This window comes from Colossoma macropomum, unplaced genomic scaffold, assembly GCF_904425465.1.
Source record: "Colossoma macropomum unplaced genomic scaffold, Colossoma_macropomum, whole genome shotgun sequence".
Taxonomy (NCBI): Eukaryota; Metazoa; Chordata; class Actinopteri; order Characiformes; family Serrasalmidae; genus Colossoma; species Colossoma macropomum.
Window position 1 is genome coordinate 1,966,379 of NW_023494788.1, and position 102,608 is coordinate 2,068,986.

A 102,608-nucleotide genomic window follows, 5' to 3' on the forward strand; every position below is an offset into this window, starting at 1 on the left:
TCCTGTTGGCTGTTTCTTCCTCCTTTACCTCTAATCTTGTTTGCTCTTTTTTTTAAATGCTTGGTTTGATGTTTTTCTTCCATTTTGCTCCTCTGAGTGGATTAAATAACAGAAATAACAGTTAATACAAAGTCAAACTGTGTCTTGCATCGTTTATGGTATGTGGTAAAATGCAACACAGCATACATAAGAAAATCTAGATTTTCCTAAAAATACTTTGATTATCTTGAGAATATTTAAGAGGTGAATAATTTTTTCAAGAATTGAACATAAGAACATTCTAATTAACTTCTTAGGGTTTGTCTTAAGAACGTTCCCAGGTTTTCTCTTTCTTGAATCTGGCCCCTGGACTCCTAAAGCTCCAGAGAAAATGGGGCTCCTAACAACCACCTGGAAAACCTGGCTTCATCAGATAAACAGCACTTAAAGCTTTCATCTCTGAGAGAGAGGAGAAAATCAAGCTGCTTCAGATCTGAAAACATCCACAGGTGTTTCTGTCCATCCTTCCACTGTGAGAAGACGACTCAGCGCTGTGGGTCTGAAAGGATGTGTAGCTGATCAAGAAGAACCTCACTGAGAAAAGGAGACGGACACATCAAACAAAGAAGCTGAACGATGGACTGACCACCCCAGAGTCCAGACCTCAACACCACTGAATGTGTTTGATTACTTCAGAAAATGATCAACCAGCTTCTAAGACTGAACTGTGGAGGTGTGTCTGCAGATTCTTAGAGGAACTGAAAGTGAGAAAAGAATGGAAGCTGGAATAAAGGTGAAGAGTGACTCACTGAACAGCTGAGAGTAGATTAAGTTCTTGAGGTTTCTGTTTATTTAATGGAGAAGTGAAATCAATGAAAGATGCTCTCTTACTTTTGCACAGTACTGTACATCATCTTATTCATGTGGAAGGACAGGTTCATCTTAATTAAAACAATTTATCACCTTTTGTCACTGCACAGCTGAGTGAACTCAAACCCAGATCACTGATTTTAGCTGAAAGTAGGTAACAATTTAATTACTGAAAATAAAAGTAGACACAGGCAGTCCTGTAAACAGGAAAACTTACCGAAACACACCATCAGTTTGACACACAGGTAAATATTGAAACACCTAACAGCAGAGCACGCTGATATTACACATTCATTTCCTCTGTTTGTTTTTAAGGAGTATTTACATTACAAAAATACAGAGCACAGGAAGAACAAACAGAATCATCACCGCCATGGAAACTGCTACTTTCTCTAGTGGTGGATTTTAGTTATGTAATATTACACTGATCAGGCATAACATTATGACCACCTCCTTGTTTCTACGCTCATTGTCCATTTTATCAGCTCCACTTACTATATAGGTGCACTTTGTAGTTCTACAGTTACAGACTGTAGTCCATCTGTTTCTCTGATACTTTGTTAGCCCCCTTTTACCCTGTTCTTCAGTGGTCAGGACCCCCATGGACCCTAACACAGCAGGTACTATTTGGGTGGTGGATCATTCTCAGCACTGACGTGATGGTGGTGTGTTAGTGTGTGTTGTTGCTGCTGGAGTTTTTAAACACCTCAGTGCTGGACTGACCAAAAATATCCAGCCAACAGCGTCCTGTGGGCAGCGTCCTGTGACCACTGATGAAGGACTAGAGGATGACCAACACAAACTGTGCAGCAGCAGATGAGCTATTGTCTCTGACTCTACATCTACAAGGTGGACTGACAAGGTAGGAGTGTCAGTGTTACTGCAGTGCTGAGAATGACCCACCACCCAAATAGTACTTGCTCTGTGAGGGTCCATAGGGGTCCTGACCACTGAAGAACAGGGTAAAAGGGGGCTAATAAAGTATCAGAGAAACAGATGGACTACAGTCTGTAACTGTAGAACTACAAAGTGCACCTATATAGTAAGTGGAGCTGATAAAATGGACAATGAGCATAGAAACAAGGAGGTGGTCATAATGTTATGCCTGATTGGTGTAAATACAATTATTTTTATATACTGACAAATAACTGAATCCTATAAATAAAACATGATTAAAAACCTCTCAGAAGTTAGACACTGTAAGTTTTATGACATCAAATCTTTTTACAAACGTATTAACATGTTTACAAATCGATCAGTCCTCCTACTCTGTGTAATGAATCAGCACGTTCTCCGCAGTGAAGAACCGCGTGGGTCTCCCAGCCGCCACAGCCTTCAGCTTCTCAAACTCTGCATTCAGAACATTCACATGCCGTACGGTCAGCATAAAACACACATACAGTATTGATATTTCAATATAATACAATGCAGATATTACTGATGACTATTACTAATGATTAATATTAATGATATTAAAATATCAGATAATGTAGTAATAACTAATGACTATTATAATCATTGACATTCACAATATTTGAATATCAGATAATATAGTTATGACTGATGAATTATACTTGTGACTAATATTATGATATTTTAATGAGATAATACATAACAATTACAAATTAATAAAACTAATTAATTACAATTAACGACTATTACTATCATTAACATTCACAATATTTTAATATCAGCCAATGCAGTCATGACTGATGACTAATGACTAATATTTGATATTTTAATATTAGATAAGGCAAATATAATTAATAACTACTAATTATTTATATTCATGATATTTTAATATGAGAAAATGCAGTTATGAATAGTAAATAATACTAATTAGTAATATTCATATTTCACTCTGAGATAATGCAGTTATAACTAATGAATATTACTAATGACTTATATTCATGATATTTTAACATCAGATCATGCATTAATGATGACTCCTAATTTTTAAAATTCACTATATTGTGCTATCAGATAATGCAGGATAACTAAATATATATATCATGTCTAATATGTTCTTTTAGTTTGAGTTATAACTAATGAGTTATGAGTTATGAGTTATGAGTTATAGTCATTCGTACCTTTAATAAATGTGTACCAGCTTTTCAAACCTGAATTATAAATGTTGTCGTCTCTGTCTGGAACAAATCTTCTGCCATCTGTGGAAGAAACAAATCATACTCAAAAAAACATATTGCAGTGAAATATTCTGTAAATATGCTGTTAGATAAGATAAGATAATCCTTTATTAGTCCCACAGTGGGAAAATTCTCAGTGTTACAGCAGCAAAGGGAGAGCAGGACACTCAAGAAAAGAAAAGAAGTAACAAGAACAGAATTAACAAGCAAGTAATTAATTACAGTTTGTCACTTGTTACTGTATAGACAAAATATATAAATATAATATATAATATATTAAACTAAACTCTACTAAAACTATCCTTCCCCAAAATTAACAATATAAAGAATTATAAATAAATAAAAGCAAAAATATTTATTTTAGTTAGTCCATGTGACAGATCAGTTATGTGTAAGTATTATATAATTATCATTAAATTTCATGTTTAGTTTTAAATTACAGGAAGCTCAATGTAAAAGGGGAGTAGATGTTCATTGAAAAAGTCTCAAGAAAGCATTTAAAGTCTAGCAACACACCTTCGAGAAGATACTTACTGGGCAAATACTGGAAAAAATCTTCCCTCAATATATATTTTTCATTTTTAATTGATTAAAAACTTTACGACATACATGTTTGGAGTTTACGTCTTCTGTTCTAGTGTTCTGCGTTTCTATGTCTGTTTGTTGTATATATCGTCTATGTGTATGTATATTTTCTATTTAAATGTTTAGATAAAAATTCACTTTTCCCATATAATATTTACTGATTTAATAGTTAAATTCTGTTTTTATTTCCAGCCACCTCAAGGAAAATTAGTTCACAGTTGTTTGAAAGCACAGCTTCAGCACTCTAAACAAATGTGGTACCTGATGGTTTGTGTCCAGCTGGGTATCGATTACACATTTGATTACATTAAGTCAGTTTGTGTCAGTAAATGAGGGAACACTCACATTTGCCCTTCAGATACAGCATGGACTGCGGCCCCCAGTTCTTAGACAGAGTCGTCTGGTAACGTATGAAAAACACACATTAATTAATTTAATGAAATAACATTCAATCAAAATCAAAACAGGAGAAACATTCTTACCTTCTGAACGCATTCTGACTCCGCGACCAAAATCACGAACACGACTGAGCAGGTCCATAAAGCCTGAGTCCTCGCTATCTGTTCATGAGACAATCATCAATTAAACACAATCAGTATCAGATTTACATTGAGCTCTGAGCAAAAAGCTGCACAAAAGTATTTACCATTTTCTCCCTACCAGGAAAGGCTGCTGATGAGACGGAGCTGATGATTCTGATCGGTTCGGTTCTCTTCTGCCTTTTTATTCCCAACAGGAACCGCAGGGCCCCCTGGTTCGATAGAGCCTACTGTGAGAAACGGCTCAGGCTCATAGACCGTCCTATCACGGAAAACCGCCCATATTAACCCTCCAGAAGCTGACGTCAAGAACATAACCGCCATAATGAAGATCAATAGTGAGGTTTACCATACACCTCAGTCTCCAAAGTCACACAATCAGCCTCTACGCTTCTGTTTCCATCTAGAAACTCACTGCTGGAGTGATGTCATTTATTTAAAACAAAGAAACAGGCACTTCTGGGTGAGTATAGACTGACAAAATCCAAGAATTCTCTATATGTGACGGCATACATTGAAACATTGGTGCTCTGGTCAACATCTCAGATGTTTTCATCGGATAAAATATTGCATTTTTGAAAGAACAGTTAAACAATCTGTATCATGAATAAACAAATAAATAGACAATAGTATAACAGTGCAAATACAATTACTAGAGAAATGCTGTAAATACAGATGCTATTTTGTGTATAAGAAACAAAAAACAATTCTATAGAATATTTAGACAAATAAACAGAAATATATAATAAATAAGTGCACAAATAAGTTGGAATATAGTATAAATTATTGTAAGGTGCTGGTGTAAACATATCAGAACACATTTAACATATTAATTGCACTTTGTTGCCACTGAGCTATTAAAAGTGCATTAACCATGCAATAAAATGTGTGCACCATTTCACTATGAATAAAATCTGTTTCTTTTTATGTATATATTTTATTCTTGCAGAAATGATGTACACATTTGAACCAAATAAATTGAGGGCTCTGTTTTTTAGTGCGCTGAAATACTGTATGGAATATTTTCACACACTATAAAAACCGGTGCTTTTAACTTTCCTGAAGCATTGTATTTACATGCAACCAACTAACACATTCAAAATCATGCAAATTGAAAGCATCGTTTTTTCCCTCGTCCCTAAAATGGCCTGTGTTAACGGTGGGGGATGCAGTTCCTGATCTACCACTGCACACCTGTGGATTTAAATATTGAGCGCACGATTTGCGTCAGGCACTGTCCGAACTCCTCCAAAATCATTCTCTCAGCGTGAGGCCGCGTGTGCCCTTCCCGCTCGGCCTCCTCGGCCTGGGCCAGCAGGCAGCCGCATGTGGCTTCCACAACATCGGGCGTGATGCAGGAGAGAGGACACCTATCAACACAAACACACCTTCTATAACCAGCAGAAACAAGCAGCACTGCTACTGACGGGTGGAAAAAAACAAGATCACAGTCCAGAAATAAGACTAAAGAACTGAGACTGGGCTCAAATTTATAAGATGAACATCCCTTTACTGCTTTACCTTTTATTTTAACCCCATAAACTCTAACTTCTTGTTCATTAACTACTATTAATTGTTCTGTATCTACTGTACAATATACAGTAACTACTATTACAGCACTACTATAGTACTGAACTGACCAATCCTCCCATGAACGTGTTCTTTCAAAAAAACTGCTAGAGGTTGGACAAGCGTTACAGAACACTTAACCTAATGAGAAACTATAGAACGGGCTCAGTTTATATCACAATACCTACATTTAGAGTCAGTTATTCATTCAGCCTAATGAGAAACTGTAGAACGGACTCAGTTTATATCACAATACCTACATTTAGAGTCGGTTATTCATTCAGCCTAATGAGAAACTGTAGAACAGACTCAGTTTATATCACAATACCTACATTTAGAGTCAGTTATTCATTCAGCCTAATGAGAAACAGACTCAGTTTATATCACAATACCTACATTTAGAGTCAGTTATTCATTCAGCCTAATGAGAAACTGTAGAACGGACTCAGTTTATACCACAATACCTACATTTAGAGAGATTTATTAATGGGTTTAAAGGCCCTTTGTTCCACTGCACTAAATCTTGATTTTTTATTGCATTCCTTATTCCTGTTTTGTTAAAATTTAACCAGTTTGTCGAAAGATTGATGCCTCACATAGTCTTTCACACATCGCCACTGCTGGCTTTAATTGAGCACTTAACAAGAGTGTCACACATCTCTCTCCATAGGAACTGGATGTGGGAGAAAAACACTGAAAAAAGACAGAGAATCACAGGATGCAGGAACAGTGAGGCTGACCTGTGCACTATTCATTATCTCACCTATTACAGAGTCATGCTGTGCTATGGAGATAAAAGCAGAAATGGTAGCTAAATAAAGCATCCACCAATTCAGTACTCTAGTTCATTACATACACCATCAGATATGGCAGTGTGTAGATGTATTTTTAACCCATGGAAGTCCAGAGCTATTATTAACATTTTTATATACACTATATGGCCAAAAGTATGTGGACAGCCCTCTTAAATATGGAATTCAGGTGTTTCAGACACATTCACCACTAACAGGTGCATAAAATCAAGCACATAGCCATGCAGTCTCCATAGACGAGCACTAGCAGTAGAATGGATTGTACTGAAGAGCTCAGTGATTTTAAATGTGGCGCTGTCATAGCATGTTTCCTTTGCCAGAAGTCAGTTTGTGAAATTTCTGCCTTGGTTTTAAGTGTCTATGAGCAACAACTCAGCCACAAAGCAGTAGACAATGCAAACTCACAGAGCGGGCCGCCCAGTGCTGAACCACATAGCACAAAAGTCACATATTCTCTGTTGCTGCCTCTGGAAGCAACATCAGCACAATAACTGTGCATCTGGAGCTTCATGAAATGGCTTTGCATGGCTGAGCAGCTGCACACAGGCCTAAGATCACTATGTGCAGTGCCAAGTGTCGGCTGGAGTGGTGTAAAGTGCCACCACTGGACTCTGGAGCAGTGGAACCGTGTTCTCTGAGTGATGAATCACACTTCACTATCTGGCAGTCTGATGGATGAATCTGGGTTTGGTGGATGCCAGGAGAACGTTACCTACCATAATGCCAGCAGTAAAGTTTGGTGGAGGCTGGGCTGTTTTTCAGGGTTTGGGCTCCTCAGCTCCAGTAAAAGGTGATGTTGATGCTGCAGCACAAAGACATTTTACACAGTTATCTGATTCCAGCTTTGTGTCAGCAGTTTGGGGAAGAGCCTTTCCTGTTCCAGCATGACTGAGCCCCTGTGCACAAAGCAGCTTCATAAAGACATGGAGTGACCAGTTTGGTGTGGAGGAACTCCAGTGGCCCTCACAGAGCCCTGAACACATTTGGGATGAAGTAGAACGGAGATTGTGAGCCAGGCCCTCTTGTCCAACATCAGTGTCTGACCTCACAAATGCTCTTTTGACTGAATGGGCACAAATTCCCACAGACACTCCAAAATCTTGTGGAAAGCTTCCCAGAATAGTGGAGGCTGTTACAGTCCAAAGGGGGACAAACTCTGTATCACTGTCCATGGATTTTGAAACAGGATGCCCAACAAGCTAATATAGGTAAGATGGTTGGGTGTCCAAATACTCTTGGCCATATAGTGTACAATCATTTTACACTATATCAGAGGTCATCAATCCCAGAAAGGGATAGGTGTGGCTGCAGGTTCACAGCCAAGCATGAATTATATCTGAGGTGTTAAAAGAACTGATCAATTGTTAGAAGACTGAACTAATGAAATAAGTGGAATCAGGAGCACACCTGGAATGAAAACCTGCAGCCACACCAGCCCTTTGTAGATAACATTTGTGACCCTCTGCACTACAAACTTAAAATGATGGTTCTTTAAGAGTTCTTTAGTAAAGAAAATGGTTCTATATAGAACCATGAACACTCAAAAAACCCATTGCATGAAAAGGGTTCTATATAGCACCAAAAAGGGTTCGTCTATTCTTACAAACTTGACATCGAACAATACAAGAAACCTTATCGGTTACCGTCAAGATCCATGATTTTAATCCTGTATGAATCTGCAATGTCCGTAGTTTCAAGCCTGATATAATAATTCTGGAGTTAATGACCTTCTATAAATTGTCAAACTCTGAGCTCCTGATAGCAGACCTGTTTGAATCAACATCACAGTAATCTTGGCAGTAAACCTGAGTTTTCTGGTAAGCAGGAAAGCTTACCGCTAAAATGGAACTCTTGTCACTGTTCCTTTATCCTCAAATTCAAAACAGAACTGTAATATAAAACATTTTTGGTGATGGGGTAATTAGAAGGAGAATAAAAATGAAAAACCTGAATGTTAATCTCACAGGGCAGAGTGATTTTTGTCCTGCTGGGCAGTATTGGTTAAGTTGAACGCGCTCACTTTATTAGCCTGATGCTGTTCTATCTGTTATTAATTAGAAGTTTGTTTTTTGTTGTTTGTTTGTTTTGGAACTATTTAATTCTAATCTTAGGGATGTGACATTTTGATATGGGCTATCTGAGGTGCTTCGGGGAAATTACACAGATCCCGTACAAATTGGCTAGACAATTTACAAACTACATTACTGGACCTCCTACAACCACAACTAATCCAGCTCCAATAGGGCTTCAGTTACATAAATAATATGTATATGTATAAATAATACACAAAAGGATTGAAACCTTTGAATCTGCACTTTCTGCACAATTTCTCCACTTGTTTCAGTAAACTACGAGTTAAAAATGAGAAGTAAAAAATTATATTATGCTTTAGTAATTGTCAGCAATAACTGCGACTCACTTGGAGCTAGTGCTGTAGAGGCTGTCGGTAGCGTCGGGGCTTTGCCATGCTGTGTGTTCCTTCACTGGACTTCCATCATAGTTCCGACAGCCAACGCACTTGCAGGTGGAAGAGCACATGATCTTGGCCTGTAACACAAACATCATACAGGTTCATCATGATGACCGGTCAGATCCTGGTAGGACCATGCGTTAGAGGTCTGTACAGGACTGTTTTTTCAGTCCCGCTCCCGCCTGCTGCCGCAGAAAATCTGAATCATTTGTCCCACTCCCGCCCGTGCAGTTCCGTCAGCTCCGACATCCAATATCTGACACAGTCTATTCACAAATACATTATCCTGCAGTCATGATCATCAAACTCACTGTAAAGTAACTTCACCAAATGCCATTTATTCCCAGTAAATACAAAGCAGGAATTAAACCACAGAGCGATTATTTTTGGTGTTTTGCTGGGCAGCTGTGGCCGTCAGAGTGAAGGCTCCGCCGTCTCTGTAAACTATGAGAATTTGCGTGTTGTTCACGTGTTCGGCTGCTTCACAGCTCTTTAGAACGACGTTATTTATTTAAACTGTTTTATTGTTATTATTTTATATTGTTTATATATATGATTTAGTGATCACTCTACTTTATTTAGGCTGTTCATTAATTTGCAGAATTTGTCTTCATGTGTGCTTCTGCCTCACTTCTGCACACAGCACTGAAAATTAGTCCTGCACTGCAAAGGGGAATCCAAAGGGCGTGTAGACCTCTACCATGTGTTTCTGTGGTAGTGGCACTTTTTAGGATATGGATTATATATTCATTAATATGGCATGGGCTAAAAATTGGAGAAAAAATTGAGTTATGATGTTTTAATATGAGTGATGATCTACTGCTGTCAAATAACCTGTGCAGAAATATAGTGATTATTCTCAGTACGGTTTATCCAGCACCCCCCAAGTTTTTATTGGACTATTTCAGGGTGATATGTGGCTGCGCAACTTTGTGAAGGCAGGCAAGTATAATACCGTGGAGAAAGGAAGCTTTTAGCACTCTGTGAAATGTGGTGTGAATTCCAGTTTACAATGAAGGTCCTTTAGCCAGTGCCCCAAAACAACGAAATCTGCCCCTAACCTCGTAACACTCGCAGTAGTTCTTCAGGCAGCCTGAGCGCTTGCAGTTGCAGCCCTTTGTGTGTCGATTTTTCACATCCCCCAGCTTCCTGTTGCTGATCTTTGGACGGAAAGCCTCCGGGTTCCTTTCCAAGCAGGTCTGAAATAGCCCAGATAAGTGAAATGTCATCAGTAGAATCAAAGAAAAAAGAGTAACATGGAGAAAAACCGATAATATCCAGAATACAAAGGCTTTCTAATGGAACTGGACTTATCTTCTCTGCTGGGCAGTAGTGCATGTTTGAAATTTTATTGCTACTTTTTTCTTACTTACTAATTTATTTATTCTTTTATTCTACAGCACTAACAATTTTATTGCCCCACACTAGGCAGGCACCTAACTTCTTTCTCTATTTGCACTTTGTATATTGCATATCGTTATGAACTGTGCTTATAATACATTCTTAATGTCCTTTGCATCCTATGCATCCTAAATGTTATTTCTTCACATGCCAGTGTTTTGATCACATGATGTACTGGCAAACAAAGCGTTTTCTGATTCTGAAGTATGATGCTGACTGACGTGACTGTAGAGAAATGTTGGAACAGGTTGTACCTTAATGGCTCTGTATCTCTCAGACTTGTGCTCCATGTTGTTACAGCAGTTGATGCATTTGCAGTTGCTGCAGAATTCTCCGTTTGCAAAGCAGTCACAGTACCTGCCGAGAGATCTGCTTAGTAAAACAACTACACTCTGTAAACAAATGAAAAAAAATTATTTGGTGTTTTAGATGATACGTGTTTTACATGATACATTATGAATACGCTGCCTGATGCCTGACAAATAGTTTGCAATCGTTTTGAAAAGCTTTTGGCCTTTTTGTAAATCCATTCGTGGTGAAAAGATACACACAGGGTATTGTAGACAAAATAGTTCCCAAAGAAAACTTATTATTTCAGATTTTCCACTATTTTACCATCATCACAATTTAATATAAAAACTTGTGTAGGTTCACTGGTGGTTCTGGATAGTAAATAAAATGTCTATATGTGTGTTGTAGTCATGGTGACCCCTGGTTCCTATCACCACCACTGTAACTAGTTCACATCAAATCACTTACAGAAAGTTTGACTCTCTAGTCTGTATAGAAATGTACAAATACAGCCTGTTTTGTCACAAAAAACACCACATTTCCATATATGTGCCTATTCAGCCTACAGCAGTTTAGCTCCGCCCACTTATACCAAAGTTATAAGGAATGTTTAATCCTGAACTACTTTTCTGAATGAGGTATAACTCCTACAGACCTCATTTACATATATACCTTAAAGGCATAATAACAAAGAAACCTCTTTAATTCTAAGGGACAAAGAGTGATCATGTACAAATTAAAGATTTTTTTTGGTATATAAAACATAAATGTTATAAGAGGACAAGAAAATTGTAAGATATGGGCTCTTAATACACACACTTGTATCCACAATGAATGTATGAGTGAATAAATGAATGAATGATAAATACTTACAGTTTCAAGCACTGTGATTTTGTGCAGTTGCAAGGCTTCTTTGATCGTTCCCAGGCACTGAATAAACATTAAGATCTCTTAAAATTAATATATACACATTAGAAGTAAACAACAGAAGTAAATAATGTAGAAGTCATTTAAAGTCAGAAGAAAAATGTTCAAAACAGCACAACAGACGCCAACTGGGCTTTGACCCAAATGTCCTTCAGTAAGTATACAGGACGTGTGGTGTGTATGTTCATACCGTACGGTTTGGGCTCCACTGTGGCGCGTCTCCACTGTATCAGCACGGGCGGCGCAGGGAGTCTGATGGAACTGCAGGAGTGAAAAGCATTTCAGAAAACTGAGGATGAAATAAAAATGTGATTTTGGGTCATTTGAGTATTTACATTTTATGTTAGGACTGTGGAATTTATTTTATGCTCATGTTTTTCTTTATTCTTTTTTTGTAAGTAACAGTCATTAATTAGCAACCAGTGCTCAGCAGAATGATGCGGTTATTGTGAAAAACACACCATTATTACAAATCGTAACATTCCTCATTCATCATATATATCAAACACACACACACACATATATATACACACATATATATGTGTGTGTGTGTGTGTGTGTATGTATATGTATATGCAGGGTGATTCAAAAGGAGTTATTTCACTTGTAAATCATTACAGATCAATGCAGTAAACTGTAAATGGTTTAAATGAGCATAAAATTTATTATGTAATTGTACAAGGTCTCAGTATGAACCTCCTCCAGCTGTGCAGACAACATCAACACCATAGTCAATCCCATACTGGATTGAGCATGTCGGGTGTCGCTGCACTCACGGCTCTTTCAGTGCGGTTTTGGAGATCATCCAGTATTGTGGAACCAACGCCGAACGCTCTGAGCTGTTGGAGCTTCACTGACCACAAAAATCACACTGCACAGTTATGACGGATTCACTCTTATTGAAGTGGAGAACGCAGAACGCTTTCTGCTCAGGGGTCTCATCTCCTCTCAGACTGAAGGGAGCCATCTTCCACTGACAGTCAGAAACTCTATGACCCCCTCTTTCAATTGGATTGTGATTGGTTCCACGGTTGTAAAAATATGGCGCTTTGAAATCAGATGAATCTTTTTGAATCACCCTGTATGCATGTATATATATATGTGTGTATATATAATTTTTTCACATGGCGCTGACCTTATCTTGACTTCAGAACACACCTGAAGTCAAGATAAGGCTGTACAAAGCTACTACAAAAACTTTAGAATTGATTCTTTTTTTGGCTTTTGGAATTACTGTAGATAGATGATGCTTCTCAAGTTGCTGAAAGAAAACAACATGATTCTATTCTAATCAGATACATTTTTTTAGCAGAGAAAACAATAATTTTGTGATCTCTTCATTATTGTAAATTCACTAAACGTACAAAAAAATTAAATTTATATGGAAATGGACAAAAGTACAGACAAAATTCAGACTTCTACATGTTTGCTACTGGTACTTTAGTCCACGTTTATAGATAACAGTAATTCAAACTGAACAACTTCAACCCGGTTTGAGGTGAGTGAGTGGTGATGTAGCCCTGCACTTAGCACCATGCTAACTGGTGGTATGAGCTTCCATTACTTGTTGGCTACATTAGCCTTGTAGCTCCAGACCTGTGAGGTGTATGGTCCTGGCATGATGTTGAAGGTGTAGCCGGGAGCAGTAGAGATGAGGTTGGAGGATGGGTGGGTATTAGAGTTGGTAAAGGAGGACAGGTATGGCGGAGAGGAGTATCCCCCCGGCACCTGGCTTACAGGTCCATCACCTGGAAATCATTCAAAGCCAGTCAAGGCCACAGGCAGAATGTTATATTCAAAATACTGTCAGGTCCTAGACGATATAAGAGATGTACTGTGCAAATTAATGACACTGTAGTGATGTTTTACCTTGTCCCTGTGTTAGACAGCGTTCAGGAGAGTGTGGGTGGTCTGCAGTGTAGAGCGGGGGGTCAGCACTGGACACACTATGGCCCAGGACCACGGGGTGGATGATCTGACTCGGGCTGCAGTGATTCAGCACAACCATCTGACCTCTGCCATTTACATCACATACAACCTGCAAACAGAGACAGAACAGATTACTCACACCGAAGACTATCGTTCTGATAAACAGGTTCTTCAGGGTTCTTTAGAAAAGGCAATATATTTATCACCACTGTCACATCAAAATGTTTTTTTTTATACCCTCTAAAAGCTCTGGACCAATAGGTATGGTCCAAAATCACTGCTGCTGAAAATGTTGCCATTTCGGAGATGCAAGGTTTTGTCCCATTAGCAACAATGTATTAATCAGTTATTATTATTATTATTATTATTATGAAGTAGTAAAATAATATATGATAATATCAAATAAATAAATAAACATGATGTCAAAATAAGGACTGGTTCTCTGGAGAACCTATTATATACTTTACAAAAGTCTCAGGCACCAAACAATGTTGTTTAAAACTGTTTATCTAAGCAGTGTGTTTAGCCATGGAAACACTATGTAACAAAAACAAACATAAATACAGTGACAAATAACAAGAATTTCTTGTTAGCAAAAAAGTAGTTGATATCTTGAGATTTATTATATTCTATCAGCAGCACTTGGTTGAATTCTATGAAGTACTGATTAGACAAAGCAGGTACTGGATGATAACTACAAATAATACTGGGTTTCCTCGAGGAGCGGGCAGAGAAAGGTTAAACAAACACACTGACACATACATAATTACTACTTATTGTATTCATGTCATTTGCATTTATTCTAATATTAGTGTTTTTGTGAACAAATGCAAACTATGCAAACGGAGCACGCTAAAGGAGGCGCAGAAAGAGTGGGAGCGAGCACCAAATGGTTCTACTAATGTTTTGAGCCAAAATTCTCTCTTTTTGCTGTCTATTACGACTCAACTGACGTGAAAATTTTGTCACCAATACTTGCTATAATTTTTATAATCAATAATATGATCTTATGTGGTAAAAAACAGCCCTAATCTGTATCTGTAAGATTTCATTTAGGTGGTACCTGACACATATTTGCATTTCGGACTGCAAGCTTCTCTCCCGTCTGGTCACGAGGTGCCATTAAAACAGTGAGCGGACAGCTTGACTGAAAAAGATTAAACTCAGAATCAACTCTGTTAAGTTCACACTGTTTCAGATTCAGATTCAATTCCAAAACATTTTTTGTAACCGCTCCACTGCCTCACTCCTCAGAATGAGGCACTTCCATATCTTAATAATAATATTTTTTAAAAAAGGTTCTTAAATGGCTTGGATGTACATACCATCAATCATTTTAGAGGTTTAACTTTAAAAAGGTTCTTCACACTCACACATCTCATTTACATTGGTTCTTTAAAGACCGATCCACTGAAAGATTCTTTAAAGAACCAAAACCACTCCCAAAAACGTTTTTAGCACCTTTATTTTTGTTTCCTTTTTTCAAACCAACATGACTGACTTTTGCTACTGAAACATGCTTCATAACTGTAAATATGCTCCTAAAAATAGTTCTATATGTCACGCGTCCCTCTGACCCAGTTCTCATGAATTAATCAGATCACATGACTGAGATACCTGGGGATCTCCCAGAACTCCCTCCATGACTGTCTCCAACACCAACCAATCTCCATTCTCCCTCGCCTGAATATTGATATGCAGCACATGTGTCTGATCATGAAGTCTTGTTTAGTTAGTATAAAAGCCCGGGCTTGTAGTCCAGGTCTTTGTGAGGTATTGTGTTTTTTATAGAGCTACAGAGCAGTTTTCATGTATTGCTGCTTATCCTGTGTACTGTTTCCATTGCCTGTTTTTCAGGATTCTGCCTTTTGTCTTTTCCCTTCTGGCTGTCCTCACCAACCTAGGAATCACTGGCTCTGCGTGGAAGTGGTTCAAGTCCTATCTGGAGGGTCGCTCTTATCAGGTAACATGGAGAGGGTCCACATCTTCTCCATGCAGGCTCTCCACTGGCATCTCGGCATGTCTGACTGACATCTCTTCATGGATGGCAGCTCAGCACCTGAAGTTCAATCCTAGTAAGACTGAGCTGCTACTCATCCCTGTAACTACAGGTCCTCATCATGATCTTGCCATCTCATTCGAGAACTCTCTGATTGTCCCGTCTGAAGATGCAAGAAGTCTCGGTGTGATTCTGGATGGTCAGTTATCGTTCTCAGCTCATTTCGCGAACCTGAGTTGGTCATGCAGGTCTCTCCTGTACAACATCCGGAGGATTCAACCCTTTCTCACTCGAGAGTCATCTCAAGGCTTGACTACTACAACTCGCTCTTGGCTGGTCTTCCTATGCAGCCATCAAGCCTCTGCAACTCATCCAGAATGCAGTAGCTTGGCTCGTTCAGCCACGTCACTCCACTGCTGGCTTCCTGTAGCTGCACCAGATTTAAAGCCCTAATGCTTACAAAGACAAAAACGGACCTTCAAGCTTCAAGTACAGCTCGTCTTGACCCGCCATCCTTCAAGGCGCATGGAAGACGAGCATCAAGACTTTTCTCTGTACTGGAGTCCAGGTGGTGGAATGAACTCCCACTGGCTGTCCAAACAGCAGAGTCTCTGGCGGTCTTCAAACACAGACTGAAGACTGTCTCTTTTTACAGCACTTAAATGAGCACTGAGTTAAGTATTTATTGAAATGTATTGTACTGCACTGCAATGTTTAATTTGTTTTTTTTCTCTCGGTATCAACATGGGCTTTTGTTTCAGTATCTGAGCTCAAGACTGTCTTTCTCTCTCTAACCTATTTGTAACTAGCAAAGAGTCACAACAAAGCACTGTTTGTAAGTCTACTACTAAACGCTGTAAATGTGAATGGATTGTTTATTTGGATCTCTTTTGTTATGCATGTTTGGATTCATCTGGTTTTGACTTTGGCTTGTTCTTTGACTACGCTTCTCTTGAACTCCAGTAAAGATTGTTTTAACCGCACACGTCTGACCTGTCTGGCTGAGCCGCACTACATGGCACCAAAAAAGGTTCTTCTATTGCTTGACATTGTACCAATAGAAGAACTCCTTTTCAATATTATATAGAACCATTTTCAAAAAAGTTCTATATAAAACAACATACACATTCTCCAGCAATCTAAAGAACCATCTCACCATGCAAAGAACCTTTTAGGCATGCAAATGGTTCAAGTGTTCATGGTTCTATTTAGAAACACTGGACCTCATTCACCAATATCTTCAAGTTTTTAAATTTGCTCTCCTAAGAAAAAGTCTATGTCAGATTCATGACGTGTTCTTTAAGCACAGAACGGTTCTCACCTTTTGTGCTCTTGAGTGTGTGTGTAGATTCTGTTCTTATCTAAGAACAAATCCCAAATAAGAGAACATTGATGAGTCAGAATCTTCATCAAAACTGTGGGTTTTAAGATGAAATTTCTTCTTAAGCAGGGTTGGTGAATGAGGCCCAATGTCTTTACTAAAAAACCCTTGAAGAACCATGTTTTTAAGAGTGCAAGTGTTCCGGTTAGATCTTACATTCTGGCCCACGTCCAGTCGGTTACACTGTCTGAGCTCTCCAGCAGACCCATGTCTGGAACAGGCCTGTTTACAGAGCTCGTCTGCTCCCTCCGAGTTAATGCTGGCCACAGCTTCACGCACCTCCGCCTGTCACAACACAGGATTAAACCATAATACAGATTAAAACTGAGTTCAGGAAAAATTCAGGAAATTTGTTTAATACACCTCCATTCAAACTGTTCAAATAAGAACTAAACAGTGTTTGGTAACAACATGTTATTAAATAATTAAAAATATAATACAATAATCTATTATAGTAATTTCTTATCAAATTATCTGCTTTGAGATTTGATCACTGCAAAAGATCTACTGAAAGATTAATATTTTTTATATCAAAATCACAATTTAAGAAAGTCCAATTTACAAATTGCAAGAGCTGCTTTTCTTAATTACAGCCTACATTATCAAAAATGCTGTCTTAAGTTTTAAGTGGGAAAATTTAACCTAATAACTCAAAGCTTGTGAACTGCCTGTAGATGAGTTAGACCAATCAGAGGCAACCAAACCTCCCTGTGTTGTGACATCAGAACCACAACTTACTGGCAGTCTGGCTCACCACATTCAGGGATTGAGCTAGAAAAAGTGGATATTCTGGTCTTCTTGGCAAAAAAGAAAAAAAGCTTAAACCTTTTTTTTTGTAGAACTTTAAACCTTAATTTATAGAAAATAATTGCAATTTAAATCACAGTCGCAGTATTAGTCAGAAAAATCACAGTTAGATATTTTCCCCAAAACATTCAGCCCTAGAACTTCATAGTGAATATTAAATTTTATTGTAGCTTCATTCTGGACATGGATTTAATTAATATTCTGCTTATTCTATTTATTCCATTTTTGGTGTTCTACAAGGACCAAAAAAGTGTCTTAAGAAAGAAAATCTTCTTAAATGTGCTTTATTTTCTTAACTACATACTCAATAAAAAGCTTTAGATACGTTATTATTCTTCAAAAAACCTTTTAAGAATTTTCATTTCTCTCATAACTCTTTTATGAACAATTATAAGAGTAAGTGCTATTCTTAAAAAAAAAAGTTCTTAAATGTTTTCTTAACCCAATGACACTTTTTTCATTCTTGGTGTTCTACAAGGGCCAAAATTCACAAAAGTGTCTTAAGGAAGAAAATCTTCTTAAATGTGCCTTTTTTCTGAACTACATGCTTAAGAAAAAAAGTTTATATAAATTATTATTCTTCAGAAAACTGTTGTAAGATTTTTCTTTATGTCTTAAATTGTTTTCTTAATAACAATTATAAGAGCAAGCAGTATTCATAAAAAATACGTTCTTAAATGTTTTCTTAACCGAACAACACTTTCTCACACTTTCTCACAGATTGTAAAAATTGACGGAGTAAACCTCTTACGCTATAATGAGTTTCACAACATGTAACTGTTAAAATAAACCAAGGAGGATTTTTCCCGTTGGCTGTTTTCTTCATTATTGAAAACTACTGATGTGATTAAACTGAGTAATCGGTTAACAAAAATATGGTGTAATTTCTGGCAGTCTGTAAAAAATAACATGATATTGAGAATCTAGATGACAAATTATATTGCAGTCTACATACAAAAACAATTAAAGAAAATAAGGCTTTAAGACTTAGTAAGGTGCCGGATCAAGATAATTAAGTCGTGGCCATGACTTACTAAGGTGAGAGAAGGAGATCCTAATGTGTGGCCACAACTTAGTAAGGTGTGCGGATGAGATAATTAAGCCTTGATCACAGCTTAGTAAGGCATGATCTTCCCAGATCTTACTAAGTCGTGGCCACGCATTAGGATCTCTTTCCCTCATGTTAATATGGTGTGGCTATGCAGTATTTTGCAAATATGTGTACAACAATATTACAGTATGTTGTCCTGCGCAACTTTGTAGGTTTCAGATAATTAGCATGAAGCTGTAAATTGCTTCCACAATGATGAGCAGAGGTGTCGATGATTCTTAAATGATGGAGAAAGACTCACGGAAGGATCACTAAGAGAACGGAGCCCTGCTGGTCCTGTATAAATTGTATTATTTGAAACCTACAAAGTTGTACAGGACAACATATTAGAACATTTTTATAGACATATCTGCAAACAAATTGGTCTTACATTATTGAAAACACTGATTTCAAACCATTGACTGGTGTGTTCCTCTGGGCAAAAAGTGACTTATTTTTATTACTACAGGCAAAGAAATTAATCAAAAAGAGAGAGATATGAAACGTGAAAAATCAGATTGATCGATCTTTGCATGAAGGCATGGTCAACATGTTTGTCTCGTGTACTTACTGAAGGCATCCCATACATAAAAGCCTCCTCAGGCGTCCAGGGGTGCGGTGTGTTTTTACAGAGGCCTGGTGGAGGACTCAGGAAACAAGGGCCGGCCTGCTGCAGCAGGTAATCAGGGTACGGGACGGACGAGTATTGGGCCAAAGAAGGAGAAGGGTCAGAAGACATTGGACAGTAAAATCTGTAACAATCGAAATCATCGTCCCTGAGTGATTCGTCCACTCCAGGACACCCTGGCCCTTCCTGACGTGTGCTATAAAGTGGCGCTCTGTCTCTGTAGTGTTGGGCTGGGCCTGAATGAACGCCTTCATTGAAGCTGCTTGAGAACTCCAGATGGCAGTGAGAAGGAACAAAAGACCCTCTGCTTAAGTCTCTTTGATAACTGCACTCTGGTCCACTGAAGTCATTCATGTCCTCAAGGTCAAATGTGAAAATATAAAGAAGTTATTAGACAGGATATAGTACTCAAAATAGCACAGAACCAAATGACCACTGTATGTAGTTTTACTAAATCTGGGTAGTTAGACATAAAATAATGTATATTTTCATAATAAAAATATTATAAGCTGCCCTTAATGGCAAATTACTACCTAGATACGTCTGAAAAAGAAGATTCAGACAAGCTTATGGCTTATTATTGACACCTACTTCAGACAACTGCCTTAAAATATTCACTTTAGATACACTCTTTAAAAAGATGGTTCTTCAAGGGTTCTTCAGTAAAGGGAATGGTTCTGTTTAGAACCATGAGTTCTTTTTTAGAACCATGTCATTCTTAAACAGTTCTTTGCATGGTGAAGTGGTTCTTCAGGTTGATGGTGAATGTGTTGTATATGGTTATATATAGAACCTTTTTTAAAATGGTTCTATAGAGCATCCTATATACGGGTTTTGCTATTGTTAGAAGCTTGACATCGTCACAACAGCAGAACCCTTTCTCAGTCACTACACAGAACCATATACAACACGTTCTCCATCAACCTTCACCTTGTGAAGAAGCATTTAATCATGAAATGGTTCTATACAGAACTCATGGGTCTAAACAGAACCAGTGTCTTTACTAAAGAACCCGTGAAGGACCATCTTTGTAAGAGTGCGGCATAAACACGATCTTTACTTCTGGTTGCTGAGGTAACTAGAGCCGTTACCATAGTTACACAGCAGCGCAATAAAACAGTGAACTTATCGATTATTTTATTATAATTATCACAGTATTGGCCTTTTCCGATATCACGGAAAGCTGTAATATGAACTAAGATAGGATTCGGCCTCTAAACTGAACATTTAGTCGTGTTTTAACCGGCTTTTAGTCGCAGTTAGCTAAGCTAAGCTAAGCTAAGCTAACCGAGCCTCCAGCTCAGTCACTGTATTAGGTTAGCACTCTCACCTATTAGCATTGAACAGAGTAGCGGTGGGTCTGTGGTTCTTATTAAAGGATTTTAATGTTCGAATGTGCCGCTTAAATAATATTTCTAATTTAATTTCTTTTTTGAGGGGAAATAAAAGCGAGTCAAACCGCAGAACCGATAAACCGATAAAGCTCGCGCAGGCAGTGTGTTTATTAGCGTGACCGGCCTGAACCTACGGTGGTGGAGAAACATATCATTTTAATATCAAACTTAAAATTAAATAAGTAAAGTTAACATGTAAAATGGCAACGTGAATTTAAATGTCCTGCTCATATGTACAACGTTGGGCTCACAATCAAAATTTACCACCCTGCCAAGAAAAAGACCATTAGAACAGTTAGGATTAAAACCCTGATGGTTTTTGCTTTCTAATGGGAATTGCCTTAATGGTTACCCTCTCAAATCAGTTAAACCATTAGGATCCTTTCAAACCATCAGGTAAACACCAAACACTATTACTGACTATTAAACACCACCAGGAACCAGCAGATGGTTTCTGTTTTTCAGCAGGGTAGTGTTGACATTTCATTTACACAGAGATTTAGACACTTTGCTGGTAGCTTTATTTAATTTTAAATATATTTTCAGAACTCTCATGTGTATGCCTTGTGTGTTTATGCAATAATGGCGTGAAAATGATGATTCAAATATAATTTACTTTACCTTGCTCTCCAATAATGCATTTATTTAATAATTAAATTGTTATGGATAAAGAAAGAGGACAGAACTAGATGGCTTGAGTTAGAATAAAATGCATGCTCCACCATATACAATACTACCAGCCTTAGATTCAGGAACATGGCAGAAACTTGAGAACAATGAGAGGGAAAGGTGCATCTTAAAGGTCTGGTCCATGGCTAGAAAGATGGTAAAAGTACCTTCATCCATATCTAGAGCAATGGGAACTGTAGATAATACAGACCTTCCTCCATGTAGTCCAGACAGTGGTTCCCAGAAGTGGGTGGACAGGGGACTTTTTTTATTTTTTAATTTTACTAGAGCTGTTATTTAAAGGTCAAGTAATGAAATCATTCCAACAATTACATAACAGGCATGAGTTGCCCTCTAAAAATGTATTTAGGTATTTACGATGAAGGCATTATGTGACCACTCACAATAACTGGAATAAACTAATGAAATAGTATATCAACCCCAAATGAAACTTTTTTCTCAAGGCTATCTTGCTGGTTATCACAATATCCTGACTTAAAACACAGCCAACAACCACAGTCCAGTGTCTAGAGAAGGTTAAATACTTATTTTAATGGAGGAGGTAACTACAAAATTACACCTTGAGATTTGTGGCTTTGTGTAATTGTTTTAAGGAGGACTTGCGTTTGCCTGACTTTTATTTTGAAGCCCGTTGGCTGGCGACACTAGCTACAACGGCTTTATCCAAAACTGTGATCACCGTAAACAAAGTTAGCAGAAGATAGTTAATATTCTTTACAGTAATATATAATAATAATATATGAAGGATTTTTTAATTTTATATAGTCTTTGTTTTGGCTGTCCGTCCTGCTCATCTGAGGCTGAAATAATTTCTTCTATAAGACATAAATAGGTCCCTTGTTTGTCTGCACCTATAATATCTCATCAATAAACAAATAACTGTCTTTACATAATTTGTTTTTAACTGTATTACTTGATTTTAAATCGCCGTAAGCTGCTACTCAATGTGAAAAGTGCTCTATAAATAAACATTATTTTTGTCATTATTTTTTATTTATTAATTTATAATTAAAGTGCTTGTTAATAGGACTGTATCTGAATAGGCTTATTTTCTTTTGCTCTGTTGTCCCTGGCCAGGTGTTAAGAGGCACCCAAAAACTAGCTTATAGTATATAAAATACTAAATTAACACTTTGCATAAACAGAAAAATACAGATAAACCTACACAAAATAAACACATACAGACGTTACAATACAACTTATGCACACATAACAGGGCACAAAAACATCAAATCATTATTATTATTATTATTATTATTATTATTATTATTATTATTATTATGACAGAGTTACTGTGGTAAATCAAAGAGAGACTTTGAATTTGTGAAACATTACACAAAGTCACAGTGGAGCACTTTCAGTTGCTAAAGCTCTTAAAGTTTTTTAATCAGTTTTAAAAACATGTTTCTCTGTGCAGATTTGCAGAATTATTGGTGGATTATTTTGTCATGATGTCGTCTGAGTGTAAAAAATGTGATTTGCATAAAGAGATTTCAAAACAGAGAAAGTTACGGAACTGATTCCAGACACGTGACCACAGGCTGCGGAGCGGTCAGTGAGCTGCCTGTTCAAGGAAAGCTGAGCTGCTGAAGTTTGTTAATCATGACTCTGAACTTCAGTAAGTGTCAGTCAGTGCTGATCACAGGGGCGAGCAGAGGACTGGGGCTGCAGATGGTCAAACATCTGGTCAGCCACGCAGAGAGGCCAAAAAAGATCATAGCGACTGCGAGGAACCCGGACGGAGCTCAGGTAGGCCAGCTCACACTCACACACACAATCACAGAAACCATTAAAAGTTAATGGTTGGCCCAATGCTGTTTAATGTTTGCTTGATGGGTTGATCACACAGTAAATTATTCTTAATGGTTAACCAGTCCAGATGTATCTGATGGTTTCCTAATGGGATCTAAAGGTGATTTACAAGAAACTAGTGGTCTTTAACACTTAAGCCAGTTCACATTTTAATGGTTCTAATGGTCTTTTTTAACACCAACAAACGTCCATAACTCTGGTCACGTTATGAAACACTCAAATTCGAGATGCATTTGAGAAGTCAAGCTCTGAGGAAGATCACAGACATCAAATCACTCTCTTCTGGGTCTGGAAGCCTTTCGCTCACCCTGCTGAAAAGAGACCATTATACCCAGTAACATTAAAACCTAATGTTTTTACTTCCTAGTGGGAATTGGCTTAATGGTTACCACTAGTTTCCTGTAGAACACATTTAAATCCCAGTAGAAAACCATCAGATGTGTCGGCACTTGGTCACAAGTCACATGTTAAACCACTGGAATCCTTTACGCTGTGATTTCTACATTAGAAGCTGAACTTATGCTGTTTTCCAGAGCCTCTAACATTGATTTTAACGCTCATAATCACAACCCTGAAGGGATCCGACACTGAAAGAGTCAGTGAGTATAAATATACAGATCAGGCATAACATTATGACCTTTATTCCTTGTTTCTACGCTCATCGTCCATTTTATCAGCTCCACTTACTATATAGGTGCACTTTGTAGTTCTACAGTTACAGACTGTAGTCCATCTGTTTCTCTGATACTTTGTTAGCCCCCTTTTACCCTGTTCTTCAGTGGTCAGGACCCCCATGGACCCTCACAGAGCAGGTACTGTTTGGGTGGTGGGTCATTCTCAGCACTGCAGTAACACTGACGTGGTGGTGGTGTGTTAGTGTGTGTTGCGCTGGTCTGAGTGGATCAGACACAGCAGTGCTGCTGGAGTTTTTAAACACCTCAGTGTCACTGCTGGACTGAGAATAGTCCACTAACCAAAAACATCCAGCCAACAGCGTCCTGTGGGCAGCGTCCACTGATGTAGACTAGAGGATGATCAAAACAAACTGTGCAGCAGCAGATGAGCTATCGTCTCTGACTTTACATGTACAAGGTGGACCGACAAGGTAGGAGTGTCTAATAGAGTGGACAGTGAGTGGACACAGTGTTTAAAAACTCCAGCAGCACTGCTGTGTCTGATCCACTCGCACCAGCGCAACACACACTAACACACCACCACCACGTCAGTGTTACTGCAGTGCTGAGAATGACCCACCACCCAAACAGTACCTGCTCTGTGAGGGTCCATGGGGGTCCTGACCACTGAAGAACAGGGTAAAAGGGGGCTAACAAAGTATCAGAGAAACAGATGGACTACAGTCTGTAACTGTAGAACTACAAAGTGCACCTATATAGTAAGTGGAGCTGATAAAATGGACAATGAGCATAGAAACAAGGAGGTGCTCATAATGTTATGCCTGATTGGTGTGTGTACTGTAGATATTGTGTCGGAACAAAACCTCGTATCTCCAAAACTTTACAGGAAAAAGAAAAAACATACTTTACTTTTAATGTAAGTCAATGGAACCAGAATTTTTTCAAAGTAATTTCAGGCCGTTTCTTTTGGTCCATTCATCATGAAATTCACACACCATGTAAAGAGCAACAGGCATTTTCAGATTATGTCAAAACCTGAAAAAACCTGTTTCTTCCGACAGCAGCGAAATATAGCGTAGCATATACTATAGATATTGTTGCAATTTTAATAGTTTATTGATCTTTTACTTTTTTTACTGTTACATTTACTCTTATGATCCTTATTACTTTTTTAGCATTTGATATGTTTTCATTATCCAGTTTTTCAATCCCTGATTTCTGTATTGGCTCAGCTACACTGTAAATGAGGGTCTCCCTCAATGTACTCAGTTTAAATAAAGCTTAATTGATTGATTTGATATAAACTCATTAAAAAAGCCAAAACACATCCCTACTGAAAAAAGACCATTAGAGTTATTAGGATTAAAACCTGACGGTTTTGTTCTCTAATGGGAATTGGTTTAATGGGTTCCATTAGAGACCACTAGTTTTCTTTAGAACACCTTTAAATCAAATTAGGAAATCATCAAATGTGTCTGGAATCAGCAAAAAACACCTGTCTTTTACACTGTGATATCCACCATTACAATACCATCAGAGACTATCAGCTGTCTAAAGATATCAGACTAATCAGCTGGGATTACAAAACCACCAGGAACCATCAGAAACACTTAATGATTTGTGCTTTTTTTCCATCAGAGTAGTTTCTTGCTTTAAGGTTATCCATCTTGTCGTTCTTGTCCTTCTTTTTGTCTTCTGTTTTTCAGGAACTGCAGCAGCTCGTAAAATCCCATTCAGACATTCATATTCTGCCTTTAGGTGAGCTGTAATATTTCACTCAGCATGTTTACTCACAAGTTTAAGTTGCACTTAAAGGGCCCGTATCTTACAGTTTACCTGTATGTTATTTTTTTCCACACTTATAACATTTGTTTGGCAACCAAAACAGTGTTTTATTGGTACATGAACATTTTCCAAAGTCTCTTTATCCCTTAGACAGGCTGTTTTTGTTGCTTACCTTTAAGTACCATATTACTTATTAAAAGTATTTCTTTGCCAGTTGATTAAAACAAGCGACTGATTATAATTTGAATAAATGTTTCACATCTTGAACTGATTGTAGGAGTTAGAATATCTTTAAACTTTTAAACTGAACTGTTTTGGCTGAAGTCTCTCTGTGTTACACTGTTCTGAAAGCAGCAGTTAAAGTTGCAGTACAAGATCTGACCAGCAGATGGCACCAATACTTTGCCTTGATCCATGAGTTTCATTAAAGCGCTGTAAATATTTTCTGTTAAGTATAGTTATTTTCCACTGAAGAAGTGTATGATATATTACACTTAACTAGTTCTAATAAACAAATAAAGTAGATCTTAATAGTTTTAAATAGTTTGACCTGAATTTGTGAATTTGTGATCTGTGAACGTTTCAGATGTGGTCAGTGATGCCAGCATCGAAGCTGCTGTCAAAGAAGTCTCCTCCATAGTCGGAGCAGCTGGTCTGAACTGTTTAATCAACAACGCTGGGATCCTGATTGATTCTGACCTCAACACAGTGACCAGAGACGCCATGATGAAGACCTTTGAGAGCAACACGGTGGCTCCACTGTTCATTACGAAGGTAAACGAATGCTTACTTTAACATAATTAGGCAGTCTGAGTTTAGAGTTTACATCTACAGAAAGATAACATCAATCATAACAACAACAACAACAACAAATAATAATAATAATAATAATAATAATGATAAAAACTTGGCTATACTTGATGGTTCCCTTTAGCTCCTCCAGGGGGCAGTCATAGGCTGAGGATTAGGGAACCAGCCCTGTGACCAGAAGGTCGCTGGTTTGATCCCCTGAGCTGACAGTATGTGACTGAAGTGCCCTTGAGCACCTAACTCACAACAGCTCCCCGGGCGCTGTGGATAGGGCTGCCCACCGCTCTGGGTGTGATCACTGCCCCCTAGTGTGTGTGTGGTGTTTCACTGCACAGATGGGTTAGAATGCAGAGGTGAAATTTCCCTGCTGTGGGACTAATAAGGGTCACTTAATCCACAAAAAAGTAAATCTCTTAACAAACTACCTGAAACACTTTAGGTTTAGGTCTAAAAGACTAAACTGTTTTCTGTAATCTCACATCAAAATGTAATGTCTTTAGCCCCGCCTCCAAAATCTCTTCTGTTGTTTTTTATGACATCACTGTGCACCAGTGGGTGGGACAAAATAATATTAACCAATAATATCATATTTAGAAACAGTAACCCTCATATTTAAAACTGTATCAATTGACTGAAACCTAATTAGTATATTTTACCATAAAATAACCATAAAAACCACAATACCATAAAATCATCAACAGTTTGATTTTCATAATTACTTCATACTGAATTTGAAATTTGACTCTATTTGACCGTTAAACAGCTGAACAGTCTCTAAATAGTTAAACACACATGCAAGCACAACCCTAGAGAAAGCAAAGTCTGGTTGTGTTCTGCAATAAGCACAACAAAAAAATCTCAAATTGCATGTTTTGTTGTTTTTCGAAAATAAGTTGACGCATCGTCTACAGAGAAAGAGAAAAGTTAAATGCACAAATACATGAGAATTTAACATAAAAAAATTAAAATGTGGCCTGTTTAAAGGTTACGGCACGTTTTATATGTTATATTTTTTCCAATGTGTTAAATACAGGAAAAAAAAAATTGTGCACTAAAATAAGCAAAAAATCCATTATTAAGGTTTCACTTACGCTCATATTAATTAATTTCTTGTGCCGCAGTTGTTGTGCTGTACGCTTGAGCCGCATATGAAGTTACACCCCAAATGTTTTGATGTTTTTTTCACACGAAAGATGCTGACCATTTTCAAAAAGGTTCTGTATAGATCCATATACAACACATTCTCCATCAATCTAAAGAACCATTTCACCACTGTTATTCTGTTTAATGTTAATAGGCGAGAGTGCTAATAGGCTAACATAGTACAGGGCAAAGCTAGAGGTTAGCTTAGCTGAGCTTAGTTAAAACACACCTAAATGGTCAGTTTAGATGCCGAACAGTATTTAGTGCCTATTACAGCCGTCTGTGATGTCAGCAAAGGTCAACATTGTGATACTTATTACAAAATGAGTGATAAGTTCACTGTTTTATTGCGCGCTGTGTGAATATGGTAGCGGCTCTTGTTACCTCAGTAATTAGCAGTGAGGTTTGTGTTCATACTAAGTTATAACCTTTAAAAAGATGGGTCTTCTTCCGAAATCTGTAGACACTGTTCACTAAACACTCCTGACAGTTCTATACACGCCGTGTGGCATTGCACACCAGTCAAGTACTTCTGGCTACTTGTCATAAATCAACCAACTCCATTGTTAAAACAACCCATCTCCCCATCCCCATCACTCCGTCTGTTAGGTGACACATCATCAGTCCATCTAAACAAGGAAGAAAATGCTGACCATCGCTAAAAAGACCATTTTGACAAACTGGAAAACAAGGAAAAAGATTACGATCAATCAATGGAAAAACGTTCTAATAGAGCACACAGCAATGGAGAAAATCTCAGCATCTATCAAAAACAAATCTCATGAATACGAAAACACATGGTCAACACTTTACAACGTTCTACAACCACCTTAACTTCTACAGGCTTTTATACCTACCTGTGGTGCCTCTACCCGAATGTTCCTGGTCACATATTAACACACACACACACACACGCACACACACACACACACACACACACACACACACACACAAATAAATATATATGGCAGATATTATAAATAGCTATAGCTCAATTCATTGTCTGAGGGTACAAATATTATAATTACTGTTTTCTTTCCTTTTTTTCTCTCTGTTTTAGATGTTCTATATGCTTGTTATTTTTCTCCCAATTTCTACCCTTTTTTTTCTCCTTTATTCCCCCTTGTGATTTTTGTTTGCTTGTATGTTTGCAGTTTGTTGTCCTCCCTCTAGATGGGTCTTCATGGGTTCTTCACACAGTGTTTTTATTTTATTTACTTTTATATAGACGCATTTTCCCAGATTGATGGAGCATGTGTTTTAGATGGTTCTGTATAGTACTGACAAAGGGTTCTGCCATTGTTACGATGTCAGGCTTCTAACAAGAGCAGAACCCTTTATGGTGCTATATAGAACCATTTTGAAAAAGGTTTTACACAGAACCATATACAACACATTCTCCATCAGTCTGAAGAGCCATTTCAATAAGCAAAGAACTTTTCAAGCATGCTTCTCCACAGAACTCATGGTTCTAAATAGAACCATTGCCTTTACTGAAGAACCCTTGAACAACCATCTTTTTATAGTGTAGTTGTAGAAAACTGTTTACATGTTACTGTACGAGTCTAAACCAACGCAAGTTCAGCTTAAAGATTCAGTCCAGTTCTCTGTGAAGTGGCTTTAATGTAGATTGTTTGTTTCAGGCGTTCCTGCCGCTGTTGAAGACCGCCGCAGCGGCCGGCCAAGGCAGTGGAATGGGGGTTCACCGGTCAGCTGTGGTCAACATCTCCTCTCTCCTGGGCTCCGTCCAGCTCAACTGGGGCGAGGGAGCCATCTACAAAGCCTACGCTTACAGGGTCTCTAAGGTGAGGACGGCTGCTGTTATCGTGGTGTTTGATTTTGTTTATTGTTAAAGCAGTTATTACTGAAAAATCAAATTCCCCCAGTTCGCCGCCCCCCAAAGCCCAAATGTAGTCCGTCAGCCCAGACATGTTTGAGGTTTTATTACTGGAGCTATGAGGCTAATGTCGCTAACATTTAAGCTTGCACCGCCAGTTAGCATGGCGCTAACTGCATGTCTAAATCATCACACACTTGTCTCAAACCAAAACTCACATGATCTGAGGCAGATGATGATTGAGGCCTGCAGTTAGGACAGTGTTAGCTGCGTTAGCCTCATAGCAATCCCACAATGCACCGACATTGGTTGTGGACAATCGATAGACCCTATTGAAAAGGGGATACCCATAATGCACTGCATTGTTTGTAAGTAGTCTTTTGTTGCCCCGTCCCAAATTTTTCAAAACGTGCTGCTAGCATCAAATTCCAAATGAACATATATTTTCCAGAAAACAGCAGAATTTCTCAATTTCAACATTTGACATGTTGTATTTGTACTATTTTCAGTTAAATATAGATCTTAAATTAATTGCACGTCATTGCATTCTATTAAATAATCTTTAAATTAAATAATCTGTAATTGTCTGTGAATCTGTAATTGTACTTTTATCCATGCTAATATTTGTTTTTATCAATATTTTATCCTTTTTTTCGTCTGTTATTTGTGGTATTGGTTTTACACTCTAAAGCCGCGTAAGAGTTTGGACTAAAAGGTGCAGTACTAATAAAGACATTATTATTATTATTATTATTATTATTATTATTATTATTAAGTAAAATAGACTTGATTATGTAGATTCTTACATTGTTTGACACTGTAAAACAACACAAAAAGTAAACAATACAAACTAAGTATGGAGCTGAACACTAGCAGCATCGAAGTGAAACTTGTCTGAACTTTTCTCCATTTTTACAGATCAGTATGTCGGTGTTTGGGGTTGAGGAAAACTGTAAATTAGATTTTTTTTTCTATTCCTGTAAAGTCTGGCCTGAACATGGTGACGCGGTGTTTGGCGGCTGATCTGGAGTCAGAGGGGATCCTGTGCACTGCTCTTCACCCTGGCTGGGTTCGCACTGATATGGGAGGCCCTGATGTGAGTACACACATACATCACACTAGGGCTGCACGATAAATCGTATTTTTATCGTTATCGCGATATGAGGTTCCGCGATAAACACATCGATCAGAACAAATGTAATTAACTCAAACACGCAGCACCAGAGAGATGTCATTACATTGCCGGCACAAAACCAGCACAAATCTTGGACATTCAGCTACAAAACGTGTCCCCATAACTCAACTTTAACAGACATTCAACTCGGACACCTTAATTAAAAAGCCAAACCTGAATAACTAGACGTCTTAGCTCAGTTTGGCTCCTTTCTGTTGGCTGAAAGAGTCTCTGATGTTCATTTAATGCTGAATAATTAAAGATTCACTATTTTCTTTATGGTTTTATGCAGTGACTGAGTTGAAAATCACACCAATGCTAGCTTAGTTGTATTATTAGTCTATAGTTCGGTGGCTAGGCTAACAGTTATGATTGGTTGACACCACAGGGATGTTTGTATGATGTATTTGTGTAATGCGTGCTGGGTATTGTAGTGAGAGAACACTAATGAACAAAAATATAAGATATATAATTGTGAATTCTGCCGGGTAGGGTTTGGAAATATGGCAAAAATATCATATCACAATCCTTAAAGACAGTTTTGTAATACATTAATTATGTCCCCTATTGAAACACTATTGTATCATGATAATGATGTTTATCAGAATAACAATAAAATATCTAGATACTGCCCACCTCTAAGCTGAGGGATACAGTACTGCACTACATAACACAACAAACAACATATTAAACTCTAGTTCTAGGCTGCAATGCCCCTTTAATAGCTTTCACTGACTGATTTATACAGTATTATTAAGGACTGTCCGGCTTAACTGGCTGACTATTTTATTCAGTTGTATGGATGTTTTTCTGTGTCAGTGTATTTGCTTTTGTAATGATCATCTTAACCATAATTATCATATTTTTAATCTCCTCCAGGCTCCTCTGAGTCCAGACGAGAGCATTTCATCTATGCTGTCTGTTATTTCCGGACTGACTGTGAAGGACCACGGGGAATTTTTGGATTACTCTGGGAAAAATTTACCATGGTGATCCCAAAGATGACTTAATGTGCCAAAGCGTGAGATCACACAGGGACTAAACTGTTATTCTTACAGAGATTTTGGTTACAGTTTTTAAATTCACTGTAGATCTTCTTCTTCGTTCTGGGTACAATCATCTGGATGTGTTCAATGCAATAACTAACTTCACACGTTTGTTTGTTCTATGTTAATAAAATCATCACTGTCCGTCATCTCACCCGATAAAGTGTTCACGTTTATTCTGACTCGTTCTCCTAGTCTGTGTCTAGGTTTGATCACTAGTCTGGGAGATGTAAACAGAATGATTCAGAGTGGTTTGGTGTGAAATGGTTCAGATGTCTTTACAGTGGTGGTGATAGGAACCAGGGGTCGCCATGACTACAACACAAATATAGACATTTTATTTACTATCCAGAACCACCAGTGAACCTACACGAGTCTTCTGAGTTTATATGGAATGTTGATGATGGAAAATAGTGGAAAATCTGAATTATGAATAGGTGCCTTGTTTTTCTGCACTTGTTTTATCTCATCAAAAAAATCTCATCTTTAAATCTTTAAAATGTTTTTAAATATACTACTTGAGTATAAAGCGCTGTGAGCTATGAAATGTGCTCTGTAAATAAGTTTATTTTTGTTATTATTTTCATTATTATTATTAGTAGTAGTAGTGAACTATGCTGCTGACACAGCTGCCTAAAAACCATAGAAACGGACCTTAAACAGAAGTGAGGACCCTGTTGGGGTTCATCCTAAAGTTAGGAGAGGATTTAGGAGGTTTAGTCTAGTTAGGATGTTTGTGTGATGCTGTTTTCTTATCTGGAGTTCATGATGAGATGATGAAGTTAGGAACTGTTATTCTGGCATAATTGTCATGGTGACTAAACTGATCAGATTTCAGATTCAGAATTAAGATGTTTCTGTAGTGCATGTTCATGTGAGAGATTTTTTTTAAGTATTTAAATAATTGGGTGTAAGATATTTCTAAGATTTTTGAATATGTTTGGACAAACAGTAACTTCACTGTTTTTGGTTTTCATTTCATAGTTAATCACACTATGGTCTCTCTCTCTCTCTCTCTCTCTCTCTCTCTCTCTCTCTCTCTCTCTCTCTCTAGCTATCTCTCTATCTCTCTCTCTCTCTCTCTCTATCTATCTCTCTCTCTGTCTCTCTCTCTCTCTGTCTCTCTCTCTCTCTAGCTATCTCTCTATCTCTCTGTCTCTCTCTCTCTCTCTCTCTAGCTATCTCTCTATCTCTCTCTCTCTATCTCTCTCTCTCTCTCTCTCTCTCTCTCTCTCTCTCTCTCTCTCTCTCTCTCTCTCTCTCTATCCCTCTCTCTCTCTAGCTATCTCTCTCTGTGTGTGTGTGCGCTGACGTTTTGTCCTGGAGAGCCACAAATTGTATCCCAGGCCTGGGACACACTGCTTAGTCCCATCTTGAATGTCATTTGTAACTATGATAGGGACACTTGGCCATTGTCTAAGAACCTCAACCTGCACGCGCACACACACACACACAGTTTTGACCATAACTTTATTTTTCATCCATTTCATTTACAAAGCATACATTTTAAAATGTAATTGTTTAGTCAGAATTAAGGGATAATCAATAGATTCTAATGTCTTTGTACCTTGATCAATGATAAATGGGGGGAGATGGGAATTGATGTGATATGTGATATGTAATCAAGAGCACAGCCCCATCTTCTTAACGTGTGTTTTGACTTATTGATAATGCTATAATCAAACGTATTGGCTTAAGGCCAGTAATTATTATGTATGATCTCTCCCCAGAGCAGTACAAAAGCAGTCATTAGGAAACATAAATTTTCATAACCAGGCTGACGACACACAATTATACATTTCCATTTCTTCTGAAGATCAAGACTCTCTAGATGGTCTGACCAGCTGTGTTTTAGATATTCACCACAAAATTATCTAACTAACTAATTCACAAAAAAACTGAAATACTGATTGTTGGTACTGAAACTCAGAGAAAGCTGCTCTATGAGAAGTTCGGCTCTATAGCTTTATACACCAAACCTGGGGCCGTATTACACAAACTTCTCAACTACCTGTTTAGTCACCAAGAAAACAGCATCACACAAACATCCTAACTAGACTAAATGTCCTAACTTTAGGATGAACCCCAACAGGGTCCTCACTTCTGTTTAAGGTCCGTTTCTATGGTTTTTAGGCAGCTGAGTCAGCAGCATAGTTCACTACCAGCATAATGAGCTCCATTTATTTCTACTGTAAAACGCTGCTTTCACTGTGAGATGATTTTCTTTTCTAACTCTGCGTTTTAAAGATCTCAGACGCTGCAGACTCGATCTCCACCGCCCCTCTGATCACCTTCGTGTGTTAATGTTGATGATGAAATATTACAGTGATGGTGGTGAATAATGAGGAGACGGAGCTGAACGTGTGTCTGTTTATTAGGAGGAGTAACGTTAGCGCGCTCGGCTAAAGCGTTTGGGAAATGGAGACTGAAACTGTGGAGCGGTAACGCTCTGATAAACAGCAGGGGGCGCTCTCACAGTATTCACAACTCACAGTTTATCACACTTTAGTTTTGTTTTGACGTTTTTACATCAGTGACGGCAGCTCTGACTCACATTTTTAATGTTATTTTTATCAGAGCCAGTTAATCTCTACAAATTGTCTGATTTTGATGACGTTTACGTTTCAGCTGTGCACGTATGCTCGGTTGCTAGGTAACAGACGTAACAGTCGACTCGATTTTGATCAAGTAGGTTAAGATTTTCTAACTGGAGACAAGATCCTGTAAGATAAAATCCCTAAATTAAGGTCAGATTTGCTTCTGTAATACGAATTCGTGAAAAATCTTACCTTTACCTTTTCAGATTTTAAGATAGGTTTATGTTGTACGGCTCCAGGGGCCGTATTACAGAAGTTTCCTATCTTTTTGTCATAACTTAAGATGTGACAGGTCAAAATAAGATTTTTCACAAATTCGTATTACAGAAGCAAATCTGACCTTAATTAAAGAATCTTATCTTATCTTAAGTTAGGAAATCTTAACTTCCTTGTTCGAAGTCGACCATCGACCATCATGTCTGTTACCTAGCAACCGACCATACACGACCAGCTGAAACGTAAACACATAATCAAGTTAGTTAGCCAGACAGCTGAAAAGCTGAAAAAAGGTCAAACAAAACTAAAGCGAGATAAACTGAGAGTTAAGAATATTGTGAGAGCGCCCCCTGCTGTTTATCAGAGCGTTACCGCTCCACAGTTTCAGTCTCCATTTCCCAAACGCTTTAGCTGAGTGCGCTAACGTTACTCCTCCTAATAAACAGACACACGTTCAGCTCCGTCTCCTCATTATTCACCACCATCACTGTAATATTTCATCATCAACATTAACACACGAAGGTAATCAGAGGGGCGGTGGAAAAAAAGTTGCAATATTTCGAGGATAAAGTTGTGAAATTCGTCGTAATATTTCGAGATAAGTTGTAGTATTTCGAGAAAAAAAGTCATAATATTTTGAGGATAAAGTTGTAATATTTTGAATAAAAGTCATAATATTTAGAGATATAAGTCGTAATATTTAGAGGATAAAGTTGTGAAAGTCGTCATATTTCGAGGATAAAGTGGGTTAACTGTAGGGGGGCTGCCATAACGCGTCGGGGTCTCGGTTGCTGTACTGTAGGGGGGCTGCCATAACGCGCTGGGGTCTCGGTTGCTGTACTGTAGGGGGGCTGCCATAACGCGTCGGGGTCTCGGTTGCTGTACTGTAGGGGGGCTGCCATAACGCGTTGGGGTCTCGGTTGCTGTACTGTAGGGGGGCTGCCATAACGCGTTGGGGTCTCGGTTGCTGTACTGTAGGGGGGCTGCCATAACGCGTTGGGGTCTGGGTTGTTGTACTGTAGGGGGGCTGCCATAACGCACTGGGGTCTCGGTTGCTGTACTGTAGGTGGGCTGCCATAACGCGCTGGGGTCTCGGTTGCTGTACTGTAGGGGGGCTGCCATAACGCGCTGGGGTCTCGGTTGCTGTACTGTAGGTGGGCTGCCATAACGCGCTGGGGTCTCGGTTGCTGTACTGTAGGGGGGCTGCCATAACGCGCTGGGGTCTCGGTTGCTGTACTGTAGGGCGGCTGCCATAACGCGTTGGGGTCTCGGTTGCTGTACTGTAGGGGGGCTGCCATAACGCGCTGGGGTCTCGGTTGCTGTACTGTAGGGGGGCTGCCATAACGCGCTGCTTCCCTCTGCAAAGCCTTCAGCCACAATATTGACCTTTCCTGGTGTTAATGCCACTTTAATGTCGTAATTCTACGACCTTTTTTCTCGAAATATTCCGACTTTATCCGAAGTGTACTATTTTTATTTTCATTAACAGTGGCCCTAAAACTCCGTCGTACGGTGGAGATCGAGTCTGCAGCGTCTGAGATCTTTAAAACGCAGAGTTAGAAAAGAAAATCATCTCACAGTGAAAGCAGCGTTTTACAGTAGAGATAAATGGAGCTCATTATGCTGGTAGTGAACTATGCTGCTGACTCAGCTGCCTAAAAACCATAGAAACGGACCTTAAACAGAAGTGAGGACCCTGTTGGGGTTCATCCTAAAGTTAGGACAGGATTTAGGAGGTTTAGTCTAGTTAGGATGTTTGTGTGATGCTGTTTTCTTATCTGGAGTTCATGATGAGATTATGAAGCTGTATAGCTTCTGTCCTGAATTCAGTCCGTACCGAAGTTGCCGTGGTAACTGAGCAGATAAGATAAGAATTCAGACTCAGACGTTTCTGTAATGCAGCCCCAGAAGAATAACTACAAACATACACAATACAAACACATACATACATATCAGGGCTCACAGACATCGTCATTCATAAGTCGTTTGGGTGTAAAAAAGCGCGATTTGCATAAAAAGATTACAAAACAGAGAGTGATGAAACAGGCCACGCCCCCCACAGCACCGTGGGCAGACCATAGGCTCTCATATACAGTCTATGCATGTGACTGCGGAGCGGTCAGTGAGCTGGACTGTGGAGGGAAAGCTGAGCCGCTGAAGTTTGTTAATCATGACTCTGAACTTCAGTAAGTGTCAGTCAGTGCTGATCACAGGGGCGAGCAGAGGACTGGGGCTGCAGATGGTCAAACATCTGGTCAGCAACGCAGAGAGGCCAAAAAAGATCATAGCGACTGCGAGGAACCCGGATGGAGCTCAGGTAGGCCAGCTCACACTTCCCTGCTGGAAACAATCACAGAAACCATTAAAAGTGTCTGCTGGTTCCTGGTGTGTCTAATGGTATTGAGTATTTTCCTGATGGGTTGATAGCATTAATGGTTTCCTGCAGGACACTAGTGGTCTCTAATGGTAACAATTAAGCCAATTCCCATTAAAATAAGCAAATCCATCAGGTTTTAATCCTAATTGTTCTAATGGTCTGTTTTCAGCAGGGTAATGTTTTTGCTTTCTAATGGGAGTTGGCTGAATGGTTACTACTAGTTTCCTGCAGAGCACCTTTAGACCCCACTAAGAAACCATCAAATCCATCTGTAGTCAGTCACTGGCCAGCTGTTAAACCATCAGGATCCTTTACACTGTGAGATCAACCCATTTAAAAAGCCAAAACACATTACATAACCACCATGCATGTGAATAAAAGTTTGTCTGTGTTTCAGGAGCTGCAGCGACTCGCAAACTCCCATCCAGACCTTCATATCGTGGCTTTAGGTGAGCTGTAATATTTCACTCTGCACATCTACTCAAGGCTCCATCTCAGTACCTTTAGTCAGGGAACATAACTGAACCATAATCCACTGAAATGATATGTTCTAAGCTGTTCGAAGGTTCACAATCAGACCTTAAAACACTGTTGTACCTTTGAGGGAACATTTACACTGTTTGTACCTTGATGAGCGAAAAATATACCTGTACAGAACCTTTATTTCTAACTGCGTGGGCAAGCGTATCCACGTCGGCCAGCGAAACATATCAGCATGTTGAAATAGAGGTTTCTGTGTGCTGCCGTGTTTCTGTCACTATGGAAAAGCTGAACAAAGCTGCCTTTATTGTTGGATGCACTGTGCAAGAATGCAAACAGATTCAGAGGGCAGTTCAGGTCGAGAAGAGCTTATAACAGATTGAATTCAGAGCAGCAATAAATTGCAAAACGGTGAAACATATTCATAAGTTGCTGCTGTTAGAGGAGCGTAGATTTCAGCTGTTGTGTCTCTGCCCTCTAATATTTAGTGTCCTGTTCATGGTTTGTGTCTTAATGTCTTTTGGAATTCATTACAGTCGTTTGATGTATGAGACACACACATCTGCTGTGGTTCTCAGTTCTCAGTGAAAATGTATTCTTATTTCTATATTACCAATATTGTCAGTTATCACAGTTCACAGCTTTCGGCTGTAGTCGTGACTGTCAGTATTTTAGTTTGACAGAAGGCTTTTACTCTTTTGCTAACTTTGTTAATACAGTAGGGTGCAACACGAAGTTTGCGGTACCGCTGTCACCGTCAGGTAGAAGGAGAAACTGCAACATACTGGCACGTACAATGAGACGTCACTGGGCAATAAAAATCTGTCCACAGGCCGTATTTGGCCAGAGGCTTGGACTTAGGACACCCCTGCTTTAGGTTGATTTATAAGAGGTTAATTCATAAGAGCACTGTAAATATTTTCTGTTAAGTGTAGTTATTTACCACAAAAAGTTTCAAGTTTATTTGTCATTTTACGTCAGGACATACATGCGTTGAAATGCTTGAGGTGAGGCTCAGAAAAACACTCTACAGAAAGCAAAAACAGTAAAAAAAATACAAATACAAGAAAATACTGAAACTGAAATATATAAAATATACACAAAATATACAAAAATATAAAAAAAAACTGCTATGTACAAATATATTTATATTAAACAAAATGTATTTACATTTAATAAAAACAGTTTATGATATGTTTGTCTAGTTCTAATAAACAAATAACGCAGATCTAAATAGGTTTAGGTTGAGCTGATTTGTGAATTTGTGATCTGTGAACGTTTCAGATGTGGTCAGTGGTGCCAGCATCGAAGCTGCTGTCAAAGAAGTCTCCTCCATAGTCGGAGCAGCTGGTCTGAACTGTTTAATCAACAACGCTGGGATCCAGATCGATAGTGACCTCAACACAGTGACCCGAGACGTCATGTTGAAGACCTTTGAGAACAACACGGTGGCTCCACTCTTCATTACGAAGGTAAACGAATGCTTACCTTGACATAATCAGGCACTCTGAGTTTAGAGTTTACATCTACAGCACAACAATGTCAACAACAACACAACAACAATAATAATAATCATAATCATAAAAACTTGGCTATACTTGATGGTTCCCCTTAGCGTTTCCACATAAACTCTTAATAAACTATCTGAAAAAAGCTTTAGGTTTAGGACTAAAAGACTAAATTCTCGTTTTCTGTAATCTAACATCGAAATGTAATGACTTTAGCCCCGCCTCCAAAACGTCTTCTGTTGTTTGTTGTTTTTTTGATGACATCACTGTGCACCAATGGGTGGGGCAAAATAACATTACCCAGCGCTATCATGTTCAGAGACAGTAAAGCTGTATCAGTTCACTGAAACCTGTATAGAACATTGATACCATTAACATCATTATCAACAGACTGATTTTCATAATTACTTCATACAGAATCAGAAATCAAACTTTATTTGATTAGTTAATCAGCTAAACGGTCTCCGAATAATTAAGCACACATATAGACATGTAGATGTTACACCCCGAATGCAACAAGAGACACAGAAACTGAACAGTGATCTGATTATTACAGCACAGCACTTCTCTATATTCTGGTGAGGGATGATCTGATGTTTCTCACGCGCCTGTTGTTTACAGTGCGAGCGTCGCAAAATGATTTCACATAAATCAGCACAGCACAGTATAGAGCGCCTCCCACTCCCTACCCACAATGCCAGCTCAAAGTGCTATACAGACAGGTTATACACCGATCAGGCTTAACATTCTGACCACCTCCTTGTTTCTACACTCACTGTCCATTTTATCAGCTCCACTTACTATATAGGTGCACTTTGTAGTTCTACAGTTACAGACTGTAGTCCATCTGTTTCTCTGATACTTTGTTAGCCCCCTTTTACCCTGTTCTTCAGTGGTCAGGACTAACACTTAAGCCAGTTCACATTAGGATTTTAATGGTTCTAATGGTCTTTTTTAACACCAACAAACGTCCATAACTCTGGTCACGTTATGAAACACTCAAATTCGAGATGCATTTGAGAAGTCAAGCTCTGAGGAAGATCACAGACATCAAATCACTCTCTTCTGGGTCTGGAAGCCTTTCGCTCACCCTGCTGAAAAGAGACCATTATACCCAGTAACATTAAAACCTAATGTTTTTACTTCCTAGTGGGAATTGGCTTAATGGTTACCAGTAGTTTCCTGTAGAACACATTTAAATCCCAGTAGAAAACCATCAGATGTGACGCCACTTGGTGACAAGTCACATGTTAAACCGTTGGAATCCTTTACGCTGTGATTTCTACATTAGAAGCTGAACTTATGCTGTTTTCCAGAGCCTCTAACATTGATTTTAACGCTCATAATCACAACCCTGAAGGGATCTGACACTGAAAGAGTTAGTGAGTATAAATATACAGATCAGGCATAACATTATGACCTTTATTCCTTGTTTCTACGCTCATCGTCCATTTTATCAGCTCCACTTTCTATATAGGAGCACTTTGTAGTTCTACAGTTACAGACTGTAGTCCATCTGTTTCTCTGATACTTTGTTAGCCCCCTTTTACCCTGTTCTTCAGTGGTCAGGACCCCCATGGACCCTCACAGAGCAGGTACTATCTGGGTGGTGGGTCATTCTCAGCACTGCAGTAACACTGATGTGGTGGTGGTGTGTTAGCGTGTGTTGCGCTGGTCTGAGTGGATCAGACACAGCAGTGTCACTGCTGGACTGAGAATAGTCCACCAACCAAAAATATCCAGCCAACAGCGTCCTGTGGGCAGCGTCCTGTGACCACTGATGAAGGACTAGAGGATGACCAACACAAACTGTGCAGCAGCAGATGAGCTATCGTCTCTGACTTTACATCTACAAGGTGGACCGACAAGGTAGGAGTGTCGAATAGAGTGGACAGTGAGTGGACACAGTGTTTAAAAACTCCATTATTTAGAACCATGTGTTCTGTATAGAACTATTTCATGCTTTAATGGTTCTTTTCATGCTTAAATTGTGAAATGGTTCTTCAGATTGATGGTGAATGTGTTGTATGTGGTTCTTTATAGCACCAAGAACAGTTCTTTTATTGTAATGAGCTTGACATTGTAACAGAACCCATTTTAGTGCTATATAGAACCATTAAATCTATACAAGTACACTCTTAAAAAGATCTTCAGTGGTTGTTTACTAAAGGGAATGGTTCTATATTTCTTGGTTAAAGGGTGCTTTGCATGGTGAAATTGTTCTAGACAGTACAATGTCAAGTTTGTAACAACAGAAGACCCACTGTATAGAGTGCTATATAGTGCTATACAGAACCACTAAATATATATATTTTACCCTGAAATAAACCATTTAAGCCAGTAGTGGTTCTACCCATCTTTTTTAGTGTGTAGTTGTAGAGAACTGAACACTCAATAAAGAAAATGGTCAGCATGCAGGGGACTAAATTACAACCGTTCTATAAAATATTTATATTTCTCACTTTCCTCCTCGCGAGATTTGTAGCTGTTTTAGAAATAAAGTCACCCAGCAAAAAGGGTCACAAAAGTCACTAAGTCTGCCAGTACAATCAGAGGCCACTGATCACCTGGTAGTACAGTTCAAGTGTCGTAACTCCGCCCCTCCTTTAAATCCATCCCAACTTTTTTGAAACATGTTGCTGGCATCAAATTGAACATGGGTATATATTTTTCCAAAAAAAACAATTAAATTTCTCAGTTTTAACATTTGGTATGTCGTCTTTGTACTATGTTCACTTAAATATAGGGTTTAGGTATAGGGCATAGGGTTAATATAGAACCACTCAATATATATCTCAATATATATATACACAAAACATTCTCCATCAATCCGAAGAACCTTTTCACCATGAAATAAACCATTTAAGCAAGAAGTGGTTCTACATAGAAGCTTAAAGATTCAGCCCAGTTGTCTGTAAAGTGGCTTTAATGTAGATTGTTTGTTTCAGGCGTTCCTGCCGCTGTTGAAGACCGCCGCAGCGGCCGGCCAAGGCAGTGGAATGGGGGTTCACCGGTCAGCTGTGGTCAACATGTCCTCTATCCTGGGCTCCGTCCAGCTCAACTGGGGTCAGGCAGCCATCCACAAAGCCTACGCTTACAGGGTCTCTAAGGTGAGGACGGCTGCTGTTATCGTGGTGTTTGATTTTGTTTATTGTTAAAGCAGTTATTACTGAAAAATCGAATTCCCCCAGTTCGCCGCCCCCCAAACCCCAAATGTAGTCCGTCAGCCCAGACATGTTTGAGGTTTTATTACTGGAGCTATGAGGCTAATGTCGCTAACATTTAAGCTTGCACCACCAGTTAGCATGGTGCTAACTGCATGTCTAAATCATCACACACTTGTCTCAAACCAAAACTCACATGATCTGAGGCAGATGATGATTGAGGCCTGCAGTTAGGACCGTGTTAGCTGCGTTAGTCTCAAAGCTTCAGCACTAAAGCTAAAGAAGCAAACTTCAGATGTGTCTCGGCTGATCGACTCTATCTGTGTCCAAAACTGCAGAAGGTCCAGTGCACTCAAACAATCCCACAAAGCACCGCGATAAGTAGTGTACAACTGATATACCCCCATAGATATACATCCCTAGATGCCGCATTGTCTGTTGTTCTCTATCTGAGGCGATACGTCGGCGCATCCGCCATGTTGGAGAGGTCAAGATCCACTTGTGAACAGATTCACTTGTACTGAGAGATGATGAGTCTCAGGATTAAATCAGCCACAACTTCCTTATTACTCAACCGATTTTCACCAAATTTGTTTTGTTATAATCTTCAGGCATAGATTAGTCTATGTAGCACGGTCTGCTGTCGGTAGCTTTTATTTCTATTTAATAACTGTGATTGTGCTTGTTAGCTGTCCAGAGCAGCAGGGAAGCATCCACCGGAGTTTAGCTTGAGGTCCGGTATAAACGTAATCTCACACACATCAGCAAATCCATCAATGTGTGAATCACTTCTAATCTTAATACACACAAAAAGTGCAATAAACCCCCCAAAACACAGAAAGACGGACAAAGCTGAGGTCAGATTTTTATTCACCAGCTTCTTACTCGATTTTTTCCTGTTCCACCTTAAATGGTGCAGCAGTTGCATTCAGGCCCCACAAGCTGCACCATTTAAGGTAGAACTGGAAAATTCGAGCAAGAAGCTGGCGAATAAAAAGCTGACTTCAGCTTTGTGTAAGAAGATGCTGTTGTGAATATCTATACAAACTAAGGATGGCTGTAACTTACCTACAATGCCTATTCAGCATTAACAGTCATTGTAAGTAAATTAACTAATATATCAAGTTAAGATTCCCTGTATAGGCTATTAAATGAAATTAGCTTAATATAAAACCAGAGGAAAAACAGTCACATCACATTTATTCTGCTTTCTGAGTTTAATATTCTTAAAATAGTGTAATTTTGGACAGTATCTTTTTTAAACTGCCGCTCTGTAATGGTGTAGACCGCCTACACTTAGTTAGGTACTAACTAAGTAACGCTGTAAACGGTGTCTGAAAATCACACAGTAGCTACCATAGTGAGTGAAGCTAGCAAACCATGGAACACTCAATAAAGAAAATGGTCAGCATGCAGGGGAATAAATTACAACCGTCCTATAAAATATTTATATTTCTCACTTTCCCCCTCACGAGATTTGTAGCTGTTTTAGAAATAAAGTCACTCAGCAAAAAGGGTCACAAAAGTCTCTAAGTCTAGTGGCTCAGGCAAGGATGAGGCAGAGATACAATGAAAAGATTCAGTGGTTGTATGAGCCCATAATTCATATTCAAATTAAATATTCTGGCAGTGAAGAGACCCGTGGCTGTAGTGGCTCCAGTTCTGGAGAAACGAAGTCGCTGCAATCAGCATATGCTATATGTCATATATGGCTGAAAAAGTGACGCAGTTTAAAAATGATGCGCTGATTGTGGATCTCATGGTGGCTACATTCAAGTAGACGGTCTGCCTGTACAGTCAGAGCCCACTGATCACCTGGTGGTACAGTTCAAGTCCTGTAACTCCACCCCTCCTTTAAATCCATCCCAACTTTTTTCAAACATGTTGCTGGCATCAAATTCAAAACGGGCATATATTTTTCAAAAAACAATGAAATTTCCCAGTTTTAACATTTGGTATGTCGTCTTTCTACTACGTTCAATTAAATGTAGGGTTTGCATGATTTGCACATCATTAGATTCTTTTTATTTCCATTATCTAAAAACAGTTCCAAAACTAAACAATACAAACTAACTAAAGTATGGAGCTGAACAGTAGCAGCATCAAAGTGAAATTTCTCCGAAATTTTCTCCATTTTTACAGATCAGTATGTCGGTGTTTGGTTGAGGAAAACTGTGTAAATTAGATTTTTTTTACTATTCCTGTAAAGTCTGGCCTGAACATGGTGACACGGTGTTTGGCGTCTGCTCTGGAGCCAGAGGGGATCCTGTGTGTTGCTCTTCACCCCGGCTGGGTTCGCACTGATATGGGAGGCCCTGATGTGAGCACACACATACACCACATACACACATCTGTACCAGAAAGATTTGACTATAACAACTGTTGTAAATAGACTGTTTTTGTAAAGAATTGTTATTAAAGGAGCACTCCAGCCAAAATTAAAACTTTAACCATCACTACATCTGTTTGCAAACTTGCCCACTCGCCTCATACAGTGGTTCTGCAGTGTTCTCTCGAGTGAGATTGTCTGGTTTAAAGACTAAAACCCTCTTCTGATGATGTATTTTGATGAACTTTTAAAAAATGACGCTGCTTTGGGGTGGATGTTCGTTTTTCTCGTTAGCTGGCGAATGCAGAAGGAAGGCAGACAGCTAACGTCAGTATTGACACTAGTGCTGGCTTGGTTGTATTTCTTAGTCTATGGCTTGGTGGCTAGGCTAACAGTCATGACTGGTTGACACCACAGGGATTCCTAATGGTTGTATTGCTGCCCATTAGTCCTCCTCGGAAGTTCCTACTTATGACTTCGGAGGTCGTAAGTATGACTTAATTTGTGTTCAAGTAGTTTTGGTTGGAAATAAGTGGAAATGCTTTTATTTTTCTGTTATTAAAGAGAGTCAGTGTTTATACATTATATCTGTATTTCCATGTGTGGATGGTTTCAGCCTGCAGTGTTAATGTTGTGGCTGATGAATAACTGAAATATGGCCAGTTTATCAGCGGCTATCATTGGTTTTTTGTTGACACCCCCAAATCGGAAAATCGGAGCTCACTGAAAAATCTGAGCTTCCCACTAGTAGATACAGCATTGTGGTACCGTTCATGTGCCTCCATCTCGTAAATACGATATTTCTGATGCAACTTAAAGGCAGCATATCACTGTTGTCAGGAGAAAACCTCGTCTCTTCAAAATGGTAACTTTACAGGAAAAGGAAAAAACATACTTTACTTTTAATGTAAGTCAATGGAACCAGAGTTTTTTTCCAAGTCATTTTGGGCCGTTTCTTTTGGTCCATTCATCATGAAATTTACAGACAATGTAAAGGACAACAGGCATTTTCAAATTATGTCAAAAACTGAAAAACGTCAAAAAATGGAGATATGAGGTTTTCTTCAGACAACAGCTATTTGATATATTTATGTAAGGCATGCTGGGTATTGTAGTGAGAGAACACTAAAGAACAAAAATATGACATATTTTATATATATGACATATAATTGTGAATTCTGCCAGGGAGGGGTCACCAATATGGCAAAAATATCATATCACAATCCTTAAAGACGGTTTTGTAATACATTAATTATGTTCCCTTTTTATTGAAACGTGTATCATGATAATAGTGATGTTCATCACAATAACAATAAAATATCTACATATTGCCCACCTCTAAGCTGAGGGACACAGTACTGCACTACATAACACAACAAACAACATATTAAACTCTAGTTTTAGGCTGGAATGCCCCTTTAATAGCTTTCATTGACTGATTTATTTATACAGTATTCTTATGGACAGTTATGTTTAACAGGCTGACTTTTTTATTGTATGAATGTTTTTTTTTTTTTAATGGTCATCTTAATGATAATTATCATATTTTTAATCTCCTCCAGGCTCCTCTGAGTCCAGATGAGAGCATTCCATCCATGCTGTCTGTTATTTCCAGACTGACTGTGAAGGACCACGGGGAATTTTTGGATTACTCTGGGAAAAATTTACCATGGTGATCCCAAAGATGTTTTAAAGTGCCAAAGCGTGAGATCACACAGAGACTAAACGGTTATTGTTACAGAGATTTTGGTTACAGATTTATATTGACTGTAGATCTTCTTCTTCTTCCTAGACACAAGCTTCTGGATGTGTTTAACACGATACCTTCACACATTTGTTCTAGATTAATTGAACATCATTGTCCGTCATCTCTTCACCCCATAAAGCGTTCATGTTTATTCTGTGCCCAGGCTCATTTATCACAATAAGAGGTTTAATGATATACATTTTCAGGTTTGATTCAATTCAATTTAGAATATTTTCTCTGTTCTGTAGCTCTAATTCTGTTCTAAACAGGTCGGTTTGGTTCAGATTAATAAAAGTTCTCCAGCAAAAGAGTTTCAGCCTCTGATTACTGCCCTCTGACAAAACAAACCCCAAAAATCACAAGCACTACAATTTATAAAGTCTTCAGAATAAAAGCCCAGTGTGTCATTTGAGAGGGGGTGTGTCCATAGCATAAGCCCAGCCCCCTCCCCACCCACTTTACTCTGTTAGGCTGCACCCAGATGTTTAGTTTTGATCATTAGAGACTGAGATGTAAACAGAGTGACTCAGAGTGGTTTGGTGTGAAATGGTTCAGATGTCTTCACAGTGGTGGTGATAGGAACCAGGGGTCGCCATGACTACAACACAAATATAGACATTTTATTTACTATCCAGAACCACCAGTGAACCTACACGAGTCTTCTGAGTTTATATGGAATGTTGATGATGGAAAATAGTGGAAAATCTGAAATAATAAATTTTCTTTGGGAACTATTTTGCCTCACAACACCCTGCATATCATGTATCCCTCCACCATGAATGGAGTTTAAGGCAAGATCTTCTCAAAACTATCATAAAACAGTGTCTCAGTCATCAGGCAGTGAATTCATAACCATTTCATGTAGGAACTTTCTGTGAGGGAGCTTTTAGAGGTGGACGTCTGGTTCCTGTCACCACCACTGTGAACAGTTCTGACTCGGGAAGTTTATCTAGAACAGAGCGTTTCACACCAAACCACTCTGAATGACTCTGTTTACATCTTAACCAGTTAATTATGTAGACATATTGAAAAAAATGGAGAAATGTGTCTTTAAGGTAGTGACTGTGTGTGTGTGTTGGTGTGTGTGTGTGTGTATATGGATGACTCAGTTCTGGATAATCCTGAATGACCACTGGTGAGCTAAGACCTGGAAAGGCAGACTGGATGGTTAATTATTCATGTATGCACCTGTTTCACCTGAATAAGCCAGTATGTGACACGTAAGAATGTCATAATCTGACCTCCAAACATGTTTTCTTTATATATTCCTATATTAGCTTGAAATAAATAACTGAAAAGCAGTCAAATGTCATTCTCAGCTCATGAATAGAAATTGAATATGAATATGAAACCATAATATCATGAAACAGAGTGAATCGAAAGCCATTTACAACTTTTATTCGTGACACATTCTTCAACTCAGCCATTCAAGTAACTCTTCAGGACTCAGCTCATGTGTCGAGACTCAAGCGAACGCTACAGTGATGAAGACGTGGAACAAAAACAGTGCCTGTTCGGGAGAGCTCGGTGGTCAGAAGGTCGGAGGTCAGTGTTCTGAGAAATCTGAGGTTTGGTCCGAGTTAAGGCTGACTCAACTCCTCTGATGTGAGAGAGGAAGGCAGATTATCCAGGGCCCCCATTTCTGAAAATAAATAAATAAAATAAAATAAATATTTTAAAATGCCACATTAATTCAGTTCAGCACAAAACAGTTCACAAATACCTTTTAAAATTTTCAACGTTTCTGCAAAGACAATGCCAGACTAATTGAGTTCAGTGCGATATATGTACACTCCTAAAAAATGGTTCTTCAAGGGTTCTTTCGTAAAGACAATGGTTCTATCTAGAACCATGAACACTCAAAGAACCAAATGCACAATTAAATGGTTCCCTGCACAGTGAAATTGTTTTTCAAACTGATGGAATATTTATGGCACGTAGTCCAATATAGCACCAAAGAGGGTTCTTCTATTGTACACAAGCCTGACATCGTAACAATAGCAGAACCCTTTTTGGGGCTATATAGAACCCTTTTCAAAAAAGGTTCTATATGGAACCTTATACAACACATTCTCCATCAATCTGAAGAACAATTTCGCCATGCAAAGAACCATTTAAGCATGCAAGTGTTCATGGTTCTATATAAACGTGTGTGTACACATACAGATCGCTGTTGTCGGAAACAAAACCTTATATCTCCATTTTTGTCGTTTTTCAGTTTTTGACATAATTTGAAAACGCCTGTTGTCCTTTACGTTGTATGTATATTTCATGATGAATGGACTAAAAGAAACAACCCAAAATGACTTGGAAAAAATTCTGGTTCCATTGACTTACATTAAAAGTAAAGTATGTTTTTTCCTTCTCCTGTAAAGTTACCATTTTGGAGATACGAGGTTTTCTTCCAACAGCATACATATATAATGCAGGATGGTACTTGGACCTCTTTGTTTGGACTTGTGAGAGATTTGAATCCCTCTGCTCACCTTTCAGTTTGAGATATGATAGAAAGTCTATGATGGTGTGGACAACATCTTCATCTGTTATCCTCAGGGTTCCTTTGAAAGTAGAGAGAATTATCGTGTGATTATTGTTGAACATTATTATCTGAATTTTGAAACCTGAAAGCAACAAAGGCTTATTTAGGTTTAATATATAAGAAATAGGCAGCTATGTATGAAATACATGTTAGATACATGGTCCCACAGAAAAACAACGAAGTATTCAGAGCTTAGATATTTACAGGGGTTATGTTTTGACTGATGACATTAATAGAGATACTTCTAAGCTAAATATATACAAAATCATTATTTATAGGGTACTTTCTACTGGGAGCTGTCTAAATTTACACTTCAGAAAATAATTCTTACTTTTTTGTATTTTTATAAATGCATTCTTTTAAAGTGAAGTTGACAGAGGTAACAGTTTAATTTTTGAATAAAAAAAATGTATTCAAAAAATGCTGTCCCACATTTTCATGTCACTACCAAAATACAGTTTTAGTCTGTAGGCGGAGCCTTATTTTAACCACGCCCCTGCATTTCAGAGCAGGAAGTGAGGCTGCATCCCTGTCCCTCATGGCCACATGGTGAGCAGTTAGATCCCATTGTTTTGAAGTAAATGTGTCCCACAGTCTGAAAATCAGTGTGGAACATTAAGAATCGTCATATTTTCTGCATTTTTTAGTGTTTTAATGAAAAATGTGATGATTTTCTGTGTGAACAGCTGACCAAAGCTGTGTTTGCAGGTCATTTGAGCTCAAAATGAGCTAAAATTGTCATTACTGAAACACAGTGGTAAAGTGTTATGGTTGTTTCAGTAGAGACAAAATGGAACGTTCAATGATTAGTTTTAATAAAATAAACATAATTAAGGTTTAGAGTCACTCAAAGCAAAACGATTTCAGTCTAAAGTCCAAGATCGGTTAAAAATCCCAAATGTGTTTCAGCTCTGACTCTGAACCAGTTTAGCAGAATGATCCATATAGAAATAATATTTTTATATAATATATAAAAGTATATGCATTCCAGTATGATATGAGTGGGTGTGTTGTTGTCAGAGCCAGTTTAAGAGGAGTTTACCAGTATATTTACATAGTTCTAAAGCTGAAAAGTTGTGGGCAGTAGGATTAGCATCACTGCTACTTCCTAAGTATCCATTATAATTTTTATTATTTCAATATTATAATAAGTGTGCGTTTTTTCTCATCAGGCACCACCGACCGTCTGAGACTGAGAGACTGTACCTGATTTGAAGTCGTCCTCCATGTCCCTCTTCCCTGCCAGGCCGTGCTTGTCGCTGAGCGTCCTGTGGCTGTCAATGGCATCTGATCACAAAGCACAACCACAAAATAATCCAGTTTATCTGCACACAGGTGTATTAGAGCATTTCACACACATACACTGCAGCCCTGTCGCGTGCAACAGGAGCTGCAGGAGGTTTTAGCACCCATTTGCCCCGACTGAGGTGCATCATCCTGAGCGTATGCACCTGCTCTGGACAGAGGAGCAACCTGCAGGGCTTCAGTCATGGAATTGCTTTGAGTTTGTTTTGCGTTTTCACCAGTTTTGCAAAGGCACAAAGGCAGAAGAGCACAGAGTCATGTTCAGAGACAGAAAGAGGGAGCGACCTGCGGAGGGAGGTAGATAATGACGGTGGGATCTCACAGCACAGCCAAAAACAGCCACACACACACACAGGCAGAAGGAAGCTGGAGGAGAAAGAGCTTGTTTCCTGAAGGGCTGCTTATACACAATCACTCCGGCTGTAAGGGCCTCTTCTGCACCATTATGTACTCCAGTACATTCACAAGAGGGCTTGAATCTAATTGTTCAGAATTCAGTTAGATTTATAAAGGTTTAACCTCTCATTATTTTTGTTATTATTATTATTATTGTTATTATTATTATTATTATTATTGAGATGTACTTCCATATAATGTTATCTTAGCTTAACCATTTAAAGCAATAGTTTGGTAAAAAATCTAATTTACACTTTTCGCCCCTTACCTCAAACGCTGTTGATCAGCTGAGACACGTTTGGGGTCTGAAGTTCGCTTCTTTAATTAAAGCACTACAAGCAAGGGATGAGCAGTTCAGTCACATTTGATACTGAAATTATAAGACATTTTAAAAATAGTTCTCTATTACTGCACGATACTAAACCCAGTTCAGGGATCATAAATGGCTTGAAATTTGTAGATGAAAATGCGGCTAAACTCTTTAAAATAAATACTAATAGTGTTACCCCAGCTGGAGCTGCTAGTCATGTTAAATTTCAACTCAAACCTTTTCGACACCTTTTAGTGTTGAAAGTATTATAATATTAAATATTATAACATTAAATCTATGTGGTTCTTTAGTAAAGGGAATAGTTCTATTTAGAACCACAAGTTAAGTTAAATGGCTCTTTGCATTGTGAAATGGTTCTTCAGATTGTTGGAGAGTGTGGAGAAACCTTTTTTAAAAAATGGTTCTATAGCACCAAACAGTGTTCTTCTTTTGTTTGATGTCAAGTTTGCAGCAATAGAAGAACCCCTTTTGGTGCTACACAAAACCATTTTCAAAAAGGGTTCTTTATAGAACCATATAAAACAATCTGAAGAACCATTTCACCACGCAAAGAACCATTTAAGCATGAAATGGTCGTATACAAAGCTCGTGGTTCTAAAGCGAACCATTCCCTTTATTGAAGAACCATTTTCTCAGAGTGTAGAGTGTAAAATGTAGTTGATTCTTTAGTTTTAGCACTGCAGCTATGAGGCTAATGTAGCTAACAGGTAATGGAAGCTATAAACCACAGCTGCCTCAGACTGTGTGGAGCTGTTCAGTGTCTCTAATAGTCCTGATGCTGTGGTTTCTGACACTGTTTGACTCACTGTTTTCTATAAACATGGACTGAAGTACGTTAGCATTGCTAAACACTAATCTCAGAGCACACAGCATAATGCTAATGTAAGTTTGTACAAACCTCCATTACTGTTAGCTACATTAGCCTCATGGCTCCAGCTCTGAAACTAAAGAAGCAAACTTCAGACACCAAACACGTCCCTGAGCAGCCGAGCGAGCTGAGTTAAGGACGGAAAACTGTGTAAATTTGATTTTTTGCCCCCGTCAAACTATTTCTTTAAGAAATCCTGAGGACAGTACGTCTCCCCATTTAGAGGTGTCATTCATTCGCTTTCTGCAGACATTTCCATGCCGTATTAATAATACTGCGCTGACAATACAAACACACAGAGCGATACAGCACAGAGCAATTCCCTGTGTTGACGTGAGCGGCCTGCAGGAGCTAGCTTACATTCACCAAGCAGCTCTTCTCTCCCCCTTGCACTGGGAGCATCCTTTATCTGTATTAGATGATCAATACGACCTGAAACACATGGATGAGGGAATTTTACCCGAACTTACACAACTCCGCCACACAGGCACACCCTGCGTGGCTAACAAATGTGTGTGTGCTTAAATGTGTGTAATTCATAATTAGCATGTAGAGGCTCCCTTTCACACACACATTCACTTACTACTGGCAGACACCTCTCACTGTGTGTAATATAAGGTGAAAAAGAACTAAATAAATAAAAATGTGTTAAAGAAAGAGTGAAATCTTAGAATGGTATCTGCACACTTCCTGTATTTAGCATAACGTTTTTAAAGGGGCTTTCCGGCCGCGATAAATGGTTAACTGTTGCAACATCTGCTGTAAACGTGTTTACTCTCCTCCGACAGCGGTGCCGGAAGAGTATCTAGAGCAGAGGTCACTAATAGGTGGACCGCGGTCCGAGTCTGGACCCAGACGCTGTCCTGTGCGGACCTGGACCTATAACTGATAAACTATGGGGAATTATTTCATTTTGATGGGGTGGTCCTATTTTAATCAGCGAAACTTTTCTAGCCTTTACGGTAGCTTTAGCGGCCCGGGAGACTCACAGACCTATCGCATGCGTTGTACATATCACATGTGATGCTACTCAGCCAATCAGATCTGTGCATTACAATAAGCACTGAGACTCGAGTGAGTGACGCACACAAAGGGGAGGGACGAGACGAGACACAGCAGTCAGAGAAGAAAGTGAGTCAGAGGGAGATTATTTCACATGGCGGCTCTAAAAACAGAAAACTGACAATAAATGTTGCTGAAATATTACTGAACTGTACTTTATTTGATTTGATATTCAGTTGTTGACTGTATAAGATGTTGACATACCTACTAGGCTACTTCAGTAAACAGTATATGGCACTGAATCATAATGCAGGTTAGACATTATGATGTTCCGGACCTTTGATTGAGGACATTTCTCAAACTGGACCTTATTGAAATGTAACTAAACCCCTGATCTAGAGTGAGATTTTCCTGTTTCAAGACTGGGAAAAGCACCTTCTGATGATGTATCTTGAAAGTGGGAGTTATTTTTGGAACTTTTGGGCGACTATTTGACTTTTTTTCGACTAGCTGGCTAATGCAGAAAAAGCCAGATTGCTAATGTTATGGCTAGAAAGAGAGTCCTTATGTGGAGTTCTTTATCGCAGTTGGCATGCAGAACTACGCCATCTGCTGGTTGCATTAAAAACATTTTAAATTGCCATTCATTTCTCCAAACCCTAGACTCAAGTTCTGTGAAACAAAACATTTCATGATCATATATCCATAGTAGCTATGAATACACTATCATAGAGGAATATATACGTCATACATCAGATGTGACTGAATATGGGTTGGGCCAAAAGGTAGTAATGGCTGAACACTGAATACACTGTCCTAAATGAGTTTAGTAATGTATTCCATTACCAAAAAAAATGTTTATTAAATTTCATGAGAAGTTACAAAATTCTCACCTTTTTTTCTCACTAATTGCTTCAATCCACAGCTACTCCCATAGCTGAGTCCAGTATAACACCAATGCTAAACTTATCACTTGTAAACACGTCCACTACTGAGGGCATGATTAGTTTGAGCATCTCTCAAAAAAGCTCAGTAACGCTGAGATTAATAACTGATCACCACACTAATTTATCAGTCTACTCAGGCTTTAGCAGAGCTCAGTAACGCTGAGATTAATAACCAATCACATTGATTTATCAGTCTACTCAGGCTTTAGCAGGAACGTCAGTGTTTGTAAAGAGGCTGTTAACTGAGATGTCATTTTTAAAATAGTTAAGAAGTAATGGTGTTTCTTCTGAAGATTGCATTTTTTAGTTTAGTAGGTAAGTATTCTAATATATTCTCCTAAAAATGTAGAAAGTAACTGTTTTACTGTAATACTGCATTTCAAAATGTAACTTGGACTGAATACAGATAATAAACTTAACTTCTGTATTTCAAATACATATTCTGTTACATCCCAACCCTGGACACAGCATGTTATGTTGTACAACCTGTAATTTGCATCACCTCCAATTCACTGTGAACCTATGTTTTGAATGCAAACAGCAGGGGGCGCTCTGACCGCTTTCCTTCCCTATGGATATGTGACGTATTTGCATGGCGGGCTATTGTGGTAGAAAAACATAAAATTCTGTCAAACCGATGAAGCTGAGGGATACATTGCTGCGCTACAGTTTGCTGAATAACATATTAACCTCTAGTTTAGGTCGGAATGCCCCTTTAAACATGCGCTGTCGAATTAAATGTTCAAAACGTCAACTATGTTCAAATGAATGACCTTCTTAATACAAAAACATGGTAATGGAGTGAACTGATCGCTTTACTCTGACTGAAGCTGCTGGAATGTTAATGTTAATGTAGAAAGCTGAGCAGAAAAGTGTGTGTGGATGTGAGAGAGACTTACGCGGGCCCAGCAGGTATCCAGCGCTGTTCAGCGTCCAGCCGCGCTTCTCCTTCGCCTGGAGGACAGGTGTGAGTGGGGGGGGGGTTCAGGGTGGTTAGCACTCACAGGTCAGTACAAATCACTTTTAGATCAGCATAAAGCAGAGTTTACCCGTCACATTTTAATGTTTTCTACTCTAACGCCCACTTCAACACATTAAAGCCCTTCAGGAGGTTAAAATGGGAGGATCAGAGCAGGAAAAACAAAAGCAGAGGATTTAATAGATACTTAAATACACAGACAAATAGATAAATAGATCATTAAAGCGTGAGGTTTAAATGGATCCATTAGAGCAGGAAAACATTCAAACGTACAGATCAGAGGGTCAAAACAGACACAGCGATCAAAAACACTAATATAAATGGAAGAGACAGATAGATGGAGAGACAGACTGACAGATAAATCAATATACAGAAAGACAGATAGATAAATAGACAGATAGACAGACATACAGGCAGAAAGACAGACAGATAGATAGACAGACAGATAGACAGACACAGACAGATAGATAGATAGATAGATAGATAGATAGACAGGCTGACAGATAGATAGACAGGCTGACAGATGGACAGATAAATCAATATACAGACAAACAGATAAATAAGACAGATAGACAGACATACAGGCAGAAAGACAAACAGATAGATAGATAGATAGATAGATAGATAGATAGATAGGTACAGAAAGACAGACGGATAGATGGATAGATGGACAGATAAATCAATACGTAGACAGATAGACAGACATACAGACAGAAAGACAGACAGACAGAGAGACAGATACAGATATGCTGATAGATAGATAGATAGACATACAGATACAGATAGATACAGTAAGACACACCGATAGATAGACAGATAATCAATATACAGACAGACAGATGGAGAGATAGATAGACAGACAGACAGATAGATACAGATAGACAGACTAATAGACAGATAGATAGATAGACAGACAGACAGACAGATAGATACAGATAGACAGACTAATAGATAGATAGATAGATAGACAGACAGACGGATACAAATAGGCACAATCACACTGAAAACACTAAAACTAAAGGCCCTCTCTCAGTATTTCTATTTATAGTTTATAAATAAGTATGTAGTTTTATATAGTTTATATTTATAAAAGTATATAGTTTTAGTCAGTTCTGCTGTAGACGTTATAGCTTTGATTTAGTTTTTATGTTTTTGAAGTGTACTTTTTATTTATATCACAGTTAATGAGCACATTTTTTCACTGCTAGTTTTAATTTTAGTCTTAGTTTTAGTGAACTATAATAACTCTTTCGTTCAAAGCCATGATACAAAAATGCCTTTTTTATTTCTATAAGAGAAAAAAAAAATTATTACTTTTTGAACTCCTGACTGTAAAGAACTTCTGATTTTTGGTCACTGGTGAGCAGGTCATTCTTTAATTGTGGCACTTCTGTTAGCAAACCCCAGTAAACCTAAATATCCTAATTCATATCGTGTATCGAAGTATCATGATATTCTGCTTTAGCCATATCGCCCACCTCTGACTAATGAAAGTCTCTGTTTGTGTGGAAGAGGTGTTTTAATGCTGCGTGATGAAGATCCAGCACCAAGTTATCAACGATTAATCAGGAGCTAAAACCTTTTTAAGCCTACACTCTTAAAACTGATGGTTCTTTAAGAGTTTTTCAACAAAGGAAATGGTTCTGTATAGAACCATGAATACTCAAAGAACCTTTTGCATGATTAAATGGTTCCTTGGTGGAATGGTTCTTCAGATTGATGGAGAATGTGTTGTAGAACCATTTTGTAAATCTATACAGCCCCAAAAAGCGTTCTCCTTCTATTCTATCGATGTCAACCCTTTTCAAAGAGGTTCTATATAGAACCATATACAACACAAGAAACTTTCCATGATGCAAAAAACTCTTTAAACATGCAAAGGGTTCTTTGCGTGTTCACGGTTCTATGTAGAACCATTTTCTTTACTAAAGAACCCCTAAAGAACCATCTTTTATAAGAGTAGTTACTACCAGTTACCATCACAAAACCCAACAGAATGGAAAAGCCCTGCTGAAAAAAACCATAGAAACCATTAAGTGTGCCTGTTGGTTCCTGAGTTTTATAATGTGTTTTGACTTTTTTGATGGATTGAAATCACGATGTAAAGGACCCTAAAGGCTTCCCAGGTGACCAAAGGCTGATTCTAAATGCATCTGATGGTTTCTTAATGGGATCTAAAGGTGTTCTACAGGAAACTGGTGGTCTCTAATGCTAACCATTTAGCCAATTCCCAATTAGGTTTTAATGCTACTGGTTTCCAGTGGTTCTTTTTCAGCAGCTAAGTACACAATTCAGAGTTATTTTAACACAGCTATTTAGTTGTTTGTTAAGGTATAAACTTATTTTAAGTGCGCATGGAGCTTGTTTTTCAAATTTTCCGTTCCACCTTAAATGGTGCAGCAGTTAGCGCCAGAGTGCACCTGCACTTGCCATTTAAGGTGGAACGGAAAATTCGAAATGGATAGTGAATATTCGATGGAAAGTGAATCTCTCACATACCGCTATGACCATGCCCAGAGTCTCCGAGAGGACAGCGCACAGAATGAGGGACACACAGACTCCGCCAACGCACTTCTGCATCTGTAAAGAGGAAAAACAGCAGAAATAACTCACGAACTCCCACAATCCCTCCATCTGAGGATAGAGTTAAAGGCGAGAGAAGGGAAGAGAACCCACCCTGAGTGTCTGTAGGTGCTCTTTTGGAGAAAAGCTCAAAGTGTGTCCCGTCCTGTCCTGGATGGAGGAGTGAGTGAGGAGCTCCAGCGCTGCTGCTGCCTTTATGAAGCCTGCAGCTCCGCGAGGCTCTACGTCAGCAGACGGAGTCTGAAAGTCAATTAGCGATGATCCTGCTTTCATATTTAGCTTTTATAGATGGCCGTGTCCTCTTATAACTGCCCTTCACCTATAGAGGCCAAGCTGACTCAACGGAAGTAAACTAATTTAGGCTGATGTACAGTAAGCAGTACAGAGTTTGGATTGAATATGCTTAACATTTGTTTGTAAGACAGATACACCCATCAAACATAGCATTAAAACCATTCACTGACCATATAGTTTCACTCTGTAGTTCTACAGTTACAGACTGTAGTCCATCTGTTTCTCTGCATACTTTGTTAGCCCCCTTTTACCCTGTTCTTCAGTGGTCAGGACCCCCATGGACCCTCACAGAGCAGGTACTATTTGGGTGGTGGATCATTCTCAGCGCTGCAGTAACACTGACGTGGTGGTGGTGTGTTAGTGTGTGTTGCGCTGGTCTGAGTGGATCAGACACAGCAGTGCTGCTGGAGTTTTTAAACACCTCAGTGTCACTGCTGGACTGAGATCCAAAAACATCCAACCGACACCGTCTTGTGGGCAGCGTCCTGTGACCACTGATGAAGGACTAGAGGATGACCAACACAAACTGTGCAGCAGCAGATGAGCTATCGTCTCTGACTTTACATCTACAAGGTGGACTGACAAGGTAGGAGTGTCTAATAGAGTGGACAGTGAGTGGACACAGTGTTTAAAAACTCTAGTCTGATCCACTCGCACAAGCACAACACACACTAACACACCACCACCACTGCAGTGCTGAGAATGATCCACCACCCAAATAGTACCTGCTCTGTGAGGGTCGATGGGGGTCCTGACCACTGAAGAACAGGGTAAAAGGGGGCTAACAAAATATGCAGAGAAACAGATGGACTACAGTCTGTAACTGTAGAACTGCAGAGTGAAACTATACGGTCAGTGGAGCTGATAAAATGGACCATGAGCGTAGAAACAAGGAGGTGGTTTTAATGTTATGGCTGATGGGTGTATGTGAAATGGTTGATTGTAGAGACTCATATCTCTTTACAGTGGTGGTGATAGGAACCAGGGGTCGCCATGACTACAACACAAATATAGACATTTTATTTACTATCCAGAACCACCAGTGAACCTACACAAGTCTTCTGAGTTTATATGGAATGTTGAAGATGGAAAATAGTGGAAAATCCTTGAGGACTTCCTTGAGGACTATTTTCCCTCACAACATCCTGCATGTCATGTATCCCTCCATCCTGCGTGGATTTTGAGCCCAAAACCTTCTCAAAACTATCATAAAACAACGTCTCAGACATCAGGTAGTGTATTCATAGCCATTTCATGCAGGAATGGACTGGCCATTGGCAGGACTGGGCCAGTTCCCGGTGAGCTACTATGTGTGTGGGCCGCTGAGAGAGTGAGAAAGAGAGAAATGCATGGTTGTTTCTAATGTAGTCCCATCTAAAATGGGTGGAGACCGCCCAGGACAAACAGCATGCGCTAGGCGAATACTGGAGCGCACATATCTAGACACATTAGTTGCCCACTGCATTCTCAGTGTGCGACCATTGGTCAATCACACAAATGCTGCTGCCCCCAGAACAAAGCATAATGATAACATTCGGGAAAGAGTGTTAAGGCTCGTTAGAGAGATGGGGGTGCATAAAAAAAAACAAAAAAACAAAGTTATTTAAACAAGAAGCAAAGAAATAAAGAAATGAAAGTACAAGATTTGTGCAGAAGGGGTAGTTAGCCAGTCCATTCAACCTGCGTGTGTGGATATTTAGATACTGAGGCTACATAAGGCTAGAATAAAGGGGAATTCCTCTGATTTTCCAAAAATTTCTCCATAATCAAACAGTTAAGATGTAAACAGAGTCGTTTAGAACGGATTGGTGTGAAACGCTCTGTTCTAGAGAAACTTACCGAGTCAGAATTGTTCACAGTGGTGGTGATAGGAACCAGACGTCCACCTCTAAAAGCTCCCTCACAGAATATGATTACAGGAAAGGGTGACTTCACCGCCTGAGACAATGTTTTATGTCAGTTTTGAGATTTTGGCCTAATACATATTTTTAAATCATTTACATTCATGCATGCAGAGTGTTGTCAGAGAAAATAGTCCCCAAAGAAAACTTATTATTTCAGATTTTACACTATTTTCCATCATCAACATTCCATATAAACTCAGAAGACTCGTGTAGGTTCACTGGTGATTTTGGATATTATGAACATTGTGATGTGTATTCCGTTAAGTGTGTCCAAACTTTTGATGAGTTGGTAGAGTATGGGTATGTTCTTCAGTCCTGTTAGAAAACCATCTCAGGAGGCTCTTCATGAAGCTGCCTGAGGGAACACCACAGTGTGTAACGCTGCACCAAGGCATATTTTTAATTCTGCTTCTACTTAAATGACAATTCATCTTAATTATTGCTGGGTTTTATTGTATTTTTATTACTATTTTTATTTTGTATGATTTTTGTATTACTATTTCACTGTAAAGCAATTTGAGATGTGTGCAAAGTGCTCTGTAAATAATTATATTATTTATTATTACTGTTATTATTATTATTATTGTTGTTGTTGTTGTTGTTGTTGTTGTTTTGGTAAGAAAGACAATTTTTATGAGAAGATGTACTGTATAATGTACTCTAACCCATATTAAGTGCATAATTACAAATGTACATACTCCAGGAACACAGTACACGTTTACTGTTCATGAAGACGTACAGAGTGGAAGGAGAACATGACTTATCAATGCACATTTCAAGAGCATAGGAAATAAGGCATTACTGAAATACTGACTAGATTGAAAGTTCAACAAGCTGGTAAATCTACTGCTTTTTGTACGATAGATGAAATATTATCACATAAACTGGGACGATTAGCAAATTTAAAAAGAATAGTTTTTAATAAATATTGGTATTTTCATTATTCATAGCCATTACAAGTATATTACAGTTACATGCTGTATATCTAGGACAACTTCTATTTGCACCAGATGACTCCTGACACCAGGTCCAAGTTTTACAGACATGACAAAAGAAAAGGAAAAAAAAGAAACAAAGCTTTAAAACATACATATATGTATATATATACTTATAAAAAGAGATACGGCAGATATATCCATGACTGTTATCAAGGATTTGCAAGTTTCTCTACAAAAAAATTTCACATTAAGTCAATTTTGAAAAATTGGTGGAATTCCCCTTTTACAGCAAGCAATCACTTTCCTCATTAATCTTGTAATTGTCTTCAACAATCGAACGCACAGTCGTGTCTCAGAACAAGTTTCTGCATGAGCTATAAAAATATTTTATTTCTATTGTTGTCCATCTGTTAGTATTATTAGTAGTAGTAGTCTTTTTTCTGCTAAAGCTCTCTTAAAATGACAAAACTATTCAAAAACAGCTTTATAATAATAGCTAAATTACAGTTATTAAAAAGAATGAATGAAACAACAACAAAGATACGGGATAAGCATTCAGCAAAGCTCTGAGAGTAAACACAGAAAAGAACATAATACCTTTATTACAATGAGATTCAGTTTGTGACTCCCAGTATTTGATGCCTAAGCTGACAATGATAATAATAATGAATAGAATAAAGCCTATAAATAATAGTGTAATAAAAGTTGAATAAGACTAAAATATATGCATCACAGTCTGACTTCTTTATAGGTAAACAGAATATACAGAAAACTGTGGTCAGGAGACAAATATACACTGATCTAGGATCAATTTTGCATTTTTTATCCATGTAATTAAAGGGTCTGTTATATAGAAAATCACATTTCCATAACGTTTCTAAAATAAAAGATTTTGGTGTTGGTTGTGAACATTGTTAAACATCGTTTAAAACGTACCATTCACTCTCCAGAGTACACAGTCCATTTACAGAAACTAGTCCCCACATTCACACTACAGTTAAGCCCAGGCTGCTTTTGAATGAGGCACAATACAGGACAGCCAATCAGAACAGAGCTCCTTTACATATCGCTGCTGTCAGAACAAAACCTCGTATCTCCAAAATGGTAACTTTACAGGAGAAGGAAAAAACCTACTTTACTTTTAATGTCAGTCAATGGAACCAGACTTTTTTCAAAGTCATTTTAGGTCGTTTCTTTTGGTCCATTCATCATGAAATTTACACACAATGTAAAGAGCAACAGGCATTTTTAAATTATGTCAAAAACTGAAAAATTACAAAAATGGAGATATGCGCTTTTGGTCCGAAACAGACTGTTTAGTTCTAAGAGATAAAGAAAGTTTGTAAAAGAGTAAAAATGAATTATGTGTGTTTTTGGTGGACTACAGTGGTAAAAATAAAATGCAAGAAAACAAAAGGCACGCATCAAACTGGGGACCCCTTTGGGCCAAAGTGCTATGGATATTAGTGTTTACCCTCATCTAATTGTTCTGGATTCAGTCCATGAAAGCCTTGCTGAGTAGCTGATGAGCTGAGTCAGGTGTGTTTAATGAGGCAGCATGCTGTGTTTTGGCCTGCGAGGACTGGAGGCTGACATGTAATGTAAGGTATGGGCCCTTTAGACATGATTAAGTATGATTTGATCCCATTAGTGCTGATGAAAGTGACACGTCATAAAGTGTAGACTGTAGCCTTTGGAAGTTTGTTTTCAGTGTTTATTGCTGTCGCTGTGGAGGAGAATGGAGGAAATGTTCCTTTGGTTATTTAGGTTGGGCGGCTGTGTGTGACGTCATACCACAGGTTTGATGGTGCACCAAAACAACGCTGGAAACGCCAGGACCTCGGCACACCATGCAAGTGCAGGACAAACAGGAGGCAGCAGAGTAGAATTAAAACAGAGAGAAGAAGACAGGCTGTTCTGTGAGCAGCTCTGTGGCTGAGGTGCGGCTGTGGGAGCACGGCGGGATCTTCAGATTCACCATCGTTCGGATTCAGGCCTTCTGCCCCACACGGCTCTGAAGCGGGACGCAGAGGGGTTTCCTTTGCCTGACAGAACCTGCAAGCAAATGCTCCACAGTCTTCACCGTGAGTTTTCTGTGCACACTGAGTGACAGCAGGGGGCGCTCTGGAATGGCTCCATGCTCCAGGACCGTTCTGACTGTTACTGTTTGTTTGAAAGAAAGAAATAATATGTGAATTGTTTTGAATGCCTTTTTTAGAATGGTGATAATTTGACAAAAATAAAGGGGAATTCCACCAATTTTCAGAAATGTCTACATACCTAAAAGGTTAAGATGTAAACAGAGTGGTTTGGTGTGAAACGCTCTGTTCTAGATAAACTTACCGAGTCAGAATTGTTCACAGCGCTGGTGATAGGAACCAGACGTCCACCTCTAAAAGCTCCCTCACAGAAAGTTACTACATCAAATGGTTATGAATTCACTGCCTGATGTCTGAGACATCGCATATGGGAAAAAAAAACTATATATATTCCAAATGTATTTATTAAATATATTTTTGCAATTAACAAATCATATTTTTTCAATGTATGTAGCTGTAATAAAGGTTACAGATGTAACTAAACGTACTGACGCCTGTGATCTGCACTGTACTTTACATTAACCATGTACGTCTGCAGTCAGACTCTCACACACAATGTATTTCACATAAACAAGATATCAGATCATAACTGCATTTTCACAGAGTATCAATACCCACAACACTCGCTTCTGTCCTGTTAAAGGTTAATTTGATCAGATTTAAAATGAAGATACTGGGACACAAATTAATTTCTAAAGGTATCAGACAGTGAAGAGCATCAGACAGGATTTTGAATATTTTCATACATTTTCAGATGTATTTGATAAACACATTTACACACATTTATTTTTGAATCGTACATTTCTATGTGTAACATTTCCCCATACATTTAGAAATAAACGCATTTTGCCTAATATAGCAATACATTCTGAAATATATGTGGTGTTTGGAGTGTATTTTGGCATAGAGTGCTATGTATTTGAAATGTATTTCAAATATATAAAATAACATGTCCATATATTTTTTTCCATATGGGACTGTCTGAAACATATTTTAAAAATCCATTCATGGTGCAGGGATACATGCAGGGCGCTAAATAGTCTCAAAAGAAAACTTATTATTTCAGATTTTCCACTATTTTCCATCATCAACATTCCATATAAACTCAGAAGACTCGTGTAGGTTCACTGGTGGTTCTGGATAGTAAATAAAATGTCTATATTTGTGTTGTAGTCATGGCGACCCCTGGTTCCTATCACCACCACTGTAAAGACATCTGAACCATTTCACACCAAACCACTCTGAACCACTCTGATTACATCTCACACACTGGATTACAGGGTAATTTTGGAAAATTAGTTTCCCCCCTTATTCCAAAGGTAATTGATTGATCAAATGTACAGTGATGTTTGGAGAAAAAATGTCAGTCTGGTAAAACGTATCTAGCTTTGAAACACCTTTGTTTACGTCAAGATGCAACAGCAGTAATTTTAAACAATGCCATTCATTTTTCTCATAGAGAAATCAAATTAGGAGTTCCTAATATGGGCATCAAACCAACTATAGAATGAGGCACAGAAGTCTCTGTTTGGAGTCTGAAGCTTGCTTCTTTAGTTTTAGCACTGGAGCTACAAAAGTGCATTGCTTAGCTAAAAACAGAAGCAGCTGCCTTAAATTTATCTGTACTTTAGTCCATGTTTATATCACAGTGAGTCATACGGTGACAGAAACAACATAATCAGGACTATTAGAGCTCCTGAACAGCTCCACACGCTTTGAGGAGAATGAGGATTTAGGCATGCAGCTAGCACCATGCTAATAAAGTTAGCACCATGCCAACCAGTGCTAAAACTAAAGAAGCTAACTTCAGACACCAAACATTTCTTTGCTGATCATCTACATTTTGAGTAAGGAGAGGACAAAAATGTACATTATACTAGTTTTTCACCAAACTGTTTTTAAAGCACTGAAGCTATGAGGCTAATGCAGCTAACAACTAATGGAAGCTTATCTCTCCAATTAGCATAGTGCTAACTGTATGTCGAGATCATCACATACTTCCCGTACAGAAACTCAATATATGGCATTTTATGGATTTTAAATGTATTACATATATTAACATATGTGGATTTCTCTTATAACCAACTTATATTAAGCATATATGCATATATGTGATATGTAACTTATTTGGCCATTTTTAAATATGGGACATATATTTCAGTCATATATAAACATATATGTGTGACACACATATTTAATAAAATATGATAAAAAACATTCCTTCACGGATGGCATATATTACTCATATATGCTACCTTCATGTAATTTAGTCATTTTTTGCATGTGTGTTGCAGCTGTATTTCTTCTGGTGTTTGTGTCAGACAGAAAGTATATATAGGCGATCCATACATTATGTGTTCACCCACTTATCAGACACATATACAAACACTAAAAGGACATCAGTGCTAAAGCAGTAGTTTTTTACATGGGATAGATCTAGGCATGCAGGCCAAATAGCAGACAGTTTTGGGCCAATTCTGGCTTTCCTGTGTGAGTGTTGGTTGACTGCCAGGTAGATGTTAGGCATGCGGGCCAGAACAGGGCCAGATCCTGGACAGCTTCATACCGTTTTGCCTTGTGTCAACATTTGTGGGACAATTCTGGTGTGAATGTTGTGGACCAACAGTGTAGTGGGGCCTGATTGGGGCCAGATTTGGGCCATTTCCTTTAGTTCTACACACTTTACAGTGTGTGGGCCAGATCTGGGCCGAGGACCCAGCTGTATACTGGGCCAGAACAAACCAAGGATGTGGCCCACAAGTGGGCCAGACAAATTTTGCTAACTGGGGTTAGCACCATGCTAACTGTCATAGGTTTCAATTACTTGTTAGCTACATTAGCCTTGTACACTCTCAAAAAAGATGGTTCCTCAGGGGTTCTTTAATAAGATAATGGTTCTATATTTAAACAATAAACACTCAAAGAACCGTCTGCATGCTTAAGTGGTTCTTCAGATTGATGGAGAATGTGTTGTGTATGGTTCTTTACAGCACCACCAAGCTGAAAAACCATTTCACCATGCAAATAACCGTTTAAGCATGCAAATGGTTCTTTCAGTGTTATACAGCTCAGGCCCACCAGTGATGTGAACAGCGTGGCCTGTGTTCCTCCTTTTTTAAGCTGTGTCCTCTGCGTGAGGGTAGATTCATGTGCACCATGAAGATCACTCGAGATCTGGGGCATCGCTGTCCGTTTCTCAGTTCAGCTGAATGCTCCAGATGATTTGCTGATTTATCCATGGTGGGATTCAGGCTTTCTGGAACACAAACAGCAAAGCAAAACCAATTGCTGAGGTTTAGTATCAATAACAGCTTTATTTCCTATCATTTTAGTTTCCTTCGGAATAAAAAAAAAAAAGCATAAATGAAAGCATACAAAACCAAAATGGGTGGCTTTCAGCTTGGAAAGATAAAGTGGGACGCTGCTTCCGCATTTAAAATGCTTTATCATCAGCTCATAATCATATCTGATAAAAGATTTTACACGTGTTAATAATAATTTAAATCACTGTATATTCTCATTTTAAAACCAAAAAATGTGAAGTCACATAATGGTTGACAAAACTACAGCCTTAAAAGGGAATTCCACAGATCTTTTGTTCATAATAAGATGGTTAAGATGTAAACAGAGTCATTCAGAGTGGTTTGGTGCGAAACGTTCTGTTCTAGAGAAACTTACCAAGTCAGAACTGTTCACAGTGGTGGTGATGGGAACCAGACGTCCACCTCTAAAAGCTCCCTCACAGAAAGTTCCTACATGAAATGGTTATGAATTCACTGCCTGATGTCTGAGACACTGTTTTGTGATAGTTTTGAGAAGATTTCAGCCTTAAAATCCATTCACGGTAGAGGGATACATAATATGCAGGCCATTGTGAGGCAAAATAGTCCCCAAAGAAAACGTATTATTTCAGATTTTCCACTATTTTCCATCATCAACATTCCATATAAACTCAGAAGACTCGTGTAGGTTCACTGGTGGTTTTGGACAGTAAATAAAAAGTGTTGTAGTCATGGCGACCCCTGGTTCCTATCACCACCACTGTAAAGACATCTGAACCGTTTCACACCAAACCACTCTGAATCTTTCTGTTTACATCTCTCACACTGATACATGCAGAACATTTGAAAAACCAGTGGAATTCCCCTTTAACATTTTACTGCAGGGCTTCTTATGCCATCATACTGAGCCATGGATGCATTTGATTTAAAAAATGCAGCCAACAGTAAACCCACAATGATGGCAATACATCAATCAGAAACATTAATTCATCTTCAGCAAACATTCAGCAACGTCTATGTAACATTTATTCATATAAAACACACATATAGCAGCATCTAATCTGAAACAACACTGACTAACACACTAACACAGACAACAAAGCACAGACTCACTAAGCTCACGTGTCCTCCTTTACCTGAACTCACCTTAAACATAACAGATAAAAAAGCTAAAATAATTTTTACCAGTCTTACTGTGTTGGAGAGCCAATGAACTTCAGTCAGTTCTCAGTTTTATTCATTAATTCAGGCCAGCATTAGAAAGGAGCTCTCAAAACCACTTCACACTGAAACTTCTCAGGAACAATAACGTCATCTCTCATGCCAGAAGACCGGTGTGACGTAACATTCGTAACATGACGTGTCACTCTTACATAGAAGCTTGTAAACCTTTTTTTAATTATTATTTTGCCGTTATCGATCCACGATTCTTGGAGTCGACACCGACTCTCGATTCTTACTGCTGGGATCGATTCTTTGACTTTAACGGTCCATCTAAGTTAAGTGATTAAGTGATTCAGCAGTTACCTTAATGGTGCGCCCGCTCCAGAATGCAACTGTAGCGCTAATTAAGGCGGAACGGAAAATTTAAATAAGAAGGTGGCAAGAAAATTAGCAAATCTCAGCTTCATCCTCTTTTAAACTACGTTCTGTGAAAAACATTGTTTTTGTTTTATGTTTTCGTTCCTTGTTTTGCTTCTAGTCGTTGTTTATTTTAACCATAATCATGAAAAAATGAAGAGTTGCGACGCAGGACGGGTCAAAACGGTTTTGTTTGAAAGCTGCAAACTCACACTACTCAAACTCGGTCATCACTGTCCCTCGATGAAAAACACGAAGTCGAAGAGTCGATTCCTAGCATTTCGACTCTTAGAAGCGAAATCCCGACTTCCACACCTGTTGGAGTTGAGGAATCGACTCTTTTGGAGTCGACTCCCCATGGCTAGTTGCAGCAAAAGTTAAACATTTTACACGAATACTTTTCGTTCCGTCGTGTGTAGTACAGGTCTGGAAGGTTTCTTAGTAACCTGTCAGCCATAATGTCCGTAAATATTTCGTTAGGTTAGTATATTGCATAAAATTACGTCAGCACTGAACGCGCGCTCATTATCGAATAATAATAAGCTTAGCATTAGCCGAAGAAACTAGCTTACTGAGGTAACCTGGCTAATGTAGCCTAGCTTAGCGTAGCTAGCCGAATTAACGCTAAATGTGTAGCGAATATTTATATTTTGTGCTCTTTTTTTGGTTACATCGTTACTTCCACAGAAAAACAGCCGTGTCCTGTCGAGCAAAGGCACTTTCCTAATATTTAATTTTACCTTTTGCACAACACAACGCTGGCTAAATTAGCTTATACGCTAGTGTCGACAGCTAGCTTAGCTCGGCGTAACGGCCCATGTTGAATCCTGTAACCTCGTTGTCTGAGAGGTTTAGTCCTTATAAACAACAAATTAAGGTTGGTACTGTGCTGATAACTCCTTGAAGGCATTTCCAAGACTATTTTCATGCTTAAAAGATGCCGAAATATGCGCATTTCGTCACTTTTAAGAGGAATACAGTCCAGAGGTGCAGAAGAGAAACGTTTCTAACCGAAACCATGTAACATCAGCTTAGCATCGAATATTTTTATTTCTGTTTACACAAAATTTAGACGTACAGACGTGAAAATTCACATTTAGGTTCACAAGCTGCTAAATCTTTTATTGTTCAGAGTGCAAACGGAACATTTAGATTGAAGTGTCGACAGTAGATGCCCACAGATTCACAACGTGCACTCAAAATAGCTAACTAGATGGTTCTTCAAGGCTTCTTTAGTATAGTAAAAACAGTGGTTTTGTATAGAACCATGAACACTCAAAGAACAATTTACATGCTTAAATCGTTGTTTGTGTGGTAAAATGGTTCTTAAGAATATGCTGAAAATGGTTTTATAGTTATAGAACTTTTTCAAAAGGTTCTTCTGTTGTCTAGAAGCTTGACATCGTACTATATAGAACTATTTTCAAAAAAGGTTCTACGTAGGACCATATACAAATGGTATGCAAAGAACATGGAGTGTTCATGGTTCTATATAGAACCATTGCCTTGACAAAAGAACTCTTGAAGAACCATCTTTTTAAAAGTTGAATCTGTCAACTTAAATCTTTCATTTATTGAGGTGTTGATGTTTATTCACTGATTATTGCCTTGAAATTCGCAGATTTGCTATCCAGGCAGCAATAAAGAGGATGATGATGGAGCGGACTGGGCCAGCAGCCCCGGCAAACATCACTAACGGCACAACACTAAGCTCAGATCATCTGTGGAGCTTCTTTATGCACAGCCAGCCCGGCATATTACTCACTATATTTGGAGCCTGTCTACTTGGAGGTAACACACAGCACTGAAAGTACATACTTTGTTTGTTTAACTCACAGGGACAAAACCCACTAATCAGCAGTGGTGGACGAAATACACAAACCATGTACTTGAGTTAAAGTAGAGATACCCAAGGTAAAATATTACTCCAGTAAGAAGTTAGTAGGTAGTTAGTAGAAGTTCCTCCCTTTAGACCTCCACTTCAGTAAAAGTACAAAAGTATTTGCCTTCAAATGTACTTAAGTATCAAAAGTGAAAGTACTAAAAGATTAATTATGGCTCTGATGTCCTATTACCATTTTTGTAACAAGGCTCTTGCTTTATCAACTCATTTTAGGTGAAAATACTCGAGTATCACTCTTGTAACACCAATATTTAAATAGAATGTCATTAATTAGTGACGCTGATGTCTATTAAAATTATCAAAAGGACAAAACACTGAAGGCAAACAGTTTCAATCAGGTAGAACTGAGTGGCTCTGAAATCACTGTGAACAAGCAAAGTTTCAGTTTGAGATTCATTTGTAAGTTTAATTTAAACAAGTTTAAATTTAATAAAAACTTGCTTTAAACTCAGATTCACAAATGAGTTTCCTTTACTAAACTGCGTCTGTAGGTCTCTGTTCATAAACATAAACTAGCCTAAACTAATTTACTATAAAATGAAATAGTGTTTGTATAAATTCAGAAAAAGACACGTCAGTCACAACTGCATATGAGTACATATTTCTATATTGTGGTCTGTTTACACAAAGTTAGGTTAGTTCATCATTTATGTTGAATAGACTCTCCCAAAATTTTACGCTGCTGCACTGATGTTGAACCGTGTGCTGCACTGGGTCGGTATGTCCAACAGGTCAGAAACAAGCTCAAAACAAAGTGCGCTGTGCCCTGATTGGTGTTCTTGCTTTGCACTTCTTTTATTTTGACATGTTATGTTTTTATGCACACATAAACCAAAAGGAACGACAGATTTCTCATAATGTAGTGGAGTAAAAAGTGAGAGATTTGACTTTGAAATGTAGTGGAGTGAAAGTAAAAAGTCACCAAAAATGGAAAAACTTCAGTAAAGATACACAAAAAATCGACTTAAGTACAGTAACGAATTACATTTACTTCATTACTGTCCACCACTGCTAATCAGCATTATTATTTCATGACGGAAATGTGTCAGGTTAAGCCAATTGGCCTGTTTTCAGCAGGAGCCCCTGGGCAGGTTGATGTTTATGTGATCATTAAATCTCACACATGCAGAACAAAATCCACAAGGCAGCATTTGAGGGGAATCCCAAATATTTTTTAAATTTCCTGTCTAATTAAATGTTTAAGACCCCTGGTTCCTATTACCACCACCGAAAAGGCTAGAAATCAGCTGTGCATGGTTATGGCTGCGGGTCCTAAGAGTTAAGAAGAGTTTGGCCTAATACATACTTTTAAATCATTTCACATTCATGGAGGAGGGATACATGCACGGCATTGTGAGGCAAAATAGCCCACAGCTTTCCACTATCCATCCAAAACTCAGAAGACTCATGTAGGTTCACTGGTGGTTTTGGATAGTAAATAAAATGTCTATATCTGTGTTGTAGTCCTGGCAACCCCTGGTTCCTATCACCACCACTGTAAAGACATCTGAACCATTTCACACCAAACCACTCTGAATCACTCTGATTACATCTCAAACTCCGAATAATAAAGACATTTTGAAAAATCACTTGGATTCCCCTTTAAAAGCTGCACAGAAAACAATCACACAAAAATGCAGAAAATCCCTATTGACCAAAAAAAAACGTTCACGTGAAATACTCAGTTAGACACTGAACGACGAGAGTTTGAGCCACTTGTGAACTTGTGAAAATTTGAGATCTGTGTTGATACTGTCACTACTAGAGGTTCTATGGTAGAGTCCCGGTTCTATCGAGAGGAGTTTGTGCCAAATTGAAATGCAGTGCACGCTTGACATTACTGTTCCATAGTGAGATGCAGGATACGTACTTAAAACAACATTAAATCAGCATAATGGATCCTTTACGTTTAATTTTGGCACATCCCAGAGGAAAGAAATATCCTAAATGAGATCTCCTCTTGATCTCAGGTTCTTCTGCTAGACCTGGTTCAGTCCAGTTTGATGTATGTTCTGTGATGTATGATAATGCACACTATTAGCAAGTTTCAGTCTGACTATACGATGCTGTGGAACAACTGATAAGTGTATAGTAATTAAAACTGTTTTTTTAAATCATCAGCTGTCGTCAGGACCCTTCTGTCGGCTCTAAAGCTGCCCTACACCGTAGTTTTGGCGATGTGTGGTTTTCTGCTGGGAACGCTCAGCTTCTATTATCCTGGGGTAAGCTCACGATCACAAATAAAACGGTTTTAAAAGCAAACAAGCAAAAGACTGAGATCCAGGCTGTTGTTTTGGATGAACTGGTCTTAACGTCTAACAAATCTCCAAACGTTTGTTACAGCTCAAGTTTTACTGCAAGCAAGAGTTTAGCGTTGCCTACATAGTTTCTCAAGCCAATTATTCGTTAAATTTGTGTGTTTAGAAATACCAGCTGTCCAGTATTACTTTGAGCTGCATTTATTAATGACGATTAATAAATACACAACATTTATCAAATTATTCAGCAACATCTCTTTTATGTGAAACCATCCATATAAAATTCATTTTAGTTTCTTTTTGCCTCCAAAAGTCTAAAAATGTCAGGTGATGCAACCATCCAACCGTATTTGTTGATAACTATCAAAAAAGGTATTTTAGTTAAATAAAATTCTAAATAAAATAGTTTGGCATGATTTGCATGAAAACCTTACAGTAAAAAGAAAAAGTCCAAAATCAGGTGTTTTAGGAAGGTGGTGAGGTGAGGTCAGTCTTATGATGTCAGTTCAGTGCGCTGCAGTGTTAGCTAGGAGCATTCATATCTCGACTTCTTAACCTTGTGATTCAGAGGATCTGGTGGCTTTCGGAGGAAAAGTGAATGTACGGCATCTAGGTCGGGGTGGTGCTTATGATTCCTAGTGTTTAGGAATGCACAATAATATCAGAATCACATCAGTATTGCAGGTCAATGTTGGTCATATCGTACTGGTATTGCTAAAATTGCCATTGGACAGATGGTTAGAATTGTCTGATATTTCAAACCAGTATCTGACTACTTATAAAACTTCGAGTGAGCTGAATGTTTAAGTGATGCTGGACTACTGCACTAAAATATCTGAATTTAACTCATTTTACTGCATCTATAACCCTTCAGAAATGTTATATTTCTCTGTAATATATATATATATATATATATATATATATATATATATACACACATACACCAATTAGGCATGACATTATTATTGTTGTGTCTGATCCACTCAGACCAGCGCAATATACACTAACACACCACCACGTCAGTGTTAATGCAGTGCTGAGAATGATCCACCACCCAAATAGTAACTGTAGAACTACAAAGTGCACCTATATAGTAAGTGGAGCTGATAAAATGGACAATGAGCGTAGAAACAATGAGGTGGTCATAATGTTACGCCTGATCGGTGTATATATGTCATTTCACCCATACTGAGCACATAGTGTACTACATAGGGTGTAAAAGCTGTCATTTTGTGTCGTATATAGTGGACTATAAGAGGAATGGTGGAAAGGGTAATAATTTAGATTTCTAATAAATTCTTTTATTTTTGATTTCTTACAGCTATTCAGCAACTGGCTGCATTTGAACTGTTAATAAATAAGCCACATTTTCTCTGGGGTGTTTGCGTTTTCCCTGAAACCATACAGGACTTTCGTTTTCTCTCACAATGTCAGTGTTTCACATTTGTGAAATATCACAAATGAGAGTGCCGTTTGTTGTTCTGTCAGCTGATATCTTGATGTCCCCCTTTTTTTCCAGGTCAGCTATTACACAAAAGAGATCGCAAACATCAGCCCCCAGATTTTACTTCACATATTCATGCCAGTGCTTATCTTCAGCTGTGCCTTTGAAATTGAGTCACACACATTTTGGAAATGTCTTATACAGGTAAGGTTGTTGTTTAGAGCCTGAAATGTCAATATGCCACTATCTGTGCTGTGCATTTGCCTCTGTACACATAATTCTTTATTGCTCATTTAAGGCCATTACATACCGAATGTGATGCAAATAATTGACACGAAAATGTGAAATACCCACACAGGGGCTTTGTTCACACAGCAGGTAAAAGTGACCCAAATCTGATCTTTTTCCTCATATGTGACACAGATGAATCTGACATTTTCAATTCATGCGACTTTTACGTCAATCCAACTCGACATTCGTCATAATTTCGCACTGCTGAGACCTAATAAACATTTGGGCTGATGTTCCTGTACTAAAAAATTAGAAGAGACTCATCGCATCCCCTCCGTGTTTGAAGAGGCAGCAGCGTCAAAGAACAGTTAAAAGTCTGAAAGCAAAGTTTAAAGAATCCGAGGACGCGACCCAAAGAAGTGACTGAGCTCTTTTTACGGCTCGAACACATTCTGGGTGATGAGCCCAGCTGTCAGTCAGTGATGCTTCATGATGGCTCCTGTGATGCTGGTGAAGATGAAGCTGATCCTCCGGGAGTGACTGGCGTTCGTTGGCAGTCGTGATTGTTTATCTCTGGATGAGTCGCGAGAAGCAGCGTGAGACGTTGTTCTTTTGCACATGTGGGTCAGTTTAGGAGCTGATCTGTTCAGACTGATGTCACATACAGATCACATTTAAAAGATAATGTGCACAACCAAACAGCCAACAGATTTTTGGTTACTTATTGGTTACTTATTACCATATATAAAATATGTATAAAAATAAAAAATGAAGATGAATGAAATAAAAACATAGGTGTTTTCTGGCTCACAGATTTGTTCAGATTTTTTGGCCCTTTTAATGGTTGAGTTTGATACTCCTGCTTTAAAAAGATCAAAATCAGCAAAAAATATAATGTACACAATTTCCTCCTTGCCTTAAATGTAGTTGATTAGCCATGACATGTTTTACAAAAGCTTTGCAAAATTCAGGCTTCAAGCTGGCTACTGTGTTTAGCTATGGAAATGTACTTTAGTCCATGTTTATAGATAACAGTGAGTCACACAGTGTCAAAAACCATATAATCAAGCCTGAGATTATTGAGCATCTCCACACGCTTTGATGCGTCTGTGATGATTAAGGCCTACATGAAGCTAATTGGTGGGGTTTATGCTTCAGTTACTTGTTAGCTACATTAGCCTCGTAGCTGCAGTGATGAAGCTAAAACAAACTTCGGATGCCGAACACGTCGTGGCTACATGTGGAGTGAGGAGGAGAAACTGTAAAATTGATTTTGTCTTTTAAAGATTTGTTTTTATATGAGTGCCCTTTCATTTGAACAGGTGCTGATTCTTGCGGTACCTGGGTTTTTACTCAGCACCTGCCTGACTGGAGTGGTAGTAGTGAAAATGTTTTCTGACTGGAGCTGGTACGTTGGCATGATGTTTGGAGCCATCGTCAGTACTCTCGACCCTTTCGTGACGGTGTCTCAGCTACACAGTCTCGGTAAGTACCTTCAGACATAATAAGAACAGAATCGCCACAAGATGTGCTGAAAATATTAGCAGTTAAATTTGGAATTATACATGCAAAACTGCGGGACCAGTAGTGCATTTATTTTAATCGATGATTGAGCTCAAAAGTCAAATTTACACGGTTTCCTCTCCTTAACCCAAATATAGACAACATGTTTCTTGTCTCTTTAGTTTTACACTGGAGCTATGTGGCTAATGTAACTAGCAAGTCATAGAAGTGTTAACTATATCCCTAAATCATCACACAGTCACATTAACTGGGTGGAGCTTTCAAATAATCTCATCAGACTCTTCAAGAATTTGCAAACTTGTGATCGTGAGAATTCAAGCAAACCTTGCAGGATTTGCCAGAACTCGTAGTTTAGTCCAGTCACTGCATTATTTCCGCACTAAACATGTAAATTTGTGAAGTGCTTTCAAAATTAAGTGTATAGCTTCTGCGCTATGTGCCGGAGGCCGCCGTCTCAGCAGCTCCGCCCACACGCAGACAGAGCATGTGATATCTAAGCTGTGGTGGTTTTGTCAGTTTCATTCTGTTTGCATATCTCTGTGTCGTCATTATCAGTGTGTTATGAATGTTGTCATCGGTTATTATTGGTGAATACTTTTGTCCAATGACAGGCTGTTTTCTTTTTTTTCCTTTTCTCTATATTCATTAATGTATATTAACTGTAAAATCTTATTCTCTGTTCATATCGCTTTTGTTGTGCTATTGTTGACCAGAGAAGGATGGGTTCCTCTTTTGAGTTCTTCCTCCTTCTCTTAGAGAGTTTTTCTTGGTGACGCTCACTGGGACTTGGACCTGGATTTTCTGTAAAGCTGCTTAGTGACTAAAATGCACTGTATAAATACATTTTGACTTGACTTTTGTAAGCATTTTAGCGTACCTTCAGAACGGTTTAAGATACAAACATGCTCCACATATCATTCAGCAGACCCGCCCCTAACTAGCAAGCATGACGTCATCGAGCTGCTTTTAGCCTTCATATTATAAACAAAGGGCTTACAGTTTACATTGAAATATATGATATTAAAAATATATGATATTAAGCATGCAACTCAATTTGTAATTAAAAATAAAGCCAGTCTTGCTGTGTATCAGAGTTTTAGCACTCAGCATGAATCCAAGAGGACAGAAAATCAATAAAAAAACATGTCCACCCTTATGCTAATGGTTTATTTTCACTGATAATAACCAGCAGAATGAATCAACATCAGAATTATTGCACTTTCAGCTCACAGACACTCCAGACTAACAGTTTCTGAAAAGATAACTACAACTGCCCTTGTTTTCAAGATCTCTATAATTAAAAAAATACAAAATTTAGCAGGCGTTACGTAAAATATTGATCAGAAATGACCCAAATTCAAAAAGATATCAAATTTCTGTTAGCATTTACATGGCATATCAAACAATGGCCCATGGGTCTCCTGAAAATAACAACATATGGCATGTGTAATTGTCACTTGTAAATACTTTGTAATTGCAATTGTAAAAGTAATTCTCATAAAATTTCCCGAAATTTTAGGTTTCTAAGGGTTAAATATAGATGCTCTACTTTTCTAGAACACGTCTCAAAGTGCTTCACAATACCACACCATTAGCAATAAACACAAAAATACTAAAATCCACACTGACCTAATTTAAGAGCTACTAAAAGCAAGAGAATGAGTCTTTAAACACAACTGAGTCTGAGTGTCATTGCTGTCATTGGGGAGATTGTTCCACAGTTTCAGAGTGTAAGCTGCAAAAAACACAGTCCCCTTTGATTTAATTTGGTGCGGGGGACACATAGTAGCCCATGGTTTGAAACCCTTACAGAAAAGATAAAGAGGTCACTAAAACATAAACGAAGCATAGTCTGACTTTTTAATGTAAAAAGTTATACAAAATAAAATAGAAAATTTTCAATTAAATTTTTTGCCCAAACATTGCTTTTAGAGATTCTTGCTTAAGTTGGCGAGCATGATGCTGTTTGTTTTATTTACCTTTAATGTGGCCCATAAATACAGCTGCCATCAGGTTTTAGTTTGAGGTTCCCAAAACTACTTTTATAGAGATATACTTTTACTGATTTTCATTCAAACCCTAACGTAACACATCTGGGTCTAATAATCTGATGCCTCTGACAACTGAATTGATCTGGCAGCGTTAAGAAGAAAGAAACAGTTTAACCAAAGAGCTACACAATGTATCAAAAGTTCAATACTTTTAATATTTTCAGTACGTTTAATTATTTAAATAGGCTACCACTGCATTTTGCGTACATTTTTAAAAATAAAGTTGCTCAAAAGTGTTCTTGAGAGCAAACATGCTACAATCAAACATACTAACTTAACTAAAAATTAATGAACCAATTAGCATTATAGCATTTGTATCACGCTAATTGGTGGCCTTTAAGTTTAATTCATTGTTAGCAACATTAGTTTTTTTTTCCCCGAGTGGTGCAAGCGTTGGCCCTGTCATCATGAGATCGCAAGTTTGATCCCCGGTGGTGCTACAGCCATCCGTGGCCAAGAGAGCACTATTGTTCTCGCTCTCTCTGGGTGGGCAGAATGGCCCCCCGTCTCCCCATCACTCAGCACAATGCTAGCCAGTGCAGGCGTCTGTTAGCTGACGTAACAGAACTGGTGGTTCTCCGAGCGCATTTGGCTGTCCGATGACGTTGTGTTAGTGGCAGTTTGAAAACATGCGGTGGCGCTTCACAGGTCTCGGAGGAAGCCTGTGCTCGCCTTCGCCCTCCAAGTGCTGGTTGGTGTAGTGCAGTGGGTAACACCTCTGCCTTCTACGCTGTGGACTGGGGTTCAATCCCTGCCTGGGTAGATACCCTACACTATACCAATAAGAGTCCTTGGGCAAGACTCCTAGCACTACCTTCACCTACCTGTGTAAAATGATCAAATTGTAAGTCGCTTTGGATAAGAGTGTCTGCTAAATGCCGTAAATGTAAGTGCTGGTAGTATCATGTGACTGGGTGAGTCCTAACTAGCGGGTGGAATTGGAGATGACTAAATTGGGGGAAAAAAAACTATCCTTGTAAAAATAGTCTTTCTTTTTGACAGGAACGGCCAAGCCTCTGATTCTGATTACAGAGGGCGAGTCTTTGTTTGTTGACGGCACCGCCTTCATCACATTTGAAGTGTTTAAAGACCTTGCCACTCATCTGAGTTTCATTGATGGTACTTTTTGGCTCCTTTGTAAATATTCATCTATTTTTCTCGTTATCTGTTGTTCAAGGTTTCTAAACATATCTGCTCTTTTCATCCCCAGCTTCATATTTCACTCTGAAACTGGTTCTGAAGGTTTTGGGGAGTCCTCTTATTGGATTTATTATGTCAAAGATTGTTACCTTTTGGCTGTCACACATCTTCGATGATGGTCTCGTAGAAATAACGATCAGCCTCGCCATGACCTACATCACATTTTATCTGGGTAAGTGATTTCTGAAAATGTTGGTTTAGTTTGTAAGCTGAATTTATGACTTGTTCATTTTGAACACATCTCTTTCTCTGTGCCCCATATGAAAGGCATGATCTTCAGGTTAAAACACTTGTTTTTGTCCCTGAGCAGCTCAGTGGTTGGGCATGTCTGGAGTTATTGCAGTTCTTATAATGGGGCTTCTCCTGGACACGGTCACCTTCAGTCCTGAAATTGAAGTCTTTCTGTTACGGTCAGTATCTTAAAGGATACTCCAACATTTTCAACCTAACATCTGTGTGTTGATTCTGTAGTGTATGGTTGATAACCACAGACAATACTTTGAATTAGGGATGCATCGATACTGATGGCGATATCAAGTATCGGCCAATACCGCGCTCCTTTATTTTTACTCATACTCTCAAAATATGCACCAGTACCAGTTAATACCATCTGACATAAGCCTAGTGTAGCTGCCGCGCTGATCAACAGACGACTTGAGCTGGCAGTTGAAGAATCCGAACCCCGGCCCAAACTATGTCTGGAGAATTGAAGTTTATTTTTGCGCACAGGTACCAGACACCTAGCCAGCCCATAAAACAATGAACTGACACAGTTTTATAGCTGGACTGATGCCAAGATTAGGCCCAGCCTATACATAACAAGTGAAAGAATGTTCTAAAAACAGTCACGGCACGAACAATACTGAACGTCATGACACATAACACAGCACTAAACACGTTACATAGCAAAACACTCCTTCACAGAGAAGGAGGCTCTGCTCGCACGTAGAAGTTATTGACTCTGTTGCAGTTGGGCACAACATTTTGGAATTGTATGGGCCCTGCCTGCACGAGGTGCCATAAGTTCAGGAACTCCAATTCCCAGAAGCCCTCGGGCTGATTAGGCCCAACCTGGCACACTTGTGGACTCCTCTACTTAAGACTGTGGCAAACAGCAGCCCTTTGTCACACCTTTGTAGAGGGGTGACCGGTACGGTACTTAGCCCAGGTGGGTATTTAAACAAAAAGAAAAGAAAAGGAAAGGAAAAAGATAAGAAAAGAACAGAAAAGAAAAGAGGGCTGGAAAATCAAGAGAGAAATTGGCCCAAAACTACCTAAAAGCCAAAAAGAAAACTTGAGCAACAAACGGCTCCAAGCCATACAAAAGGTGTTTGCTCTGCAAAGAGCAAACCGGTGAAACATAAAGTCTGCCTTCCTCTCAGAATCACAGAGGAAGTGTTTTTTGTTTTCTGATTATCTTTTATCACTTTTCTATCTCAGCCTTTGTTTGAGTGCTGCTTTCAGCGTCCCCTTCGTTTGCCTTTTTCCCACCATTTTTTTATTTCCCATTCGTTGAGGTGTTTTTCCTGTTGTTGCCTGTGCTTCCTGGTGGTGCAGCGGTAACTCCTTGGACCGCCATTCATTACATTGGCAGTTCGAGCCTGGCTCTGAGCCACCTCAACTCCAATAGGCACAATCACCAAATTCACACTCCATCACCTCAGTAAATTCATTTAAGACCCTTTCTCACCTTTCCTCTCTGTACTTGGGTCCGCCTCCCTGCCGTCCCGAAATAACATCACGGCTGGGATGAGCTACAGCCGTGATGTTATTTCGCGATAACACACTCCCTCTCATTTTCTGTTGCTTTTGTCTCACATTGCTTCTTGTTTTATGTTTTTTATGTGATGATGATATTGAGATATTGACAGTTTTCCCTGTTTTCCTGATTTTGTGCAGATTCTGGGAGATGTTGACGTACCTGGCCAACACTCTTATCTTCTTCGTCATTGGCATCGTCATTGCCCAGGCGTTTCAGAACATGGCTTTTAGTGACTTTTTATACATTCTTAGTCTCTACTGTGCTGTTCAAGCGATAAGGTACTTCTTAAACCACACATGGAATGTTTATTTTCTTCCTTGTTCACTGTTATTAGTTTTAACTTATGAAGTATACTAAATAGATGAAGGTTTTTACTTTATTATTATCATTACCTGAGTAAAGGTATTGGAAGCTGAGGTATAGTAACATGTGCTGTCCCCTGAATGCTCTCAGGCTGGTGACAGTTGTTCTGCTTTCACCGCTGCTGTCCCGCTGTGGTTACGGCTTTAACTATCGCTGGGCCTTGGTTTGCTTCTGGGGGGCAACTAAAGGGGCTTTCTGCCTCAGCCTCACCCTCATGGCTTATCAGGCAGAAGGCCTGGACAAGTTTCAAGTTCGAGAAAAGGTAGTTAGACTTATATTAGACCTTATTCATATGTTAACTCATGTGATAATCAGTGGCAATAGCTCACATTAATACAGACAGACATCTAATGAAATAGAGCAGAATAAATTTATAGGGAAGAAATAAAATGAACAGCTCAAGTTGTGAAGATGTCATATATGCTGTGTATAACATATTTTGTTGCTTATTTCTTTATTTGAAATACATTCATCCTCTGTATTCCAGATTTTAGTGCTTTCCTCCGGAATGGTCCTTCTCACCCTTATTGTTAATGCAACCACAATGAATATGTGTCTTAAAGTCATCGGTAAGGTTTAACATTGACAATCTCTTGTTTGGTCGTGTTTTAAAGAAAATGTGTATTATTTTGGTTAAGAGACCAAAAGAAAGTGATTTTTAATGTGTTTTGTGCCAAGATTCTCAGGGAAGTCGGGACGAGAGTTTTAGAAAATGTATTTAATGCTACAGCCAATAGCTCTAGGAATTCAGATGTATAACTTGAGCAATCTTTATCCATCGCTGGGCAAAGTTCTTCATCAGTAAAAGTTTGTAAAATAATAAATGTATACTTCTATATTAATGAACAACGTTGTTTGCAAAATTTAGGCATGTTTTTTTGATTTTCTGTGTGAAAATAGGAACATATACCATAGAACATACTACATATGCCTTCGGTCAGGGCCTTTTATTGTTACATATTTATCATATTATTAATAAATTAAAAAATATACTGTCGCTGTCAGAAGAGAACTTAATTTTTCTTAATTTTTAATTCTTAATTTTTTTTAGTGTCTTAATTTTTCATTTTTTTATTTTTTTAAATAATTTGCTGAAAAGTGTATATATATATGTACATATATATATATATATATATGTATATATACATACATATATATATATATATATATATATATTATATAAATATATATATATTGCTGTTGTCAGAAGAAAACCTTCACAGGAGAAGGAAAAAACCTACTTTACTTTTAATGTAAGTCAATGGAACCAGACTTTTTTCCAAGTAATTTTGGGTCATTTCTTTTGGTCCGTTCTTCACAAAATTTACACACAAAGGGTAACAGGCATTTTCACATTATGAATTATTATTTCACATTATTTATATTTATATGTAAGGATTCGCAGAAGTTAATCTGTGGCTGATAGAGCAAAACTGATTGCATATATGAATTTTGTATACAACACAAATGAGTTTGTACATGATAGAACATGTATTTAACTGTATTTAACTGTTGTTGGCTGTTTATTTTCACATTGGCAGGCATGTGTGATATTTTAGAGCCTAAACGCCTGGCCATGAACAGCGCGCTGCTGCGCATGAAGGAGAACGCTCAGAGCACCCTCAACATGCTCAAAGGTGACCGGTTTCTGGCCGATGCCAACTGGGAGATGGTACAACATCAAGTGCACATCGATGACCCATACAGAACTCCAGACAATATGGTTTGTGTGAGAAAAGGACCACACTTACATTTTCAGACCGTTCATCATTCACAACTGCAGCAGTTCTCAATCCCAGTCCTTGGGACCCCATGCAGATCCCACTGAACCCACACTGAAAACGTGGCCCATTGACTTTACATCATTCAAAGGTGTCAGTTGATTCCACATGAATGAAATATGTAACATCAACATAAATGTATTATAGCCGCATACAGCGCTGCAGCTGGGCTTCAGTCTGCACTGGTACGGGTGGGTCAAAGGGTCAAACTAGAAAAGTTAGTTAACAGCGTTAAAAATCAATGCCGTTCTTATTTTACAGAAACATCTGTTTAGTTTTTTCATGTTTGTAATTTTCTGACATCAAGACAAACGGAAAAGAGTCAAAAGCGCGGACTCAAATCTGTTGAAACAGAATGTAAATCAAGCTGTAAATCGTCCCCTTGGAATTATAAAGTTCTGTCTGACCTTTTTATCAAAATTGAGTTTTTCACTGTTCTTAATCTGAGCCAACTTCTTAACGTGTAACGGTTCCCTTTGAGGGTGAGAGGAGTTAGGACACCGGGGACAGGTGTGGAGACGGAGAGCTTTTCTTGTAATTTACGTAACACAAAATCACTCTGCTTTTCAGCCCACATACAAACCTTTGGTCAGCTTAGCTCTGCTCTCGCGTCTCTGATGGCCTCCTTCTCTCTGGGCTCTGCCACCTACTGAGGAAAGAAATGGCTATAAGTAGGCTGGCAGAAACAAGGCACAAGTGAATGTCATCAGCTACTTAGCCCGCTGGTTCAGCCCGACCTGCTCTCCGTCCTGCGTGTGACGCTCGGCAGTGCCCCCTCCTCCACACATTGTCAGGTGTTTTCTAAGTTGTGTGCATTTTTGGACTCTTTATGTAGAAAACAAAAAGGTTCTCCAAAGTTGAACTTTAACTAAGTTCTATAAGGTTCTATCTGCGAGCCCGTCAGCACTTCGAGAGGACCAGTCAGGTACCCAAATTGAGTCTGGCTGCAGACGTGCACTCTCAGCCCCAGTGACGTCACGTGCACATGCACTCTCTGCCACAACGGCAGAAGCAGCCCAACAGCACGGTAACGTCTGGCTACTGCTGCTTAGCGACATCATCACTTAATCCGTTTTTCATCCATAACTCGTGAGAGAGTTACATTTAATGTCCCTCCCTGTTGAAAAAAGTTATAGAACCCATTAAAAGTGTCTGTTGGTTCCTGGTGGTTTTCAGTAGTCGCTAATGGTGTTCTGTGTTTTCCTGATGGGTTGATATCACAGTGTAAAGGATACTGATCATTTGATTGGTGTTTTGACTGATTCCAGTTACATTTGATCGTTTCGTAATGGCCTCTAATGGCAACCATCAAGCCAATTCCTGTTAGGAAGCAAAACCATCAGGATTTATTCCTGACGGCCCTGCAAACACAGCTACATTGAGAACGTACTGTTTCGGTGCCCACAGCGTCGTCTGCTTGGCGCTTTTCTACATTGTCACAACGTTGAAATGTAATTCCTCAGAAAGTTGTGACAACATTGTCTGACAGCTTTCTAGGAGGTTGTGACGACATTGACGAGACAGCAAAAATAATCGGTACTGCGTTGCCTGTTTGTTGTCGCAACCTCCTAGAATCCTTAATAAGCTCTATTTTAATCAATATTACAGTTTTTTATAACCGGTTCTAATCGCCTTCATCATGGCTTTCATCAGTTTCAGTATCCTTTCTGTTTTTTTTGTGACTAAACCTGACGTTCATGTTTATCATCGTAGTAGGTTTTATTTTTAAAGTTTCCATATTTAATTACCTTTTTACCAGTATGACAGCATTAATATGTGTTCAGTGTAACTCTTGTTGCCAAGCAGTATGTGGTCGTGGCAGAGCGGCATCAATAGGCTGGCAGTGCATGTCAGGCTGAGAGTGCATGTCTGCAGCCAGACCCTTCTCGAAGGCTCTGCTTCTTTGTCCTGTCGCCGCTCTGCTCAGTGACCGCGGGAAAAGTTCAAAAAACTTTCTGAAACATAAAAACATGTTGCTGAAACTCTGCCTGTCTTCTTACAACTTTATTGTCTTAAATTCAGCCTTAAAGGAAATTAAATAATAAATATTTGAATTCATAGGCTCTTAATTACAACACAAACATTGATTTCATTCATTCATCCATCTCTTCTTTTTCTTCTTTTTCTAAAATAAGACATTTTGGGTCATTAGACTCACATTTCTGATACAAAAGAAAACCTCACACGGCCTTTAGACTGACCTGCAAACTAACCTGCTGGGACAGTTTTTTACAGCAGCATCATAAAATGTCATAAAGAGCTTTAAATGTAACTCTCTGATAATGTAGACACTCTGTTACAGCACTAATTTTATATTCTAAACAAATTATGAAGATAAACTGTTTGTGTTCCTTGAAAATTGTTTTTATTTTCATGTTTTGCCAGACAGAGCCTTAGAACTCCAAGCAGAAAGTGAGTTCTTAGGATTAAAGGTTCTTTCTGCATTTGGCCCAAAAACTCATTTACAAATTTGATAGGAATTTGATATTGTATACATTTAAAATAAGTTTAGAGTGTCTGTCATTTTAATGTATAGAAGAGACGGGTTCCACATATCAGTTCTGCTATTTGGAATTAAAAATCTTTGTAGCTCAGTATTTCAAAACTGCCCAAAACGCAAACAGAACCTTATAATTACATTGGGCCGAAATTCATTATGCAACTATTAATTAATTAATGCAACTATTAATTAATTATACTATTAATTATGAAATTCTGTATAAGTAATTATGAAATGTAAATTGAATGTGTAGCAAAATGACAGTAATAACTACATTTATAAGAGTTAACCCAACATGCCTGACTTAACCCTTCAGATATTTATAAGTCATTTATTGGTCTAAGGAGAACAGCGCAAGCCTGGGGTTCCTGACTGGCGTTGAACAGTTTGTGGAGGAGTTAACTGATGATAAATGGTCTCTAAATCTTTTATCTCTAGGTGAACATTGAAGAGTTCAGTCCCAGTGCGAGGGTCACCAAGTGTCCAGACTGTGACAGTAGCGTCCGCTTAGCCCCGTCGCCACGGGAACTGGATGATATGATGGAGGCGGCCCGTGTGCGCATCCTGACAGCCCTAAAGGTTCGTACATGCACACTTACACACTGTAAATGATAGCAGTATATTTAACTACCTAGTTTTAAAGTAAGTAAACTCAACAAAATGTTCATTATTTTGAAATAAAAGACTGTAAACATTGTTTAAAATACTGTTAATATTATACCGTTTACTTCCTAGTCCATTGTCACATTTTCATAAGTCACCTCTCCAGCGTACAGCAGGACAGCCAGTCAGAACAGTGCTCATTTTCACATATTGGTTTTAAAGTCACAGCAACAAAAACAGCCAGTTTAATTGTAAGGGATACAAAGAGGTTGAAAAGCTATCATGTAAAATAGTTTATATTATTGGTGATAAACTTACAAAAGCTTATTTACTCAAACAATTTAAATGTTCAGAGAATAAATGGGAATAAAAAGCAAATATTAGTGAATTTCTAGCAAATATAACTTAGAAACGGTGGTGGACTGTAACAAACTACATGTTCTTCGGTAATGTTTTTAAGTACTTTTTTCAAGTATCTGTACTTTATTGAAGTATTTCCATTTGTTGATACTTTTACTTTCACTAAAACACTTTAAAGTAAAATGTTGGAGGGGAGAATGAAATTTTCCCTGTTTTCCATAGCAAGTTACGAGAGGAAGCATGATTATGTCTATAATATTTTAATAATTGTTTAATAAAATTTTCTGTGTTATTTGATGATGGGTAGAATAACTCACAGCATTTTTAGAACACTGGAAAGCAAATATTTTTGTACCTTAACTCCAGCAGAAATAGAAATGGAGATCTAATTTTACCCAAGCACAATTTCTCCAACTTATCCAGACAACCATTTTCTCATTTTTTAAAGTAAACTCAACATTTACAGTTTACAGTGTACGACACCAATAATAATAACAGTAACAAAAAGAAAAAGAAAAAGGAGAAATAAAATTTATATAGCTCCTTTTTCAAACCCAAAGATGCTTTACAAAAGTAATAAGATACACAGTAAAACATGCATATGGAATTATTCTGTGGATTATTAGCTGCTCAAAAGAACATGTTGAATGCAGGGGCTTTTCAAAAAATTTTCTTTTACATTTAAATTGTTTCTTTGGAAATAAATTTGTACATTGGCACCAACTTTTCAATTACTATATGTTTTAGAAACTATTTCAGGTGTTTAAGGATAACCCTTTACATCTAAATGTATTTAAGATTATGAAAAATATACATTTAATCAGGTGGATCTACAGTGTTCTGAGTACAGGGATGCCAAAGTGCCACAGCCAGTTAACCCTCCTCAGTTCTGTTCCTGCCAGCAATAACAAAGCTGTGCTGTAATTTGAATTATTTCAGACTTGTAGCTCATTGAAACAAGTGGATAAAATGTGAGTAAAGTGCAGATTCTAATCTTTCGTATTTAGTTATGATTTGAATTTGATGAAAAGTTAACAAATGGAATTCATAATAATAACAACAATAATATTAATAATAATAATAATAATGATAATATAGCACCTTTCATAAAAACATGCAGCTTAAAATGCTTCACAATGACATCAGATAAAACATTAAAATCATGAATGTAAAACAGTGAATAGCAAAATAAAAAAATAAGCAAAATAAAAACAATTGGGGAAAGAAAATGCTTTTTAAAATGGTAATAGTAATAAGAAATAAAACCAAATATGAACATATATAAAGAAAATAGAACAAAGAATAAAGGGAATAAAAAATAATAACAGAAGAATTAATAAAATGAGTTCATAATTTATTTTGATAAACTTTGATAAAAAGTTTCCAGCTGCTTTTTAAAACTAGTAACAGACGATGCCTGACAAATATTAATTGGTAAAGAGTTCCATATTTTTGGTGCATAAAAACACCAAAAAACTAAATTTAGAATAGAAAATGAAAGCAGCTCCTTTCCTAATACTTAAAGACGGTTATAATGTTCAGAATATGGCAAGCCCTACTGTTTGCTATAAGCCAAAACAATTTCAGATGTGCTGAAGTAAGAGCAGGTAGTGAACCATATCAGCCTTATTTCCAAACCCCACTGAGTCTAATTGAACCTGACTCGTTCCATGTTCCTCTCTCGCTGTGTTCTCTTCCACCGCGGCTTCATCAATTACTCTATTACATCTTCCCCAGTCAGGACTGACGAGGTTATGATGTCGCCCCAGGGTCACAGCGGGCTCCAAAAAATCCCAAACCCAATCTCATGCTGCGCGTAACGCAGTTAGCATTGAGATAGCGCGGATGGGTGAACGGGACGGAGGTGGGTGCGCGCACTGACTCAGCCCCGTTTGTCTTCAGATGCTTTACTGTCTGCTTATCTTCAGGAGAGCTACTGGAAGCAGTACAGCTCCGGAATGCTGAACAGGGAAGCCACAAGGATCCTCATCGACACGGCCGAGATCATGACCGACCACAAAGGAAAGTCAGTGATTCACCACACCTAGACCCATTACTCAGCTTTTGTTTGGTGGGCTTTGGAACATTATCTTCTCTTATCTCTTGGCTGTGAGACATAACCACCGTCTTTTCATCCAGTGGGTCATCTTTGTTTTCTCCAAGACACGGTAGTTAGTGGGCTTGAGGAAAATTGGGTCATCTCAGTTATATATATGAGGTGCTACAGCCTATGACGTTTCACAGCAAAGTACGCTGAAAAAAGTGGATTGAATTTATGCAGTAATGTACATAATTTTCACATGAATCACATTTGTATCTAAATGGTAACTTTACAGAAGGAAAAAAACAAATTTTACTTATAATGTAAGTCAATGGAACCAGACTTTTTTCCAAGTAATTTTGGGTCATTTCTTTTGGTCCATTCATTCTAAATGGCATTTTCACATTATGTTAAAAACTGAAAAAACTACAGAAGTGGAGAAGGTAGGTTTTGTTCCGACAGCAGCGATATTGAAGCAATAGAACACGAGAGGGAGTGTGTTATCGCGAAATAACATCATGATTTGGTCGCCGTAGATCATCACAGCCGTGATATTATTCACAATAACACACTCCTTGAGTGTTCTATTGCTTTTATACAACAGTTAAATAAATAAAGAAATAATAGTAAATAAATTGAGCTGTGAACGCGGCGTTTAATATGGTTTAATGTTAGCAACCGCCAAATTATAGTTCCTTAACAAGCAGCTTGTTGTTATGTCAGAGTAACGAGCTCCGCCCACTCGCTGCACAGCCGGCAGTTCGTTCTCCAGCTCCTTACACTAAATTCCCAAACTGTCATCACCACTGAGCAGCTTTTCAGTCGGTAGCTGTGACAGAAGAACAGCTAAACCACCTGGAATCAGCCAGAAATGAACCCAATACCATTCACCAAACGTGTAGTCTGATCTTCAGAGTCCGACCAAATCGGGCTGACCCATAAAGCTGCCGCAATATCAAGTTCAGCTCAGTTTTGTCAGTTTTTGCCAGATCAATGTTAATGTTGTTTTGTTCCAGCCGGTCTGTAAAGCATCTTACAGCCCATTTAGTTTGGCGAATGGTGTTGGGTTCATTTCTGGCTGATTCCAGGTTGTTTAGCTGTTCTTCTGTCTCAGCTGCCGACTGAAAAGCTGCTCAGTGGTGATGACAGTTTGGGAATTTAGTGTCGTCTCATCTTCAGAGTCTGAAACAAATCGGCTGTCGGTCAAATGTGATCTTAAAAGTGTCCATTTTCTGTTTGTGGCAAAGTAAGAAGTAAAAACGTTCAAATGGCTTGAGCGTCTCCTACAGCTGTCAAAGACGTTGCTTAGCAAGGAGCGGAGTGATACAGTGTTACAGTGTTTGTGAAAAAAACGTGATGTTATGGTGATATAACAGCACAGTTAGAACGCTTCTCAACCAATCGGCTCGCGTGGCCGGAACTAACTGTTGTATAAATAAATATATTTTTTATAGAGAACTCTTAGGAGCCTAAGCACATTATTTTAAACCATTTATCTGGGCAGTAAGTTTGCTTGTGCTTGTAAAAACACCACATATCATTAGAATGAATACAAATGAGCATAAATACAGTAAATCCTATTTCAACAACAAGAAAACCAGAGTTTCTTGTTTTCAAAAATAGTAGTTGATATCTTCTGAGCGAGTCTCTTGGACGCCGACCATCACATGGATTTGTTAAATTCAATATCCGTCTTGATTTAATGTAAAGAAGTACTGATCACACAAATCAGGTATTGGATGATAACTACAAATAATACTGTGCCTCCTTGAGGAGCAGTTTAGAAAAGGTCAAATGAAAACTTTGCCATACATAAAATCACTACTTATTTATATTATTTGTATTTGTTCTTTTAAATGTAGATTTTTTTATTTATTCCCCTGAAAATAAGAATCAGGTAAACTGATTTTTATTGTATAGAAAATATTCTGCTGTTCTTTTTGCACAGTTTACACAACAGCTTTATTTTAGTTGCAGTACTGCATCAGAGATGAGCTGTAAGAAGGGCGTAAGCAGATTTGAGGTACCTGACCTCAGTAATTGCCCCCAATCATGCACTTAAACGTCATGATGTATGACTTTAAGTGTGCTCGACACATTATGACCTCAGTTATGAGCATTTCACTGCATGTCAAAAAACAAAAAGTAATTCAGCATTTTCAGAGATATGATATGTAATGTACAAAATGCATTGATTTAGGGAGGGAAATGACTTAGGGGAGTGTAATATTTGTTTCCTAGTGGCGGGGTTGTCCTACAGGCATAATTATGGAGGTAAGCAGTGAATTTTCCCGAATATTCCTTTGGTTTAGACTTGCTGTAGTTCGAATGAGGAAATCAGATGGATCTGATTTTAGCTGCAATAAAACTTGTTGTATAAAACTCATGGTTTCACTGTCCTGTGAAGACAAAACAGCTCTGGACTGCCTCACATTTTACTTTATGGTTACAGTACATAGTTAATCTTTCAGCACTTAAAACAAAGCAACAGACAAACCACTGAAACTGAGATGAGGCTGTTTCTGCTTCAAGCTCGAACACTTGAGTGAGCTGTACACACTCCACTCGTCATCATTGTTATTGTTGTTGCTTTGTGTTTTATCGCCTTCCTCTAATGTGTAACCATCCTTAGTCTAAAGTAATTAACAATCTCTTAGTGCACCTCTATTACTCGGATTGGGTGTGTTAAATAGAGGACAGATGTAATTCAGAAATGTTGGCTTCCCTCAGGTTCATGACTGTGCAGGATATAAAGAAGTACTGGGAACCGAAAGGATTTCTCATAGCTCTGCAGAAGAAATTGGAGGACTGGCTCTATAACGTGAACATCGAGAAGCTGAGTCCTTCACGGTAATTCCTGAAAACCTATTACTTCTGAATCACACAAAATACACCTTACAGCTAGATACAGGACATAGTTTCCATGGGAATTGCGGGGACTTTTCAATGTCCTGTTTTGGCCCCAACCCTCTATTTTAAAAGTGATCTAGAGTAGTATTTCCCAGCCCTGGTCCTGGAGGCACACTGCTTTGCACATTTTTGTGTTTTCACTGTTTCCAACACACCTGACCTAGCTAATCAGCTCCTTAACAACCCCTTACTGAGTCGTAGTGAGCGTGGTAAAGCAGATAAAGCACTGAAATGTGCAGGGCAGTGCGTCTCCAGGACCAGGGTTTCCAAAAACACTAATCAGGAGCTTGTGTGTGAAATCTGTAGTCAGTGCAGGTCTGTTCTTATTGATCAGTATGATAGAAATAAAATTGTAAAGTGGCCCATTTCCATGGTTACCGTACATCCATTTCCATGGTTATACTGTGCCTATTTCCATTGGTTACCTTACATCCATTTCCATGGGTACCCAATGTCCATTTCCATGGTTATACTGCGCCCATTTCCGTAGTTACCGTACGTCCATTTCCATGGTTATACTGGGCCCATTTCCGTGGTTACCGTACGTCCATTTCCATGGTTATACTAAGCCCATTTTCATGGTTACCGTACATCTATTTCCATAGTTATACTAAGCCCATTTCCATGGTTACTGAAAACCATTTCCATGGTTACACTGTGCCCATTTCCATGGTTACCGTACATCCATTTCCATGGTTATACTGTGCCTATTTCCATTGGTTACCTTACATCCATTTCCATGGGTACCCAATGTCCATTTCCATGGTTATACTGCGCCCATTTCCGTGGTTACCGTACGTCCATTTCCATGGTTATACTAAGCCCATTTCCATGGTTACTGAAAATCCATTTCCATGGTTACACTGTGCCCATTTCTATGGTTATACTTGCACATTTCCATGGTTAGACTGAACCTATTTCCATGGTTACCGTACAACCATGACTACACTAACCCAATTTCTGTAGTTTCACTACATCCACTCACCCATTTTCATGGTTACACTAAACCCATTTCCATAGTTACACTACACCCACTTCCACAGTCACACTACACTTATGGTTACGCTACACCCATTTCTATGGTTACTCTATGCCCATTTCTATGCTATACTCATTACACTTCAACAGTGTAACATACTCTGGCTACGCATTACCTGATTAGTAGTGAACGTCCACTCTGGAAATCAAAACTACACCCAGTGCAACTAGCAATATTTTGCTTTCTGAATCGCTGAATCTTGTATTTGACTGCAGGAGTGCCGTTCAGAAGCTGTGCTGCCAGATTGTCTTCAGTGTCCCCTTTGAGTCTGTCATTTACGTCTTAATCCTGCTCAACATTTTTCCCATCATTATTGAGTTTGTCCCTGTGAGCAGCGATGAATACAGCCAGGAGCTCCACGTGGTGAACTGCATCTTCTTTAGCTGCTATGTTGCTGAAGCTGTACTAAAGGTAGGATGTATTATGGTACCATTTGTGTTAAAACAGTAGGTGTTTCACCACTTCTGTATATGTTTCCACAGGGACTGGCCATGAGGAAAGCTTACATTTTGAACCCCTGGAACCAGTTTGATCTCTTTATCATTGTACTGGCTGTTGTAGATATTGTCATTAATGACTGTGTCGCAAGCTTTAAAGTGCAAATGATCAGAATCGTACGAGTGTCTAAGATGTTCCGCCTTACCAGAGTCCTGCGTCTGATTAAGGTATGCTGAGTTCCACTGATCTCTTTAGAGTTGCAATCAAAAGTACTGATGTTAATAGTGAAGATATTATTGAATCTTGAATAGTGAAAATACAGTGCAGGGTGAGGCTGCATTAGTAGCGTCACAAGCAGGTTAATGCAGTGTACAGCTATATGTTGTACATATATAACTTGGGATAGTATGTAATTGTACATTGTACAATATTTTTCTTTTTGGCACTGGAGTTTACACTCTACAGTGTTTTGGCCTGTGGGAAGAAACGGTCCCTGAGTGTGTAATACATTCTAATTCTGTTTACCCTTAGATTATTATTCCCAAGCTGATAACATTAGTCGAGCATCAGATCCATAAACAGCTGAGCCTTGGCTATGACATCGGAAAAGGCTACATCCTCGGTGAGGAGGACATCAGCAAAATCATAGACCACATCGCTGATGACCAAACAGTCTCTAAGGTCTGTTTATGAAGGTTTTTTGTCATTAAAGCACTCAGGGCTACACAATACACACAAAATACAGTGGGGTCCAAAAGACCACATTGAAAAGAAGTTTCAGTACTTTTCAGAATTTTGAAAAAAAGTGAAACCAAGAAAAGTTATGACAAGTTAAATAAGTTAGAAATAGTCAAGATTATGCAATATTTCTGAGAAGATGTTCAAATTTAGGCAAGTTTGTTATATTGACAATATTAAGGCCTCTTTTTGTCTTTTCCAGTGAAGCTCGTATTCAGAAAACACTGGAGGATTTGATCTACTTATCAGAGGCTTTTGCAGACATTTGTGGAGTCCATGCCAGCTCAAGTGCACACCGTCATTAAAGCGAAAGGGGAACACACAACCAAATACTGAGAAATTCTGAAATTCATTTAGATGTTTCAAAGACTCTACTACTTACTTGCACTATTGTGCTGATAATATAGTTTATGATATAGTTTAATAAATAAAAAATGTTTTAAATTAGAAAAGAATGCAAAATAGAAGCCTGGACCCCACTATATTGTCAGTTATGTAGCTGAATATTGCGATTACAGTATGCAGTATATAGATAGCAGAACTGATTTTTTTATGTACTTATTTATTCTTTGCTTATTTGTTATATTTCATTTTTTTTAATTGATTTGCCTATTAATTTATTATTCCCTTTGAAATCTGGATTGAAATGTGTACAGTACTGTGCAGATGTTTTAGGCATCTGAGAAAATGACATGTTGAGGTATTTAACTGAATTCTTCTGACCAACGTATTATTTTTGAAAACATTTTTTTTTATTTATTAATGATGTTTAGTGCTTTCACCGGCAAAAATGTATTTACTGCGAAGATCAATAGTTTTAAATGCTGCCTAAGACTTTTGCACAGTATTGTATCTTAATTTCTTAACAATAAATAATTCAGTGTTTTTAATACATTGTATTTTAAAAACACAATACAACACTAGACCACATATAAACTGACATTAAAAACACTTTGGTGAATGTTTAATGTGACATGGTTAAAAACCGTCCTGCATTATATTTTAACTAAAATAATTTCCATTTGTTGGGTTGCATGAATACCTTAATTCATAAAAACACCCATAGAAACTCATCTGGAACTGTGATGGTCAGGAGGCTCACAGCACACTGCAAACAAACACTGTCCATCTGTTTCTCTGCATACTTTGTTAGCCCCCTTTTACCCTGTTCTTCAGTGGTCAGGACCCCCATGGACCCTCACAGAGCAGGTACTATTTGGGTGGTGGATCATTCTCAGCACTGCAGTAACACTGACGTGGTGGTGGTGTGTTAGTGTGTGTTGTGCTGTGGATCAGACACAGCAGTGCTGCTGGAGTTTTTAAACACTGTGTCCACTCACTGTCCACTCTATTAGACACTCCTACCTTGTCAGTCCACCTTGTAGATGTAAAGTCAGAGACGATAGCTCATCTGATTGGTCATCCTCTAGTCCTTCATCAGTGGTCACAGGACGCTGTTGGCTGGATATTTTTGGTTGGTGGACTATTCTCAGTCCAGCAGTGACACTGAGGTGATTAAAAACTCCAGCAGCACTGCTGTGTCTGATCCACTCAGACCAGCACAACACACACCAACACACCACCACCACGTCAGTGTTACTATAGTGATGATCCACCACCCAAATAGTACCTGCTCTGTGAGGGTCCATGGGGGTCCTGACCACTGAAGAACAGGGTAAAAGGGGGCTAACAAAGTGTGCAGAGAAACAGATGGACTACAGTCTGTAACTGTAGAACTACAAAGTGCACCTATATAGTAAGTGGAGCTGATAAAATGGACAATGAGCATAGAAACGAGGAGGTGGTCAGAATGTTATGCCTGATCGATGGGTATATCAATATATATATATGTATATATATATATATATATATATATTATATAGTCAGGTGCTAAGAAATTTAAATTATTTTTTTTTCAGAAACTAAAAGGCATTCTGGAGATGAACAGGCAGGTTGCTGTAAAAGAAATTGGTAAGAACTTCGTAATCATTTACAGCACGTCTTCAGAGTACATCTCTTTGTGATTGTTCTGTGAGGGAGTGTCATTATAACCACTTTAACGTTTGTCCTCGAAGAAGTCTGGTATTTATAGTTACCATCCAATACCAGCCTGATCTAATTAATTCTTCATTAAATTAAATCAGGTGATGGAACTGAACCAATCCATATGATGCTGGAGAGCAGCGAGAAGTCAGGAACCAAACCTGTGCACTTCTAACCTACATATTGATAATAATAATAATAATCTTTATTTATATTTTTATGTAAATATATATATTAAGTCCAGCATTTCAAAGTGCTTTACATAAAAATTAGACAAAGAATAAATCCACAGTCATAGAAAGTAACTCGAAAAATAAAATAGAAAGATGTTAAAAAGCGCCTGTGTCATGGAAAACTTGTACTACATGTACTACACTTTAATGGGAAGACGCTCCAAACAGTGTAACATTAGCTAAGTTTACAGCTGCCTCACATGAAATAGTCACTGTGCCTTTGTACAATGAGTCAGCGATTTCCGTGATATTTATGTTGTAGAAAGGAAGTGGAACTGGTGTATGTCTTTGAGTAGACCACTGTAGTCGGGCGTCATTCTGTAGTCCTCGTTATGCCCATATTAGGAACTCCGGGCCTGAGCTCAATTTCTCTATGGCCAATAGAGAATCGCCTCTAGCGCCCCTTGTGTTAAATAAAAACATTCAGAACCCGATACGTTCTGTCCTGTGAACATTCTTCTCTCGAATATCACTGGATCCTCTGAATTACGAGGTCGTTAAAGAGGTATAATACTAATATTGCTACATGCGAGCTAAAGCTACTGCACATCAATTTGACATCACTAAGCTACACAAAACTAAGGCGGGCTGTGGCGGTGCTCTGACCAGCTGTGCTACCTTATCAAAATGTTCTACAGCAGCGCATTTTTACAGGTAAACCCATAAATAAAACCTCTAGGTAGGATATTTTGATAAAGGCTAAAACTCCTTATCAAAAATACCACCTGTGTTAAACTACAAGGCTGAATTTCGCTTCTTTTTCTGTCAGTTTCTTGTTTGAATGTTCCCGTTCCACCTTAAATGGTGCAGCAGCTGTGACTAGCTGTCACAAACATTAGCAAACGAGACAAAATACTGACCTGTCAGTTCGGTGAAACAGCAAAAATCAGTTAATGTTACTCAGCTGTTAAGCGGAAATAGAGAAACCTCCCCATATCAGGCCTTTCAACCCTCCATGAAGCTGAAGTCAACTTCTTTTTTGCAGCTGCTTGTTCGCATTTTCCTGTTCCACCTTAAATGGCGTAGCAATTCAGAACGTGACTGCTGCACCATTTAAGGTGGAACGGGAAAAAGTTGAACAAAAAGCTGGCGAATGTCCTGAGAAAATGTCTTCAGAAAAATGTTCCCAGCATTAAAATAATAATGAGGATATTCTGAGAGCCTAAATCAGTTTATCAGGATGAGCAGTGATATTAAGCTGAGTCTGTACTGGATCAGCCTGAATGCAGGTCAGTTTGTAGAGCTTTTCAAATCAAGCTAAAAGGAAAGATTTTCACGTGTTTCAGTGAGCATCAGGTGAAGAACAGAGAACTGCAGGGAAACCTGCTTATTACAAAAAAGCAGCTTTGTCCCCATTGACTACACGTAGGCAGATTCAGTGGTATATTTTAGTTTATAAATCTATGCTTGGTTTATTACCTTGTTATCTATGTAGTTTTATTTATCAAAAACTGGGAATTATGATTGCGCTCTCAAAATTTTACCATCTGTACTGAATTAGGTACTGAACAAGCTTTTAGTTATGCTGCATCATCTGAGTGGAATCTGTTACAGAAAGACTTAAAACTTCAGGAATGTGTGTCATTGAATCATTTTAAAAACATTCTTCAAACAGTGGAAGCGACTAAAACTGTCGGTATTTAAAGTAATTTATTGGGGGTTGTTTTTTTTAATTTTCTGTTTTATTTTGGTAATGTGTTATTGGTTTTGTAGGAACAACTTTCAATGTGTTGCTGCCTATTTTGGCCAGGACACTCCTGTAAAAGAGATGCTAAATCTCAGTGAGATTTTTCCTGGTTAAATGAAGACACAGTGTAAACAGGGCTGCTCCACACATACAGCATTTTAGCTCTGTTTAAGTTAAATCAGTGCTTCAGTCCACTTATTCGTATTTTGTATTTGTCGCGACTACAAATATGGCTGATGTAGTTCAGTGTTTGAGCACTGTGGTACATTACAATAACATTTTGATATCGTTTCTGCAGTAGTTCTATGGAGCAGCTGCCTCCTGTTCACCCTGGCGTCACATCACGTGACACAACCAGCAACCAGATTGTTTTTGCTACATTTTTCAATAATTTTATTGGCGTTGCTCTTCAATGTACAGGCCTAACATGGCCAGATTAGTTAATTAGCTATATTGCTTCCTTCATGATGACAGATGCAGCTTGAGCTCAAATAAACAAACATTACTGACTGCTGAGTTATAGCACCACTCAGACGTTAGATCTGTTGTTTCTCTTAGACTCATGACGTGGGCCAATAAATGCGTTTCCTGATTTTCTTAGTTTGTATGTATTTGACTCAACCCAACTAATGAAAACGCATCCAATTCAATTGTGAAAGCTAACTGTGCAAAAAATAACTGCGGTCAGCTTAAATAATTGGAATTATCTGAAATAATAGCAGTCAGGCAATTATGTAATAATGTGACAGGCCTAGTTTAAAAATGTACCATTTACTCTCCAGTCCATTCAGTCCATATATGGAAACTAAACTGCAAAAAACAGGCAGTTATGAATTCACTGTTTTTGTGATGTTAAAGCATTTACATATATCAACCTATTCAACCTACAGTAATTTAGCCCCGCCCTTCCACACTGAAGGTATAGTGTTTCAGAGTGCTTTTTGAATGAAGCACAATACAGCTCAGGCAATTGGAATAGAGCTCATTTACATTTATCAGTATTAAAGGCACAGCAACAAAAACGGTATGTTTAATTATAAGGGATAAACAAAGTTTGGAAAATATAACTTTTTTTTCCAAAATTACACTGGTAAAAATTGTCATGTAAAAACTGCTAAAAACACACTCAAATGTTATAAATGTTATAACTACATAAATGTTACGAAAACAAAAACAAAATATAAGAAAAAATATAGGCCCTATAAGCAAAGAATAGGGTAGAAGTAAATAGGAAACATATGGTAAAATGTTTAAAGCGTAGAAATAATAATAGTAATAATAATAAACTCCATAGTAATAATAATAATAAACAGTTTTATCAATGGCAGTGACTTTGAATAAGCCAGGATAAACAAGTTGATCTTTGATCTGCATTTATAGAAAACATTTATAGAGCTTGTGTTTCTTACATCCTCTGAAACACTATTCCACAGTTTAGGAGCGATATAAGAAAAAAGCATCTATTCCTAGCTTGTTACATTTTACTGTTTTTATGTTTTTTTGTAGGTAGTCTAATGTTATATATTGTTTTTCCAGACGAAAACACACTTACTGACCAATTTTCTAGGCTGTATGTCTTTTGCACAGTGCTGTATATTTAATACTGTTAATTTTAGGTCAGTTTTTTAATCACTGAGCTGCTTTTGGTGAGTTTTACTGAATATTCTTGACCTTTAAAAGTGTCACATTGATCTTTATTTTACAGTTATGATGTTTTAAGTACATCACGGTGCTAAGTTGCAGTGCTCGGTGTCTTGTGTGGAATTAGACCGGCCTGAGAGCTTTGCGGGAAAACAGAATCATGACAGAGAGAAATTGCATGTCAGGTCACACTAGCTCACATTGTCACCTTCTTCGCACACTTCCAGCGACTGGAGAAAGAAGAGAGGAAGGAAAAAGCCCGCTGACTTTCCCTGCTTTTAGAGCAATCTCCACCAACGGCACCATCAAAGGAAATGGGCCGCATCATGAAATATAAATGATTAGGTCTGTTATGAGGGAAGATGAGGCTTAAGAAAAGAGATGCAGGCTGGATGTACCAGCCCATTGTGGGCTGTGAAAAACAGCGCGGGTGCACAGAGGTTCCACCTCAAAGAAGCGGATTACAGGGGCACCGCTGGACAGAATGCCACAAAGCCACATTCTTAGCAGCGTGCGTCTTTTCTCAGCAGCCACGAAGCACTTGATTAGCATTAAAATGGTAGATTTGCGGCACTCCCGGCATCAACGCTATCCGAATCACAGATTATAAACATATCAAACGCACTGATGTTCTCAAAATGGATATTGATTCACCCACAGTGCTCGCTGACATGGATTTGTGAGGTGGCTTTATGATCTGAGAACATGCACACCCAGTTTTCACTCGTACAGGAAGACACCCGGCTTTACAGAACGTTTTTAAAGGGCCCATATCCTGAAAAATCCTCAGTGGAGAAGGGTTGATGTAAAATGTTAGTAGTTAGATCTGTGTAAAAAATGTTGAAGTTTAAAAAGTGAGCAGTACACGCAGTCCACGTATGGAAATTCATTTTGAATTTTTTGTTTTTATGATGTCACAAATACTTTTACATAAATCAGCCTATGGACCCTTCAGACGGGGCCATTCAGCCTACAGCAGTTTAGCTCCGGGCAGTAACGCTGAAACACTGTTCAAGTTTCAAGGTGTACCCAGCTGCAAAAATTTATTATTTATTTATTATTATTATTATTTATATATTATTATTTCTGTGAGGTCACAAAGTTCAGTGCATTTACATACCCACATATCTTCCAATTAAGCCTACAGCAGTTTGGCACCACCCGCTCACGCCTCTGTTATGAGGATTGTTTTTAGCCCGGACTGCCTTTTGAATGAGGCAGCCAATCAGAACAGAGCTCATTTACATATAAACATTAACAAAAACAGCTTGTTTAATTCTAAAGGATAAAGAGAGGTTGGAAGATATTATTATATTAAAGTGAAAAAATACAAGAAAAATAAAGGATATTGGTCCGTTAATGTACTTTTTTGTACATAATAAAGACTAACTAGGTTTATTAACAGGAGACCGATATTAAACATGCAAATATTTGCAGAAATATTTGAATAAAGCCAAACGTTAGCATTTTCTCCCCTTGTTGTGATCAGCCAAAAGAGTTTCAATATGCTTTTAACAACAGTCTGGAAAAGAAAACAGTTAAATTTTTATTTAGAACGAAGATACTTTGATGAACATGAAACTGAGTGTTGAACATAAATAGACACAAAGCATTAGCACAGAGCTGATTAACATCTACAGGGATTTTTTGTACTAAATTAAAAAAGATCAGCGAGAAAATGCCGATTTCAGAAGAAGACCACAAGCTTTTGACAGATGTGAAACGTCTCGTGTCTACAGGTCTGCTTCAGAGAAACCATCCGGAGATAGCCATCTCAGTGAAGACCAGGCAGGCTGCTCGAGCTGTGCTGAACAGCAAGAGAGAAACCATCAAATCACTCATGTTATTAGGACTCCTAGACGAAGTGGAATCCAAGAAACTTAAGAAGGTCAGATTTTGATTTTTGCTTGCCATCATTTGTATCAGAATTCCATTTTCATTTGTATTAGAATTCCATTTTTATTTGTATTAGAATTCCATTTTCATTTGTATTAGAATTCCATTTTCATTTGTATTAGAATTCCATTTTTATTTGTATTAGAATTCCATTTTCATTTGTGTTACAGTTCCATTTTCATTTGTATTAGAATTCCATTTTCATTTGTATTAGAATTCCATTTTCATTTGTATTAGAATTCCATTTTCATTTGTATTAGAACTCCATTTTCTTGCTCAGTAATGCAGTGATTAATGTTTCTGTGTTTGCGTTTTTGTTCAGATGATTGAAATAAGGATGAAGAAACTCACTAAGTTTCCTCCGACCATACCAGCCCCAACACCCGGGAACCTTCTACAGAATGTGCCATGGCTCCACAGTGACGTCGCTCAGATTGAGTTTATTAAGGTCAAACCAGAATTTACTCTATCAATTATTTAAGAGCATTTAGGAAGAGACATATATATATGTAGATATGTAGATATATATATAGATATATCACTGCTGTCGAAAGAAAACTACACATATACACACACATACATTTATTCCATATTTATGAATAATACACAGTTGAATAAGTGTCTAAAATAAGTGAACACATCCTCTACAGAGAACACAAACCTGCACATTTTAATGCACAATTACTGTGTAGTTGCTGTAACATATTGAAAAAAAAGAAAACAAAATGTGGCTTGAGATGTTTCATTTTTTCCAATATGTCAAATTCAGCAAATAAAAATAAAGTGTGCACTAAAATTTGCAGAAAAATGTTTTTGTTCATTTCCTATAGAGGGTGTGTTAACTTATTTTCACTCAGAAAATCAAGCACTGCAGCAGTAAGCAGTAAAGTCATAACTGTTCTGGGAGATGCTGAGTGATTAACCTGTCGCTGTCCCTTTTTCAGAAAGTGGCCAAACTGATGATTTTTGACTTTGGAGATATCATAATGCATGAAAACGACAAACCTCAAGGAATTCATCTCATCGTCTCTGGTGTAGTGAAGGTAAGGGTGACTTGGACCAAGGGAGACATGGCTACAGTTACTGTTTACAGCTGCTTGGCTGCGTTTAGCTACTGCAAACATCACGTTACCCTGACGTCCAAGATTTCCTTAACAGGACTTTAATTGTGTTTCCTGGACAGTAATTCTGAAAGAACTCCAATAGTGTATTCTCTGCCCACTGTCAGTGTTGGCATAAGAATCATTAGAAATGTGGTTTAGCTTTCTATCCTGTGTAAAATTGAGTTTTACCACTGAATCAGCAAGGCTGTATTGACCCTTATAGCTAGTTACACAAGACTCATTATGGCTCAGTATCGTTAAAGTGAAATAAAACATAAAGCAAGATGAGGTTTGGAGATGCACTCTAAGGAGTCCCCATAACTTCCATTTTATCCCATCTGCACTAACATGACAATTCTTGACCAAAACTGAAACCAACAACCAAAAAAACTGAACAATAAATAAAGACAATTTTCATAACATAATCTTAGTAAAACATTTACAGTATGTAGCTACAAAATTTGTCATGAAATCCAGCGTTCTTGATAGCAGAGAACGGTTGTTTATCCAACACATTGAGCTCCAGTATTGTTGTTGATTCTTGCTGCGTGTCTGTGGTTTGTGAATGTTTTCGTCAGTTCATAAACTGAATGTACAGATAGCGTCAGCATGTTTGCGGAGTTTCCTATCTACTTCTGCTATTTTGCTGTTCTGCGCATCGAGTCGTGTTTGCAAATCACAAGAGCTGCAATTTAAATTATAGCCTGTATTATGAAAAACATTGTCTGAGTTTTAAGTGGGAAGAAATTCAACCCTATTAGCATTTCTTGTGAATCGTCTGTAGATGAGTTCAGTGAGATGCTGCCAAACACCCATGTGCTGTGACATCACTTCCACGACTATCTGGCGTTTACTGGCAGCGTTAAAGCCCCTGAAAATGTCCCCAAATCATTAAGCCCCATGTTGACCTGTTTAATCTTTAAATCTTAATTTAATCTCTGACTTCCATAAGGGTCTTGCGAAGGCATCCTAAGGCCACATTGTAAATAACATTTTTATTATTTCATCAATATGAGTTTCCACGATAAAAGCCCAAGTGCTTCCCTGCGCTGGGCTTGAACCTGCTCTCCCATCTGGAGAACGAGTAACTTAACAATTCAGCTCAAAAACTATCCTATCAGGAACTGCTAGCCTGTAAAAATCCTTAAAACTTGACGATTACTCTCAATCTCAGTGTTGTGTGTAAAATGCGTAGACTGTGTGGTGTGTATGAAGCAGCAACGGCTTCTGTCACAACAAACCTGCATCACCATGAGGTGCATTCTGTAGGCCCATATCAATAAAATTAAATATACTTATTAATTTGTGGCTGCATATCTCTTCACAACAAAGTCATAATTTTTTTTTGCCTCTGTGCTTCAGAGTCTTAAAAAAAAACCCATGTTTAGCAGGCTACAAATTCTCCACAAGGGGGTGCCGTTAGCTGTCAATTAGCTTAGAGTTCATAAGTGACCGTGTGTGTCCTTATTTAGCCTTACAGTGCACAAAAATGTGCTTCTGTTCTGATGCAAGTAGTTTAATTATTTTTATTTTTCACAACTGTGAATAGTGCTTTTGTGTTTTTTGGCCTTGTGCTTAAAGGAGAGGTTACTTAGATTTCTGTTTGCACAGCAAAAAAAACAAACAAAAACTGCGTATTATATC

The 102,608-nt window shown here is 38.3% G+C and overlaps 4 protein-coding genes across 5 annotated transcripts; 3 read left to right on the forward strand and 1 right to left on the reverse strand.

Moving 5' to 3' along the window:
• Nucleotides 1-23,010: 23,010 nt before the first annotated feature.
• On the forward strand, nt 23,011-31,909 carry LOC118806573 (C-factor-like). Its single transcript, XM_036568017.1, has 6 exons — nt 23,011-23,257; nt 25,662-25,713; nt 26,327-26,514; nt 29,337-29,498; nt 30,516-30,626; nt 31,584-31,909. Exons 1-6 carry the CDS (start codon nt 23,111-23,113, stop codon nt 31,695-31,697), a joined length of 774 nt encoding a protein of 257 aa, XP_036423910.1. The 5' UTR covers nt 23,011-23,110; the 3' UTR covers nt 31,698-31,909.
• Nucleotides 31,910-36,687: 4,778 nt separating this feature from the next.
• Nucleotides 36,688-46,278, forward strand: LOC118806354 (C-factor-like). Its single transcript, XM_036567765.1, has 6 exons — nt 36,688-36,880; nt 37,338-37,389; nt 38,705-38,892; nt 41,877-42,038; nt 44,302-44,412; nt 45,984-46,278. Exons 1-6 carry the CDS (start codon nt 36,734-36,736, stop codon nt 46,095-46,097), a joined length of 774 nt encoding a protein of 257 aa, XP_036423658.1. The 5' UTR covers nt 36,688-36,733; the 3' UTR covers nt 46,098-46,278.
• Nucleotides 46,279-47,550: 1,272 nt separating this feature from the next.
• gal (galanin/GMAP prepropeptide) lies at nt 47,551-57,275 on the reverse strand. Of its 2 annotated transcripts, XM_036567766.1 has the most exons (7): nt 57,212-57,275; nt 57,035-57,115; nt 54,456-54,510; nt 51,968-52,039; nt 49,914-49,994; nt 48,655-48,726; nt 47,551-47,810 (listed from the first exon to the last, which is right to left on the reverse strand). In XM_036567766.1, exons 2-7 carry the CDS (start codon nt 57,113-57,115, stop codon nt 47,749-47,751), a joined length of 423 nt encoding a protein of 140 aa, XP_036423659.1. In that variant the 5' UTR covers nt 57,212-57,275; the 3' UTR covers nt 47,551-47,748. The 2 variants fall into 2 exon arrangements, with proteins under 2 accessions (XP_036423659.1, XP_036423660.1); XM_036567767.1 differs by lacking the exon at nt 51,968-52,039.
• A 17,194-nt stretch (nt 57,276-74,469) lies between these two features.
• On the forward strand, nt 74,470-101,937 carry LOC118806497 (sodium/hydrogen exchanger 10-like). The gene is made up of 19 exons (XM_036567928.1): nt 74,470-74,536; nt 77,629-77,745; nt 77,837-77,998; nt 78,134-78,236; nt 79,726-79,866; nt 80,042-80,213; nt 80,439-80,520; nt 81,493-81,623; nt 84,671-84,811; nt 87,124-87,221; nt 89,967-90,086; nt 91,401-91,548; nt 91,668-91,850; nt 92,155-92,304; nt 94,281-94,332; nt 99,705-99,853; nt 100,184-100,309; nt 100,806-100,904; nt 101,917-101,937. The coding sequence occupies exons 1-19, from the start codon at nt 74,470-74,472 to the stop codon at nt 101,935-101,937; spliced, it is 2,262 nt and encodes a 753-aa protein (XP_036423821.1).
• The last annotated feature ends 671 nt before the right edge of the window (nt 101,938-102,608 follow it).

What these genes read in the sequence shown, in the direction of transcription:
- LOC118806573 (XM_036568017.1), top strand. Translation starts at nt 23,111, where the DNA reads ATGACTCTGAACTTCAGTAAGTGTCAGTCAGTGCTGATCACAGGGGCG. An exon ending in CATTCATATTCTGCCTTTAG is followed by an intron (nt 25,714 to 26,326) that starts GTGAGCTGTAAT and finishes TGAACGTTTCAG; the next exon opens with ATGTGGTCAGTGATGCCAGC. An exon ending in CTGATATGGGAGGCCCTGAT is followed by an intron (nt 30,627 to 31,583) that starts GTGAGTACACAC and finishes AATCTCCTCCAG; the next exon opens with GCTCCTCTGAGTCCAGACGA.
- LOC118806354 (XM_036567765.1), top strand. Translation starts at nt 36,734, where the DNA reads ATGACTCTGAACTTCAGTAAGTGTCAGTCAGTGCTGATCACAGGGGCG. An exon ending in ACGCTTACAGGGTCTCTAAG is followed by an intron (nt 42,039 to 44,301) that starts GTGAGGACGGCT and finishes ATTCCTGTAAAG; the next exon opens with TCTGGCCTGAACATGGTGAC. An exon ending in CTGATATGGGAGGCCCTGAT is followed by an intron (nt 44,413 to 45,983) that starts GTGAGCACACAC and finishes AATCTCCTCCAG; the next exon opens with GCTCCTCTGAGTCCAGATGA.
- gal (XM_036567766.1), bottom strand. Translation starts at nt 57,115, where the DNA reads ATGCAGAAGTGCGTTGGCGGAGTCTGTGTGTCCCTCATTCTGTGCGCT. An exon ending in CTCTGGGCATGGTCATAGCG is followed by an intron (nt 54,511 to 57,034) that starts GTATGTGAGAGA and finishes CCTGTCCTCCAG; the next exon opens with GCGAAGGAGAAGCGCGGCTG. An exon ending in ATCATATCTCAAACTGAAAG is followed by an intron (nt 47,811 to 48,654) that starts GTGAGCAGAGGG and finishes ATTTATTTTCAG; the next exon opens with AAATGGGGGCCCTGGATAAT.
- LOC118806497 (XM_036567928.1), top strand. Translation starts at nt 74,470, where the DNA reads ATGATGTTTGGAGCCATCGTCAGTACTCTCGACCCTTTCGTGACGGTG. An exon ending in ATGACCGACCACAAAGGAAA is followed by an intron (nt 87,222 to 89,966) that starts GTCAGTGATTCA and finishes GGCTTCCCTCAG; the next exon opens with GTTCATGACTGTGCAGGATA. An exon ending in AATCCAAGAAACTTAAGAAG is followed by an intron (nt 99,854 to 100,183) that starts GTCAGATTTTGA and finishes GTTTTTGTTCAG; the next exon opens with ATGATTGAAATAAGGATGAA.